General features: G+C 41.2%; 7 protein-coding genes across 10 annotated transcripts in view; 4 read left to right on the top strand and 3 right to left on the bottom strand.

The window, feature by feature from the left end:
* Positions 1–11,332, top strand: part of ZYG11B (zyg-11 family member B, cell cycle regulator) — a 19,990-nt gene extending 8,658 nt beyond the window's left edge. The window contains exons 3-14 of the mRNA XM_033067495.2: positions 1–313; positions 2,377–2,517; positions 3,731–3,907; positions 4,104–4,168; positions 4,715–4,814; positions 4,896–4,946; positions 5,475–5,636; positions 5,744–5,791; positions 6,410–6,607; positions 6,703–6,755; positions 7,012–7,109; positions 9,337–11,332. The exon at positions 1–313 is cut by the window's left edge and continues 442 nt beyond it. Of these exons, the coding sequence (XP_032923386.1) occupies positions 1–313; positions 2,377–2,517; positions 3,731–3,907; positions 4,104–4,168; positions 4,715–4,814; positions 4,896–4,946; positions 5,475–5,636; positions 5,744–5,791; positions 6,410–6,607; positions 6,703–6,755; positions 7,012–7,109; positions 9,337–9,527 (1,597 nt within the window). The 3' untranslated portion in view covers positions 9,528–11,332. The remainder of the gene's footprint in view (positions 314–2,376; positions 2,518–3,730; positions 3,908–4,103; positions 4,169–4,714; positions 4,815–4,895; positions 4,947–5,474; positions 5,637–5,743; positions 5,792–6,409; positions 6,608–6,702; positions 6,756–7,011; positions 7,110–9,336) is intronic.
* Positions 11,333–12,503: 1,171 nt separating this feature from the next.
* On the bottom strand, positions 12,504–19,031 carry ECHDC2 (enoyl-CoA hydratase domain containing 2). Its single transcript, XM_033067496.1, has 10 exons — positions 18,944–19,031; positions 17,598–17,665; positions 16,916–17,003; positions 16,517–16,603; positions 15,291–15,383; positions 14,647–14,703; positions 14,078–14,265; positions 13,602–13,652; positions 13,209–13,256; positions 12,504–12,770 (listed from the first exon to the last, which is right to left on the bottom strand). Exons 2-10 carry the CDS (start codon positions 17,646–17,648, stop codon positions 12,693–12,695), a joined length of 741 nt encoding a protein of 246 aa, XP_032923387.1. The 5' UTR covers positions 17,649–17,665; positions 18,944–19,031; the 3' UTR covers positions 12,504–12,692.
* A 1,164-nt stretch (positions 19,032–20,195) lies between these two features.
* On the top strand, positions 20,196–38,730 carry SCP2 (sterol carrier protein 2). The gene is made up of 16 exons (XM_033067763.2): positions 20,196–20,319; positions 22,347–22,401; positions 22,981–23,052; positions 23,542–23,673; positions 24,373–24,437; positions 25,445–25,571; positions 26,211–26,274; positions 26,539–26,625; positions 27,241–27,391; positions 28,107–28,254; positions 29,844–29,951; positions 31,766–31,919; positions 34,350–34,443; positions 35,017–35,146; positions 36,549–36,628; positions 37,865–38,730. The coding sequence occupies exons 1-16, from the start codon at positions 20,278–20,280 to the stop codon at positions 37,958–37,960; spliced, it is 1,605 nt and encodes a 534-aa protein (XP_032923654.1). The 5' UTR covers positions 20,196–20,277; the 3' UTR covers positions 37,961–38,730.
* A 5,593-nt stretch (positions 38,731–44,323) lies between these two features.
* On the top strand, positions 44,324–70,143 carry PODN (podocan). Of its 3 annotated transcripts, none has more exons than XM_033067742.2 (11): positions 44,325–45,574; positions 48,043–48,287; positions 49,837–49,930; positions 51,496–51,560; positions 55,652–55,761; positions 57,999–58,155; positions 59,556–59,671; positions 61,486–62,143; positions 64,443–64,591; positions 66,189–66,395; positions 67,465–70,143. In XM_033067742.2, exons 1-10 carry the CDS (start codon positions 45,490–45,492, stop codon positions 66,361–66,363), a joined length of 1,854 nt encoding a protein of 617 aa, XP_032923633.1. In that variant the 5' UTR covers positions 44,325–45,489; the 3' UTR covers positions 66,364–66,395; positions 67,465–70,143. The 3 variants fall into 3 exon arrangements, with proteins under 3 accessions (XP_042635513.1, XP_032923633.1, XP_032923634.1); XM_033067743.2 differs by having other exon boundaries at positions 44,326–44,606; XM_042779579.1 differs by lacking the exon at positions 67,465–70,143 and having other exon boundaries at positions 44,324–45,574; positions 66,189–66,396.
* Positions 70,144–78,550: 8,407 nt separating this feature from the next.
* Positions 78,551–126,750, bottom strand: SLC1A7 (solute carrier family 1 member 7). The gene is made up of 11 exons (XM_033067609.1): positions 126,568–126,750; positions 125,426–125,505; positions 111,903–112,118; positions 100,869–100,911; positions 99,868–100,087; positions 97,475–97,574; positions 96,106–96,339; positions 89,240–89,434; positions 86,013–86,147; positions 82,002–82,101; positions 78,551–79,892 (listed from the first exon to the last, which is right to left on the bottom strand). The coding sequence occupies exons 1-11, from the start codon at positions 126,706–126,708 to the stop codon at positions 79,656–79,658; spliced, it is 1,701 nt and encodes a 566-aa protein (XP_032923500.1). The 5' UTR covers positions 126,709–126,750; the 3' UTR covers positions 78,551–79,655.
* Positions 126,751–128,290: 1,540 nt separating this feature from the next.
* Positions 128,291–135,004, top strand: CPT2 (carnitine palmitoyltransferase 2). Its single transcript, XM_033067472.1, has 5 exons — positions 128,291–128,433; positions 129,171–129,251; positions 129,352–129,458; positions 131,024–132,328; positions 133,153–135,004. Exons 1-5 carry the CDS (start codon positions 128,312–128,314, stop codon positions 133,482–133,484), a joined length of 1,947 nt encoding a protein of 648 aa, XP_032923363.1. The 5' UTR covers positions 128,291–128,311; the 3' UTR covers positions 133,485–135,004.
* A 138-nt stretch (positions 135,005–135,142) lies between these two features.
* Positions 135,143–141,477, bottom strand: CZIB (CXXC motif containing zinc binding protein). Of its 2 annotated transcripts, XM_033067475.2 has the most exons (8): positions 141,367–141,477; positions 141,080–141,163; positions 140,939–140,995; positions 140,091–140,172; positions 139,579–139,610; positions 139,071–139,148; positions 136,224–136,289; positions 135,143–135,455 (listed from the first exon to the last, which is right to left on the bottom strand). In XM_033067475.2, the coding sequence occupies exons 1-8, from the start codon at positions 141,370–141,372 to the stop codon at positions 135,378–135,380; spliced, it is 483 nt and encodes a 160-aa protein (XP_032923366.1). In that variant the 5' UTR covers positions 141,373–141,477; the 3' UTR covers positions 135,143–135,377. The 2 variants fall into 2 exon arrangements, with proteins under 2 accessions (XP_032923366.1, XP_032923367.1); XM_033067476.2 differs by lacking the exons at positions 135,143–135,455; positions 136,224–136,289; positions 139,071–139,148; positions 139,579–139,610 and adding an exon at positions 139,617–140,007.
* Positions 141,478–141,824: the final 347 nt, after the last annotated feature.

The following is a 141,824-nucleotide window of genomic DNA, read 5'->3' as shown; positions in this document are numbered from 1 at the left end:
TTTGACCATGCACCACCTGAAATGCTTGAAAATGACCACAACCCAGATTCTGGATGTTATAAGAGAACTAAAATACCTGAATCACCTTGATATTTCAGATGACAAACAGTTCACATCGGACATAGCTCTTCGTTTACTGGAACAGAAAGACATCTTGCCTAACCTTGTGTCTTTGGACATTTCTGGAAGGAAGCATGTCACAGATAAAGCTGTGCAAGCGTTCGTTCTGCAGCGGCCCACCATGCAGTTTGTAGGACTGCTCGCTACCGACGCCGGCTACTCAGAGTTCCTAACAGGAGAAGGAAACCTGAAGGTTAAGTGGGGGAATTAATTTCACTGAAAAATATCATGTGCAGGGAAAATAGAGCTAATCATTTGTAACAAATGTATGTGTGTGTTTCAGTAGGAGGCTGTAGGTTTATTTTTTTAAACTGTTAATTGTAATTACTGACTTTAGGTGAACTCCCTGCTTAATTTTGACACAAAGTGCTAAATTTACATAATACCGTGTATATACATATGCTTGTAAGAGCTATTGTGCCTCTTCAGTGAACCTTAGATCCTGATTTACCACATTTAAGAGAGCTGAACTTTAGAGCTGAACTTTGTCTGGTCTGAAGTTGCTTACTGGGATAATATTCTGTGGATTCCAGACAGTATCTGGCATAAGTCAGCAATGTGCAAGGGGTGGAGGTAGAATTTGCATAAGCTTTGAGCAGTTCATGATTAACACAGCAGATACAATAAGCTGAATAACTCAGCTGCTGATATGCTCCATCACCACTGCTGTTTCCTCTTACAATATTTCTACCCATCTTGAAAGGTCTTCTGGTGATGAATGCAACACCTAAGAAGCAATAACTTAGGATGAAAGACTTCCTCTTCTTTCAATTACTCAATTGTAAATCCTCAATTACTTAGCCCCTTAGGATGAGATGATGTTTTCTGAAGTGCATTTATCTTTTACAGCCAGGCAACAAGACATCATTCCTTGTTTTGTAGAATCTGAATGCAGTTTTTGGAGAACGAGCAGGTCAGAATTAATTTAAAAAAGGTTTTTTTAGACATGTCAGGGGTATATCATCTTTGACACTGAGTTTTATTTTCTGCTGTGTCTTGAGGATGATGGAAGCTGCAGAAGGAATGAGGAAGAGAGCCTAATGTGTTCATGGTTTAGTCTGTCTCCTGTGCAAGTTTAGTTTTTCTTTTCAGTTTTTTTCTTTTAGTTTTTCTTTAAAATTCAGGATGCTCTTGTTATAGCCAAGTAGAGTAATGCAGCTACACAATTTTGTATTTTTTTTCCCCTGAAACATTTGGCAGTTGTTAGGAGCCAGGTCTCTTGAGTACTTCATTGTCACAGCTGATAGCAAAGTGTCTGAATGTTGAAATGCATAGTTGGAGAAAGCAAGTTCCCCTTTGGTGTGATGATACCCAACATCAGGAGGTAATACCTCATGTTTGGTGTAAAATAATGCAATGTAATCCTTGCTGTTCAGAATACTTGCTTCTTAGAACTCTCTGGGCTGTGAAAAGGCAGGAAGGAAGAAGGTTCTAGTAATGTAAAAGTCACAATGGACTTGTGGCATTATGGTTAGCAAAATGCAGTTTGCATTGCTTTTTATTTTTAAGGCATAGTTGTCAAGAAGTGACTGTAGGCTATGATTTGTTTTATTTCCTTTTGTTTTTTGTGACCTAAATTCATTAGTAATTCTACTGAAATATTCAACTGCTTGGTCTAGATACTGCTAAAGAATAAACAAGACACAGGACTCATGGAAACTGCAGAAGTAAAATATTACTGTCTTTACAGCAGCCCTGTGAAATTTGATTATGAACATTAGGCAGATATTATTGTTGAGAACATGAAACCAAGTGGAAATTTTTCATGTAGGGTACAATTGGCTGTAAACAGGGTTGCCCTGTTCTAATCAGTAGAGAATATAAAACAAAATCCAAGATGCTACTGGTTCTCTCAATGCTGTAATATATTCCTGATCTCAGAAGTTTCAAAAAGTATGCCTGTATACAATACAGAATGTGACACTTTATGTATGAATATTTTGCTTTTATTCTGTGTGTGCCATTTTTAGTAAAACAAGTTCTGCATCCTCCCCTAAGAATTTTAAAAAACAGTGATTGCAGCAATGATTCATTAAACAGTAGGACTGAAGAACAAACCATCTTCAGCTATACAACTTAGTTATAAACAGGGAAAATATCATTAAATGGAAATTAGAGCAGGCTGGCAATCATTTGCTTACCAAAGGACTCTGCCAAATCACTGCCTTTGAAACTGCAACTTTGCATTTTTTGAGAATGAAACTTTGAAAGTAAAATGTTGCCATCTTGAACTAAAGATGATTTCTGTGTTCACAGGTGTCAGGAGAAGCAAATGAAACTCAGATTTCGGAAGCACTGAAGCGTTACAGTGAACGGGCCTTCTTTGTGAGAGAAGCACTCTTTCATTTATTCAGCCTGACACATGTAATGGAAAAAACTAAGCCTGAAATTTTAAAGGTAAAATAATAGTTTTGATAGTTCTCATGTGTTCTTCCTGAGTTCACGCCCAAAACCCCGGTAAAAATAGTTTAAAAGCTTTTACCTTTTTGGTTGTGTTTTTTAAGATTAAAATTGTAATATTAAATTAAAAAAAATAACTATTTAAACAAGAGCGGTGTAGAAGATGCCCTGTAGTATTTTATGTTAGTAAAATTGTTCTGTACTAACATAAATTATCTAAATTTGGTAGCATGTAAAATAATTTTTTCACATAACTTTGAATATGATATGAAATATTCTTCAGATGCTGAAGTCTGTCATAAGATCACATTTATTTGTGTTGTAATCAAAGGTCTATCTACTCTTATTCACCAGACACAGCAGTGCCTTCTGCTGATGCTCACAAAACAGTAATAATGAAAGAATTCTGTGACAGTTTCTCTACTGTCACCCTCCAGTATGGTAATGGGTGAATGGATATTGTTAGTGTTCTGTATGGGGCTGTAACCTGGAGCCCAGAAACTTCCTTAGAAATTCATTCTAGGCGTTGGCTTTCCATGCCTAGAACACCAGAGATGGTTTAAGTTTGGTAAGGATCCTAAAAAGAGGCACCAGTAGGACACGTGGTTTTTATTTTTCTTATCCTCTTTGATGTTGAACAAGTGGCCTTCAATTTGCTGGCATCAATATCAAAGAGACTTTGCCAGTCAATTATCAACAAGAAAAATATTATTAGGTGTTTATTAGGAGAGATCATAATCAACATACATAGCCAAAAACAGAATTCAGGAGGAAGCTGCAAAAAATCTGTCCTGACCTAGCAGCTCAGGATGTGATTCAAGGTGGTTCATCACCAAACAACAAGGCACTATATCGTTATCATTGCACTGCAGAAACTCTGTCCTCTGAAAGGGTTTGGTGATTTTATCCCAGCCTGGCTCTTTCTAGGAATTTCTTGCAATCTGTGCAGCCTCTTCTTTGAGAGGTTGCTACAAGCTGTGCAAAAGGACTTGCAGCAGTAGAAGTTGCCAGCTTTGAATCACTGAGCAGAAGGAAATGTAATTCCTTGAGAATTAAAACCACACCAGATGGATTTCTCACTCAAGTACATGGGAGGCAGAAAATGGGTGCTGTGAGTCATTGTTGTGGCCTCGAGCAGCAGGCAGATTGTTCTTGGGGTCTGTGTGCAAATGTGTGAGCAGCTAACATGAGCCAAACTGTTGTGCTGCAGCTGGTGGTGATCGGCATGAGGAACCACCCCCTGAACCTGCCCGTGCAGCTGGCGGCGAGCGCCTGCGTCTTCAACCTCACCAAGCAGGACCTGGCGGCCGGGATGCCCGTGAGGCTCCTGGCAGATGTCACCCACCTGCTGCTCAAGGCCATGGAGCACTTCCCAAACCATCAGCAGGTACCAGGCAAAGCTTCTCTGCTCTCTGTGCCGTCCTCTGTCTTGTGGGTCTTGACAAAAGGTTTCTCCACATCCCAGGACCTTGTGGAAATACATTCATAGCAGCAATTTTGTGTGTTTCTAATGAAGCAATTTCTGTTTCTAATGAAGCAATTTGTGTGTTTCTAATGAAGCAATTATTTTCCATTTCTCACAGCTGCAAAAGAACTGCCTTCTTTCACTATGCAGTGACAGAATCCTTCAGGATGTCCCATTTAACAGGCAAGTTTTAGATGTCAGTTGAAATGAGTTGTAGCATCGCAGAATATTTTTCTTCAGAAGCTTTGTTTCTGGCCCCAATTTTGCTCAGTTTAATTCATTCCAGTGTGCTGAAGTTATCTGGCCTATATTGTTTTAGGCCTGTTGACCCAAATATATACCATTGACTATAGGTCTGAAAAAATCCTTTGCTACACAGGGTTCACCTGGATGTGTCTATCCTTAATTCCATCTAACAGAAGTCAGCATTTCTCTGAGGTTGCTTTTTTCTACTCAAGTGCTTTGACAAAATAATGGTCTGATGTTTCAGGAGATTGTGCCAAATGTTTCTTCCTTCTTTGGGAGCAATCCCTGTGCACTTTGATACATAATTAGAAGTAAGAGACCCTAAGCCAACTGCTTAAAGCTGACAGAGGCTCATACAATACCTGCAATTTGACTGTGTCTTTCTATTTTGCATGGTATGAGGCATACTTCTGTTTTTGTGTACATCTTTATTTTATTAAGACTTACCAGACTTATGAAAATTATTTTATTTTTAACTTCCAGGTTTGAAGCAGCCAAACTTGTTATGCAGTGGCTGTGCAATCATGAAGATCAAAACATGCAGAGGATGGCTGTAGCCATAATTTCCATTCTTGCTGCAAAGGTATGGAATGAAGCTTTGAGATGATAGGGTAACATTTCTAAAGTCTAAAATTTTTTTTGATCTGCTTTTGTTTGTTTCCAGCTTTCAACAGAGCAAACAGCTCAACTTGGTGCAGAACTCTTCATTGTTAGGGTAAGTCAGATGCCTTCCTGCCATCCCATTGTCTCCAGCTGTTCATACTAACAATATTCCTGAAGATACAAAGTAAACATAAGGAGATAAAATTCTAATATTAACATGTATTCATGTGAAAATTGGTTAGAAGGTAAACTAGAAAAACTTAACACAGTTAATGCAAAATAAACCAATAAGACATATCTTAGTTTGAAAATTGTTGTCTAAGATGAAAGATGCTCAAAATGAGAACATTTGAAGTAAATACTGCTGTAAAGGTTCTGAGTTCTGTGGTTGGCTTTGTGCCATCTGTAATAGCCCCACACATATAATTACTGTGGAAACAAAGGAATTCCTTTAGCAGGCAACCATGTTCAGAGGGGAGGTAAAAAGTTTAATAGCTGGTTTATTTTGTATAGTTTGACTTTAAACATGTATATCTTTACTCTGCATATAAATGACAGCTATGAATTGCCAGTTAGTATAAAAAAAAGCAGAGGAGTTAATACATATGCTGATATTTTGATGGGTTTTTTGTTTCCCCAGCAACTTCTACAAATAGTTAAACAGAAAACAAATCAGAATCTTGTAGATACCACGCTCAAGTTCACATTGAGTGCGCTTTGGAACCTCACAGATGAATCTCCAACAACGTGTCGGCACTTTATTGAAAACCAAGGGCTAGAACTTTTCATGAGAGTCTTAGAGGTGAGGAAGGGAGACTTGGTGGTGGATTATCAACACAGGTTTATGATTAAAGCTGTTTCAATAATAAGCATAAATGCTTACCTTTTACTTACTTCTTTTATCCACAGTCTTTTCCATCTGAGTCATCCATCCAACAGAAAGTTCTTGGACTTCTGGTGAGTTGAAAAAGATAAAGTCTGAAATATATACTTTTTAAATTTTATTTTTTAAAGGGCATTTTTTTTTACCCTATCTTAATCTGAAAAGATATTTTTTCATGTCCCAATATTTTTTGGGTTCTTCTTTAATCCTTGTAGTGTATATTATTCACAATTTACATGTTTTTGTTACATGTTTCTTCAAAAATTGTATTGAAATTGATGGTTACAGTAAATAAAAAGAGCTTTTAAGATAGGGGAGTGAGGCTTCACGTGAGTCCAAATGTAAAAAGTATGTTGAAAGTCAGTGGAATGCAGAATTTTGCACTGCTGAAATTTTTTGAAATTGGGCTTGAGAATGTTAAAAATACCCTTTGATTTAGTGTCATCTACATGTTAATGGCATAAAATCACTTATGAGAAACCCTCTTTGTTTTGAAGCAAATTCCTGCACAGACTAGAAAAATTTCCTAAAGCAAAAGTAGTATTTTGGCATGTGATCATGTAGATGTACAAAGATCTCATCTGTGTCTACTCACACAATACAGTTGAAGTTTATCTCCCTCATATCATCTTTATGTTGACATTTTCTCTTTTTTTTTTTTTTTTTTTTAATTATTTATTTCCCCATTCCAGAATAACATAGCTGAAGTTAAAGAACTCCATTCTGAATTAATGTGGAAGGACTTCATAGACCACATCAGTAAATTGTTGCACAGTGTGGAGGTGGAAGTCAGCTACTTTGCAGCAGGGATTATTGCTCATCTGATATCTCGAGGAGAGCAGGCCTGGACATTAAGTCGTAGCCAGAGGACATCTCTCCTTGAACAGCTGGTACAGAAATGATGGTGAATTTTATCACAGTCTTTTCTATTTTTTTTTCAATGTTTGTATTTAACAGTCAATGTTCTTGGTTCTGTATTTTACAGCATGCTGCCATTTTGAATTGGCCAACCCCAGATTGTGAGATGGTGGCTTACAGGTAACTATTGTCTTATCTTGTGATCAAGAGTTTGGAAAAGAAAAAATCCCCATACCACATATCTACTATATCTGATATTTGCAGGTAGTTGACTTAAGTGAGTTTTAGATACAGCTGACCAGCCTCTTAATTTTATCAATGTCTCCTGTAGTTAACAGAGGGCTGAATAAGCAGATATATGACCTCTGAAGTAATAGTATCTAGTAATAAAGCAAGTAACTGTTTCTCTCCTTTTTTTTTTTTTTTTTTTTATTAGGTCTTTCAATCCATTTTTTCCACTACTTGGCTGTTTCATGACACCTGGTGTCCAGTTATGGGCAGTGTGGGCCATGCAGCATGTGTGCAGCAAAAATCGTATGTATTGAGAGAACATTACCCTTAAAATTCTTTTTTTTTTTTTGTTATGTTATTCACTAACATGAAGTGGGAAAAATAAGAATTTTTGGGGTATTCACTCCTAATCCTCTGGAGAAACTACATTTGGGGCTTGACTAAATGGAGCAAAAAAGAGAGTAGTTAAAGTTCCTTACATCTCTTCTATTAACTGAAATTTTACTGTTAGATGCCTAGTATTAATTCCAAAATGTGGATTTGTTAAGAGTTAACTATATTTTTTGCTTGCACATGTGTTTTTATTCAAATAAAATATGTAAATATTAATGCTGGGCAACAAATTCCTTTAAAATTAAGAGCAATGACCATGGTAGCAGTGTCTTACTATGGGAGCAGAAGCTATAGTTAATCCTCATCTCTGATTGCCTTTTTGCAGTAACCTGCTGTGACATAAGTGTCGCTTTCTTAATCTCTCTTTCCCATCTGCAAAATGAGAAGTAGAATGATTTGAGAGCATTTGATGTGATGCACAAGTGTTGGGAAAAGGAAATAAGTCTCCCAGCCATACCTAAATGTAGGAGGGGACAAAGCCTATATAAAGCAGATTTCTTCTAAAGTATTTAAGGTGTTTTCTGTAGCAGTTTTTATTCTCCTTGATGGCATAATATCTAGGCTTGTTTATCCCTGTTCCATAAATCACTGCTTCTGCAGTGATAAGACATCTATTCAGGGCCAACCAGTAACATGACATAATATATAACTGCACACAGAATACTGCTTTTCTGCCCTTCACAGAGCTCATAAATATAATGAGCCACTGTTCCCAGGGTAGTGTCCAGTAATCTGTGAGGTTTTTCATGTTGAAGTCAGACTGTTCTGACAGAATTGTGTTACTGGTCAGATCTGGATAACAGATTTTAAATTAGGCCCTGTAATTTCTCTTTGTGCCTCAGTCCTGTTAACTTTGTGTTGTCCTATTTGTTCTATTTATTTTTGGTATTTTGTCTGCCCTCACCTCTGAGCTTTTAAGATGCTACTGGGATTTGTATTGGCCTACTCCTGATGTGAGACCAAGACAGAATTCCTTTAGTTCTGATAGTAGTTGATGGCAGAAGCTTCTGGACAAAGTTGCGGAGAAACCAAATGTGTAGTAACAAATGTAATAACCTACTCTGGGGGAAAATGTGTTTAATTCTGAAATATGAAGATATATTTGGAAGGAAAATCGTCAGCTTTTGGTACTTGGTAGCTTCAGCTTTTAGTAGTCCTGGAGAGGAGGTTTTTATTTTGACCCCCTCTTATAGATGACAGTGTAAAGTAGTCTGGAAGTAATTGATTTAAATTTTTTTTGTATATTTTTTTCTTCTGCTACTGTTTGTCTATGTCATAGTCACCTCAGTGAGGTAACCTAACTAAAATATTAGTAAATTACTGCAGTAAATGTGATTCCCAGTGAAATGCTCAACATCAGCATTAAAACAAGTCTGGTGTTGCATCACTGAGATGAATGGTGAAATTGGCTCCATCTGAGGTAATGCCCTGTGGATTGCATTACAGTCATCCTGACCTTTCCATAACAACTTCTGGAGCTTGCACATTACATTCACCCTACAGCTCTTTTTATAGCTGTTCCCAGCTCTTAATAATGCTGCAGCTGATGGGGGTGTGATTTCAACTTATTGAATTCCAGAATGTAAGTGGAAAAAAAACCTGTATAGGCATTTGTAGCAACTTAAAACTAGTAAGAGGCCACATCAATATATTTGGCAAACTATTGGAAGAAACTAGTTTGTATTCACCCTCCAAGCCTGGACAAATGATGTGGTATATCTGATACCATTTTTTGGTAACTGTTCTGTACCAAGGTTTCTGGGAAAAAGGCTGTTATTACCTGGATACTCATAGACATTATAGTGCTTTTGATTCCCATTTCTTCTGGTTTGTTTCTTCTGGTTTGTGCACTTTAAATGCTGGTAGAGGATGTGGGGGGAAGGGAGAATACTGTGCATATTACAGGGTGCTTTCCAGTCAGCTGACACTGGTGAGAGACCTGATTAGAGCTAGAGTCCTGTCCAAATAACTCTGTGTTGTCACTTGTTAAAGTACTCACGCACTTCTGTGGACACTTTAGGGAGTGTCTTAAATACTGCCTGGGGCCAAAAGTGGATTTGAATCAGTGTTTACAGTATCTGCTACCTTTACCCTAGATAATTCTGATTTTAATTCCCGTTTTGTAATCCTATTACAGCCGCCAGATACTGCAGCATGTTAATTGAAGAAGGTGGTTTGCAGCATCTGTACAACATCAAGGAAAATGTCCACACTGATCCCCATGTCCAAAGGATTGCTGTTGCCATCCTGGATAGTTTAGAAAAACACATTATGCGCCATGGGAGACCACCACCATGTAGAAAACAGCAACAAACCAAACCAAACTGAAAGCTGCAGGTAGAGGAGTGTAAAGTATTGTCTCTGTAATAATCCTCTCTGATATGTGTGTAGTTGGAGTAACTTATAATATATTGGTCACCATTAAAGTGATTTGCTGGTAACTGTGGTACCCAAACCATGTGTGGTAACCTTGCTGAACGTCACCTTTAATGGCAACCTTGTACACAACTTGTAAAGGGTCACAGCTTGAGCTGGTCATGCCTGGAGGGTAAGTGCTGGCTACCAGGAGATGGGACTTGTACAGATCAATATGCACAGCTGCAAAGAAGACTTCAAGGAGTACCTTGTTTTGTGACTTCTGGGAAAAAAGGCTATTCCATCGTTGTGATTGCTGTTCATAACACTGTTCACCAGTTTGGTGTTTGAATAGAATTGTGTGTGGCTGTGAGATCAACACTTACAGACTAAAACAAAAGTCCGTGCATGCAGGTGACAGAGAGACTTGTAACTAAGGCGACCAAAATGTCCATTGTCTCTTAACCCTTCTAGACACAAATGGGGTCTTCAGCTTCCTTTTCCTTTTGCCTGCAAGCCATGTTCTTTTGTTTTCCTTACTGCTGGGATGATGCCTTTTTACAGTTCATTTCTCCAGAGTCCTCCCTGCTCCTGTCAAGGTGGGGACCAGCATCACATTCAGGGAAAGGGGAAACCCACTGAAGTAAAGCAGTGGCAACAGAACTAAAATGAGACAGTACTAAAAGGATGTTTGAGAATTTAAATTTTATAACAAGAATGGGGTTTTGTTGTTGTGTGACTACTTTTGGTTGTGTGTGATATTTTTCCTTTTAGAATACTGATGGGGATAGGAGAAGGCTCATTAGAGCAAAATAACTGACATGACTACATCATGGAGGGGGTTGCATGTATTCATAGAAGGATGGGATATTTGGTCACCTTATTTATAAGAGACTAATGATTGCTCTCATTTTCTGTAAATATTGTCAGTATTGTGCAGTGAATTATACTTCCAAGCCATCACAGTGAGTGCAAAATATCACCCAATGTTCTGTGTAAGCCCTGTGTCAATTGCATTGTTTTGTGGAGTGTGAAATTTTACATAAAGATGCTAATTGTAACAACTTATTTCTTTCTTGGTTACCTCTGGGTTTCAAACCATGTGTTGAATGAAACATATTGTACAGTGTACAGATGCCTGATACAATGCAAATGATGGAAGCAAGCTGCATGTCCATTCAAATTCAATTTAATTTCAGGTGTTGATTTTATCTGCTTGTCTCCATATTTCCATGGCAACTGATTGATATTCAGCAACTCTTCTGTAAATATTGGGTAATTGAATTTAAAAAGAAAACCTATGTTTGGTAGCTTACTAGCAGAAATGACTTCATGATGACCATAGTTTACTATTTTTAAGTCCTTTCCCTCCCAACTCCCATCCTTCACATAAAAACACCACCACTAATCTTCAATAACCTAATTAATATGTATTTCAGCAACTTCAAAAGGTACTGATCCAGTAATTTAATCAGTGTTGTGTAATTGTTTTTTGTACAGGAGTATAATTTTGGCTGGCATCATTTTCATCTGTGGATCTGGTTATATAAAGTTTTCTCAATTCCAACAGAAATTCAGCTGGCTGTAGCTTTGAACTATGAAGGTGGTTTAAAAATTAAAAACAACCTACAGGCTTTTGCCCACCACCCTCCTAAGATGTCTGCTATGGAATTTCCTTTACATGAAATGGAACACAAAACTTGTCAAAATTGGTATCCATAGAATGAATTTAAATCAATTGCTACAAGATTTTAAAATAAAGATGACGACTCTCCTTACAGTGCTGTTTTTTCCTAATAACAGGAGAATTTGCTGAAGCAACTTAACTGAAAAAAAAAAAAAATCTATTCCTCCATGTAGCACAAAATGCAAGAATGATGCTGGCATTAGGCCAGAGACATGTCACTTCATGAAGTTCTGCAACCAGCAAGTGCAGAGGTGTTAAATACCCATTTCCTTTTGCTCCCCCACACTTCAGGCAATCAGTGAGCAAAACTCTTTCAAGCTGAAAACTCTGCATGCCTACAAGGTATAAATGCACTATATCTATTTGTATATGCCACTTACAGAAAGGTCTCTTCACACTCCTGTGCAGCTTCAGGAGTTTCTGCTGGGGTAGAATAATTCTGGAAGCAACTTTTAAACTGTGTGTTCCACATGTAGCATTTGCCATCTTTTGTGAAGGCTGAAAATCCTGACTCTTGCTTTACCTTTGCAGATCTTTATAGAGAATTTGTATGTGTATAATTTGGTAAGGTTCCCACACACTTTTGGCACAAGTGAAACTGTGGTTTCCTTTGATACTATCATAGCATGAAGTTCCAATGTGGTAAGCCACATCTTATTTTGATAACCTATAAATCTTTTCCTATGAAACATTTCCTAAAACCGTATTTGCCGATTAATTCGCTTTTGCTTGAAAGCCCCAGTCTAGGAAAGTAAGAAGCTATAAATTGTGTGGCACATTTTAGTGCTGGAGACCCTCAAAGCAGAGGGAGAAAATAACCTCAACTTCCAATCAACCAGCAGAGGAAAACAGGTGATGGAGAGATATTATGTGCTTCAGTGTCTGGCATAGACTGGTGTGATGGCTTTATGTACCTCTGCACATACAGGCCCTGTGTTTTCTCAAGCACTGGTTCCAAAGGGAGGTGAGTTTGGGCTCCTGGAGTGGGTCAGTGTTGCACTACTCCCAGCAGAGCTGGGGTGAAAGGCCTCTGCTCTGTGCTAGTACTGCTTGTTACGTCATAGCAGTTGGAACAGCACTGATACATCTTTATAAACTGAATTTCTCTCCAGTGTTTTTCCTGTTTAGATGCACTATGTTTTCTGCCTTTTTTTAAAAAAAATTGCTTATGGTGAGCCAATATCCAAAGCTTCTCCATATTCCTTACTTGACATCTGTGTGAGAGTCATAACCACTGACTCCAGATAATTATGCTTTAAAGATCAGGTGTACAAAGTTAAATCTTTATTTGGAGATTCCTACAGAAAAATGATCCAGTGGAGTAGTCAGAAATGCAGTCCTAGGGAAGGAGTTAAGTGCACAGAATGGTGTTGTAAAAATAGTCCTAAGAAATCAGTGGATCCTCCTCAGTCCTGCTTTATCTCCAAAAGCTCAAGGGGAAGCAGAGAGCATTATTTGCCAGTGAAGCGAGGTGGTCGCTTCTCCCTGAAGGCAGCCATCCCTTCCTGACGGTCTCTGGTGGGAATATTCTACGTGAGAAGACAAAGAAAAGAAAGAGGTATGTTTTCCATTTATAAGTCTGATGCATTTTTAAGTCCTGGATAATTTGTCAGTAGTGGTCTAAGATTGCTTTTCTTTCAATGATACATAAAGTTCCATGTTTTGCAATTAGGAAAAAAGAGACAGGGTTGTAGTGTAACTCACACACAAAGCATCTAAAAAAACCCCATAGATCTGTATAGGAAAACAGTTTTACATAATCATCATCCTCTTAAAATATTATATTGGAATATTGTAACACACTGTATTGTTCCATTAGCTGAGAAAGGTGCACGCTCTCAAAACTTGCCACAAAGAACTACAGGAGGAATAGTTTTGAATTTATTAAATTAAAACCATTCATAAAACTCATTCTATAACTAACATGCAGCTGTTCTTTTCAGGAATGAATTCTGAAGGCAGTTTACCTGAGCATAACACATCCCCTCAATAGCCATCCCTGATGCAATGTCAACCTGGGAAGGAGAGGAGAGGTGTGAGGTTTGTGTGAGGTACAGCCCTCAAAGCTACTCCATAGCTCTCAAATCAATGACAGCAGTCAGTCACTCTCAAACAGTCATAGTAAGTGATCTTCAATATTAGAAGTACAGTGTTACTATCTGTAGAGAAAAAAAACCCTGCCATTTTAATTTTATCTTTAAAGAAATCTTTTAAAAGCTATGAAATGGTTTTAAATGTCTGATATTAAGAAAAAAATTAGAACTCATCTGTTCTAAAACATTTTTGTTAGTAAAAATGAATTTGTAAGAGCTGCTAATCTTTTTCATTCACCTCAGTATATAAACAAAAATAATTATTACCTCCATTCCTTTGTTTATTGCCAGTTTTCCCATTTTCACAGCAAATGGTGCCTTTATTAAAAACAAAACCAAACCATAACAAATATTTTAAAATAATTAAATTCACATGAATTCATACTAGATGAATTGTTGTATTATTATACTAGCTCTAAATGACATTATATCTACAGAAATTTGCAGTAAGTTAGTAAGTATTTTTTTTAAATCAATTTGGTGTTGTCTGCAGTTCACAGATGAACATGGTGTGATGTTTCAATGTGTGCTGCAAGTCTGTGTGGCTGCAGCTGGGGGGTTAAACTGTCCTGTGGGTTAAGCAGCTGGATGGTAACATCTGTTCCTACACAGACTGCATCCACAAAAAGGAACAGACTTAAAGAGACTTCAGGATTTCAGAGAAAGGAATCCCAGGTGTTTGCTCTCTCCTAAGGGGAGCACAGATGCTGACTTTACATTGGTCCCGTGAACAATGCACTTACCTGGGGCAGGATTTCTTTAGCCAAAGTTAAAGCTCTCTGGTAAGCTGCATCTCCCTCATTGTTTTGTGGCACTGAGTGATTTACCAGCCCCATGGAGGCTGCCTGTTCTCCATCAATCTGTCTGCCAGTGAAAATGAGTTCCTTTGCAAGACCTATTCCAACACATCTGGGCAGGCGCTGGGTTCCACCTTGGGACAACAGGGAAAACACCATTTTCCATTTCTGACAAATGCCCTGTACCATTTTGTCTCCTTATAAAACCAGGAGGCTTAAAAAATGTAGGGATTGTGTGTTTCTTTAATAACTACTAGCTGAATATGTTAACATTTTGTATTTCAGTATTTTGATAAAAAGTGTGGAAAGGGACTTTCCTAAATTCAGAGAAAGTCTGAGACAGAACTTTCGATTCATATCATGACTGTAAGATGCTACTTCTAATTTCCATGCAAAACACTTCAAGTGTTCAAGAACATGCTTTAATGGCAAAATATTTACAATACAGCTGAGAAAGTGAGATTTAATGAATATTAATGAAGGTTTAATGAAGGTTAAGATTTAATGAAGGTTACCTGCTCCAGGCAGAAGTCCTCGTGTGGTCTCAATAAGACCCATTTTAGCTGATGAAGCTGTAAAAAAATAAATGTAGGGTCAGCTACATTGTGATTGGTATAACTAGAAGTTTTCCAGATTGAACTGATCAAGAAAATTAAAAACTGTCAATACTGAAGTGGAACTCCGTTTCTCCAGGTAGCCAAAAAGTCTGAATACTGCAGTACTTACTGTCTGTCTCAAGTCTGCTTACCCCAGTGTAACAATTTTAGCTAGAAAAATGAACCTTGGGTCCCTGCTAGATAAAATGTAAAGGATGGAAGCATGGAAACAAAAGAAGTAAGTCTTCCAACCCAAACTGATTTAAGCTGGGAAGGTTAGATCTAGCCAGAGTATATCTGATCCAGTATTAAGTTACAATAACTATTCAATCCTATTAATATATAGTTTTCTAAAGGAATCCTAATTTTACCTTAAAATAGGCTTTACTTTTTAAGCACAGGAACTACTTTCCAAATAGTAACTGTCACAATTTCTGTACAACCTTCTGTTAAATTTCTCTCAAGCTTCTGTATTCCATTAACAATCCACTGTCATGTGTGTAAATTCTCTTTAAAATGCAGCCATCATTCACCAGGAGTTTGCTACCCTGAGCAACACAAACCTGCTACTCGGAGGTCACAGGCCAGGGCCAGCTCTAATCCACCGCCCAAGGCGTAGCCATCGATTGCAGCGATCGTGGGCACAGGCAGGGCAGCTGCAGAAGAGAGCACAGATTGCACAGTTGTGTTCCACAAGTTCTGTTTCACAAGGTCCTGGAATTTAAATCCTTATGTTCTAAAGCTTTCAGTTCAGAATTGCTCTAGAATGTGTTTTCTTCCGCCACAAATTTTCAGTCTGGAAACAGTAAAACTGATCTTCTTGCACTTCTCCCTTCTTTGTAAGAATGTAAAACATGCTTCTTCATGCCAAGAAGCTTGCAAACACAAAATACTGCAATGCAAAACAGGATCAGTCCTCTCCTTGCAAATTTATGACGTGAATATTCATCTGTTGCAGTTAAACAGCCAAAGAGAAGACACCATCCCCAGGCCCTGTCACAACACTCAGTGCTTGTGGTGCTTCTGTTAGCCAAGGCTCCTGAAAACAGGAACAGTAAACACTGTTTAACTAGGTTACCTCACAGCTGAGGAACTTGATGTATCTGGAGATTAGTTATACTTTTTTAAATACTCAGGCAGCTGGATGCAAACTTCAGAAGTGAGCTAGCTCTCTGCTGTAACCACCCCTCTGACTGCTCCTGTCATTTAAAAAAAAACTATTGCAATTCTGATTGGTATTTTAGGCAGATTTGACTTTGGTATTTCTTCCTACTGAGAGCAGAATAATTCATAAATAGGGAAAGAAAATTAATTGCAGAAGTTCATATGCCTTTTGCAAAGAAAAAGGAAAGGGAGGTGAGGGAGTTGTAGATACACTCCACCCAACATTCCACAAATCCATTTAGCAAATCCATTCAGAGATTCAAATCCATGTTCTTAGGTCTCTGCCATATTTTGAGTGTTTCTGAACATGTAGTGGAGGTGGGACAACCAACACAGCACTTGCCTCCCAAGGATTCCACAGAAGTGTGAAATAATTAAATGCTTTCTTGGAGCAGGTTTCTGTTAGATAGGTGTGTATGTGCTTTGCTGTGGATAAGAAATGCATCTTCTCCTTGGAGGGGCAGCAGGATGGTTGGAATTTAATTCTAATTGGATCTTTCTTTCAGGCATAAGCTGAAAGCTCCTCCTAGGTGGATAACCTGCTGGTTATCCCCTCCTACAGCATTTCTAAATGTTTCACTACAGCTGGTCTAGGATAAATTTTCCAACTGCTATAATCCTTTACCTATTTCATCCATAAGATTTCTCAGTTTTCTAACAAACTCTCCAACTTCTGCATCATCCATCTTTGCACGTTCCTTTAAATCTGCTCCTAAATAAAGGAGAAAAAGGTTAGAATGCAGGAAAAGACATCTGAAATTTCCCTCCTGTCCCTCTTAGAGGACAAACCATTAAAAAAGTCTTGGGATACAGCATTCCAGTTAAGTAAGGTTTGTGGAAGTTGTGATGTGGACATTTGGGCTGCAGCAGTTACAAGGGTGATCCTCTGCATCCTTTTGACAGATTTATTTTTATTTATTTTAGCACTCATTTCCAACTGCTTTTCTGCATGATCTGATTGGCACACAGCCCTAAGAAGCACCACATTTTTTTGAGAATAGTTTGCAGAGCCTTTGCTACTCACCTGCACAAAACACTCCTTTCACCTGGCTCTTGAACAGCACCACACGCACCTGCTCATCGAAGCGGAGCTGGTCCAGGGCACTGAACAGCTACAAGGGAGGGAGTGCAGACAAGAGAAGAAAAAATTCAGGCATATGAATGTGTGTTTGCACTAAAATTATAGCAAGTTCCTAATCTATGATAGAAGTTTTTAGTTTTTTTCCCTGCAGGTACCAGAAAATTCATGTAAGTGGAACCTGCAGGTTTTTCCACGACAAATTCAGAATGAACACATTTCCCCATCTCTTTTTTCCTTCCACTCAGAGATGAACCTTTGCTGTGCCTAAAACTTCCCTTCCTGTCCAGGCATGAGCCAGACTTTGTTAAGGATGTGTCATCCTTGAACAGATCACCTGCTAAGGTGTGACAGTGAATGTGCTTTTGTTGTAATGGTGCAACAGTAGGGACAGTAACTTGCATCTGAGTTAACTTCAATAAATTAAAGTAGCTAACTTAACCCAGATATCTCTGTCTACATCTGAGGCAGTTCTGTTTTTCTCCAGGTTCACCTGCCTTGCCCCAGTGCCATCTCCCACTGCCCTTCATCATAAGTTTTTTTTTTTGTATTTCCCACAGCTATTCTCAGTGCAGTTAGTTATTGATCATGGTTACAAACATGCTCACAAGGCCAGGCCCATACTCACTTCATTTACAAATACTCTTCCCAGTGAATTTCTCGCGTGGGGTCGGTTCATTAGGATTTCAGCAATACCTTAGTAATAGGAGACAATTTCAGTTACACTTCATTTAGTTCTCTGACACAGTAATTCAACTGGGAATAATATCTGCATATGCTGCATCTTTGCCTTCCTGAAAATGCATACAAAGTATATTCTAAAACAATCAGTTATTTTAAAACTGGAGGTGGCACACCATGTCTGTAAAACCCAGTTATGCAGAACAACTGTAAAATTCAGTAGCACTGTAAAAAACTATGAATAAGCAGACTTTTAGAAAATGAACAGGACATCCAAGAACATATATCTCAGAATCACTGCAGAAATGGGAAAAAAATCTCAAACAACAAACTAAAACCCAAATGATCCATCTTAGGTTTCTCCTTTGAATGTTAATTAATTTATTTTTTGTTGTACAGTCTTTATGTGTTCGAGTACATTCCCTAATGAAGGAAACCATCCTCTTGGGATTGCTGTTTGCATGAGCACAGCAGAGACAGGTCACTCTCAGTTCATGTTCCAGAACCATTTTGAAACTGAACTCCATTTAATTTCAACATTATAAGCTCATCAACAGAAAGGACTCCACTCAAAGTTCCTAAGTCCAAGCAGAAAAATAAACTCGCATTTACCTACTTCTTTGCACATGTGATTTGTAAATTATTATCCAATGGCATCTGTATGCTTTGGAGAGAAAAAACATCTCCTATTTCCTTCTCTGGACTTCTGCTCACCTCCCAGGCCTTAACACTGGAAGATGCTGTTGCTGTGCTGTAGGTTCACAGCTGTACCTTGCACCTGCCTTGTTTGGTCTTTCTGCCCTGCTGGAATTCTGTTTATTCTTTGCCTATGGCAGTGGCCAGCTACTGAACCAGAGCTGTGTCACACTGGAAGGCAGACACAAGCAAACAGCTGGCGTTAGCAAAGGAAATTTACAGCTGGGAATTACTTAGCATCTTTGTAACCAGCAAAATACCAACAACTATTTATAAGCTCCTGCAACAGGTACACAGAAAGTAAAGTAATGGCAATCTGAGCCAAACCTCAAACTGCTTGGTGGCTCTCATGGACAAATGTGCACAGACAGGTTAATGCTGTTAGAAAAATCTAAAGTATGCAAAGCAGAACTTCCTGTGTTGAGGTCTCCTGCACACATTACTTTAGGGGAAAAAAAATATCAAGGCATAACTGAAAGCAAAACAACAAGGAGCACCCCGGGTTCGGCAGGGCTGTCACCCCTGCTCACGCCAGGCCGAGGTGTGCCCAGCAGGGACGGGCAGAACCGGAGCCGCGGTCCGGGTGCCGGCACTCACCGCCGCCGGCCGCGTTCAGCAGCACCTCCGGGCCCCGCTGCGCCCCGGCCGCGTCCGCCCGGCCCCGCGCCCCGCGCAGCGCCGCGGGCACCGCCCGGCCCAGCCGCAGCATGGCCGCTCCGCACCGACACCGACACGGACACGGACACGGCCGGGACGGGCCGGCCCCGCCTCCGGGGAGTCACAGCGCTTACACAGCCCGTGCTGGGGAGGGCTGCACGGGGGAGCGGACACAGCCCGTGCTGGGGAAGGGCTGCACCGGGGGAGCGGACACAGCCCGTGCTGGGGAGGGGCTGCACGGAGGAGAGGGCACAGCCCGTGCTGGGGAGGGCTGCTTCCCAGTGAGGAGCCGTGCGGTGGCAGACAAGGTCGCTACCACAAACAGCGCTGCCAGAAGCTTGGCTGAAGTTGGCACTGGCTGTGCAGGATGTCGCCAGGAGATCTATGGAAGACAGGAGGTGATTTGCATTCTGCCCGAGCCGTGGAGATCCTCAAGGATGACAGAGTGAGGGAAGGGGAAGCTGAGTGGATGAAGGAAAGTGTTCAGATGTTCAGCTCTCTCTGTAAATACATCTGTAGGTAGCAAGCAGCGTTTCAGAAGAGAATGATCTCATAAAGTATCCGTCTCCCAAAGACATCTCTGGAGCAAAAGAATTGCAGAACCACGGGATCATTTGGATTGGAAAAACCTCTGAGACCCTCAAGTCCAGCCTGTGACTGATCACCACCTTGTCCCCTAGACCATGGCACTGAGTGTCCAGTCTTTCTTTAAACACCTCCAGAGATGCTGACTCCGGCACCTTCCTGAGCAGCGCATTCCAGTATCTAATCATCCTTTCTGTGAAGAAATTCCTCCTAATGCCCAACTTAAACCTCCTCTGGTGCGATTTCAGGCCATTTCTCTCCTGCTGTCCCTTGTTCCCTGGGAGCAGAGCCTGACCCTCCTGTCTGTGGAGAGCGGGAAGGGCCCCCCTGAGCCTCCTGTTCTCCGGGCTGAGCCCCCTCAGCTGCTCCCCGCAGACGTGAACTCCAGACCCTTCACCATCTTCGCTGCCCTTCTCTGGAGAAGCGGCGAGCTTCATTGCACCTCCGCTTTGGAACAACGTCTGACAATGGCCAGGACGGGGGAATTCAGGGATGTTTGTAAGACTGGCCGCGGCTGCGCCAGGGACAGGGACACCGGGCCGCTGCCGCACGGGGGGCGCTGCGCCTTTAAGGGGCGGCTCTGTGGGGTTCGGCCCCCGGCGCCGGCCCCGCCCCGGTGTCGCTGAGGGCCCGCGGGACGCGGCGACAGCAGCAGGGGAAGTGGGGTTGGCTCCGCTGCCATCGCCATCATGCAGCGCCGGGTGTTCGTGGTGGGCGTCGGCATGACCAAGGTACCACCGCCGTCCCCGGCACCCGTGTGTGCGCGGGGGGACGCGGCCCGCGCCAGGCCGGGCTCGGCGGGGCGGCGCTCCCCGGCTGTCCCCTGCTGGCGCTGAGGGGGAGCTGCTGCGGGAGCCGCCCGCGCCCACCCTGGCGCGGCTGGAGCCCCTCACGGGACTCGGTGGCACCTCAGGAGCGCACCGGCACAGCCCGCTCCCGGCCCGGCGGCAGCGGCTCCGCGCAAAGTTCACCCTTGCTCGGGATGTGGGGAAGGCCGGGCCGGGCCAAGGTGAACGTGGTGCTGCACAGAGCGGGTCGATACAGCAGCCCCGCAGCGGGCACAGTGTCCCCGTGTCCCTGTGTCCCCGTGTCCCTGTGTCCCCCCGCCGCAGGGCCAGTCCCGGGGCAGGGGCTCGGGGAGGGCAGGGGCTGTCCTGTCCTGCGGCGTTTCTGTTCCTGTCCCTTGGGCTGTGAACGCACAGTTCCCCCGCTCAGCTCCTCCACAGCTCCCCGGGAGCCGGTGGTAGCCAGGCTGGGGCTCCTCTCCCAAGTAACAAGTGATGGGGCAAGAGGAATTGGCCTCAAGTTTCACAAGGCACGTTTAAGGTTAGAATTTGGATTAAGGAAAATTCCTTCAGTGAAAAGGTTGTCAAATCCAGGAACAGGCAGCCTGGGTTTGGCAGTGTGGGGTTACAGCTGGACTTGATCTTTAAGGTCCAACCTAAACAATTTTATGATTTTCAAAGAGGAACAGTAAAAATACATTTTTGTCTCTGATCGATGAATCTCAAGACGACTTTGATATTTGCCAGAGTAGTCAGAAACTCCTCCCCTGGTCACCTTATAAATAATAACTTTGTCTTGTTGCTGCATGGGTATTTCTCCGGCATGTGATGTGATAGGGGAGGAATTGAGAGGTTAAAGACGATTCTGTTAACTGTGTTTGTTGGACTGGATCACAGAATGTAGTAATAGAAGTTATTGAGCTCACTTGTGATGTCCTCATGGAAGAGACAAGTAAAACCTGCCAGACACCATGTTGCATTTTAAGTGTTTTACGATGAAATCTTTTAGGACTGTATTGCTTCTATTTGATTAATGATGTCATGACTGCTCAAATTTCTTATATCTTCTCACAACAGTCCACATTTCCTGTGTGTGTGACTGTCAGTTCCCCAGTGTTCTGCATTTTCAGAAGTGGATCACCTCAGTTCCCAGTTTGGCATGACTTGAGGAACTGTCAGTACTCTCTCCTCTGTGTTAGCCCAAGTGGTGTCAGTCACTCTTACAGACTTCTACAATGATCAACTCACCAACTGTTTTTTTTTTGTGACCTTTGCTATGTAGGTTCTCTGTCTAAATTAATGAAAGGAGGCACTGCAGAAAGTACAGCTAAGTGGTACAAATGACTGGACTCAGGGAGATAAACAGAAGGCAGCAAATTACCTTTTATATGCTCACAGGGGACATCAAATAATTTATGTGATTATAAGTAGTTATCATGAGGATTTCTTTTAGCAGTGATACTTTTTGTTAGTGATGTAAAAATGCAATCCACATGTCCTTGTGGTGGTCTCTAATGAGTCACACGTTTTCTTGTTACAAATAGGTGTATAACAAAAAAAAAAAAAGTGGAATGGAAATATTTATCAAAGCTTCAGTGAATGTTATGTTATGCATTATGATGAATTGGTGAAGATTACAGTTATTCTCTGTCCCACCCATAAACTTTGAACAGAATTATAATCCATCTCCATACTCATGGATCTCCTTTAGCACTGACCAGAAATGGCCCTCAGCTCCCATAAAGTTGCACTGTTTTCTCTTTTTAGCCTTTGGAGGGTCTGGCAGCAGCGCTTGGGAATTGTAACATTTTATACATACACTTTTGGGTCAATAAGTTTACATTGTTTGCATTATTTAAAGCTTATTTCTAAATTAAATATAAAACTTTAAAATATGCCAATATGAGCAAAATATTAATTCAGTCTCACTGTGATTTATTCTCAGCTTGTTTTTCTTCCTTTTCTCTTGCCAGTTTTCAAAGCCTAATGAGAAGAGTGCTGATTATCCTGACATGGCTAAGGAAGCAGGTAATTTAGTAATAAAGCATTTTGTGCTGATTGCTATGCTTATTTTAGGTCTAACAACCAATATTATGATTTCACATATGAAGGAAAAGCTACTGTTCAATAAATAGATACATCTAAAAACCAGATTTAAAACTCAGACCACTTTCACCAAATCCATAACTGACCTGTCCAGGTCAGCCCTTCCAGGCTGAAGTCAGCAGGATGGCTTAAAATTGGATTGTGCACTTCAATAATTTAATACTTACTTGTATTTTTCAAAACATACTCTCATTGGGATGAACAACCTTGGTGCATGAACACAGAATTGATTGAATGAAATTTTCTGATAAAGAAGTTGTTTAGAACTCAAAATACTGTGAATTTATTCTTATGAGTATGAACTTGTCCTCATGAGGTACAAGACTGTATTGACCATTTGCACCATGTAATGAGGAATTTCTACAACTCTCATTTGTGAATGCAGGACTTGTACATGCAACTCTAGGTTTGCTTGTTATGGTTATGGGAGCTGCTTTTCAAAAAATTTTATTTGACCTTCAATTTTAAACTTTTTTTTCCAACTTCTAAACTGTTTCTTAGGCCAGGCAGCTTTAGCTGATGCTGGGATTCCTTATTCAGCAGTGAAGCAAGCATGTGTGGGTTATGTTTATGGTGAGTACTGTTGTTTAATTGGGGTGTGACTTCTGTGACAGTTGCAGATGTGTGTATGGATAAGGTATGAGGAATGTCATCAATAAGATTTCTATTAAGGGGAAATTTATTTCCATTCCAAAAAGATTTTTCCATTTACTTTCCTTCTGGTTCTCTATTAATGACTGTATTGTGGCATCTGAAGTAGGGTCAGTGTGCTGTGATACCCAGAGCAGCTCCCAAGCCGCACCTCTAAGACCCTTCTGTCCACTCCAGTTATGTCCCTTTGATTCACAGCCTGTGAAACAGAAACAGGACAAGCTTCTGGTTTTAAAATCTGAGGAGTTTCATCTTGTTTCTGAGGTTCTTTACTGTGGATCCTGGAGAGCCATACTCAGGGTGACAGCTCAGAAGTTCAAGTTTAGTTTAATTGGTAGCACTGCACATACATGGCAGGATTTATTTTTGTTGAGTTTGTACCTTATTTTAATGTTGTGTTTCTATTTGAAGGTGACTCAACCAGTGGGCAGAGAGCAATCTACCATGGTCTGGGTCTAACTGGCATTCCCATCATCAATGTTAACAACAACTGTGCTACTGGATCCACTGCTTTGTTCATGGCCAGACAGCTGATAGAAGGAGGTGGGTTGTTTTGCTCTGTGCACATAAGAGGTTGTCTGGGTGCAGTAGGATGGTGTATGTGGATGGACATGGCTTTTCCTGTGTCATGAGCTGTATGAACCTAGCCAGTTCTGCCAGTTAAGTGTTTCTGCAATAATTGTTTGGAGCAGTGCAGAATAAGTGGCGTTATAGTACTGCAGGCACGAGATTCTCCAGGATGAAAAGAAGAACCTGCTGAAAAGCTTAGCTTTTTTCTTTTGACTTGAAGTTAATACAAGGGTTTAACACATTTTTGGAACAGATGGGAGAGAGCAGACTGACAGACCATGCTTTGAACTGGAGATGAGTATTTCCTCTTGTTTTTGCTGTTCCTTTGTGGACTTTGATACTTTCTTGCACTGATGCTGATGTTTCTGTAATGAGAACTCTAGTAACACTGTGCATGATTTAGTATTTGCAGCTGAGATATATATGTTTGGTTGTCTATGAGAGTTGCTGTCAGACAATTAAAAATAAACCCCAATCCTGTAGTGATCTTTCATTCTTAGGTATCAATATCTTTCTATCAATATCTTATCCATCTTAGTTTGACTCTTTCAAAAATGAAGGAAGAGCAGCTGGTAGGTATTTGTGTACATATCTTGTAGTGGAATAGTTGTTAGTACATAGTGTCATTTATAATCACATTGTACTTTAAATAGCCACACATTTTATTTTAAGGTTTGGCAGACTGTGTTCTGGCACTGGGCTTTGAGAGGATGGCAAAAGGATCTCTTTCTTCAGGTGTAAGTGTCTGTTTATATGTTTTGTGTTTGTACATGAGACACACTTCCTCATTCTCTGAGATGTATTCTCAGCAACACCACTGGCTTTACTGTGCTGCTGTAGATGATGACAAAAGAAACCATTAGTTTGGTCTAAATAATCTTTTAGTGAGTTTTGTGAATCTGATGGCAGCTATGACATACTATAAAAAATAAACTCTAAAACATTCCATGCAAAAATCATGTTTGTTGTATTTTGTCAAGATCATGTTAAATGCTGGGTTAGTGGGGAAGAAGGAAAATGCCAGATAAAATATTGAAGCTTTGAGTTAGTGAAGTATCTTTCTCAAACAGCACAGTAAATCAAAGGAAGATTCTGAGTCTTCTGGCCTGATGCTTGTTCAGTTGACCTTTTAACACACTCTCCAAAAATTAAGGTCTTCTAGACTCTTAGTTGTTTTTACTGGAGAAGTGTATTGGGGTTTGTTTTTATTTTGCCTCAAGGCAAGCAATATTAGAGCCCATATGTCATTTAACTGCAGAACTGCCAAATTTGATACTATATTCAAGAGATTTGGGTGAAAAACGTTAAATTTAGCAAGTGATAAAATTGAGAAGGAGTTATCTTTTAACATGTTTTATGATATTTCATCTAAGCTTAATTGAAAATACCAATAGAGTATTAATTCTATAACTTGAAACTATATTAATTGTAGGATTTTAAGTGAGATGAAAAATACCCAAAGTCCCCTGCTGAAAATAGTGACTGTGATAGAAATCATGTAGCAGTGATTCTTGCCATGAATCAGTGCAGTGGTTATAATGTTAATGTTAAGCATTTTCTACTTATTTACTCTTTTTTTTTATAGCTGGGAAATTATCAATACATCTGAACATGTCACTGTAGTGCAACATACTGTCTATGGACTTGTTAAAATGTTAGAAAAACCTCTCATTTGCTTGAAATCTGGGACATTTTTGTGGTGATGTTGAAAAGATTATTATTTGCTTTGTATTTTTGTTTTCAGTTTGCAGATAGAACTAGTCCTATGGACAAACATTTGGAAATTATGATAAATAAATATGGCCTGGCAAGTGCTCCAGTGGCACCTCAGATGTTTGCAAGCGCTGGCAAAGAACATATGGAGAAATATGGTCTGTTAAAACACATTTTTAAAATTGTCTTATCTTTATAAAGTGATTTAAAAATAATAGGATTTTGTTTTAAGAAATGGTAGCATTAAGGCTGCATAACTTCATTTTATCCCTGTGCCTTAGGATAGGTAGGTGGGCATGGGGCTGAACTGTTTGGCAAAAGCTGTTGGATATTTGATTTGATTTAATACCTGATACAAGGCTGCTCCCACTGCTTTTTACTACCCCTGACCAGACAAGGGAATTGGCTCCAAGGTAACAGCCTGGCCTGTTGTACATCTTTTATTTGCATTTTTAGGCTATTATATGAAAAAATATAGACTTAGACTCTAATATTTCACTGCAGCTGTTTTGCATTGATAGGAAAATGAGCATTTAAGTTGCAATAATAGAATAATACATCAAATAAAATGCACTAGTTTTCTGTGTTTTTATGTAAGTGTAAAACATGGAAGTGGGTTGTTCTGTCAGCTAAAACTCAGCCATGTTTAGTTTATTTGGAACCTCAGCTGAGTTCTAAGGAAAGTCTTCATAACAGTGTGTCTTGTAAAGATGCTTATGACACAATATTTAAACTGTTACATCAGCACTGTTTGAGTAAACAAAGTATTTCAACACAGCTTTCTTTCCCCTTTTCAGGGACAAATCCAGAATACTTTGCAAAAATTGCATGGAAGAACCACTGCCACTCAACCAACAACCCGTGAGTCACGTACTCTGCCTCTGCAGTCAACATCCCTGGTTAAAAAAAATCATGCACAACAAAGTAGTATTTTTAGAGAATGTTCAGAATGTTTTCAGCATATGTTAATTATTATGGACTGAGAAAATAAATAAATTATTCTAGAAATATATAAAAATTAATTCTCTATTCAGTGCCTTATCCTTTGTAAAAATAGCTGCCTAATAGTGTGGTATTGGTATGTCTGCTGCTCAATCTGAGATGGCATCTGTGTGTTTTCCTTAGGTATTCCCAGTTCCAAAAGGAGTACACATTAGATGAAGTTCTGCATTCTCGGAAAATTTTTGATTACTTGACTGTCCTACAGTGTTGGTAAGGAGATGATTTTGTATTGTGAAATAGATCTTGATGTTAAGACAAATATGGGAGGAATCTATATTTAAATAAAGTCTGTGTGTCAATTATAACTTACAGATTGCTTAAGTAAAACTTATTTATAAATAAAACAAATGTGGAAACTCTGTCATGACCAAACACTAGATACTTGCTCTCAGTGTACTACAGTGAGCTGAAATATGTTTTGTACTTTGGGGTTCTCATATAATTCTGTTCTTTTACTGATGTGCATCCATTGCTGTTAAGTGTTAATTCTTCTCTTCAGCCTTTCCTAAGCACTCTTGGAGGGTGTATATATGTTTATATATGTTTATAGCCAAGTAGGAGCTTTGATTTGTTCTAAATTGAAAAACCTTAATGACATCTCTATTTTGTCATGATTTCCAAATGTCTGTTATAAATTTTCAGTAATTTTTATTGCTGAAAGTGTCCAGTAAGCACTGATGGAATTTATGGTATCAGTGGTATCAGCTAAAGAAAGTGAGTTTTGTATGGGGTTTTTTTGTTTGTATTAAAAGATAAATCTATGGAAGATCAACAATCTAACGAAGATTGACATTACTGATTTAAAATTATTTTTCTTTCAATCAGTCCAACATCAAATGGTGCTGCAGCTGCAATTTTGGCTAATGAGGAGTTTGTGAAAAGGCATAAATTGCAGGCTAAAGCTGTGGAAATTCTAGCCCAAGTGATGGCTACTGATTATCCAAGCACATTTGAAGAAAAGAGTTGTTTGAAGATGGTAGGTTTACAATTCTGTATTCCCTGGTACTCATTGGGGTGGTTTTTCTGAGGCTTTTTGTTCATAGTTTTGGGTTGGCGTTTTGTGGGGATTTTCTTGTTTGATTTTGGGTTTTGTTTTTTGGTTTGTTTTTTTTTAGTGATGCTGTAAAGATTTTCATGTCAGTGAGCAAACATATTATGCTTTGTAGTGAATGTAAAATTGATTTCTTTTGGACAGATATGGAATAAGCACTGAGTATGATTGTGAAATGACAAAAAGTAACTTACAAACAGGCTCTCAGAAACCTAGTTTTTAACAAATTATTTACAGGCTAGTTTTTAAACAATTTGAACAGCAAAATAAATTTCCTTTCATTTTTCTCTTTATAATAGTAATGAAATTTAAAACAATCAGGTGGACCATAGAAAAAGGTGACAAGATCATGTGAGGGTTGTTTCAAGGCTGTTGGTCTGAGTCATGCAGAGGAACAATTTGGGTTATGATCAAGGTTGAGAAAATAGAGGATATTCCCCAGAAAGGTTTTGCATGCCAGCAATAAGCCTTAGAATGTGTTATTTCTTTCTAGACAATTCTTATTCTATAAATATCAAACTCTGAAATGTGATCCACTGACAGGATCTATAGAAGCACACTTAAAATTAAGTATAAAAATTAAACTATGGACTATATTTCTGTAATGATACTTTAACATAGAATTTCTCTTTTTTTTCAGGTTGGCTATGATATGACTAAAAAAGCTGCACAACAATGTTTTGACAAAGCAGGGCTGAAACCTACAGATGTTGATGTGATTGAACTTCATGACTGCTTCTCAGTTAATGAGTTCATCACCTATGAAGCTCTGGGACTGTGTCCAGAAGGTAAAAGCAGCAATGGAGATAATTGCTTTATTAAAATGGAAAGCACCAAAAATAGCCAGATTAAGAACTCCTGTGATCTCAGTCTTAGGCCCCTTTTTTGGAGCTGTATTCTATCATAATCTTACCCCAAGATTTCCCTCCATCTATGTATTTTCTGTTAAGAAGATAAAAATAGGGTAAGAATTGCCTGGGGGGGTGGGGGACTTAGCAAGTCACTGATCTTTGGAACATCTTCCCCTCAGAGTTGTTGGCAAATTATCAACATGATCTAAAGTTAACTGTGTAACAATGTCTGTACAGTCTGTACAGATTAGCTTAATGTCAGTGAATCTGCTGGATTTACAACAGATTCAATGGCAGAGAAATTTAGCTCTCTTTATATAAATAAAATATTTTAAAATTTTCTGCTGAAGAAGGGTATTTTATGTTTTCAAATAAATAATGCATTGAACTGCTATTTTAGTTCATTATATATTTAAATGCTAAAAATATTCTTGCTTTGCATAGATTATAATCTGATATAGTCTTTCTCTAATTTGTTGTTAACTAATTGTGAGAAAATACCATATTCTGGCACTAGGTGGTATATTAAGTCTGAGCTTTCTTACTGAAACAGACATTCATTGAACTCCAGGAAGACTTTTGTGTTTGCCTTTGAATGTTTGCTTTCTACTGTCATTCTTGCTGTGTTTTTTATGGTATTTGCAGCAAAAATGGTAAATGTTTGACATATTTAAACAGGTACATTAAGCTCTTTAGGCTCATTAATTGATGCAGAATAATCCTGGTGGTACTTGTCTATTTGACTAATTAGCCCTGTGCATGGTTATTTAATAGTGCTGTTCTCACAGCCCTTAGTCAGTCTGGCCTTAATAGTATATGAAGCTTATCTTGGAATGTTAGACTAATTAGGCATAAAGATTCATGGAATGGCATAAAGCACTGTGGATTTAGATGGGCAAATCTAACCTGGTATTCTCATTTAATGGTACCATGGAACCATGACATATCTTTGTTAGACTTCAGCATTAATAATGTTGGCTGAAGAATATGGTACAAGAATAAATGAGTAAGAGCCTGGTTAAAAGGGAGAATTGTCTGTAGTCTGCAAAGCTAAATAATTCCATCTTCTACAATATTTTATTTACTATTTTAATGTCTTAATACAGCCCAAGGTACCATTAGCTGGCCTTTGTGTTCAACTTGGTGCTCACCCTCCAAGTCCTGGGGCTCACAAATTACAACTAACCAAAGCCAAAGTTATCACTGCAGTTTCATGAACAAAATGCAAGTAGCTTCATGATACTAATTATATCATAATGCTGTATATACCAACAGAACAATTCAACAGCAAATTAAAAACAACTTTTGTACCAAATGGTTCTCTTCCATGTTAAGCCTTCTCCAGTGGTATCAGCAAGTCTCATTAGTGTAGTTTGGCTAATGTTTGGTTTTTGTGAAATATAAGCTGTAGTATTTCCTAGGGTTTGACTGACACCCAGCACCTCTGGTAAGTTAGAGCAGAACTGAAAAATCACAAATAAAAAGAAGAACATTTTTCTTACATAAGTTTTTACATTGTTTTATAGGAAGAGCATGTGACCTGATCGACAGAGGAGACAATACTTATGGAGGAAAATGGGTTATTAATCCCAGTGGTGGCTTGATTTCCAAGGGACATCCTCTTGGTGCCACAGGTATGCAAAACCACTCCATTTAATCACACCCATTAGATAAGAGATCCAGCTCTTGAGCAGGCAGGTGCTTCCCACCTGTGCTTGAAACAATGAGGGCCTCAACGCTTCTTCCCAGTGTTCTATCCAGATAATCCAAGTGTTGGAACAGGTTAACACAGCTTCACCTTTGCTAAATAATTGCTCAATAGTAAAACTTCTGAATAGTATTTGAATAACTATTTTAATATGATGTCATGCTTTAAAATTCTGGTTTTGGAGATTTTTACTGCCTCTGAATAGCCTGTACCATTGTTAGCTGTACTAGAAGCCAATTTTGTTAAATCTTGGGTGTCAAAATATTTATCTGATGTTTACAACAGAAGCTAATTTGGTCACCATTTCCCAACAACATAGGTTTTCCCTTTTTCTTTAATTGGGTTTTTTTGGGGTTTTTTGTTTTGAGTTTTTTGTGGTTTTGTTGTTTTTTGTTTGTTTTCTTTAAACTGCCGTGCTTGTTTCTAAATGTGTTGGCTCTTGGACAAAATGTGTTTAGATTTATGAAGATAATTCACCCTCCTTGTTTGGAAATGAAAAGTTGTCAGAAAACTGGAGAAGATGAAACCTTGTAAAACACCAAATCTTAATCTAAAAAGTTCTAACAGTGATATACAATATTCAGTTAAGTGTGGGGGCCAGGGAAAGTGTTAGCAAGCTTTGGGAAAGAAGGTTCCAGATGAATGAGACTGTGGTTATCTGTAACAGGATAAGAGTATTAATTGCAGGTTTGTGTTAATTTTTGTCACTTATGCAGTGATAAAAGCAGAGGCACTTAGTGGCATTGTTGCTTCTGCATTGCCATGGGATGGAGGAAGAGTCAGTAAAATGAGAAAATGACAAGTTTCCAGTCTGTCAGCTTCATTTCCCTTGGAAACAGTCTTGAGGCCTGTTATATGCTAAACAAGGGTCATGTAAATCCTCTTAAATATCCAAACCGTTCCAGGGCAGGCTGCACTGCAGTGCGTACCCTCTCCTTGAGGCTAAGAGAATGTGAATGAAACCTGTTCATTCTCATCTATGACTGGAATTTTAAAACTCCTTAACTCCTTTTCTTCATAATGGTCTAGTTGGCAAAGTGTCAAATTTGGTGCAGAATGAAGAATAGAATGCAGATTCCTTGTCTGCCTTGTCCAAACACCTGTGCAGTTGTCCAGGGGAAGGGAGAGAAAGGAAGGGGGTAAAGGAGAAATGTGTGAGGAGAGCAGAGCAATGGAGTTGGGGGGAGGTCTGGAGCACAAATTCTGTGAGGAATGGCTGAGACAGCTGAGGGGGGCTCAGCCTGGAGAAAAGGAGGCTTGGGGGGATCTTCTCACTGAGAGGATATAGCCTCAGGCTGTGCTAGGGGAGGTTTAGGCTGGACATGGAGGAATTTTTACACAGAAAGGATGGTTAAACATTAGAATGGGCTGCCCTGGGAGGTGGAGTGTTGAAGGAAGGATGTGCCATGGCACTCAGTGCCACGGTCTAGCTGACAGCCTTGGTGCTTGGCCATAGGTTGGACTGGATGATCTTGGAGCTCTTTTCCAACCCAATGAACGCCGTGATTCTGTGCATGGCAGGACCGGACCCTGACTGCAGAAAGAAGTGATGGAGAAGTGGGGGCAGACCGAGGGTGAACGTGATCAGAGAGTGTCAGGGTTACAATGCAGAGGGATTCCCCTTCCTTTGGGTTTCCCAAGGCTGACTCCTGGCCGCTCAGATCCCCGGCAGCTCCCCAGCCGCGCTCCCGCAGCGCGGGCAGGCCGCGGGCTGACGCCGCTCTGCGCTCCATGTTTCAGGGCTGGCGCAGTGCGCGGAGCTCTGCTGGCAGCTGCGCGGGCTGGCGGGGCGGCGCCAGGTGCCGGGGGCGAAGGTCGCGCTGCAGCACAACCTGGGACTCGGCGGGGCCGTGGTGGTGACGCTCTACAGGATGGGCTTCCCCCGGGAGAGCAGGTGAGCCGGGGCTGGCACACGGCGGGGGCTCGCCATGCACAGGGGGAGGCGCGGGGTGCAGGGCCAGGCCTTCCGGAGCGCTCCGCTGGGGCTGCGCACAGCGCGGGCACCGAGCGCTGCTGGCCCAGCCTGCCTGTCCTGCTTCCTGCGCCCTCACAGCTTAGCTGTTTTTGAGTTACTGCCGCTGCTCAAGGAGGAGATTGCCCTGTAAACTAAAACATCCATTACCTGTAACTGCAGCACTGCTGAGGTTAAACCTCGCACACTCTCGTGTCACACTGTGTACTAAGAGTTATTGAAAAGCTCAAACCAGCTTGTAGAAATGGCTCATGTGGTTGTCAGTAAGGAAGAATAATGTTCGGAGAAAAAAAGCCACCAAACAAATAAAAAACCATTCCAAGAATAAAACAGGTCACCTTAATATTAATTAATTGAAACTAGGATCTGCCAAAACCGGCAAGACATCCATAGGAACAGAGAAACCATTACTGAAATTGTTACTGATTTACTCTATGAAGGATTACTTTCAGTGTTTCATGTGATGCTGTAATTATGTAGAATTCTGGTGTTTTACTGGCTACAGAATTTGCACTTCCAATTGTAGCCTATTTCCGAGTGAAAGAACAGTGATGTGAAGCTGTCTGCACTCTGCTGTAGCTCGATGGACAGGAATTGAGAGAAAACACTTAAAATTTGTGTTATTCTGGTTTTTCAGGGGAGACTTACAATACAGTTCCCTTTATGCTTTCACTTTCAGCTTTCCTTAGAAAGATTGATATGCTTATAGTGGGCATTATGGCTTTTAAAGCTCATCCCAGTGCTTTGCTTTCTCTGTGAAAACCTGTGAACAGCAGAACTTATCATACACTGGCCTTTCAGAAAGAAATATACCCCTCCCTCCCAACTCATATTTCTGACATCTGTTTCAGCTAATCCCGTGCAATTCCTGGGAAGTGACAATATAACCTTTGGAAGAGGTGATGAGAGAAGCCACTGAACTTTGAAGGGCTGCAGCAGTGACTTTTTGTAGTGTCAGGAGTCATAATTCTGGCTCCTTTTTCATTTATAAGAGGTTGTACCATGTGAAAAAAAAGATAGAGGAAAAAATGTGTCTTCTCATGGATTCTCTTCAAACATGCTCACAAAACCTGTCAGTGGATGTTGGCACAGTTTTAAATCTGAGGGGAAAAGACTTACATGGAGTACACCTTTTTGCATTGCTTTGAGCTTTGTCTTGAAAAATACTGTCACTTTATGGAACAAAACTGTTGCTATTTTTATATCATCAGTCTTGAGGTGCTGCTAGAAGTAGTCCTTCCTGTCAGTGAGAGCTTTTCATGTACTGATAGTATTTCTCCTGAAGAAATTTAACTCTAATTTACTATGGCTCATTTTACTTTCACTGGTGTTCAGAATTTTAAAAATGCTTTCTTAAGTACAGCTCAACCCAGAGAAATCTCATACTCATTTCATCTTACACTAGAGAAGCTTAAAACCCTTTAGTTCTCCCAAAGGCTCTGTGTGGGAGATCCCTGACACAGGGAGTTGCACCCACGTGTGTCAGACTTTGGAATGGAGCGGTGTGGCTGATGTGCTCAGACACCCCTTACATAACTGAGTTGTGATGTGCATTGTGTAATTAAGGGAAAGGTGGTGAAACTCCGTAATTATGAAGATCCTTCACACCAGTTTCCTACACCAGTGGATGTACAGTTAATCACTGGTTCCAGGTCAAGCCTGTGGCTTTAGTGGCTGGTGAGAATGTACATCAAGGCAGCAGGACTTGATCCATTTTGCATTAGTTTTTGAAACAGTTCTGCTTTTTGTTTGGTGGCTTTTTCTGAACCTTCCGGTTTCCATTCTTCTAGTGCAGCCTTGGTTTATTAACAAAATGAATGTGTCTCCTTCAGAAAAGACAGTTCCCACTCTGTCACACATCTGCAGGGCAGTGTCAGTACCACCCTCAGCAACATTTCTTGAGCAATTCTGTCACTTCAGCAGTATCAGACCTGACCACAGTTTTGGACTTTGCTGCCAAGATATGGTAATAGTGGTGAGCTTGTGTCTCCTGCTGCTTGAATTGCCATTTCTTTGGACATTTCTCTGTACTTTGGCTCTGCATGCCCCTGCAGCAATCAACAATTGGGTTCCATGTTGCTGTCAAGCCATGCAGGATGATTTCTCCAGAGTATCAGGAATAAGATTAATGATTTACTTTCATTATAAAATTAATCTTCACTTCATACACACAGAACACACAGATATCTGGAGTGACTGTAATTCAAGCTGTCAAGAGAGCAAGCTTCACTTTGATACCAGAGTTACTCTATACTGCTAAATTGTCTCTTACTGGTGTTAGGCCTATTTGTGATCATTTGAAGATGTTGAAAATGTGATTAAAGTTTTAAATTAATGGGATTTTTGTTTCAGCAACGGCCGTATTGCAGCTGTGCCTCTCAGTGCAGCTGTTGATGGATTTAAGGCACAGCTGGTCTTCAAAGAGATTGAAAAGAAGCTCCAAGAGGTACCTGATTACTTCTTTTACCTGCAACAGGATTTTAATTGATAGCAGAATGTGTGTGAAACCTGTTGGGAATGTGTTAGCATCCATCACTTCTTCAGGAGTGCTCCTTGAAACAAATGTTACGGATTTGGATTTTGCTGGAAACCTTTTGCACTGTGCCATGATTTTAAGTTACTTTTTTCCCAGATAATTCCTACCTGCATAAGGATATTTCAGTGGAGGCAAGTTTAGGTTGTATGTGAGGAGCTTGCTAATTAAGAAAAGAAACTTTGTATTTGGTGTTAGGTGCTTGCTTTGTAAATATGATCAGAAGAAGAAATCACATTTTGTCAAATTTATGTCAGGACAAGGCTGTTAGAACTATTCTTCTTAGTTTAATGTATTTTAATATAAATATTCATACTTTGAGTTTTTTGATTTAGATTTTTTGATGGTTTAAATGGTGCCAAATGGGGGGAATAGATATTTTTATATTAGTAGAAATAGTAAAGCTTTTTAATTACTTCTGTTAAATTAAGACTAAATGAAAATTAGGTTGAAGTAAATTACTTTCTCATTCCATGATCATTACAGGAAGGAGAGCAATTTGTCAAGAAAATTGGTGGAATCTTTGCCTTCAAAGTAAAAGATGGTCCTGGTGGGAAAGAAGCAACTTGGGTAGTAGATGTGAAAAATGGTAAAGGCTCTGTGGCAGTTAATTCAGGTCAGTGCTCTTTTATTATGTCATTGCAGAACACACATAAAACTAATGACTATAGGCTCATACTCTGTTCAGGCTGCAGTGACCTTGAGCAAAAGTGATGTAGAGCTAAAAAAAAGTTTTTTTATTACTGACACTTTTAATCCATGGTGTTTTAGACCAAGAACTAAACATCTTCTGCTCTGAATCTGCCTAGAGATAATAGTCTATGTTTTTAGAGGCTACAGGCAGAGATGTCATACAATTTCAAAGGAACCAGAATGGAGAAAAAAAAAAAAAGTGAAAATTAAACCTCTGGAGATTTTGTTGCTCTCACCTCTTAAAATTTGGGCCAAAAATGTAATTTGTAGCTGTTTCTTCAGTTGCTTTGTTGGAAGCACTGGTAAGCAGTAAATGGTCTGCCTGGTCAAGTTACTTCTCCTGTGCAGGTGGTTAAGCAACAAAACTTGATTGGTTGACATAAACTGACATAAACTTCAAGTTCTATTTTGAAAAAGGCAGAAATAAGCAGATTGGGTGGTGTTGGGGAGCCCCATAAATATATTGAAAACACAGGATTTGTACCCTTGACGTGGAAATGTCTTGTTTCAAAGCTGAAGTTACCCACCCTAGTAATGAAAATGAAAAAAAACAAAGACAACAGCCAGTCCTCAAAGTCTGATATATCCATGAATCTGCATCACAAGCTTTTAATTACAAGCATGGCAGGGAATTTGATTCAGAAATTCATTGTTATGTTATTACAAAAAGAAGACCACATTCTTCTGTTGCATGGACAACAATTTCAAATATTTCACTCTAATAATAAGATGAGTGCAGGAAAAGATGTGTACAGGCTTTAGCCCTTTAGTTTGCACATCAGTATTTATATCAGAGCTTATTTAAATAATTTTCCAGCTTACTTCTAGTAAGAGGATCCTAGAAACTTCTGTACTTGAATTAATTCAAATGAGTGCTTTCAGAATGCACATGTTGTTCCCAGGGAAGGAGAGGGCAGGAAATGCCTGAAATGTCAGTAATGAGTATCTTCAGAGAGTGTCACAGGGGAAAACTCATCTATTCCAACTGATCTTCATACTAGCAAATACAAGCTTGATAAAACTGAAAAATTTTTATCAGTGCTTGCAATGAAAATTCTGTCTAGATACAAGTAGATTATTATTTATTTTCAAGGAATGAATTTGCTTAGCTTTTCAGGAAGGCCCATCTTCCTTCAGTGTTGGGATGGTCTGTGCTGCAAGGTGGCCCAGCTGCCTCTTGGCTTTGGGTGGCCTCTTGCTGATATTTTTTAATGACTCTTACTTGTACATACTTCAGGTACCATTTGCTGACCTGTGCTCTGAAGGGATGCTCACATAGTAGCTCCTGTAACTGTTTCATTTCTCAGTTTGATTCTGTCTTGCAGATAAGAAGGCAGATTGTACAATCACCATGGCTGACACTGATCTGCTGGCACTCATGACTGGCAAAATGAACCCTCAGACAGTAAGTATAGCAAAGATGACCTGATCAGGGAACTGCTTGGTTTGTTTTGAATGTGTTTAAGTTGAAATCATTTGAATGTTTTCATCCAGAACTGCCATGGCTGATCTGAAAAATGACAGTTCTTGGTGTGCTCTGAACAAATCAGACAAAGTGAGATTCTTCAAGAAGGGCAGGGATGTATGTCAGACATCCTGCAGGGATGTGTCCTGTGTTATATCCCAGAAGGAGATTTAATAGTGCTTGGTTTTTAGAGAAGAGGGGCAATCCAGTTTTTACAACATACCATAAGAAAGAAGGAATGTGGGCTTCTCTTTGGAGGGCTTTACCCCCATAGCTGACATTAGTGTAAGGAGTCATCTTGATGCTGAAAATATAGGTGAGCATCCACTGAATGCTTGGGATTTTGTTGGTGTTGGGTGGGGAGTCAGGATGTTTTTGGTTGGTTGATTAGTTTCATTTTTTTTAATTCCTCTGTCAAAAGCAGTCATAGTGTACAAGTAAAGAAGATGTTTAAGTTTATTTTAAACTGCTGTGCAGTGCAGTGCTTCCAATTTGAAATGCTCTGGGTAACTGTTTCAAGATTTTGGTCTGGTAATCATGGGGTAAATTTTGCAAACTGCAATGTGTCTAGGAGAAGTTTCAAAATAAAACACAGTATAGGAATGTAATATACATGTTGTAATATGCATGTAGAAAATTCAGGAGCAGCTCAGCTTTACATCTACAGTTTGGGTATTTTGGTGCATGTAGTTTATCTCCTTATAAAGGAAAAAATCCAAATTTTCTGCATGTCTGCTTCACAAACAAGATTTGTAAAATTGAATTGATCAGGAGCAAAGCCTGTTAAGGCTGAGGAGAATTAGAGCTAAGAAATCACTTGTGGCACCTACTGTCTCTGGATTTATTGTTTGCAGCTGAAATAATCAGCTTGTCTGCTATGAACAGTGACCACCCAAACATGGGGTGTTCTGTCTGCTCCAGGTACAGACCCATGGCTGTGAGAATCTAAGAAACAAGCAAGTTTATTCCTTTAGATATCACAAATGCAATAAGAATCCAACTTCCTCAGTTTACTGCTCTACAGTCAGACAGTGTGTTTGTTTCTGGGTGTGAGGTGTGTGCCAGAACTGTTGGAATTACCAAACTGCTCATCCATGATGACCCATAACTGTCTGGAGGGATGCATTTGGGATAATAGGTTGTATTGCATTTCACAGAATCTTTCTTTCTTTTCAGGCATTCTTTCAAGGCAAATTGAAGATTTCTGGGAACATGGGCATGGCAATGAAACTTCAGAATCTACAGCTTCAGCCAGGCAAAGCTAAACTTTGAGCTTAGTAGAGTAAATAGTACTTGATATTCTTGACAAAAAATTAGAATGAAACTAGACATTATCAATAATGTGGCACAGACTGGGTTTGATTGGACCTCTCTCACCTAAATTCTGTGGTTAGAGACCTTAATTCTCTTAACAATTTCCATCGGTTTCTCTATGGCTAAGCTAGAGGCACTAACACAAATGGTACATGGTGGGGCTTTGTGGCAGCTTTTGTTCTAATCACTATGGACAATTTTGTAAAAATTAAAGCTGAATTAGGCTGCTTACTGTCACTGAGGTTAGTTGGGAAGGAAGAGAGGAAAGTTATAAATAGTTTGGCATATCAATGAATGCATTTTTTAAAGGCTGTAATAGCAGGTCATAGAAATGCTTTCAGACTTCCATTCTAACCAATTTGCTGCTGCTTACATTAAAATGGTCTTCTAAAGGGGATCTCTAACAACATTTTTCTAGAATAGGTTTTAGGAATTTGCTATAAAATACTTTTCTTATTACTACTTTGGAATTAAAAAATAAATAAAATATCCAGATGTAAGCAGGAGCTAGAATGCTGCTTTGAGGTTGACAGGATTTGATAATACTTCACCTTGAAAACAGATTAGATTTGCCAGGAGAGCAGAGAGGGAATATAACCAATATGTTGCCTGTTTTCTCCTGGTAAAATCTGGTATTGATCATGATGAAATTCTTGTCAGTTATGTAAAAGCTTTAAATTCTGTTCTGGTTGGAAGTTTAATAGAAAATTAAATATACTTTTCCTGTTCTTCTGTGTGTCTCTTTCTCATATTTATGAACATGGATTTCATGTTAATGTACTGAACTGAGTGCTTTATTCAGGTTGTCATAAAGGGCACCTGCAGGCATCCACTTTTTCTTCCTCAGGCATTGCCAGCACATCATCCAGAAACTTCATCTCAGTCCAGCAGACACATCTCACCTCCTCACATACTTGGGCTATGGCTGAGGAACTTACACCAAAACTTTCACTTTGTTGGCTTAACTAAAATAATAATAATAAAAAAGAACAAATTCAAGCCAATCATTCTTCCTCCTATTGGGAATGGTGATAGATTGCTGAGCAGTAAGAATGGCTCTACTGCATCAGACCAAAAATCCTTCTGGCCCACTGGATTTTCTCCCTCTTGGTACCTTGGAAGGAAGATGAAGATGGCCCAATCATCTGTTTATTCAGAGTACTTTCCTAGGTGCCACTGACTGTCATTTTCTTTTTTCCCCAAGCTTACAAATTTGAGTCAGAACTGGTTATGTCTGGATTGTCTTTCATGGGTTTGACAAGTCCCTTTTGGAATCCTTGGACAGCATTTTGGCATGGATATGAATTTCTGTACCTACACATCATATGGAATTAAACTTACTCCTTTCTATCCTATACATTGCAGTTTTAAACCTTTTAGATTTTTTGGGGAGGGGCTCTGTGTTTTACTGGAAGAACAGTGAACAGCTTCAGAGCACTCCTGGTGTTCATATTCTTGCCCTGTCACCTTCAGGCTTCACAGCTTACAGAGAGGTAATTCTATTTAAATGTGTCACATGGAGAGACCCTTGTAACCTTCTGTCCATCCAGGTATCCCTCCTGTATGCTGCATTCCAATTGTCCTGTTAAAAAGTTTACAAGACACAAGAACATTTTCTGCCTATATTTTTCTTTCCCTAGTTGCTTTTCAGACCACTCCTTCTTTTGGGGTGATGTTTTCTTAGATCTCTTTAAAACTGGGGCTCATTCCTTTCATACTAACTCAGTGCTTATTTCTGCACTGTGAAACTGAAATATTTTAAATCCTTGTTCTATATGCATCAGTTCATTTGTATTGAATTTCAGCTGCCTTTTACTGCCCAGGAACTCAGTGTTCAGGTCTGGTCTTTAATATCTAGATGAAACAACATTTGTGACCCCACTGTTCATCATCTTTTCCAAGGCATTAGTTTTCTGTTAATTAGGACAGATATGGCATTGCTCCACTGTAAACTTTTAAAAGTAAAATCTGGTCATATGAATGGTTTCCTCCTGTGCATTGTTTATTGACTTATCTGAAGGATTGGAATATTTAGGAGTCACATCTCTCAAGTGAAAGCAGTGTTTAACACTGTAAAATTACACTTGCTATTGTATTCACTGCTTTTTCCTAAGTTCTTGCCATTTGGCTTGTGGGTTAAAACAAAGGGGAGTTACAGGATTGCAGCAGTAATTCTGTACTGAAAACAGTTTGTCCCTCCTCTTGAATTACTGATACTACCAGAAGAACTCTGAGGAAATGTCTGTTATACAAGCTAAGAACATGCCTTTTTAAAGAATTTTGAGCTGTCCACCGTTTAATTAAAGCAGAAAATTAATTTTGAAATGTAAACAAGATAACATAGATAATAGTAGTCCATCCCATAATAGTTCAAGTAAGATGTGCTGCAGAATGAGATTAAGTTCTTCAAGAAGGAAAAGTTGTGCAGAAATATGAAGGGGAAAAAGAAGTGCAAAAATAACTTGGGAGTTTGTTTGCTACCAAGAGCAATAATATCCAAGGCTAAGGCCCTGATCTCTCCTCGGAGAAATCTGGGTTTGCACAGGCCTGGGGCTTTCAGGCTTGAGCATCTGCAGCTCTGATGCTGTTTGAACAGAAAATCCCAGATTAAGCCTTCCATTCCCATCAGCAGTAGGTAGAGGGAGTAGTGCAAAGGTTAGCAGAGCCTGCAGCTGGGAGAACTGGTGAGGCTGGGATTTCTGCTGTAGGAGTTAAGGAGATGGAGTAAAGGACTAAGTCGTGTGTTTATCCCAGTTACTTGCTAATGTCCTGTTTTGGCATCTGTCCTTTTTTGCTTCTTCACTTTCAGCACTTTCTTTGTGTTATAACTTGCTGAGTAATTTTTTTATATAACACTTCCTCTGATTTTTCTGGGAGTGAGGGGGAAGATGTCTTTTTCTAGAAATCCCAAATCCTCCATGAACAATCTACAGTCTTAGAATATGACAACTTTGAATAAATAAATGTTACAGTGGATAGAAACAATTTACTTTCATGAGAAAAGGCTCTGTGGTACAAAGCAGTTTTTGACATTATAAAGTTCTGGTACTCATTTTTTGCATAGCTCAAAGCATTACCTAAGTCTGGACCATTTTAGAAATCTTGCTACAAAGGTTTTCTTTCTCACTCCCTAATGCTCTGTTGACCAGGCAGCATTAAGTTCTTCTTCTCCAGCTGAAGTGCCCTGTAGCTTTAGATCAGCCTTTTGACTGAAGTTTATGTTACTGCAGTTGTGTTATGTTAACTGGATTCCTTGAGGGAAGAAAGGAAGTTAGAGATACCAAAAGGTGGCCAATCACTGAATATAGCAGGGCTTTAATTTTTGTTTCAAAGGCCTTGTGTAAAGGAAAAAAATAAATTGTAATCTTCTAGGCAGAGGGTTTGGTGTTCTCAGACTCCCAGCTCACATGAGGGGCAATCTCAGCTTTAGACATTAAAATACTTGGAAAGGTTGTTCTTCCTTCATGGATTCTGGTGAGTACCCCTTGCCCGCTCTTAGTTTGAGGTTTTTTCCCAGCTATAGTAAGTGTGACAGCCAGTGGTGTGTCAGGTTAGCAGGTATATCTTACCTTTATTTTCTTTTGCAAAATACATGTAATTCTTGCATGTTGGAATTTTCACTATAATGAAACAAGCAAAAGAAACAAATGATTTGTCAGAGTTGGAGCCACTGAGCAGAGCTGATACCTGACTCAGCAGATCTGGCTTGCAAGAATTTGAGTGAATGCATTGGTTTTGGAGCACAGATTTTATTTTTAAACTTTTACTTGAGTTTTGTGTTTTCAGCCCTGCTGCGTTGCCTAATCAGAAATAGGTTCAGTGCAGAACAATACACTTACTTTTGAAAATGCATGTGTGTGACACAGCCTGGCAGGTGGCATTGTGGAGACTCTGCCTGTGTACAGCACGTCCTGGTGCAGTGTGGGATCCCTCTGGAAAGCAGCAGAGTGAGGAGCCTGTGAACAGCTGAGCACAGTTCGTGGCAGCTGGGTTAGAGAGCTGCATTTTTGGGCAATAGATCATTGCAGGAGGATGGGATAAAGGGCCTTGACTGCATCTTCCCTCTTAGGATAGAAAAAACTGTAGATAGTCACAAGGCTGGTTTTGTCCTTTTCCCATATGTCCAATCCATCTGAGGTCAGATTCAACTCTTACCTCCTTGGAACAGGAAATCCATCGCTTCCTGCTCTGCAGAGCACCGAGAGCACTGCATGTCAGCTCTCGTTAGCACAAAAGGGTAAGAATGCAATTAGCCTGGTGGATAAAAGGCAGGGAAAAGTCTCTTAACTATGAAAAATCAACACTTGAGGAAGCAAACCACATGTGGAGAACAAATGCTGGAAAAAGCCCCAACTGTTTGGAACAAATGCCTTTATTACTTAAATAAACAGCAGTGTAATTTGTTGGAGTGACAGTGTGAGCTGTTCTGTACCCTGTATCTGTAAGAAGAATTCATTGCTAACTTGAAAGCAGATGGCTTTGTATGGCCCTGGGTGGGTTTTCTGGGAAATGTTAGTTATATGCTGTGATACAGGAACAGAAATATCCTAATAATGCTGCAGCAGGCTAAAAGGAACATGGATAGTATAAAACAAGTACAAAATATGCTGTGTCTGTTTCCCATATTTCAGGTAGATTAAAAGCAGTCGTGGATTTTTAATTTTTTTTTTTTTAACAGTACATGTCCTCTGGGAGAACAGACATCTCAGAGTTCATTTGGATCAAGACACAGATGCCAATAGGCTCATGGCTAGGCCCTGTTGTAAATTCTTAGGTTTCAAAAATACTTCCCTTCCTGCTCTGGAGACAAAACCCCCTTTTATTCCTTGTGTTTTGATTATTCATTTTTTGAAACAAGATGACTGCAAGTTACTTAGAAGAATTTTAGTAATTTCTTTCTCTCCTTTCACATAAAGGCACAATACCAGCACATAGCAGTGAGCGCTTCAGGAATGTCAGTATTTCTGTAGAGTCTTAATCAGATAAATAAAGGTGAGAATAAAGAACATTTTGTTACCTTTTAAGATACAACTAAAATTTAAATTTCCAGATTGCCTGGTGACTTACTCCAGGCAGATCAGAAATGAGTTGATACCTGGAGAACCACTGTTCTTGGAGCTTGTGCTTCAGAAGTTCTGCTGATGCCTTTTGTTCTCTTCCATGTTGCTGTCTGATTGGTGTGTCTGTTATTTGAGTTTATATATCACAAGTAAATTTAGCCTATTTAGGACAGTAACAGTAGTTGCAGGGCTGAGCAGGTCTCATGGAATATGCTGCAGCTTGGCCCTTGACAATGCTAAAGTCTGCAAGAATTTCTTTGAAATCTAAGAATTCAAGGTGGTAAAGAGCTTGACCACCACAGGGGCTTTTTACTGCTGGGCAGTGCAGAAGGCTGTGTCCTGCACAGGGTGCTCTGTGCCAGGCCCACAGCAAAGCACTCTTGTGGCACACACTGTCACAGCTACCCAGCAGCTGTTTCCTCAAGGGCCTGGTTCTCTGCCATCTGTGAGAACTGAAGAAATAATCATACCAAAATTTAAACTGAGTCTTCAGCTTCAGTTTTTAAACCTGGAAATTTTTTTTTCATGCAGACTGCAGCCACCACTCAGGCCCAGCAGCAGGGAAGGTGCAAGAGTATGAAGACTCAAGTTTGACTGGAAATGTCTCCCTCAGTTCATTCTGTGCTGTGAGTGCTGCAGTGGAAATTCTTTGCTCTGAAAGCTCCAGAAAGCTGCAGTGAACACAAATAATGGCTGCTGAGTCCATGTACCATTGCAGGGCATATAGCCTTTGGCTTAGTGATGTGTCAGAACAGTTTTAGATAGATTTGTCTCCAGCTCTGGTTTTCCTGAGAATTTGTGTGGATGATGGAAATGGAGCCTGGATAAGGGGTGAGTCTGGGGTATGTTGATATAGACAAGTAAGATGGGGAACAAGTGAAAGCTTGGAGTGTAAAAAAAAAAGCCTGTACAAGTAATTTGTAACAGTGTGAGGGTGTGTTACCTTTGCACATGGGATGTCTGGTGTCTGACTCTGGTGTGCTTGTTTCCCCCTAAAGGAGGCATAATGCCCCTCTCTTTATAATGCCCTCTAGATGCTACCTGACAGCAAATTACTATACTTGTACAGCAAAGACACAGATAAAAATGCACTTTAGGCTAAGAGAAAATGCTAGTCACTTCCTTTCTCTTGTGGGCTGCTCTGGCATCCATAGTGAGTGAGGTAATCCCCCTACTCCTCCTCTCTGAATAAACTGTGCATATTTCATTGTATGGACACAGGGTGCTGTAATACAGAAAGGGTAGCAGGCAAATGTGTCCTGGATCTCTGAGTCACCAGGAAAAAGCAGCCAGCTTTGTTTTGTTTTTATTTTGGTTTCAGTAAAAACACAGTTCCCACTCTAACTTTTGAAACTTCCACGTGGCACACAGGGGGATCAGTTCCAGTTGATATAAGCCTGGATGAAGAGAGGGAGGAAATAACTTAATTGCTTTAGACTTCAGTTCAGCTGGAGTGGAGAGGAAAGAATCAGTGTCCCTTCTTTGGAATTCAGCAAGAAGGTCGTGTTGTTGGTGAGGACAGATCTTCTGCAGGTTTTGTGGAGGTACTGTATGGAGCACTGTGGGGCACTCACAAAACAGGTGGCTTTATATTTAATATAGTAACTGCTGTCAGGGACAAAAAGCTGTGTTTCTTTCTGGGGAGTATTGCTGCACTTGGAGCACACTGTTATCAACTGTATGTTCCTGTTCTTTCACCAAGAATGGGGAAATAAGAAATGTGAGGCTTCTGGGCTGAATGTCTGTGTCTGTGTGTGTGTGTGTATGTTCTGATGTTAGTGCTGTAATGCAGGGCATAGAAGATAAAAAAGAGATTGAGTGGATGGGGTGTCACAGCAAATTTGGGGACTTTGCCTGTATGACATTTGTAGATTCAGCATATTGATCCCTGCTCCCTGAAGATCAGTTGATGAGCAGGAGGGAGAGTTAAAGGGAAAGGAGATAAAATGCAGGAAAAATTGCTGATTTATCTGTTCCTAGCTAATTTGAACCAGAGCCCCAGAGAATGGGAGGACATTCCCACCTGGAATTCAGATTTGGGTTGAATGCAGCTAAACTCAAAGATGCAGTAATGGTGCAGCTCCAGTGTCCTGCAACGAAATCCAGGAGCACACACACTGTCTCTACTTCTCTTCTGCCAATTCCTGCATGCTAGCTTTTGGCTTGGCTCACAGATCTTGCAAACTGTGTTGACAAAAGTAATGGGAGATTGTTTACTTCCCAAGTCTTTATATTCAGGCTATAGCTGCTTCCTCTTTCCTACTCACATTTTCCCATATGGTGACTTTGGAAAATTCCTCTCTGATTTCGTTGGGAAGTGCAGGAAGCTCTCACTGGTAGAGGGTTGCCTGTTACTCTCTCCAATTCTGCTGCTCACATCTGGAAAGGATCTGGCTTGGAAAGGGGAACTCACTCTGAGCTCAGTGCATGTTACTGACATGGCATGAGCTGAGAGAGCCTGTGGGGGCAAGAGAAATGTTCTTCTCCATTCATCTGATTTCTGACAGCAAAGGTGAGTTTTTCTATTTTTTTTAAAGCTGACTTGTCAGACAACCTGCAGCAGCAGCAGCCTGCCTTTCAGCTGCAGCTTTTAGGAAGGATACTCAGAGTAACAAATTCAGTTAACCTGATGATTTTGGAGGAGAATTCTCTCCTTTGGTGGATGTTTTCCCATCTGTGTGTGTATGTCCTGTGATAATGTGTGTGGGGGATAATATGTAACAGAGATGAGGTATTTTGAAAATGATTCTGTTGTTTACTGGGGGCACTATAATCACTGAGAAGCATTCAGTAACTCGTGAAACTTCAGCTTACCTCTTGAGACTGTGCCTTTTGTAGCACTCTCGTGCTGTGAGGCACCAAAGTGCAGGTGTCAGTTATGTCTGGACTCAGAAAGATGCAGCCACAGAAACCCCTGAGCTGATTTCAGTGTCACTTCATTCTTTGGGTGGCAGGACCTGCTCCAAAGCCCACCTACAGCAAGAGAAGAGGACTGACTCTTTCTAGTGGGGTTTGAGCTACTCCTTTAGAGGCTTTCTTAACAAGGCTTTGAATCAGGCCCATAGGAATGAGTTGAAGTAGAGAGAGTTAGTTCAGCCTTTCTTTGAAGTAAAGAAAATCACTATCATGCCTGGTTTTACTGCCTGCACTCCAGATGTACACAGATGTTCCTCTATCCAGTGTCTCACTGTGCTAGAGCAGCATTCCCTCCACAGGCATTGTAGCAGACACTTGCATATCAATAAGGGGATGAGATTCCCTCAAAATCTTAGTGTGCAATAGATAGAATATTTCATGTTAATTTTCTAACATCTTTTCAGTAGCAGATGTGGAAAAGCCATCATGTTGCAAATCTAGGGAGCCCAAGACCAACCACGATGTAACTGTGCTATGGGAACAGTGCTGATACTGTTACAGCAGAGCTGACTGAGACCTGTATATGCAAGGCTTTCTGTCTATAGTTTCTTTGGCAAGCCTCTATAAGGGTGAGCTGTTATATAGGAAAAATATTTTCTTAGAGATCTGAAATACTTTCTAAGATTATTTTCTCTAAGATTTCTGAAATATTTTCTGAGATTAGATCACCAAATACTAAGAATTTTACTAATCCACTGTTGGCATACTCATATGGTCAGCTTTGGTCTCAGTGTTAATATCAGCCAAAAAGGAAAGTTCTGTAAAAGAAATTAATTTAATTATATTCAGCTATTACAGATATGGAAGCTGTAGAATAGTGGAACAGGGGAAAGAGGGATCAAGCACACAATGATAAATGCTTAAAATCATCCATCCACCCAGCATGCTTGTAGCAAAGACAGGACTAAAGCATAACCAGCATCCATGTTTTGGGATGCTCTGCCCTGTAGTCCCATTTCTTCAAGTACAAATCACTATTTAAAAAACTTACTAAAGACTTTCATGACTGTGACTGAGAGCAGAATGTCTCCAGTGCTTCCCAAGCATCCAAGCTCTCTGTGAGAGCTTCTGGTGCAAAGCTGCAGACTTGTGAATGGATGTAAATGGAGACATGCAGTTCTGACAGCTGCCAGTCTGGTTCTGTGGGGTTCTTGTTTCTGATGCAAAGAAGGAATCTGGGCTAGCAGAGTTAAAGACAGTATTTATTTTGTAAGGTCATGAATCCATCGTGCCTTTTCACCTTAAAAGATCAGCCTAAGTCTTTCTCATCGCTGTCAAATCCTTTTGTGAAGAATAGCTGAGAGGATAAATGGCAAGCCATAACCAGCCCTGACTGCAAACCTTTCTGTATGAAATCTGAGAAGGGCAGCAAGTGGGACTGAGGGGGCTGGGTTAGGGCCAGCTGGCTGCTCCAGTACATACTCAACTTCTGTTTGGATTATTTTAACCTGCTGCCAGAAAGATAAAAGCTGAACATTAGCCAAGTGTCTTAGGTTGAGATCAGCACTGTCCAAAATCCATAGGAAGCCCGTTCTGTTTTCAGTAGCTGCGAGGTTTTGTTATTGTTCGATGCACGCGTAGCAGCCCCTCTGAGAGTCACTCTCGACCAGCCTCTATGTTTAAATAACGAGAAGAGTTTCGTTCTATGCAAAACTGTGAGGAACGGTACGACAGGCAACCACAGTGAACTAACATTGCATAACCTCTTCCCTACATCTGCGGGATCATCTGGCGTTTCTCAATATGAAAAAAAAAAAGCAATAAATAACTCGGGGATCGGGGGCGGTGCGGGGGATGCTGCCGGCTGTACCCGGGACCCCTGCTTGGGCAGCGCAGTCCCCAGAGCGCCTTGAGGGGCCGCGAAAGCGCCCCGGGACAGCGGGAAGGCGGCGGTGGGGCCGGGGTTGCGGGGCTGTCCCGTGGGTCTGTCCCCCCGGGCCGGGTTGCGGGGCTATCCGTGGGGCTGTCCCGTAGGGCTGTCCCGTGGGGCTGTCCATGTGGCTGTCCCCCCCGGGCCGGGTTGCGGGGCTGTCCCCTGAGCCTGACCCGCTGTCCGGCCCGCAGGGGCGATGCCCGCCGGCGGCCGGGCGCTGCTGGCGCTGCTGGGGCTCCCGGCGCTGCTGGCCCTGGGCTGCGCTGCCGACAGCGATTTCTCGGAGGGCGGCCCGGAGCGGCGGCGGCCCGGGCCCGGCCCCGCCTGCCCCCGCGACTGCGGCTGCACCCAGGAGGGCGTCGTGGACTGCGGCGGCATCGACCTCAAGGAGTTCCCGCTGCTGCTGCCCGAGCTGACCAACCACCTCTCCCTGCAGGTAAGGGGCGATCCATCGTTCCCCCGTGCCCTCGTTCCGCCCCTGAGTCCCGGCGCTTTCCCTCAGCCCCTCCTCGCTCCCAGGGAGCAGCAGGTGCAGCAGGCCCGGCTCCTGGGCTCGACCAATGCACCTGGTTATCAGCATCCTCTCCCCTCACGTCCAGCGAGGGGAAAAAAGAACTCCACATTCTCTCACAGCTCCATGAGAAGAATTTTTTGTACAAACCAACAATCTCTTGTTTCTCCTTCGGCCAGTTGAAATTCCTGGAGCCCTTCCGTTTTGGGGTGTCTTTGAAGAAGATGGGCTAAATGATAGAGAATTCTTTGGGCAGCACGGTGTGTTGGTTCAGACACAGTGAGTCAGTCCAGAGGCAGGGCCAGCCCTGTCCCACCTCTCCCTGCAGCACACGGACTCAACAAGGAGCAGGTGTGACATGGCCAGTGCCATCTGTCACCCTGAGTGGCACTGCCTGGTGCTGGGCTGCCTCTGGCCAGGACACTGATGTCATGCCTACAGCAAATGGTCCTGCTCCAGACACCTCATGTCTTGTCATGGAAAGGACATATAAGATGTGAGATTCCAGCTTCAGATAGAAGAATTGGGATGTCCTAAACTGTGAGCAGGTTTCTATGCTCTGCTCTTAGTTCATTGATCCCTGTGACCAGCATTTGGGCTGGTGTCCTTTCCCTGCCAGTGCTCTGACACCTGAAGGGCCAGAGCACAGCAGCCCTGTGGCTGTGCCTTCTTGGAGTGATGGCAATAGTTCAGGTTTTCAGTGCTTGGCCCTTCACTAACTGCTTTTGGTTTATTGTTCCCATCTGCCTGTTCTGTCCCGTGGACGAAATGCAGATTTTGTTTAGACCTTTTTCAGTTAGAAAAACTGTAATGTAATCTGGCACCTTCCTCAGCAGACCTGTCCCAGGCGTGTGCTAGCCATGGCTCCTGCCTCTGCTACCAAAAGAAAAGAGGCTTTATGGAGCTGCAGCTGTCATTTTCTGAGCACTGGCCTGGCTTCCAGCCCAGTGGGTCCTTGACTGGTCCCCTGGATGCTCAAACTAGAGCACTCATTGATGGTCAGACTGTTAGTCAGCCTGTTAATGAAAATCTGATGGCAGTCACTCCTGACAGCACAATGAGCCTGGTTTGACACTCCCTGCCCGTGACCAGTGGCTTTTAAAATACCCATGAATAACAGAAACCATAAGCTTGGAAATCCACCATGCCAACCTTGTAGCAAATGCTTTGCTGCAGCTACAAGGTTTGGCTGTGGCAGATGGACTGTAGGCCTTGTGAGGGATAATCAACACTGTGTGTGCTACTGCTGCATAAGCTGGATATTCCTGGAGATGAGCAGAAATCAGGCTTTCAAAAGCTCCTGGGTTTGGATGTTTTGGGTTTGAGATCCGAGTCTGGCTCATTGTAAGAGAAATCTTGACAAGGATTTGACACGGTGGGTTCACTTCCAGATTTTATTGAAGTTCACAGTCTGAATTTACTGGGATCCTTCTTGGATTGCTTTGTTGATGATTAATACTCTCCATTTTCTTAGAATAACCAGATAGAAGAAATCTTTCCAGAAGAGCTTGCTCGTCTTTATAGACTGGAAACTCTCAATTTGCAAAACAACAGGCTGACTTCAAAAGGTGAGCCACGGGATGGAGCCTGTGCCTCCAGAACACCAGCTTATGCAATGAGGCCAGTGGCAGCTGATAAGGAAAGCCAGGGTGATGGATTGCCTTGGTTGGAGTGGTTTGCTGTGAGCCTCACTCCTCTGGCCATCACACAGAGCATGGAGACACTTTATCATCTGAAACACAATACTCAGTGTGGAAGAATGCAGCCCTGCTGAACCAGTGGAGGAGACCTGGCAGCAGCTCGTGTACTGTGGCGTGAGATCTCCTCATCCAGGAAACTCCCTCTGGTCCCACAGGCACTTCCATGCAATGCACTTGAGAAGCAGAAATGTCCACATGCTGAATGATTTCCTCCTGAATGACCTTGTTTAGTTCAGTCTAGCCAGTCAGGGCAGTTTGGTCCAGTTTTGTCCTTGTCAAATTTGGTATGAATTTATATACATATTGGAAATAAGGACATTTCCACCCTTCTCAAACCATTTTGATTTTTGTAGGCAGGTTTTGCTTTCTCAGCCTTATGCTTATTAGAGAAACTTAATAAGGGGTTAGGGAGGAAAGCAAAAGAAACAGAGGAATTGGAGTAAACAGTAAGAGAGGAGGATATGGGATACAAAAGGAATAATGATTATCAATTTGTGTCAACCAGTTAATCTGAATGCTCCTTTTACCTTCATTGAAATGACAGAGAACAAAATTTATTGAGAATGTGGGCATATTATACATGGGCCCCAAGGCACAGCAATCTTACATAGCACAGGGAAAGCTGTGCTTAATATATCCAGCCTTTGACATTATTACCTTTGGGCCTTTGTGTTTTCTTTCACAAGCTTCAGTGCAGCCCTGAGTTTCCAATGTGTTTTGACACAGAAAACAGCTTCACCTTTGACACATGGTTATCAAAGTGCCAGGTGAAAGTGTTACTTGCAGGCTTTCCATTGTGACAGCAATTGTGCTTGTATGATCAGATGGATGTGGAGTGACTCAGCTGAAAATTAATAATTATTGGGGGAGGATAAGGCCTGAGCTGGATCAGCTCTCTGAGCTGGTTGCTGTTTGGGTATCTGTATTGTGGAGAAGCAGAGCAAGAGAAGGGTTGTGAAATGCAGGTGCCAAGGTTACTTTGGCAATATAGTCATAAATCAGATTGATCTGATCATTAAGCAACCTCAGATTATATCTTTGCAAGAAAAAAGACTTGCAGAATCTTAAGCAAATTACAGGAGAAGGTTCTCAGATAGTGTGGCTGCTGCAAGCACTGATAATCAACCATAGAGCGGATCCATACAGCTCTGTACCTGACACCTGCCAGTGGCCTTGGCCACAAGCCTTGTATGATCAGGATTTTAAATAGTCCTCCACTGCTCTTAACAAGTGTCTACTGTTTGATTTGGTTTGTGGGTTTGGGTTTTTTCCTGATTAAAAAAAAAAATAGAGACATCAATAGGTCTGAATCAGATTGTTTCAGTGGCCATAAAAAGTGTTTCAATCTCACATGGAAGATACTGAGAGAGAAAGCTGCCCTCAGAAAGGCAGTAATGTGCTGATGTCACTGATTAGTTATTCCTGTTTTTAAGGCTTACCAGAGGAAGCATTTGAGCATCTGGAGAACCTGAATTACCTGTACCTGGCAAACAATAAGGTAAGAGACTGAAGCCTTTCAGAGCTCTTTCCTAATTGGGTTCTGAAAATTAAATGAGCAAGTTGTCAATTCTTTCAAAATGTACATACTGCAGAAGTAAAACTGTGCTAAAGTGATATTCAAATGCAGGTTCATCTGAGGTCAAAACAGTATGTGAAAAATTTGAAGGCTACACATGCAGGTATATTTTGAACACTTATTTATTTGTGCACCTGGTGAAAAGTTTCACTTGTGTAGGAAGGTACAAAAAGCCCCTGCATGTATAAATTACCACTGTCTTCAGTAGGCTTTGGATCAGCTGCATGCAGATTTGGTTCCTGCCTGTATGTGGGGTAATTATGTGAAATGCTGCCTTATCAGATGAGGCTGGTTGAAAAATTTGTGAACAAACACATCCTAGTGTCTATGTTTGAACCGTCAAGATCTGTAAAAAGTTATCCAGTTTTCCCTGACTCCCATTCTTATCAGGCTGGATATGGGGAGGATACCCCTACACAGTGAAACTGTGCCAGTCATCAATTTAGTCTTTTAGCTGTGGTGGTAGGAGCTGAATTTCTTCTTTTGATGGAGAAGATCCCAGGTGTTTTCCTATTATGACCCAGGTTGGATACATTGACAGAAGCACATCTTTCCTGCCAAGGCTAGGAAATGAAATAGCTCCTCATCTACCCTTGCATCTGGGTGGTTCCTTTTATGGCTTCCTTCATCCCCAGTAATTGTCCACAAATATTTGTTACAGAATAAATTGGAATCCACAGAAAAATATAAGTTAAAACATCATGCAGAGCTTCTTTCTTTACAAAAATCCTGCCCTTCCATCCCACCCTCTCTCTCTCTGTATGTCTGTATATATATTTTATTGCCCTCTTAAAATCTGGGACCATTTGATGTTCTGATTAAATACATGTGGCCACATTCAGGTTTCAGTCAGGCCAAGACACATCCAGAATCACTCCATACATTTCTGTATAGAGTGATTGAGAATAGAACCCATTCCTTAGTGCAGTAACATTGTGTTCTTTTCTCTCTTTCAAGCACCATTTCCATGTAACAATCTTGGCACTTAATAACTCCATAAAAAGGAACAAGCCAGACTGTGACTAATATTCCAGAACCTTGCACTCTGATTTTCCCTGTGTAACAAAACAAAGTGTTTGGTTTTTCTGGCTTTGCTGCAGAGAGAAAAGAATCCCAAAAGAAATTGCAAACATCAGCGAATGTCACAAGTAGTTATAGTGAGAAGTTGTGGACCCACAAAAATAACACATTTCTTTATAAATCACAAGCCAGGACAAACCAGATCGGCTTCAAACTGCATCTCCTTTGCAGCAGGAAACGCTGGGGATCAAGTTACTGTGGTGTCTGGAGGAGGGCAGGGATTTGCTGGTAGTTTGCTCCTTGTTTTATGGATTATCTTAATGCTGCTTTATCTTCCATTGTGATCCCATCAGATGTAGCTAAATCATCTTTCATTAAACTGCCATAGTTGGTCAGAGAAAAGAAATGTAAGAGACTAAAAGCCTTCTGTGGCCTGTGAGTAACAAGTACTTCAAGTAGAGTGGATGCTGTAGTTTCCTTTTTAATTTTTCACCCACTCTTGTGTTTTGTATCTCTCATAAAGAGTGCACAGTAATCCTTAATGAGAGAAATTGTTCCACCAAATGATACACCAGATCCTGAGCTGTCATTATTGATATAAGCACATGATTTTGGTGACAGAAGGTTTACATTTCCCCATATCCTCAAAGTGATATGGGATTCACCCCAATCCAGCACTTCTGTTTTTGTCAAAGCTTCATCCAAGCAAAAAAACCCCAAGCAATTCAAAACTAGTAATGACTTTCATATTAACTTTCTGAATTCATTAGTTAACAGTGGAGATACACTGTGCTATATGGAAAGGAAGATGCAGCAGGAAAGTTGAAAGAAAATTGCAGCAGGAGAAATGGCAGATTGCTTCTTGTTGGGCAATAAATTAGACAAAGCTATTCAAGTCAACTGTATTTTTGCTAACACTTAAAACAATCCAGCATGAATCCTTCAAGCAGGTAATCAGTGAAAATCAGTCTCATGACCAAGTGCTGAAATGCCAAAGCAAATTCCTGAGCAAGTGAAAACTCTTTTTGGATTAAACTTCTCTTTCCTCTTTCTTGTGGTTCTGATGTCTCTCATTTCACATGTCTGAGCCATGCCCTTTCCTTTGTACAAAAGTTATGACCTAACTGACTGGAGAAAAGTTTTAATGTACCACTGTGTATGAAAATGATTAAGTCTTGTTTCCTGTGTCTGAATTGTCAGTATTACATCATGGCAGAGACTTATTTCTTTCTGAGGCACTGTCAGACCTTTGTGCTCAGGGATGAGTGCTTTTATCCAGCTCCCTGAAATCGTATCTCCCAGATCAGGAGGTGAGAGATTACCACCAAAGCCAAGAGCAACTGCAGGAATATGCAGAATGGCTCATTCCAGTGCTCACAAACCATCTGGAAATGGTGATAAGAGTGTGATTTGTGGGAAAGATCTTTTTTTGTGTTTTTGACCATTTAATGTTTAAGACAGGCTAAGGATGGAGGTTTTGGGATGGCTGAAATGAAATACAGTAAATAATTTACTCCATTTTTTTAAACAAAAGACTGTTTTATGAGTCCAGTAAATTGGAAGCTCATGGATGGAGTTCATCAGTGCACTCTTGACATACCAGTAGAGAGGGGTGTAGGCACTCTTTAGATAAATACATATTTTAAGGCTTGGGTTAGGCAGTTCTCCAATAAAATAAAAACAGTATTCATATTTTAAATATTTTTGGGTTTACACTATTATTCATAACCCACTGCAGTTTTATGGTAATAAATGTTTGAAAAATATGGTTTTATGTGAGTCTTGCTGTACTTTGTAGGCTGAAAGGACCAGGTTCTGTTTCACACAACAGAGCTGTGAGGAAGTTTACAGATTCCATGAACTTCAGGCTAGAAGGCCCATCTCTCCCATTGCTCCAGTTTCCCATCCTGATCTCAAAGTCAGTATCTCCCTGGGAATGAGCCCTTTGGAGTGCACAGAAAACCCTGAGTGGTCTCACTAGTACTGCAATGAGCACCTGTAACCAGGGTGGCTGCACCTGCCAACTGCAATTCAGTGTCTTCTCTACTCAAGGATCATCTGTTACAGTACTGTGCTAAAAAATTGTTTCCCAAGGGCTTCATCTTGCTGCATAAAACTTCTGGGTTTATGCTTCCCAGAAAACTGTTCTCCATCCAGCCTGGATTGTCACCTGTATTCTTGGTTTGTAGGTTAATGACTTTGTTATTGCAGCCACTCAGTGAACCTGGCTATTGTTTTACCTGGATGCTCTCTAAAACAGAGCTTTATTTTTGATCATTGCTTTTCACTCCACCAATTTGTTCAGATGCAGGCATTTCTAGGGCTAGCTTTGAAAATCACTGATAAAAATAGCAACAAGAGCAACACATTCAATCCTATACCTGTTGTCAGCTACAAAGTTTTGAGGACAGGGCCTTTCTGTACTTCCTGATGCATCACTTGTTTATTGAACAAAGTATCATGGTGCACTTTGCTTTGAAGTGCCATTCCTCATTCCATCATTTGGCTCAGAAGTGTCCTTGTTCTTTGGGAGCCTGAATCCTCCTTGCAGAGATGATCACAGATGGATGCAGTGGAGCAGACGTGTGAAGTGACACCTCCCCTCCACAATACACCTTCCTAAGAGAATAAGCAGTAGGTCACTGTGACAGGGGTTGGAGTTTTTTTGGCACAGCAAACTGAGGAATTAGGAACAATAATAAGCAAAGTGTTTGCTCTCTGAATAACAATTTCTTGATTTCTTTCACCAAAAAGAAACAGTACCCTTCCAACCCAAACAAACATTTTCATATCTTAGAGCAAAAGTCTGTCTCCTTCCTGGAGAGATTAGAGAGTGAGGACAATTTGTTTTTGTTCATGCAATCTACATTCAGTTTAATTTATCTTTGCCTGTTTAGGGAAGATAAATTTGCAAGTGTTTTGCTGCTCCTTTAATACTCAGTTAAAACATTTGCTGCATTTCATTGGAACTCCCCTGTATATTTCTTTTGCAGCTAACAGTGGCTCCGAAATTCCTACCAAATACCTTGATCAGTGCAGATTTTGCAGCCAATTATCTCACTAAGATATATGGGCTCACATTTGGACAGAAACCAAACTTGAGGTAAGGGACTGGGAAGTAAAACAATACTGGTGTTCTGCCACTGCTTGGATAAAATTGGTGGGTGATAAGAAACTATCTGGATAAACCATATTATTGCCTACTTGTGTTTTTGGAAAGAAGCTGTTTGTTATTCTCTGCATGAAAGATCAAACAAACACATTCCAAGGGCTTTTGCTAGCTGCCAGACACTTCTGCAAATACAAAATGAACTTGTCCCCATTTTATTTGTGTATGTGAGTTGAAAAGAACAATTTAGTTTCTCAAAATGGAGATTAGTAGTTTAGAAATCTCTAGTTTTATTATAGTCTGTTCATTTTTAGAAGTAAAATCAGGTGGACAATACAGTACTCAGTGCAGTATAACTCAGTTCTTTCAAGGTAAGCATTTCAGCACCTTCAGAAGGGGTTCATGCTCCAGATCTGCTGCCAGAGGTCTCTGCTAGGTTCAGGCTGTGATTTTCTCATCTGGATTGACAGCAGCACCTCCATGTCAAACTCAGAGGCACACAGACCACCTCCTGTGAGGTGTGGGCTTTTCTAAAGGGGTGTTGAGTAATCTGCAGCATCCCCACACTGCACCATCCAGATCCTGCACAGACATCCCAAACTCTTGGCAGCAATTTGTGCAGCCAGGGTTGGAAGCAGTTAATGACAGCTCATCCAGCTGAGCCTCTACAGCCCAGTCTTGTGATGAACTGAAGAACTCTCCATTCCCACTGAATTCATTGAGAGCTGGAGCTGCTCTGCACTTCCTGGGCCTTTAGTCTCTTAGGCTCTTGGAAGCTGAAAGGGCTGAGTCACTCACAGATTTCTGGCAATATCTCATGATGAAAGAAGCTAGATTTATACATGTTTTCTTCCTTGATCTGAGGTGGAGATGCTGCTGTGTTTTGATTCCACATTAAAATTATTGACTCTTCTGAAGTGATTTTCACACTCTTCTACACCAACATTAATTTTAATCAGAATAAGTGCTAATTGATTTCCAAGGTTACTCTCATAACCTCTCAAACAGTTGTTTCAGTTATTTTTTTGCCCCCAGCAGAGTTCATGATCTCAGACTGCTTATCTGGAGAGTAAGTTTTTCAGAAGGGCAAATATTTGTGATTTAAAAGTACAGCTGACCATGCAGGGTAAACAATACTTCCAGTGTAGCTCTGAACTCCCTGGAGAGTGTGATCACACAATTGTATTTCCATACTGAGCCTTTCCTTCCTTCCAGAACGATGTTGCCAAGTTTTCTGCAACTGATAGAGAGTCCAAGAACAAGTTAAAAAAACTCACTTTGACACTTTTGCAGTTTTAACCTCTCTCTACAAATTTAGCTGCCTGCTGCATCTGGGGGTAAACACAGGAAAGGAAGAGGTAATCAAAGTCACTAAAAGTCTATAATTTCTTTTGTTAAAAAGAAGTAAAATGAATTAATTTAGCAGTTAAACCAGTGAAAAGGAGGAATAACTTCATAGACATACATTTCTTAGTACAGAATTGAAACCTGTGTAAGGATGAATCAGTTTCTGAAAATCTGTTTGGAGAAACTATTTTTTGAGTATTAAAGGTTGAAAGTAAGGAGGGCAAAGGAAAAGTAAGAAACTCTGTCTCTTGATCCCAATGGCTCATTGAAAACCAAAGCATAGAAAAGAGAAAAGTCTGCCAGACTGAGTAAATCTGTTGTCTTTCTGTCAGTACCCTATTCTGAGTTCTAGGAGTTGGAGATAAACTGTTTCCTGGGGTATTTCCAGCCTTCATGGGAGCAGAAGGAATGGAGGGTTTAGAGATAAACCTTTCTTATGAGACCTCCAGGCTTATGTTATAAGTCCAAGCAGCCCAGACTCAATTCCAAATTGGGGCCATATCTATTAAATAGAGATGAATTCTAACCCTGTGAGTGAGGCCCCCACACTGACATTCTGTGTTTCCAAGTACTGCACAGTCCCAGGCTTTGGTTTCTTGTAAAGAAAGGTTTCTTGTAAAGAAGTTAAGGCCACTTGTGAAATTAGTATTCATGTGCAGGTTTGGATTTTGAATAGACCTAACTTTCAGAGAGTATTGGAGCCAACCATTTGGTCTTGCATCTGTACCCCTTGCTAAATTAAAGGGCACATTTTAAGAACAAATCTAATTATCTCAAGGAAAGATGAAAAGATTGAAATTATTTTAAATTAAGCTTTCTCTCAGCAAACAAAAACTCCAGATCTCCCTATCTGTTGAATTTTATCTTTTACTTCCTTCCAACAGATCTGTGTATCTTCATAACAACAAACTTTCAGATGCTGGGTTACCTGATAATATGTTCAATGGTTCTAATAATGTGGAGATACTCATCATGTCCAGCAATTTCTTGAAGTATGTTCCAAAGAATCTTCCTCCAGCACTATATAAATTACACTTACAGGTAATAACAACAAAGTTTTGTAATCCTTTAGGATTGTGACAAAGTACTGTATTTGTGTGGGTTTCACACCACACAGCCAAGACATCCCAGTGCACCTGGGAACATCCCCAGGCCCACTTTAAGCCTTGCCTGCTGTATTCTCAACACTAGCTGTCCCTATCTCCTTCCTTTTCTGTCCATAAGCAATAGTGTGTTTTTGCAAATCACCAGAATGCTCCCAGGGGGCAGAAATGCCTTTGTGTGTTTGCAGGGGGATGTGTTGCAAATCCCTGTGTGGTTGCACTGTTGGTCTCCTCCTTGCATAAAATGATATTAATACATATTAGAACAGGAATTGCCTCATTCCATGGCCATGTCTCCATGACCTCCCAGTTAGCTTTGCCTCTGATGCCACTTGTCCTGAAGCTGCTTACCCACTCTGTACTGGCTTTGCTCACTGACTCACTCCACACAGACCACTGCTTCCCAGCATCAGTGGCTGCTGCTTGCTACTGAACTGGCAGTTCAGTTTGGATCAGCCTTTCTCTACTGCTACAACTCCTCCAGCAAGAGTGCAATAGCAGAGTTGTGCTGTTAACTACTCTCCAGCATTTTTAATTCCATGTCATCTGATTCTGATAAAAACGCTTCATCATGTCTGAGCTGTAGATCTGAGTCTGAGCAATGGGAGAGCCACAGCAGTGGGGAGCCCTGGGTCCGCTTGATCTGAGTGTTGACAGCTCCTTGGACATGCAGAGACTGCAGTCTGTTATCAGCCCTGGACTGAGGCAGCTCTGTGCTGCCTCCCAGCTCTCATTTCCCTTGAAGGTTTCACCAGAATTCCTGTTAAACTCTTCTAGAGAACAGGCTTCTCCAGCTTGAAGTTTACTTTCTTTTCAAAGTATGAACTTACTTGTCCCCTGCATTTTTTTGACACTTACAGATAATCATTATCTCCCACAGGGGTCTCACACATTGAGAATTACACTTTGAACTTGTCTCCTTCCCTGCTGTCCCCAGCTGTGTTAAGGACAGAGGAGATGAGTAGAGAAATGAGTGTTTTATTTGCAAGTGCACCATCTGTCAGTAGTTAACATTTACCTTGATATTTTGACTGGGAAAAACCAGGACAATGAGAAGAAAGAGGCAGCCAAAAGTGGACCAAAAAATCTGACAGGTGTACTTTAGATGTAATTTTCTCTTTTACTATTCAGTGAGACAGCCAAATTTGTCCGTGTTGGCTTCTACTTTGTATTAGTTGACAAATGAATCTGGTCCAGTTTATCCCTCACATTATAATGCCCCCTAAATATTTTATGTCTAGCCCTTCTGAAGTTTAATTGCCCATGTTAGTTGAACAGAACCCAAATGTTGTGTTGATTCATGCCAAATACTGTGCTTTGTGCTTCTGGTGACCCTAGAGCAACAAGCTGGAGAAGATTCCCAAAGGAGCTTTCAGTGAACTTGCCGGTCTGCGGGAGCTGTATTTGCAGAATAACTACTTGTCTAATGAGGGAATGGACAACGAAACTTTCTGGTGAGACTGAGATGTGCACTTTGTACCTCTGTGTCTGTCTGCCCCCTCTGGGACAGTCGTGCATCTACTGAACAAAGGACACAGTAAAAAGTAAAGTTATTAAAAGCTGGATGATGTTATGCATTGCACTGCTAAGTCTGAGATGCAAAGGTCTGGGTGAGTGGTTGCAGAATAGTTTCAAACAAAAGACAGAACACTGAACATCAGACTGCACCACTCCATGCCTGCCACAGACCCAGTCATGCCAGTGCTGAGTCCCTTCTGGGAAAAGCCACCTAGAGCAACACTGAAAGCTACTCTCTGTTCTTCCAAAACAGTCAGAAGTGAGGTTACTGGGACTTTCCAGTTTCTGGGGCACTTCACTGGGTGTTAAGGCCAGACCTTCATCTTCACTGGAGCCACTTGTGTGTTTCTGTGAAGGTGGCTTGAAGGCAGCCACAGCCACCCAGCTGTGAATTCCCCTGGCCCAGCTGTACCCCAGTGCAGGTGGTTGCTGGAGCAGGCAGGGATGCAGTGGTGCTGCTCAAGAGCCAGATGGCTGCAAAAGCTTTTCTACCAACTGATGCAACAGAAATAGCCTTTGGCTGTCCTAGATTTAGCCTGGGACTTAGCACTTCAAAAATTTAACATTTTTTTTCTCTGCTTGCACTGAATGCTGCCCTTGTTCTACCTGAAAATCGAGACCACACAATTGGTCCTGCTCATAACTTAGTTCTGTAAACCCTCCTGATCTCCAGACACAGAAATGCACCTAACTGTGCTTTCCTTTCCCATTTCCCATGCCCAGAAACCTCCCTCAGTAGTTTACTATATCTGTGTTGAGTCCACCTCCAGGTCATGTTGGACATGTAATTTCTGTTAGGATATTCCCATCCAGGGGAAACGTTGCAAATGGCAGCAGTGAAGTGTTTTACCTAAAGATTGCATTTGTTCAGAGCATGCTTGCATAGCTGGAACAGCAGTGTAGTAACTAGTGAGTAATGTCTGTAACACATTAGTTCTCATGTTTCCTGAAACTCTCTAGTCATCTGCAATGGGTTATGTAGTATCAAGGAGGCCTAAACTCTAATTTGAACTGAGAAGCTGACTGGAAATACAAGGGAATACAGAGTTCCTCAGTCCTGGCATATAATACCATTGATCCACATCCAGTTGGTATAAGTGGCTGGTCTGAGGATTTAATTTAGCTTCAACTGAGACTGTGGAATCCAGATTCAGTAGCTTACACAAAGCAGCTCTGGCCCTGACTCACTTCCATAATACTGGAGGGTCAGGAGAAGTTCACTACCTTAGCCTAGGACACTAAGTTAGAATTTCTGCTTTGCATGAAAGTAACATTTTATCACCTAGAAAGCAGGTCTGCCTTTCACTTTCAGCAAATACTTTCAGAGAGACAGAAATTACTCACACTCAGGCTTCATTTCTGGGAAACTGAGAGCTAAACTTTGTGTTCTGGTGGTGCTCCCATGGCATCTTCCTTGTATTTGTTCACTGAAATTGCTTATATGTTGCTATCTGGGACTGCAAAACTGTTCTCAGGCCTCAGCTCAGTGGCAGTTTGGGTGTCTGTGGACTCAGGCATGTTCTCTTGTTGATGTGCCTGGGGAGTGGTGGCAGTGCCAAATCCCAATCCCTAATGGCAAAATGGGAGCTCCCCATTTGGTGTCCACATCACTGATATCACGAGTCAGAAAAGGGCAGTGGGAGCTGTGCTGGGTAAAAAGGCTCTAAAGCAAAGATTGTGAAATCTTTGAGGGAGTTGGTTATTGTTTCACCTTGCAGAATCAAAGTGTTTTCTTCCCTGCTTTCCCAAGGAAATTGTCTAGTCTTGAATACCTGGATTTGTCCAGCAATAACCTCTCACAAATCCCAAGTGGTTTACCTCGAAACATCGTCCTCCTCCACCTGGAGAAGAATGCAATTAAGGTGATTGACAGAGATGTCTTGACCCAAATTAAGAACCTGGAGTACCTTCTGCTCCACAATAACAAATTAAAAGCCCGAGGCATTCACCCCTTAGCCTTCCAGGGCTTAAAGAAGCTGCACACCGTCCACCTGTACAACAACATGCTGGAAAGGATCCCCAGTGGGCTGCCCCGGAGAGTGAAGACACTCATGATCCTTCATAACCAGATCTCAGAGATCAACAGGAATGACTTTGCCACCACTTACTTCCTTGAAGAGCTGAACCTGAGCTACAACAAGCTCACAAGTCCCCAGATCCATCGGGAGGCCTTCCGTAAACTGCGGCAACTAAAGTCCCTGGATCTTTCTGGAAACAATCTCCACACGGTGCCTTTTGGCTTTCCAAAGAACTTGCAGGTTCTGAAGCTGAAGGAGAATGAGATAAGCATCATCCCAAAAGGGACTTTGTCTGGGATGACAAAACTGAGGGAACTGTATTTGAGCAACAATAAACTGAAAGTAAATTCGATTTATTCAAGAGCATGGAGAGAACTCAGCAGTCTTCAGGTAGAAACATCACCTTCTCTAATTGTTTTAGTGAGATGTGATGTCCTCATTTGTCTGCCTAAATCAAATTATGTAGCACCAATAGTAAATGTGTTTGGTCCTCATGTTTTGGGGTTGCATTGTAAGTGTTGCACACTCTGTTTCTAGAGTAGAAATGATGTGCTGTTGTGCCAGAGGTAGGTACCTCCCACTGCTGGCAGTCCAGCTTTGTTTCTGAATCCTGACAGTGTCCTGTATTTTCAGAAAAACATCAGTGAATGTTGTCATTAAAACGGAAATTAGGCCTTTCAAATAGCTTGTCTCCCAAAAGATTTAAAATCAGCTCTGAATAGAGACAGCAGAAGGAAGGAATGCATAAACAAAAACACTCTTAATTCTCAAAGCCTCCACATCAGCTTACAGTCAGACAAGCCAAGCTGTAGGATTTAGCAGCTCAGCTGGCTAAGGCACCTGGGGAACAGCTCGGAGGTCTGGATTCAATCAGCAGTTTTCTCATTTGCTTAATTGTTGGAGAAAGTTAAACACAAACCACAAGGCAGGCAGAAACAATCACATAGTGCTGAGCAAAATGACCTTTCAGAATTGTTACTCTGGCTGAAGGATTTGTCTGCATTTCCTGTTAGGCAATGGCCCCTTTCCTGCAGTGAAAGGTATTGCTGTGCTATATGGCAGCCATGGAGGGTCAGGTCACTGCACAGGCAAAGTGTGCACATCTCAGAGCAGGTCAGGGATAAGGACATGCAGCAGATGTCACACTGGCCCCAGTGTGTTTTCAGACAATCCTGACGTTAATCTATCCCAATGTTTCCCTTTCTGTTGTGTCTGGGAATAACCAATAGCTTGTTTCTCAGTTAATGTCAATCAGCAATGCAGCAACAGTGTCTGCAGGGCTGTTTGCATCAGCTGCAGATTTGGTCCCTGGCTTTAATAATACCTTTTGCATTTGTCTGGTGCCTCACTGATGTGTGTGTGTGAGAGTGTGTGTGCAAATGCATTTAACATGCAAAGCAGTCTGGAAGGAAGATGCTGTTGACAATTACAGACTGCTGGGATTGTTTTTCTGCAGTACCTTAATAAAATGTTGGTTGTTTTATTTTCAGCCAAAACGTGGGTCATGAGCCACGTTGGGCAGATGGAGTTGCTGGTTGAAATGATGAGCTTTCCTTCTCAAGGGTCCTGATTCACAATTATGTGGAACTTCTGTTCTCCTCTCACTCCCCTGCAGTCAGTGTAAAGCCAGAGGTGTTGCTGACTCAGCCATTGGCCATCCCCACAGCAAACCTCACTCTCATTAAAGGGTTCAGATAATAGCACAGACTTAAAATTCTGCTGGACTAATGGGGCATTTATGGCTGTTGCTTTTCTTTGGAACAGTTACTTCTTGTTGGTTGTTTCCAGCTGAATCCTTTTCATCATTAAGTGCTTAACTGTGCAGTTGGTTTCTGAGTTGTTGCACTGGAGTGAATTTGGCAAATAACCATCCATAAAGATCCTGATCATGCATGTACTTAGTAAATGCTTCAGTCCACACTGTTTCCATGGAAATCACTGGAGACTGCAACTGCAAAGCGAGACATTTACATAATAGACTTGGCAGTACTGGGTTAACAGTTGGAGTCAATGATCTTAAAGCTTTTTTCCAACCTAAACAATTCAATGGTTCTATGATAATTGTTTTCCAGACTGGCATTATGTGAGGAATAAAAACACTGGAATGAGGACAATTGTTTGCAGAAGTGTGGCTTTGAGTAGTGGGTAAATAGTGAGTGTCAGGTTGGTGCTGTGAAAATATTACAATACAGGATAACAAAACATTTTTATTGATTCATTCTCTTGCATAAAATTAATCTGAGAAACGACCATGACCTTTAGTCCTGCTGTCCTCATAAATTCTCCAGGTTAGAATATTTCCAGATGGTTTTATGTGTAACTGTACCTATCACCACCCTTAGCCAGTAAAGTGTTTGCAGTAGCAGATGCCAAGGAATTCTCCTACATATCTGAAACCCAGCCTGTTTTTAATTTACTTAAAGCAGACATGGGCTAATGCCTGGGGACAGAGATAAAGAAATGTTGGAACTCTGAAACAAACCAGCATGATATACCATGTGAAATCAGGATGCTCAACAGGAGTGTAAGAGAGTAGAATTGTTTTGGCCACACTTACCTTGATGCAAATTAGAGGTAGATTAAATTAATTTATTCTGTAATAAATATAACTTCAAGCGTAAATCTCCTTCTGGAGTGTTTCTAATATTTAAATTCAGATATTTGACCCCTTGTTGTCTCTTCCTTGCAGTCACTAGACATGGCTGGCAACCAACTGACATCTATCCCACTAGGCCTGCCAGAATCTCTGGAGTATCTGTATCTCCAGAACAACAAGATCACAACTGTTTCAGAGAATGCTTTTGAATCCACACCCAAAATAAAGGGGATTTACCTCAGGTAAGGTCAAGTTTCCACTTCAACACACAATATTTTTTTCCTTCATCATCCACTTTATAATGGCTCTCTTTTTAGAAAGTATTTTAGATCCTTACTTTCTGAACAAGCATCTCTGGGTTATAGTAATATGTGACAAAACTATATTCATCTGCTCAGAAAAGACATGGATACACATAAAAAGCTCCTTTTGGAGAGCTTGTCTTTTCTATGCTTATTAGAATGGATTGGGAATGCCAGTAATTCTGGGCAATTAACATGATGTCATAGTCCAATATTCAGCTGTGAGCCAAAAGTTTACAGACCCCTTGTAGAAGTGCAGCTTTGCCTGTGTGTGTTGGCCCTAGATTTTGACAAAATCCCCCTCCAGTGAGGTGTGTGTGACTAATCTTGGAGCTGTGTGCATTCCCTTGATAGCTTTGTCAGAAACAAGTGACAACCGTGACATTTACGTAACTCACTTGAGGGGCTTTGCTGGATTTTTTCCCACTCTCTCAGTTGGAAGAGGACTTTGTTTTTATAGAAGACAGATACTGACCTTTTCTTACATGTAATGTAAACTCACAGTAACAACTGATTGAAGCAGAGATTTATACAAGAAGTGAATCTGTCCCTGTAATATATTCAGTATTAATCTGGTAGAATATTATTGAAAATATTAATTCGAACTAATCTATGAATCCCTACAGAATATTTGATTAAGCTGATCCAATGGATGTGTTCAAAAAACCTAGGCTGCACAAGACTAAATATGGTCTTATTTTGTCTGTATGCACCTAAACTGCCCCATATTTCTGAATAGTTCTGGAGCATACCTTTATGGATGAATGATTCCATACCAAGCAAATAAAATTACGAAGTCTGGTGTAAATTAGAGCAGTCTGTCTATTCAGCTGCTCACATTTATGAGATTTTAGTGAATGCTTGGATGTGAACCAGAAACCACATACCACATTCTATATTTCTGTATAAAGAAAAAAAGGAATTTGCAAAACAGTTTCACTAACATATTCAGGAGGCAACTCCACCCAAGCTCAGTCGTATTTTTAATGGGAGGCCACTAATCACTGCAGTGCTCTGAAACAATAATATACATATTGGAATATCACACAGAACACAATTTTAAGCATGTTCAAGAGTAACAGACCAGTATATGTGACAGGTTCTTAAACTGCAGATTAGTTTGTTTGTATTCCTGGAAATGCAAATAACAGCTGAAGAATTATTGCTTTGTGTTTAAAGAGTTACTTTGAGTTTTGTAGGTGAAGAGCGAAACTGTCAAGGAATGACACGGAATTTTATGAAAAATCAGTTACACTTTAAAATGTGGGCTGTGAAGCAACTGCCTTTCCTCTCTGGGAAGGAGAAAGGAGAATAGCAAGAGAAAGAATTTGTGGGGGAGGAATTCCAATATTATGATTTTTTCCCCCCATCCAGAGGAGTCAGCACTTCTAGAGTGCTGTTGTGAGTCAGTGTAAACTTAGAGTAACCTGGGTCAGTGTAGAGGAGCTGCAGAATGGTTTCCTCTCAGTCTCCTCATTTCTGAGTTGTATATAAAAATGGGTTTATTTTAACAGGAGTGCCTTTTTGTTTGTTTAAGGTTTAATAAGATTGCAGTTGGAGCACTGAAAGAAAGTACTTTCCAAAACCTGAAGCACTTACAGGTACTGGATATTGAAGGGAACCTTGAATTCAGCAACAGTTCAAAGAATAAGGATGACTCAGAAGAGGAAATGGAAGATGAGGAAGAGGAAGAGGAAGAAGAACTGAGATAAAATGTGAACTATAGCATCCCATCACATGGGAGGTAACAGCTGTAGCTGGGTTAAATCAAGGCCCCAGTTCTCAGACTCTTGTGTAAATAATTCCAATTTAAACATATGATTGAACATAACAAGTGAGTGTCTGAACTCTGAACTTAAAGACTTCCACTGAAACATGATGGGGAATCACAAATTAAAAAAGGTTGAAAACACAATATTTTGTAAAATGAAACAATATATATGTTTTATCAGAATTCTTAATGGACTGTTCTTAATGGCTTCTGTTTATAGCCACAGCAGACACAGTAGTTAGAGATGCAGGTCCTTGTTCACTAATTCTCATAACAAAAAATGCAAATATTTCATGACACTTTTAAGCAGTTACTTCAAAAGGAAAACAAAGAACAAACTGTGAAGCTTGCTGATGCAGAAGAGGTGAGGTCAAAGTAGATTAAAAATTAGACAAATTAAAGTAAGATTAGACCCATTGGTGTCTGTTAAATGTGTCACTTGATTACCAACTCTGTCTCAAGCAGTATTTAAATCACTGACCACTTGGAGGGGAAAAATAATGCTATACTTGGTGTATTTCTTATGGAAAGTAAAGCACCTCTACTTGAATCTCTTTTCAACTGCAGAAAAAAAGATACAGGGGCAATGACATTTGAAGAAGATGCATTTTTTTTCATAAGAACAGTGATCTATTTACTGCATCTCTTGTTCAAAGATTATGAGGTCCAGGACTGTTTTTTCTTCCAGAGATCTAAACTCTTAAGTGTGGGAAAAAAAATTATTTTGTCCCTAATCAACATTTTGTCACTGAGAATGACACAAGGAATTGCTAGGAATAATGCTAATAAGCTTAAAAGATGATGGGGGCTTGAAAAGGGCAGAAGGTACTTGAGAAGTCAAACATTAGCCCTCCTGACTAGGCTATATGAAAAATTTGTTAAGTAAGAAATAATTTATATCTACAGACTTAGAGTACATTCAAAATCAATGCATCTCTGGTTTAGTTTTGGGGGACATGTGACATGTCAACAGGTACTATGTTTGTCTTATTCTGAATGTTGTATTCCATTATGTAACTTATTTTATTTTTGTGTTTTGCAGGAAAACATATGGAAAAATACATATATGTCTATGTGTATATATCTCTATAGATATACAGAGAACATTTAGCAAAACGTGCAATGAATTCTGCAGGAACTGTCATGGCACTGGGCCAGGCTCACAGGAGACAGTTTCAGTGCCTTATTCAGGGAGAGACCCTGAATGCCTTCCCAAAGCTTCCAAATCATCTTATACAAGACCCAGGATCATAAGGGATTGCTCTGGAACTCACAAAAGCTGGCTTTTGTTTCTTCTGTTTCTCTTCCCTCACTGTTTCCATCTGTAATAACAATATGGGACTGTTTTGAACACAGGCCTTCAAATGCCATTTTTGTCACTGCATTTTAAGTGAACCATGTTTATGCCTCTTTTCTTTTCCTCCACCCAAAAGAAGCTGTTGTTGGCCAGGGTAGATGGATATTTGCAGTAGTTTCATGTGCAGAGCAGTGTATGAGGCATTTTGGTCATCAAGCAGCAGTAATAATTCTGGATGCAATGATTTCTCTGTTATAACAATGTGTATATTTGGATAAGAAAAACAAAATAAGGCTGGATCCCATAATATTTTATCTCTACTGCCAAAACTTGCAGTATAATCCTGTTTAAGAAAGGTTTTAAGATAAAACAATTGCTCTTGTGAATATATATATAAAAATATATATAAAAAATCTGTATGTCTGCCTTCCAGAGCTTTGGAAAAGTTTCTGTCTCGCTGTTGTTTGGCCACGGGGCAGTTGGGTGAATGTCTCCAAAGGTGTGATCAGAGGATGGAGTGACAGGATGAAGTTTAATGTATGTGGTAGAATTTTCCACAGTGTATCTCATTCACACTGAGAGGCACGAGTGAGACTGATGATGTAGAAGAGATTAGTGAGTGTAGGCTCTCTCAGGAGAAAACTATGAAGTGTCAAAAGAAATTAATTTAGTTCAAGTCTGGAGACAGTGCCTGCTGTCATACTCTCTTAAAGCCTCCCCTACTTTATGATGTTGAGTGCTCTCAGCTCCAATTGGAATCATAGGAAATAAAGAAACCAAGGAAAAGGGGACCTACAGAGGTACAAGTTTCTCAGTTGATTAGAATGTGCTTCATCTGAGGCAGCTAATCTGCTTGACAAAACAGTCTTTTCTTTTGAGGATTTCTGATTGAACACATGTTGTTTTGCATTCTGCATTCCAGGATTGACTTGGAAACACAGTTGGCTTAATTTTTTACCAGCTGTTTTCCTGCTGGAGATCTAGCTCCATATTCTCCCTTTTGTTTCCCATAGCACATGACAGTAATTTCAAGCTGTTGTTCCCTACCTTAGACAATTCAGCACACTCATTAATCATAGAAGGAAAGATTGCTTCCTGAAAAAGTAAAAGCTTGGCCCTAGATATTGCAAAACCCATACATTTTTGAATATCAACTATACAGCTGAGCAATAAAATATCCTTCCAACTGACTGCTGGGATAGACTTCTATGTAAAATGTCTACAGAATGTAGCTCAAGTTGATTAGCCATCCCATCTCCAGCAAACACCAGTGGAAGTTCTGCCAGCCTTCTGTGAAAAAGACCAACTTATTAAACTCCTGAACAAGCTGAGAATGTGCAGATTTGTAGAGATTTATGGAGAATTGTTTTTAAAGTTCTGTCCCTTGGACTATGATTCAATGAAAGGTCAGGTGCCTCAGACTACTTTGAATCCCTTGAGAGTCTGATGCAGTGAGTGCAGGGGTGAAGGGCACCTGTAGAAACCCAAAATGTCAGGATGTTCTCCATATGTGCACTGTCAAGCTTCTGGAGCAAGCAGCAGCCTTTGCCAAAAGAGACTCACCTACAGTTTAATATGCATATGGTATAGATCAGGTAAAGTTAGGAGACACTTATCCAAGTTTGTTTCAAGTAGTTGCACACTGAATCTGTTCTTTAAATGGGGCAGTATTTTCCAGAAGCAGAACCCCCCAAAACACCACCATTTTTACCCAGTAAAAGCCTCAAATGTTCCAAGATTCTTTGATTGTTCTGTAAGAGATTGGTGAGGGAGAACCACAGACCCCATTCCTCACTTACGTGTATCATCAGCACCTATGACATTGGACATAATGCTGTCAGACCAAAATGGGAGTTTATTTCTTTCTCTTAAAGGAGTAAGAGATGCCATGGGGGATGTTGAGGAATAATCAGAAGTCCTCAGAACTAAACTTACATATTTCTGTGGGTGGTACCCATAATCCAAAATGGAGCAGGACCCAGGCTCTAATTTTATTATTTCCTTTAGAGAAAATGGGAGTTGGGAAGTTGGCCTTTTCTTAGGCCACAAAGAGGCAACACAAATATTGCTTTCATGTAATTTTCTTCCTGCAATTTGCTTGGATTTGGGAAAGAGAGGAATAGAAGGGTTTTAAAGGCTGAGATAGATATATGAATAATGAAAACTTGAAGTCTTAAACATTCAGTTAGAAATTTTATCCCTAAATATTCATTTATGCATGCTTGGTATTCCTGTGTGGTCTGTATGCAGACTGAGGTCTGGGTTTATTGGCTGTTTTTTATTTTAAAAGCTGTGTTTCCTCATTACAGAGGATACTGCACAAGATGGGGGGAAATGGGATTTTTCCGAGCCATGATTTTTCACAGCTACAGGAGTACAAATGCAGCTTGAGAGCTATAAAGAATTAATCAGGTGCCAAAAATAGCATGTGGATAATGAGCTTTTATTTCAGGGGGTGGGCCCATAGCCCATCTGTGTGTGCCATGTGGATGCCATGAGCCCTTCTCCCCATCGCGCTCCTCCAGAGCCCTCAGCCATGGCCACCCCTCACGAGGATGGGGCACCCAGCGCCTGCTCCTGCCCATTCCCACCTCCAGCAATCCACACAACCCCATGGCTGCTCACTTGGGCATTTCTGGGGGAAAGGCCTGCGAGTGCTCCATTTTCCCCACATGGAGTTGGGCCCTTTGCCTCCCCGGCGTGCTGTGAGGGGCCGGAGGTCAGGCAGGATCGGGGAACCCGCTCCCCTCCGCTCCCCACACAGCTGCGGGCTCCTGCTCACACAAGGAGCCACGGAGGTGCCACAGCGGAGCGGGCGCCATCCCGCCGGCCGTGAGGGGAGGAGAGGCCGCGGCCATGGCGGCCCCTCTGTGGGGAACGAGGGGGCACAAGGCCGAGGCCTTCCCGATGCCAAGGTGGTGCTCTGTGATTCCCTCTGCAAGGGGCACCACGATCCCGACGTCCCCAGGCTCAGCTGGCAGGAGGGGTGAGCTCCATGGACTCCATGTGGGACGGAGGGAGGGAGGGAGGATGAGGGTGGAGCCAAGGCCTCAATAGGGTGTTCTGGGCCTAAGTGTTCTCTGTAATGAAAAAGAAGTGCTTTACGAGGTGGTGGTGTTCTAATTGAAAGAGAGCAGGTTTATATTGACTATTAGAAAAAAAATTCCTTATTGTGAGGGTGGTGAGGCCCTGGCACAGGTTGCCCAGAGAAGCTGTGGCTGCCCCATGCTTGGAGGTGTTCAAGGTGAGTTGGATGGGGCTTGAAACAACCTGGTCTAGAGGAACGGGTCCCTGCCCATGGCAGGGGACTGGGGCTAGATGATCTTGAGGGCCCCTTACAATCCAAAGATTCTGCGATTCTGTGAAAAAAAGAAGAAGCCGTGATGAAAAACCATGGATGAAATTTGAAGGGGGATGTGATGGGGCAGAGGGAGGCTGCCAAGGCCTCCTTTGGGGGAGCAGTGACAACTCCTGAGGAACTGACTGCAGATCTGGCAGTGGGACAGGGCGCAGTGGGACAAGGTCCCTGGCAGTGGGACAGTGTCCCTGGCAGGGGGACAGGGTCACCGTGGGGCTGCTCCCCGGGGCTGGCAGCTCCCCCCTCGCCGGGTCTCTGGGCCAGGCAGCCCTGCTGGGGTGAAGAGCTGCTGCATCTGCTCAGCTGAAGAATCACTGCTTTGGGGACTTGGAGTTTATTTATCTTAGCTCGCATAAATCCTTCAGGACTGTACATTAAAAGGGCATCTGGGGAAAGAATCCTCCAACTGCTGCAGGTGCTGAAGAGCTGGGCTGGCAGGGCTGCTCCTGAGGCATCTGTGGCCAAAAGCCCTCCTCCTCTTCTGCTGCTGTGCAATACAGATACAGGGGACATCTCCTGAGCTGGCATTTGGTGTGTGCAGGAGTGAGGCTGGGGACCTGCATTAGCAAAGCAGATGAGAACAGGAGGTATTCTCCTTCCTGGGACCCCACTGCCATTTCTTCTGCTCCCCAGTGGTCCATGCAGAGCAGGGAAGTGGGAGGGGTCTGATCAAACCCTCATGACCAATCTCTCTTGAAAGTGTTTCTTGATGGTAAATCAGAGTTTAATTTTTGATGCACCTTCTCACTATGTTGACTGAGCCCACTAACATTTTTGCAAATTTTGCTTTAAAAAACCTAAGCAAATTTATTCTTATTTAATAATAATAAAGACATATATTACAAATAGAATTTTTGATGGGAAGTAGTCTCTTGGGAAGCTTCTATGATATACTCCAATATGCTGTTAGGTGATTTCACTCTACAGTGTCGTGTTGGTGAATCTAGATTGCTGGGTTTGAGTGTAGTTATCCTAAAAACTTAAACATATATAGAGTCTTATATAATATAAGCTTAGTTTTGGTTTTTTTAAATATTTCCTTCTCTAATGGGATTAATTTGTGGAGGTCATTGTAATTGGTTTATTATGTTGCTAATACAAGAACAGTGAGTAAATCCCTAAAGAACTCCATTGCCTTTAGTGAGGAAAATATTGTGCCCTGTAGCTGTGATTCATGCTGCTATTGTGAAGTCAGCCAGCTGTGAGATATATGTGGAGGCAATGGATGATAAATGTGTTCTAATAATCCAGTATACAAAGTATTTCCATAAAAATTCTTCAGTAGTATCCAAGGACATTAAAAAGTCCATCAATAAAATCCCTCTTTAAATGGTTTTGAATCAGGCAAAGAGTGTTTTAATGCACAGTTGTACAGGCTACTCAAGTTTTCCCCATGATAGTTCCAGAATCTGTTTTAAGCATATGATTATGATACTGTTGAAAACCTTGCTTCTGATAAAAAATTGTATTGATTTTCAACTCCAGTTGCATACAAGAAATTAATGAGACTCATTTTGTTACTTGAGGTATAACTGTGTGTTTGTTGACAGCCATCCCAGGAATTAGCTTTAAAAAGATCTTAAGATACATCTTTTATGCAGGATTAAAATTAACTTCAATTACTTATATAACACTCTAAATGTCTCCTTTCTGGTGGACACCTCTGTTTTGGGTCTGTTTATTGCAAATGCAGCAGTGGAATAAAACTCAAAGCACTTCCCTGATGTGCTGAAGGGTTGAGTTGCTGCACCCTCACCATCCACAACCTGAATGATTTGACACTTTGGTTGTTTGGTTTGACAACTTTGGTTGTTCCTGCTCTCTCTGCAAAGAAGGTAGGAAGAACCAAAGGCAATCTCAATGCCAAACCAGGCAGAAGCAACCAAAGTGAATCTTCCAGGTTGTTTCTTCCTGTGGGATGAACAAAATGGGAGGCAGATCACCTCTTAGTACCTGTTATGAGAGCCTGTGAAAGTGAGGTGTGGAGCTGTTCATCAGTCCTGTGCTCAGCACCAGTGTGGAGACTCCAGCTGAGAAGGAGCTGTGGAAATTCTCCCAATTGCAGAGTTTTAAAACTTCCTTTCAAAACTTCCTGCTAGAGCTAGATCCAACCACAGTGCTGGACTGACACCCTCCTGTCCATCCTGATTCCTCCCTCCCCAGATGGGTGGTTAGGAAGGATTCATGTCAGAGAAATTATTTCTTTCATTAAAAAAGTGGATGATTTATTCTAAAACAAAGGTAATACTGATTAACTATTAATATAGACTACCCAAATCTCTGCACTTTGTTTTCAGGAAAACTCATTAAAGAAATATGAAAGTATTTAAATGGAAAAGAAGAAGGGTTGAAAATGCTCAGTTTGACTTAGTTCTGTATACTTTCCACATGTTTTTAATAGCCTGGTGGTAAAACCCAATAAAACCGCTAGGAGCAATGAAATCATAATGAAACATCTCAAGGTCAGTCTCGTTTTTCTTTTGGTTTTGCCATTTTGCCCATGCAGTATTCATAGCAGATGTAATATGAGATATCTGTGAACATAAAACACTTCTTGTTTTGCTTCCCCTGCTTTTTCCATCTCATTAAAATACTTTTTTGGGGAGAGGGGGAGAATGGTGGGTTAGAGATATCAGATCCTTTTTAGGAAAGTTCAAAAGCAATGATTAACTCCAGTGAGATTCATGTGGTGGGTCAGAGCCTGCCTTTCAGCTGCTGTGCTGTGCAGAAACACAGAAGCATACATTTAATTCCTAAATGAAATGCAGATACCTCTTTGTGATGAAAGATGGCTGATTTGAAAGCAACAGATGTAGAACTCTTTGTACCTTGCAGAACAAAACTTCCAGAGGTGGAACCTGAAAAGCACATCTGTGACCTACCTGAGCACATCCCAGTGGAATTCCCAGTGGAATGGGAATGGAGAGTTTTATAATGATTTAGTTGCAAACCCTTCAGGAACAATATTTGCTGGTTCTTGTGCTGGACTGAGTGCTCTGTGCTGGTTTGGAAGGAAGGACAGCTGAGAAGGGAGTCACAGATGCCTCTGGGTACTGCAGAATTGCCTTCAGTGGCCATGTGGGGACAGGAGCTCTGTGAGCAGAGCGATGCCTTGCTCCCTCCCACCTTCAGCTGTTGGTACCATCTCATTGTGGAGCCAGCAGGGAAAGAAGGTTTGATTCTATTGCAGCAGAAGTGATTGAACATTTTCCCTCTTCACCTACCATACTCCCCATCTTGTCTTTCTGAAGCCTTCTGTTCTTGTTCCCCAAAATACCACTGAGTCAATAACAGACTGCTACCATTTTACTTTGACAGCCTGTAAAATTTCTAAAATACCCAGTGACACAAATCTGCCGAAAGTCTCAGCTGTGCCAAATCTATTCCCATATATCTATCATCTTCTAGGCAACAGAGAGCAACTGTTGCTGCTTTATAAATGATGGCATCTGAGGTTCTGTCACTTAAAATGGAAGCCTGGCAATTCCTGTGACTATTTGAGCAGTGCTTCCAGAGAGACAGAAGTGGCTAATCCAAGGTAATCATGAGTCCCCTTTACTGTGTTATATAACTGCCTCAGCCTTCAGCTCATTTATCCTTCCCATGCATCACCCTGTTGATTTAGAAAGGACCTTTTCTCTGTTTACAGATGGGAAGCAAACCCTGCATTCTTGTGGTCACTTGGGAGGTCTGAGTGAATAACGAACCTGACCTTAAGTAGTGACCAGGCTTCTTTTCTATTGATCTAATCCATTTGGGGTTTTGTGGGACAAACCCTCTTATAAATTCCAGGAATATCAATCAGTACACTCCAGAGTAGTTAGTGAGGAATGTAATTTTGAGTGTCTCTCATCTCACTTGTAGGTGAAATCACAGTCTAAACTGAGAATTTTAATACATGTGTTTCATTTTCAGCTCAGCCCTTAGGAATGGGTGGGTTAAGTGTGTCCATTCTAAGGCCTCTTTCCCAAATGCAGCAAAACCAGATATTTATTACTGCAAAAAGCTGTGCTCCCCCACACTGCAAGGTAGGCAACAGTAGCACCCCTGTAGAAAAACCGTCATTACTTTTCCTCCTCCCTGTCCCCAGCTGGGGGGCTGCGATCTCAGCTGGCCTGCAGGGGAAAGCCAGCAACTGCTCATTGTCTGTGTGTCTGTAGTGACAGAGCTGCTCTTGCTGGAAGAACACACCCAGGTGCTCAGCCCAGGCACAGACACGGGGGTGCTTTGTGCTGGGCGAGATCTGAGGCAGCCTGAGCTTCCCACATTTACTTCATTTCCCAGGTTACACATTTTGCTCACACACATCAACCACCTTCTCTTAATAGTTACCTCATTTTTATGGAAAGCACAGAAAGGACTGAGGTCATTTCTAAGACCATCCATCTGGCATTCTGATGAAGCTTTCTGTCTGCTTTGAAAGTATTATAAATCAGTTGGCTGTTTTTAAAAAGGGACCAAAACTGATGTTTGTTGTAGAATTAGAAGTGAGACCTCATCAAATGGGTGTGTCACAGAGTTCCTATCTTTTCTAAGTGCTGTAGAATTGCTGGTATAGCAGGGTGGGCAACTCCAATTTCATATTTTGACTATTTAGATGATCTTATTTGTATGTTAGGATTCGTATTCAGGCGGCACAAGTAAACTTAGCTGCAGTTAAATAATTTAAGTGGAATCAATTTAAATTAGCAGAGCATATGAATAACTGTATTAATTCCATAAACTTTTGTATTTGGGTTGGCAGCCAAAAGCTCTTGGGAGTTCATGGGATGTGTAAGTGCTCTGGTTGTGTCTCTTTCTCTCAGTTCTCATTGTTGCACAAGGATTTATTACAGCAATTCCACACTGCAGAACTTCCTTGGCATCGGCAAAATCTTCAAGAACCTGTTTTAATATGTCGTTAATGATGCTTTATGCCACCACAATCTGCAGTGGCTTCTTTCCTCTCAGTAGTATCATCAGAGCAAAGGCGTTGCAAATTGCCATAAAACCACTGCCTCTGGTAAGTGTGTGCTAAGTTGGGTTACTTCCCAAATTCTTCTATACCTGTATGCAATGCACTGCCCTTCTTAATTTTCTTCTTTCCCTCCTCAAGACTCTTCCCCAGTGCTCCTCTACAATACTTTAATTGGTTACATTCCCTTTCTGTTTAGCAGGGGGAGGCGACTTCAAAATAAGATTGAATGTTGCCAGTTAAGAAATATGTGCTTTCCACATATGCTTGAAATTATAACATGCAAACTGTTGTAATAAGTGATTGACTGGTCGATTGATTGATTTTTTAATATAATTTTTTTGAGACTGTAAAGGTCACATGTTTGTTTTTATGCTCTGAAAGTAGGAGAAACATATTTACCAACACAAAGCTTGCACTCTAACTTGATAATCAACAGCTTTGTTATTTTTGTTGGAAGGAAGTGTCATTATAACTGGAAAATGTGAACAGATCCATGCATACAAATATGTTATGAAACCTGCTGCTAGTCTAATTGCACTGTGCATCAAGCTGCTTGACAACACACACCATGAGACACAGAAAATAGCTAAATGGAGGAAAATTTACCATAGAAATGATCAGAAATTATTGTGACACCAGTGTTCACCTCTCCCAGCTAACAGGGGTGTTGTGTTCAGTACAGAATGACTGCAGTAGCAGTCAGGTGCTCCAGTCAAGGACACAATACACCAAGCAACACATATTTACCAGAACCAAGACCCAAAGTGCCTTGGGTCCCTAGTTACAGCATTTCATCCCACAAATTAAAAAGGACAGGTGAGAAACAGGACCATTGCCTTCCTCCCAGCTGAATGGGAGGCACAGATTGCTGTAAACCCCAGGTTTTAAAGATACAAACACTATAGTGTAAAAAATATAATGCATTTCCAATTTGCAAAGCAGAGTTGGACACTCTTTGAATAGGGTTTAAATGCAGAAAGCTGATTCTAAACCATAACAATTTGCTTTCACACATGAGATTCCCCCATTACCTACATCTGAGAGCATAATGGGCAAAATTGTGGTTTTCTTTGTTGTGTAGGACTTGAGCAGCACAAGTGGGTGCTGGTCTTTGGGGCTTTATCTCATTTGAAGTTCTCCTTGTAGCACCAGAGTTGACTTAGGCCCCTTGAGCCATGACTGCACTGAAGAGTGTCACACCAAGTAAGCTGTCTCAGGCAAGAGGCAGAAGGATTTGTTTTGTAATTAGCCAAAGGTATTTGGTGGCTGAGGAAGAAGGTGGTGGTAAGGCTGGGAGCACTTTCTGCTTGGCACAGTGGCATAGTGTGTGGGCAGACTCCAAAAGCACTTAGTCTGGAACTACTTGTTCCAAATTCTGGATCCACTTGGCCTCTTTCTTCACCATTTTTATCTATGCAAGGTGATTGTAAACTGATAGATGACTGGCAGGATTATACTATCACTTCATGTAGCTGTAATTGGCTGGGTGAAGCTGAGACTTTCAGTTGTGTTTTCTTTGTGGGCACAGTTGGCACACAGAGACCCTGCCCTGTCCACGTGCCCTTACCCTGCTTCATCCCTTGATCTTGTCCCTGCATCACCCCTTCACTTGTGTTGGCACAACTGTCTGTTAGGACTGTGCTAAAAACATATGTGAGCTGGTTTGAATTAAATTATTTCTCATCTGGTTCTTTGTCTGGCCTCATAAATAACTGGATCTGTACAGCTGGGAGAGGAAGAGAGGCAGTGCAGGCAGGAATGGACAGCTGGGGAAGGATGAGGGGGACCTCCTGGAGCTGCTGAGATAAAAGTGTCAGATGTTTTTGTCAGTCAGAGGCACAGAGCAGCCTCAATCACTCATGACACTCTGCAGAGCAGGTCCTTTACAGGACTTGTTCTGGATCAAAGTGCTCTGAATCATTTCAGTTCTTCCCTATTCTTTGTGTTCTGAGTTTGTCGTTTTCACTCTAGGATCAAATCAGGAAAACAGTTACCAACCATACATATTTTCAAATGAATCCATAATTTCTGAGGAACTACAGACAAAGAAGACCTAACTGAGTTCTTTCTAGTTTTACTGCTTGATAATTAAACTGCCTATACTCTAGTGCTCTGAGGCAACTCTTTAGTGTGCCTGACATAAGAAATAGTCTGAATAGGAGCCCTTAAAGAAGAGGTGAACATGTATATCCCAGGAAAATGACTAATCCTGAATGAATGATACACTGTCTCTGCAATGAACTAATGCATGAAACATTTCTGGTAAATGCAGACATTGTCCTTTTTGTCTGGGTTATTTTCTCCCTACAGATGAGAAGAACATATTAGAATACCAGGCACATGGTATCTCAAGCTGCTATGCCACAAGTAGCTAAATATAATATGTCAAGTGTATTGGTATGAACTGGTATGTAATCTCTGGATCAAATCCCAACTTTTCAAAAGGTCTCCTCACTTTCACTCTCTATTTTAGCAGAGACATAAGAAGACACTAATAGTAGAAGTGCACAGACAGCCTCTTTTTAAAATGGCAGGTTTATTAAAAATGTTCTCTATCACAACCATTGGAAACATATGCAGCAGATTTTACTGTAAGTGAAAGATTCAGTAGACAGTGGAAAGGGAGTAACTGTCAACTGAATGATGAGAAATAATGGAGCAGTTTCCACAGCAGACTCCTCACAAAACCCCATTTTAGCTCAGCATCCTCAGGTTCCAGTTTGTGTTGAGTGTGCCCTTCGGACATAGCACACAGTTCATGAGCTTGAGCTTTGAGTTTATACATATTTACAGTAGAACAACCTATAGGTTACAGGAGTAACACACATTAGCACCAGTGCTTGTGGATTAGAGCTCACATGGCCTCTGCCACTGCATGTGCATGGAACTGACTTCACTGAAGAGTTAGGTTAAAAAAAGGTTCATAAATCTGGCACTTGGAAGGCAAACTGTGCTCTGCAGTGACCTAGGAAATCTTTGTGTTAGGTATCACACTGGACTGCCTGTCTCTGAAGGCTGCCCATCACAATTACCTTAATGCCCTTTCTTGCACAAATGCACACTTCACTTCCCCTCTGCTTGCATTGTTATTTAGGAATAGATGTAACCCCTTGAGATCAAGAAGTCGGTGTGATTTTCTTACTGCTGTTATAAAACTAAGCACAAACTCTATATTTAGCAAGTATTAGACAAAATTAGTATCTTTAGCAATTTTGGTGAAACATTTTCACATAGCAAAAATTCTACAGTGTTCACAATTAACTGAAATTCACAAAAAGAAGGCTTTGGTTAGAAAATCAAAAAGGGTCAAATAAAAAAAAGTTTTTTAAAAAAAGAAGCGAAAGGAGTGTCAAATACTATATTGAAGTCAGTGAGTGCAGAATAAAACATAGTAGTCCATTAGTTAATTTTTCAGTAGTAAAATCTTCCACCTAAAGAAGCCCATGTCTCTTGCAAGCTGTGTGCTTTTCTTGACATTCACAGCTGGTCTCCTAGCTCCAGTACAAGCGGGTGGCGATAAATCCACGTTTTCCTGTTCAAGGCAAAGAGTCCTTCTTCCAGCTGTGAGGTAGAGATTGGGTATCAGGTCACTGGGGTGTGATACACCTCTGAGTGTAGCAGTCACACATTTGTTTCTAGTTCATTTATTTCAATAGTGCAGTGGTCTTTACTGTTGGATTTCTTAGTGTGATTCTCCACTGGAGTTTCTTCTTGCTCCACTTGTATGGGTATATGGTGCTGCAACCCTTTCACTGTTTCTGGTCCAGGAGATTCATTCATGGTCTTCACACAGCCATTTCTCTGGTAAGCCACAATCTGATGGATGTTAACAGGCTTAGTTTCACAGATCAATGGCACCTATGTGAAAAGCATTAAGATCTGGAATACTGCCACTGATTGCTGTATACAACAGGAAGGGAATTTTTATTTGGAAAGCCTGTGGCTGCTTTACATTCACCAGGATTATCTAGAGCCTCCATAGACTTCCAGGAGCTGTTTCTATATACACTAAAGCATCTTTGCACCATCTGCATGAAGTAAAGGAGTCTGTGTAAAAATGCAAATGCTGTCACAACTCTAATTGAACTTACACTCATGGTAACAGCTGCTTGCCATTGGAAAAGAGATACAAGTAGGTAAATAGAGACCAGGATTCTAGGGCTCACTTCAAAAGGTACAGACTCTCAATGGCCACTATGCTGAGCTCTGGGCAGTGCCTGCTCTTAGGTGCACTTAAATAGACCCATAAACCATTTGTTGTTGCCTTATGCCTTCCTTATAACCCAATATTCTAATAAAATAACACCTGTCTCATCAGTTTGCTCTGTTTTGAAAGAAATTAAGGGGGTTTTATTAACTGATTCATAAGTTAAATATTGAAGTGTTCTTTAAATGAAACCAGATTCTGATGGGGAAAGTAAGACGTAAATACTGGCAATGAAGGGAGGTGGGCCTGCAGCTGAGAAAATATGGCCTTTGGGTATATATTACTAACTGCACAAATTATGCAGCCAAAATGTATGGCAGACCAGCAGTATATTTTAATACCATTACAGAGCATGATTCAAAGAAAAATCTCATCACAGATGACTAAATAATCCCTCAGGAGGGATTTTATATTACTGCAACATCTCTTCTTAAGTTCTGACTGAGTTCTAAATCCAGCAGTGAACTGTCAGGAGGCCTGTGTTATGCAGGAGCTCAGCCTACACTTCTGGTTTTGGAATGGATGACCTCCCTTACCCAGAGGTTGTATTTTAGGGGGTTTGTAGGTAGCTGCATGTGTAGCCCCTGTAGTCAGGCCTAATCCTGTCATCAGTAATTACTGCAGGTGCTGATTACCTCAGATGACACTGCCTGTCTTTCTACATACAACTTGAAAGAGCAGGAGTTTTAAATGAATGTTGCAGGAAGGCATGGGAATGGAATTGACTGCAAAATTGTAGAATGAGAGAAATAATGAAAGAAACAAAACTTTGCTATTTGTGTGGCATACTACAGAGGATGCACAGAAATGAAACATGTCTTGTGAGGGTTAGTCCTGATGAAGAAATATTCCTGCATGATCTGTTCTGTCTTTGTGGAAGAAAGGTAATGAGAGTCTGCCATGAGCTAAAATGGTTGGACATTGGCACCTCCAAATCTAATGGGCTCATGGAATTAGGGATCTCCTTTGTCAAGGATTGAAGGAAGGACATGAGGAGCTCCTGTTACAAGGAAAGACTGAGTGGTGCATGCCAAAGACGAAGGAGAAAATGCATAGGAGTGGAAGGAGGCAGGGGCAGAATACAGAGGTATGTGTGCTGTATGAAATAAGGTACAGAGTAGGAAAAACAAAGCTGTAAAGGAAGGACTTGCATTAAATGTAGAAAGCATGAAGATGTCTGAGAATGAAGTCTAGAATGGAGTTGTGCTTGTGCTAGTCTGGAAAGAAAATGATTGCAAGGGTGGCTTCGGATTATGCTGACTCAGGGTCCTGCAATGCCCAAGGCAGTTACTTTTGATGTGAGCTCATTGATGACACTCAGAGATACATTTACCTCCCTCTACACACTGGTAGTCAAGGACATCTGTCACCCTGCTCTGTTGCTGGTCACTCCTCTAGCAGGACAAATGACTGGCCAGCCAGGACCTGGGTGCTGAGTCCCACTCACAGTCCCAGCATTTTGTGCATTTGCAGGACAGCCCAGCTGCTTCTGCTGCTCCCATCCCCAGTGTGCCAGACACAGCTGCCTTGAGCTCCAGTGGCTTTCCACATAACCTCATGGACAAAGATCCCTCCACCCCATGTGCTAAGCTGCCCATTGCCCAATTCTGTCCTGTCTCTGAAACACCTTTTATAAACTGGAGGAACCAAATGTGGGAGCTCACAGGTTCTTTACCATAGCACAGCACCCCTGGCACCCCCTGGCACCCCCTGGAACCCCCTGGCACCCCCTGGCACCCCCTGGTTCACAGTGTAGTTACCTCATCACCATCCTTGATGAACTCCTTCCGGCAGATGTGGGCCATGATGCCAGCAGCCAGCGCGTCCCCCAGGACATTGATCATTGTTCTAAACCTGTCTCTGCAAAATGAAACAGTAATGGTAAGTTGTTGGTTCTCTGGGTAAATTCTTGTGCCTCCATCAGCTGTAATTATTATGGCTGAAGGCCAGTTTGCTGGTTTTGTGAGCTAAAACGTTTAGAAATGTTAAGAGGTTTGGTATCAGGCATCCATCAGTTATCCACAGCTTAATTGGATTTCCCAGCCTTTTCTGACCCTGGTGTACTGTGCTGCCACACACCTGATTGTGTAACTGAGCTGTGGAGCTGCTGTGTCCCCCCAGAGATGCAGGCAGATTCAGCACTGAAAAGGTGGAACTGCACATCACACCTGCATTTCTGTCCCAGGTTATATATTAAGGTCCAGCAATATGGCCTGATTTGGAGACTGTGCTGCAAAGTCTGAATTCAATAAAGGCAGAGATCAACCAGTCCCTTATAGTAGTGACCATGGTACCAATCTCAGTGACCAAAGTGCTGCTTAAGAAGATTATTGTGTTGGTAGAATGGGCAGGATACAATCAAAATAATTCAGAAGATTGCTATGTATCTACACTCACAAACCAAGCAGCCACTGACCACATTTAATATTCATTCCTGTAAAACCTGTGGTGACTTTGGCTCTTTCACTGACTATGCAGTAGCTCTTAAAGTCTCTTCATTTTCAGTTACCTTTTCCAATTTAAATTTGTATGCTTGACAGTATTTTGTATATATATAGTTTAACTATTTTTCATTTATTCACTTACAGGATTTCTTCCCTGTTTACAGCTTTTACCACTACCTAAAAAATAAATCTATTAAAATGTAGACCATAAAGAGACAAAACTGACTGGCTGTCAAACATAAGTGTTACACTTGAATCATCCTGGAACATATTAGTTAAAATTGATGAGATTTCAAATGGATGATATAGATTCTAAGTCTGAAATACATCATGTCTTTTCCAAGAAAAACATATACATCTGAAAACTCTGTCATATTAGTAACTTAATTTATAAATGTAGGTTATAAAATGGAGGTTCAGAAATCTCCAGATGTTTGGCTTATTAAAGTCAGTGATGGTCCAATATCAACACTGCCCAGATTTCTGATCCTGTATCTTAATATAGAAAAGAACTGAAACTCTGTGCTGATTTTTTTTTCAGATATTTTAGGCAGGTACTCAGTGCATATAAATGTTTATGCAGTTGCCTCCTTAATTATCATGAAAATTCCTGCCTGAAAGCTTATTTGTGTGTGGAGTTACCCAAATTATATGTGCAACTATGAGCAACTTCAGCAATAATATTCCACAGCCTACACCTACACATGGCTGTTGACTCCAGGACCCAGTCCTACACTTGTTTGCTCAATCCATATTTTAAAATTCCTGTTGTTCTCATTTTGGAGTTTGCCTTGAAGAAAATTTCCACAAGAACATGTTAAACAGGGGGAAAAAGCAGTTACAGCACATACCAATAAAAGTTCCTGTTACACACTGACTTTTCTCCTTCTTGACTATCAAATAATGATTCTTGGAAAGATATTCAGTGTTGTGAATTTTGGATTGTGCAACAAATCAGCTGTGGTAGAGAAGAAGTATGAGCAGAGCTCGAGAGCTTGAGCACCCTTTTGAGCTCTGAGTAGTATCTTTTCAAGACAGAATTTTTCCAAGGAAACACTGATACTCTTAAGGAAAGGAACTGCCTGGCTCATTGTTTGACCAGTTGTATTCCATGTTCTGAGTGTATGGAGCAGTCTGCACTCATATGAGGAGAACCACAGCACTCACCACTGACATTTCTCCACTGAGGGGCCAAACCTGCTGCTCTCAGTGCAAATGTGTGAGCCAGTGGCATTTGAGCTGTAGATGATATTATTAAAGATGCAAAACTTTTACCTTGTGTTTGATAAACGAGTTGGGAAACATTTTGATTTTCTTCTTTATGTGTCTAAGCACTAGCTAAAGCTATGGTCACATACACATTATGGCTGCCTAAGAGAGCTGTAATACCTGCAGTGCATTGTAATGGGTATTTCAGTCTTGTGAGATCATCTAACCAGCCTTCTTAAGCTTTCTTCATACTCCAGTACTTCCAAAACTAATACTGAAAATATTCATCGTGTCAACTATGTTGACACTTTGCATCTGCAGGCTCTTGAAACGACCAAGTGCCGAAATACAGAAATATGCTTTTTGTTTGAAAGGTCATCTGCAAAAAGACAGAAAATTGGGTCTATTCCTTACTCACTTTTTAATACCATCTGGAACTATAGCCTGAAAAGTCTTTTCTCTGTTGTTTTGAAAGGTTGTGTAAGACAAAAAAGAAGAATAATTCCCATATACCCTGGAAGGCTTACTGGAAAAACAATGAAATGTTGATGTTGCAAGAGCTGGGCAAAAACTGAGCAGTATAGAGGGAAAAGGTTTTTGTAATACAGTCTTAAAATATTCATACAACACAAGATTCATGACTCCTATTAATGCTAATAATAATAATATTCTATTACATTCGGCAGGAAATATTTTTTCTCACAATTCTTCATACAAAAAAAGTAAGTGGCTAGAAGTTGAATAAAATAGGATATATAACAGAATGGACTTGTAACACATTTTTAACCAGAACCCTGATGTCATGTAATTCCCTGTATTAAAGGAGATACATTTTATATAGCTTAAATAAAAATTATTTGGACATTTCCTTGTGTATGCATATGCTAGTTACCCAGTTAATTGACATGCTAATGAGCTAGGGACCAGTGTTTCATGATTCATCTTCCTAAACTATTCACAATTGATTGATTCATCAGCATTTACATGAAAGTTGAGAGTTCAAATAAACCACTGCTTATGAATTTTTAAAGTGATGCCTCTTCTCATGGGTGACACAAATCCCTTCCATCCCCAGTGTGTTAAGTTTCAGCTCCTGCCTGTGCTGTTCAATCCCCCGTGATTGGGGGTGCAGCAAAGTGCCCTCTCTGCAGAACAGCTGCACTTGCAAAATTTGGGGCTGCAAGCAGCTGCTGCCTACTTAGCACTGCCATCAGAGAGCATGGAATTGCATCAGGATCTGTGGAAGGAAGACATTATTGCTGCCAGCACTCAGGCTGACTGTGTTGGGGCTGCAGCAGCAGGAACCATGCACAGCCCACACCAGCACCATGTGCTGTCGTGGCTCCTGTGGGCACAGGGGTGCCAGTGGTACTTGCTGGCTTTAGCAGTGGCTCACTCTTGCAGAGTGCTTCACTACACTGAGATAATGGCCTTGAAATGTCAGTGGGCTGATAAGTAGAGTTCAAGCAAACCACCATGTTTCCTAGGAATGTTGGCCCCTTATCCTTGCCGAAGGCAAGATGCCTGCATGGCCCCTCAAGCACATTTGTCTGGCCCAACCTTCAAACTTGTCTTGAAGATCATCATCCAGCCTGGCTAGGTGCAGCCACTTCCATTGCCTGACTATCCTAGATAAAAGTAGCTCTGAAGGTTTTTTTGGGATCTGAGTTGAGGTAGGTACTTTGTTCTACTTCTTCATCCTCCCTTCCTGTAAGATTGATCAATATCGTCTTCTGGACAATCTTATCTATGTAAAAAGCTGCTGTGGTCACCTTTTCAGGTCTGGTTTTAGACTTGAGGAACTCCACTTCTTCAGCCTTTCCTTGCAAGGCATGTTTCCAAGACTCATCTAGACTCCCTCATTTGTCTATCTTTTCAAATGTAACATCCACATCAGCAGAGTTTTTAATCTAAGGCCACATTAACATCATTTCAAATCACTTAATCAATTCATTTGTCTTTTATATATCTCTATATCTATCTATCTATCTATCTATCTATCTATCTATCTATCTATCTATCTATCTATCTATCCTATCTCTGTATTACTGTACCCCTGGTGACCATTTGCCTTTTCAGCAAAGTTGCCACCCCAGGAGACTCAAGAGTGTTACTTACAGCGCCCAGTCCACGGCAATAATCAACGTGATGTCGTCTGTTGGGAGCCCCACCGAGGTGAGAACAATGACCATTGTCACCAGGCCAGCCTGTGGGATGCCTGCAGCACCTATGCTGGCAGCAGTTGCTGTGATACTTTAACAATGAAAGAAAGGAATAAGCTTTACTTTCTGGAAGAAACCACACCATGTTTCTAAACCATACTCTTACACAAGCCACTACTGCATGGAAGTGCCAGTGTTTTGTGGACAGAATCCAGACAAGACAGCAAGAACAGGTCATACTGTCTGCCCAGAGCTAAATTCTCACCCTCAGCCTTTGCAGCCTTGGCACTGGGGCAGTTCTGTTCTCTCTCAGTACCAAGGGTGCAGAGCAGAGTGGCCAGCCAGGCTGTGGGCTGAGTTCTGCCAGCTTCTCGTGGGTCATGGCAGCACTCAGTGCTGTGTGCCAGGAGTCTGCCAGGCCCACTCATTGCTGTTCTCCTTGGCAGCTGAGCTCCCAGCAGACTCCTCTGGGCCACCATGGGCAGCTCCTGTGCCAGGCAAATCCACAGCTGGCCCTGCCTGGGGCCTTTACTGTCAATCCATCTCAAGGGTTAGGCCAAGGGTGAAGAGGCTGGGCCAGGAGTGAAGCCCTTGCACAGCACGTGGCTTTGTATACTTGGATCTAAATATGAAGCAAGCGTGAATGTGACTGTACATGTTCAGTTTCTGAAAAGTATTTTTATTTTACCTTCATGCCATTTTTTCAGCCAGGCAAGCAGAAATGAATGGGAGACCAGGAGAAGAGTAGACCTGGCAGGCTTTACATTTTTTTCATAATGTTATTTTTAAGGGTGGGATTTAATTCCTTTTTCCAGGGGCAAAAGTGACTGGATGTATTCATTTCCACCCAACTAGCGACTTCCAAGAGCTAGGCCATCCAGCAGAAAGACAAAGAACAAATGTTGACAGTTGTAAAAGGATGACAGAAAGCATTTACACTGATAATCCTCTACATTCATCAGTCAAGAATGTCAGAGCTTTTGGCAAGCAGTTAATTCTCATTAACTACTAGGAAAAATGAGGATAAGTGTATTCACCCATATGGAAACTGAAACACAGGGATATCCAGTCCCTTGCTTACAGCTGTACAGTGTACCAGCACAGTGGCAGCAGTATTTCTACCTAGAGCCCTTTTTTTTTAAATTAAAACATACATTAGCATGTGGGTGTGATAGGAAAGGGGAAAGACTTAAAATTACATTTTGCAAAAGTTAACTTGTGTAGCATTCTAATAACATTGTAATAGAGCATAGATAGGAAGGGACAGAAGCTCAGTAGCTGAGTAAGAGATAACTATAATGAATATTAAAAGGCTTTCCAGTTAGTGCTGTGAACTGGCTGTCTGATCAGGACTGCTTCTGCCTCTTATATCAGACCACAAAGTCTCAGGACTTAATTGGGAGTAAAACCAGGAATGTTTAAGATTTAATAAGCAAGCTCATCTGCTATTCCATTCCATCTTTACCTTAATGTAGATGTTTCTTTCTGTAAGTTGATGAAAATCTTTATTTTCTTTCTCTGCTACATCAGTGTTTGCATTGATAGAAACTGTGAACCTTTTACAAACTATGAGCAAAGTAGACAAATTATCTGTCTAACAATTTTTCCCCTCTGGCAAAAATATCCTGGCATTCAGAATTATTTGAATTTAAATCTCCAGGTCCTAAAGTATCAAGATCTGGGATAGGTTTGGCCTATAGAATACAGTTAGAATTTGGATTATGTCTTTGATGGTACTGTGTCCACCATGATTTCCTGTTTAGCTTCCTCATTTGTGAGTCATTTTTTATCATCTTCTTCTTTCCTTGGATTTTTTTCCCAATCTTTACTTGTATTTTCAGTCTACTGTTTTACTTCCGTCTGGTCCTTATGTACTAGCACTTAATGTGGGGGTAAAAGAGATAAAAGGGGGCTCTGCTAAAGAAGAGTTTGAGCTTACATTCTTTCCATTTACTACCACCCTTCTTTTCCTTCATTTTTAAAATTACCATTCTTTACTTCAAAGTGTGTGTAATCTCAGCTCATGCTCTGGGCCATATTTTAGCATCACATGCTAAAAAAAATCTTGACATTCCAAATCACAAAAGACTAAATTTCAGCACAGCCTGATTCCAACAGTTTTCAAAGAGAGTGCAAGCCTGAAGCAAGAGCTCATATGGGCACAATTTATTTTTTCTTTTTGTAGTTCCAACCAGGTCTTGCCAGAAGCCCATTAGCAAACCTCAGCTGTCATCTGGGGTTAGTTTCAGGACTCTGCTCTTCTTGTCATGAAGGTTTTCAGGTCCAGCAGAAGATAGGCAAGACCCAGCATGTAAACGGGGCAGTGAGGTCAGTGGGTGGGTAGTTAAGCAGATCTCAAATATATTGCACAAAGCTCTGACTATGAGGAATGTTTTTATAATCATTTGTTCCCTGCTGGAAACCTGCAGGTTTCAGTCCCTGAGGAATTCTTTGGCAGTCACTGGAGTTATTCTGGCAGTAATTGTTGAGCTGGATCTCCAGGCTTTTGGATCCATTACAGACCTTTCAAGGATGGAGTGCACAGCTATAACACTCTCTACCCACTGAGAGCACGGCTGTTTATGAAGCTTTCTGCTTCAACAAGCAGCAGAGAAGATAATTAAAAACCATCTGAGTGATCTGACATCTTTGTGAAAACCTGCCCTGGTAGTAGCATCTGTCCTCTTTCCCTCTTCCCCTAATCCTGCCCCTGTTACTTGATATAAGACTTCCAGTTTTGTAACTTTTTAACCTTTTCCATTCACTTGAAGACACAAATCAAACTTCAAGTTGACAACAGTTGTGAAGTTTACAATAGTATTTTAAACACCAGTAGTAATTAAATGTTCCAATTCTAGAAGTGATCAATGGATTGCCTAAAAGCAAAAATTGGACAGTTATCCTCCCAGAAGTACATTTCCTGGTGTCCACATGCATCTATTGAACAGGACCACTACAATTTCTCTCTGAGCAGTCCTTGATCTCTGTGTTACTTGGAAACAACCCTTCTGTGAGGGACACATCCTCTGATAACAGCAAAGATGAGTTTGGTTCTTGCTACATACAAGAGTTGTGCCTCCGACTCAATAAAACGATGGCCCTGATGGGTCCCTTCCAACTCAGCTGCTTCCATGACTCTATGCAGACAAGCCAACCCCAGCAGGTGGAATTTGTGGTTTGTACCTTATGGTAATGATCTGCCCAAAGTCCAGCTCGTAGTTGTTCACTTGGGCGATGAAGATGGCGGCCACGGCCTCGTACAGCGCCGTCCCGTCCATGTTGATGGTGGCTCCCACGGGCAGCACGAAGCGCGCGATCCTCCTGTCCACGTGGTTGTTCTCCAGCAAGCACTTGAAAGTGATAGGCAGGGTGGCTGAGCTGCACAACAGCACAGAAGCACACACTGGGTTATTTCTGTTTCTGAGGAGTGAATGAATTGGAGCAAACCTTGTCCTGGCAGGGGAAGTTTCTCACAACCATCCGAGCTTCTCGCTCCTTGCTCTGCACATGACTCACTTGCCAGGAACTCACTCCTTTGCTCCACAGAGGATAAAGACAGATAAATGTTGGAGTTAGTGCTAATTTTGCTCCCCAAAGTTAGAAATATTTTTCTGTCTTTCGCTGTTTCAGGAGCAAAGGGAGAGAAATCCCACAGAGGCAGTGTTATACACTCAAATGCAAAAAAGGGAACAACACCCTGTGCAGCTTATTACTAACAGCTCTGAAATACACACTCATGGTTTCTAAAAATGTTTCCTTCCAGGCCTACCTCATAGGTAAACATTTTTTTTTTATTTCTGCAAGGGGTTAGACAAAGATCTTATCAACAGCAGCCTGAAAATAAAAGTTGCTGAAAAAATGTCTGTATTTAGGAATATAAAATCCCATTTTCTCCCTGGGACAGATCTGCCCACATCCCTTGTGTGATCATATAACAATCACATAACTGCAGGTCATGTAATAATGTGTACATATGTAAATGGGATGTATGTGGAATAGAATTGAATGCTCTAAGACCATTTGACAAGTATTCATTTTAAATTGATACCCTGAAAAATATTTTTGCTTTCACTAACTGAGACAATTAACAAAACACTCTATGCTCATATATTTTCTCATTTTTAATAAGAGGCACACATTTTAAAATACTAATACACTGAAATATATTTATATTTTATCAGCCTCTTTGGTAACATTCTGCATTTTACTATGTGGTGTCTCACAGATGTCATGAGTAATGTGACTGCATTCAAGTGAGTGAAGGGGTAATTTTTATAGAATATCAGTTTGTATGGAAAATAAGTAACACCACTGAAAGAAATGCACAAACCACAAAATACTTTCCTTGTTATTAAACCAATTCTAATGCACTGCTCACTATCTGAGACTATTTTAAAATAGATGTAATATAGCGAACTTCTTAGAAATTATTCTGAAGTTACCTCTTAAAAAATATGGCAATAGGGGAAATATTGGTATGGTGACACTGTGATCCTCAGTGTCCTGTTGTCCTGTGATTTACATGCCCTGAGACAGGAAATCCAGGTGTTCTCACCCTGGTTTGGCAGCTCAGATTGCTCTGTCACCTGTGTAGTGACCCTCACATCACAATGTGGCTCCACCACTAAATCTTATCATGACCATTAGCTGTTCTCAACTGAAGATAACACATTGGAACTGCAATTCTTTCTCAGTTGTTGCAAATGTCCTCTAAAAGCACGGAGGGATTAAAAAAACTCTGAAATCACAACCCCAGAGTTTGCAGGAATGCCTAAGCAAAATATTTCCATGAGTAAGAGTTGTCATTTTGTATTTGTGCAAGCTGTTGTTCAAGGAAAGTAACTGTGTTTGGAAAGGAAAAGTAACTTCCTGCCATGGAAACACAAAAGAAAAAAGACACGGCTACGTTTTCAGTATGATATCTCTGTTTTCTCTAACTTTATGAAGTCTGACTGCTGAATGATTTACTACAAACTGGCAGTCACTGCCTGAAAATCCACACCAAAGTCTTTTTCTAAATATGTAAATACGCTGGAAAAGCAAGAGAGCAATGGAAATCTGATTACCTCCTGTAACTGGGGTATATTAAACTTTTTAATTCAGGCAGTCCTAGTATTTAACCAATATTTACTTTGAAAAACAAACACAGCAAAGAATAAACCCATAGTCCCCAAGCTGCTCATGAGATGCCTGTTATTTTTCACACAGTCATTTATGAATGACTGAAATTCTCTGCCTCTTGTTTGCCATAAAATGTTCATAAAAGAAGAGGCTGTGGCTCACAAATAATGTAGAACTGAGCAGCTGCAGCTAGGAGCAGACTCAGTAGCATTTCTAGATATTCTGACCAGAGGCTTCCCAAGAAAAAAATTATTTAACTCATTGTCTCCCTTTCCTGCAGCTGCTCAGTTTTGGAGAGTTACTTGTTTTTAAAGACATTGCCTTCCCTCAGACATTTGGCTTTTCTGTAACAAAACACAGTCTTATTTCTTTGGATGGAAATGAGGACAGAAAGGCAATCTTACAAGTCCTTGCCACCTTGCCCACACTCTGATGTAGCAGAATATTAAACCCAAGTGTCTGCCTGTTCTGAGGGCACAGAGCTGAGCTGTCAAACACACAAATTTTAGATGATTTACATGTTACAATTTGGTTGAGATGTGAAAAATATTGTGCAAAACAATCTCATAATACCAATGGCACAACCATCTATTTCAATTGTTGTGAACAGATTTTGTGACACTGTTTTTGCAAGAATTCAACTTCTAAACCTGTTTGCTGTCTCACAGTTAGGTGTGTCTTTCATTTAAATTTCATGCTGACTGAAAGAAAATTTCTAAGGCACATAACAACACATTGGATTTGTTGTTTATTAAATATTACAGTAATAAAGAAAATGGTCAGAACGTAAGTGCAATGATGATGAAAAACATGCAAGATATTGAAAGAAAACAGATTTCCAGATTCTTGTACTTTCTTAGACAGGCAGCTACTACATTGTCTCACTCAAATTTATGACACTATATCTTAGAGTTAGTAAGATATGTGTCCTACCTACTCCTGCTGAAAGACTTTCCAGAACTGTCTGCTCAGATGAGAAATGTCATTTATGATCTAGAGGTAGTCTTCTCAATTTGCACTAAATTTGCTTTTATGTGCTTTCTGTATTTCTCCTTGCACAATCAGCTGTTGCAACACAGAATGTTAAAAATCAGCTTTGTCCCCTCTCAGTCTGGATTGACCCAATCAGTCTTTTTAACCTCTCACTTGCAAGATTGCTGCTTTACATCTCTGATTACCCTTTCAGCTCCTGTTTCATAGAAATGAACTTTTCCTGAATACAGCTGACAAAAGTTATGTGGAACATCCTAGAAGAGGTTGTCCAATGATGTTTCACTTTTACTCATATTGTATCATCTGGCACACTCCAAAAAAATATGTCTTATTTAAGGCTTTGGCTGTTGGTGGCTCTCAGGAGGCAAAGGGGGGAAAATAAAAGGTCCTACTGTAGTTAATATATATTAATATATAATTTCAATATGATAAAAGACATAATCAAATAATTTGTCTTGTTTGTCTTTTTAGTTGAACTAGGTGAAGTTTGTTTTCTTGAAAGCTGCTTTTATCTAGTGCTAAACAGTGGAGCAGTAACATAAAAGCCTGACATTTAATATTTATTAGAAGGGAAAAAAAATACTCTAAAGCACTGATCTTAATCTGTTAAGTCTTTTAAAAACTGACCCAAAGCTTTCAGCTGACTTCTCCCAGCATTAACTCTAACAATTAAAAATACATTTTCAGAGTCTTATCTCAATAAAATGCTGCAGCTGCAGAGACTGAGCATAAGCTAATGCTGGCCCAGGCCAAGCTCTTACTAGTGAGAGCCACAAAGACAGCCAGTCACTGTGAAAAAACAGCTGCTCAGCCTGCTCTGTTTATCTTATCATTCAAATGCATTTTGATATTTGCTCCAAAAAATCAGCAAACTGATCTCATCTCCCCTTTCTAAATCTGCCTTTAATTTACACCGTGCAATAGCCAAGATTTTAGTGTTTCATAAGCAGCAAAACCCTTGAAAAACTCATGGTTTATAATTTGTCTTCAGAGAAGATGAAAATTGCTTCTTTTGATGGGATGTACCACTGAAAAGATGCTGCTTTAATTCATTAATGATATGGAAAGATGACCTAGAAAAACAAAATTCCCTCTTGCTGTTAGAATGAGGAAAGCTAAAATCAAGTAGAATTTTGCCTGCTGGCCAAATTCTGCTTCTTCAGTGTGATAAGAGGTGACAGTGTGAGGGGAAGATCAGAGGCAGTGTGAGGGGAAGAAAGGAGAGTCAGAAATGCCCAAGCTGGACAGCCCAGAGCAGGGTGGGCAGGGGCAGCACGTGCTGTGCACCCTGCAGGGATGCAGGAAAGAGGAGCTGTGCACATTCATTTGTGTCCTAAGGGATCCACCAAAGGAAAAAATCTGCTTTTCTGCCCCTGCCTCTCCACTGATATTGGTGCAAACCAAAATATTGCTGTGGTTGGGTTTGTGGAGAAGTGTAAGGAGACTGAGAACGGGGTGCAGAATCTTTCACTAAAGGGAAGTGAACAGAAATAATGTTGAGATTCAGTAAAATCCTTGCCAACAGATGGTCTCTTAAAGGCTTTCAGGTTTTCCTGTGTTACATTCTTGGGCTTTGTAAATGGTTTTGTTTTTGCTTCTTGTAGTTTGATCTTTAGCTTTAAAAACAAGCTTTCCACAGGTGCAGAGTATCTGCAATGAGTCTCAGAACACTGACCATGGCTTGCTTTCTATCTTTAGATGTAGACCTGAACCAACACAGAAACATCTCCAAGAAACACATCAGTATTCTAAAAATCAACTCTTTGTTCTCGTCCAGGATGATCTGAAAACCCAATACCCACATGACAAATGTTATATAATGCCCCTGTGGCAAATCTTATTTAACCAAATACAGATGTGTTGACTGTCAGGGAGACAGCTCGCCTGTCCAGCCCCAGTTATTTGTGCATGTTCTTTTGGCAACAGCTCAGTTATGTGCAGTATCCATTCCTTTCAGTGCAATGAAGGTGAAAAGTTCAGCTATCTCTAGACAAGACACTGAATTTTGAGCAGAAAAACATTGGAAACCATGTTGGGCCTGAGTTGGATTTGCAAAATACACACACTCATAAAAAAGGGACAAATGGCTAAATCCAAAAATGTCCAAGGCTCAAATCCTGAGCCTTCCCTCAGGACTCACCTTAAATTTGGTGGTACTTTAGCAGAGTTTAGTACTTTAGTACTTTCACAGATAGTAAATCTGGTAGCAAGTTCTGCTGGTGGTGCTGCTGCAGACTGAGCTGCCAGCTGTGGCAGGGCTCTGTTCCCAAACTCCACCTTCTGTGGGCCTAGAAGTAATTATTCCTTGCACAGCTGAAGGGAGAAAGTGCTGTCTCAAAGCAGGGTCTCATCTGGGAGTCAGAGTCCAGGAGAGCCAAGGTCAGCAAGGTTTAAGAGAAATCTGAATTCCCTGAGTACTCCCCACTGTCAGAGGACACTCACATCAGCTTGTAAGGGGTAAGGAAATGAGGCTGAAAAAACCTCAAGTAAGAATTGGTTTCCCTTCAAGAGGCTCAGCAGCTTCCAGACCAGTAAAGGACTCCTAAATTGGTGATAAAACCAAAATGCAATGCTGATGCATAATGTGGAAAATTAAGAAAAGTAATGAAATTTTGAAATGGTGGAATGCCTGCTGATCTTGTAAGTCTTTATTAAATCTCCCTTGTTAAAGGCATCTATACTCAAGAAAAAATTGGATTCTTTTTTCTAAAAAGAGAAATACTCAGTAAAAGCTATTTCTTTCTAGAAAAAAAGAAAAAGAGCGTGAAAGGAATGGCACAGATTAAAAAACTGAGTTGTCAGCAATAGAGTTTTCAGAAAGAGAATTCCTAGAGAAGCAGGGCAGGTAGTCAAGTGTGTCAAATGTGAGCCTGATGAGGCTTTTCCAACATTAACATCTTTGAGTGCAAAATTCTCATCTTACTTGAATCTGGGGATGTGGTGACATCTCAAGCTAAAAGCTTTTTCTGTTCTAATAAAAAAGCTTTCCTTAATTATTTAAGTGTAATTAGAGTTTAAGTACCACCCACCATGTAATTTTCCTTGATTTTGTGTTTCTCAGCATGCTGCTCTTTGTAGGTCATTTTGAAGCAAACTATTATATATAAAAACACCTTGTAAAATGTCACACTGGAAATCCAACACCTTCTGTACTGAAATAATAATCCCCTCCTCCCCTTTCTTTTAATCTTCTACATTCAGCCACAGATGCCATGAAAGTGTCATATTGGCTACACAGAAATGTTATTTTAATTGTCATTTTTGCAAGGCAATTCCAGCCCTTTCAAGTACATCTCATGCACCATTTTATCCATGCTGGGAGTCATTTTCATAGCCTGTTCACAAGCTGATTCCCATTTTCACTGTACCTTTGTTCAGCTATGGTTAAAACTCCTTTGTATATCTTGCCTAAAAAGGGTGCAAAAGATATTTTGCCTTGAGAACAACAGTTAAATACTTTCCCAGTGCTGGACAATAGCTTGCAACCACAGTCTTAATGTACCAAGAGACAAACACTAAGATGAGTGGAAAGTTTCCACATGACTGAAATAGGAGGTTCCCCACTAATACCAAAAATGCAGTCTGGACAAACTGCATGTCCCTCATATACATTAAATTTGTAGAAACACAATATTTTTTAATATGGAAAAAGAACTTATTTCCTTTCTAGTCCTCTACAAAAAATGGTTTTGTCCAATATTTTTTAAACCAAGGGAAAACAACGTCACAAACATTATTGTTTGGCTACCACATAACTTCCAAATGTTGAGACACACATTTTTAAATTTATACCAGTGAATTGGACAGAGGCCATTGTTCAGATACAGATATATCATATCAGCTCCACTACAGCAATAGTGTGCTTTTCACAAGAGGTAGCTGTGGTAAGGATCTAGCAAGTATTTCATTGGATCTCTCTAGAAACTCTGTAATACCTGGAGGATGTGGCCAGAGCAATGAGCAAGGCTTGAAGGATCCCTCTGATGAAGACAATGGGATTCTTCTTAGTGATGAAGAAGTACATCATTGGCAGAATAAACAGCCCATGCACCACCAGGCCACACACCACTGTGATGGCATAGAAACCCAGCTTCTTCCCAATGGCTGAGGGGTCATCCATCTCTAAGATTTTGCCAGCTATTAGGAACACAATTCCAAATGGAAAATACCTGAGCAAAAAGAAGGACAGTCATTATTAGGAGACAGCTGCCTTCCATCCCACGGTAAGGGTCTGCAGCTCCTTCCAGTGGCAGTGCAGTCCCAGGTTTGGCTTTTCTGTCTCCACACCAGAGAAGGATGCCCAGAGCACTGGGGTGAACAGTTTTTTCTGCTGAGGTTATGGTGCTGGCAAGAAACAACATTAAAATGTTTTGGTTCTGAAGGCAGCTCTGACTTTTTAGCTTCAGGCAGGTAAATTACTGGGAAGAGGGGCAATGAATCCTAAGCTCCTCTCATGTGTTTGTGCTCGTGTAGCTGTTCATGGATTTTTGTTGGAAGCTCTTAAGTAAACGTTTATGTTGCCTTTGGAAGACAGAGGAGGAATATCAACATGCATTAGACATGCTGTTGGACTGTCTGGGGGTTTGATTTGGGGTAGATAAATAGGCAGAAGAATTGTTAGTTTCTGAATCCACTCTGGACAAGTGCTTTATCAAAACTGTTGGGCTTCTGTGTGCACAGAAGTACAAAGTCATGCATGCCAAAAACCTTTACATAAAAAAAAAATAAAATAAAAAGCTGGGAGCATCCAGCTGTCTTCACTTGCAGTTGGGCCATCTCCAGAGACTTGACACTACTTCCTTAACTTTCCAGAAATAAACTACCTCCTTTGATGTATCTACCCAAGCAATCATTCCCTGACCCAGCTCAGTCACATTGGACCACATAGCTGGAAAAAGAAGTGTGTTGGCAGGTCTGGCTGGGTGTGCAGCAGTGCTGGAAGGGATGGAAGTACCAGCTAGAACATCCATCACACTTCTCCCTTTGTGGGCTGGGTGGTTAAGATCCCTCTTGGCATGCCCAGGGATTGGGAGTGCCCTTGGGGCCTGCAGCACACCCCAGCCAGCTATACCATCTTCTGTTATTTGGGAGTAACATAGAGGGTGTCCCATCAAAAGGATGGTGCAGATGTACCATCAGATGTATGTGCATCCTCAGATGCTGAGGCCCTGCAAAACTAAGTGTTGTTCATCCTAATTTAATTATCTGGAAATAAATTTGTGGGATTTCTGTGCATTTTCTTCTGTTGAAATGTTCTTACTCTTGTTTAGAAATACTGATTTTCTTAGTAAGACAGTTACTTACCAGACAGCAACTGCCACTATCTTCATGACAGATTCGTTCAAACACTGGCAAAAGCTGACCAAAGGGACGCCGCTGTTCCCCATTCTTCCCAACATTATACCTGCAATCAAAGCATTTGGGTTCCATTTCTCAGCTGTCTTCACACACAGCCCCAGTTCTTTCCCTCCCTGCTGAAACTCAAAGCCCCCTGATAGCAAGGTTGTGTCTTTAACCATCAGTCATAGAGCCCTGTGAGGGATTTACCTGCTCTGAGGGATCTGTGGAAGACAAACTGAGAAACATTTTCTAGTGAAGGAATCTGCCTGCAACCAGGCAGCACCAACGAGGACTTGGGAGGCAAAGCAGGTTTTGAGGTTTGCTCTGTTAATGGGGAGTTAGTAATGAAGTCTCTGTCATATTTTTAGTAGCTTTCTGTCTACATGATAATAATTAACCTTTATAATCAGTCAGCCTTTGCAGTTTTAGGGGAGGTAAGGAAATGCAGATTCATGGGGAGAAAGGCCAAATTACTGTAAAGACTAACCAGTAAAGAAGAAAGCAGATAAAACCCATGTATGTGCCCCCATTGCTCAGAAAGGAAATGAATACAGCTCTGGGATGTGTCATCTAACCATATATTCTCCAGACAGTGTTAGTTTCCATTAATGCATATAAATAGATGACATTTTCCTATAGTTAATTACCCTCCCTGAAAGGATTATAAGTGATTGAGTCAATTGCTCAAGGAAGCACTTCAAAAAACTGGCTGCACCAAGGGAGTTTGTCTTTGAGGGGAGCTGCTTGGGGGCTGGTAATGGGGTGTGTGCTGCCACTTGCTCTGGATGTGCAGTGTCCTTGCTTTGCTCTGTCCCTTGGAGCCACAGCTCAGAGCCACGGCTCAGGCAGCGCCGCTTCCAGGGCCATCCCCTGCTGAGGCAGGGAGGGAGGCTTTCATCTGCCTTATCCAAGCATTCCACAACAGCAGGGCACTCAAGATGTGAGTTTGTAAGGCTCTTAGTATTCATCTAAAGCCATAAGTGTTAGGTCAGAAGACAACGCTGTTTCATTAAGCTGTTTCAAAGCTTCTGAGCAGAAGGCTGAAAACAACAATAAATGCTTAGCTGCATCCTTTGTTCAAAACCAAAAGCCTGAAATAGTCCCTGGGGATGACAACTGTTGAGGATTTGGTGTCTCAGGTGGCTGGTACAGCCAGAAGTGACCCGTGCTGTGGGTGACAATCCTGGTGCTGTTTTGTGCTCATCAGCCAGGAACAAACCAGGTCCTGAGCCCTGGGCCAGCAAGACTGAGGGGCTCAGTAACAGTTGTACATTCAGTTCTGGGCAGACAATGAATGATCTTCTGTTCTCAGAAGCAGAAAATTGCCCTTGGTCCTAATAAGTAGATGTAATTAATTCATTCATATCCAGTATGTTTTGACTGGAATAGTGTTTGTGGTAATGTTGTACTTTGGAAATGGACTATAAAATACTACAAACTGGGAGACAGCCAGTTTCCAGCAGGGCTGTACAGGGAATACCACCCACTAGAGAAACTAAAAAAAACAGAGACAAATCCACTAATTCCAGGTTTGAATCTTGACCCCTTGTGCTGGTATGAACCATAATATAATAAATACAGTCAAATATGTTTTATGGAACCACCTTTGCTGACCAGATTAACTTCCAAGAATACATTTACATAAGGAAAATGTGATCAGCATTTTCTTATAAAAGTCATCAGAACTTTATGATTAGCTAGGAAATGTTTGTTTAAATTTCTTCTTTCAAATCCACAAACATACTATAACACATATGGCACCAATGAGTTCCTCCAACAAGTTAAACTAAATAAATAAGCCTTGCTCTGACAAGCTTCTAGGTGGTATATAACTATCTTCATTGCAGGTTACCATAAATAAAATGAAGAGGTTTCAATCAGAAAAGGAATATGCACAGATTTAAAACTCAGAAAACAATATGGGTTGGCATACTGGTAGAGGGGCCATGGCTCTGATTTGGTGGTGATTCCCACCTCCTCTGACCACTGTACAAGGTACAAGGTTGTCTTACAGTCAGCAAAAGATGGGTCATAAATAAAAGCTCAAAATAATTGAGAAAAAAATAAAAGAGAAAGATTGTAAGTGAATGCACAGAAAACATGGAACAAAGGTCATCAAGGATTTCGAAAATCCCTGTTTTGCCTTCAGATACCATGGCTGCCAGGGCTCATGGAATGGGACTCATTAATTTCTAAATGCTGGGAGATCAGCTCTGTAACAGTCTTGCCTTTCCCCCCACAAAGTTTAGATAGAAACAGTTAAAAAAGCTGAGTCAAGAAACCAAGTAACCCACCCCAATCCTTTTCTCTTAAATGGACACTTGGATTATTACAAACCAAACACGTCTGCAACCTACCCATGGTGGCAGAGAATATCACAATCCCAAGGACATTCATGCCATCGCTAGCGCCCGGCTCTGATTTGTAAATCACTTCAGGAGGGGGGGTGATATCCAAGGCAAAGTTCTGGACATTGGATCCATTCTCATCCTGGACTCCGTAGATGATGATGCGACGAGTGGTGCTTTCAGGGGATGCTTTGTTGGCTTTAATGATGGGAATGCTCCTGGTGCGATACTGAAAGAAAACAAAGTCGTTTTTATTACAATATCCCAGCAGGAATGAATAGTTTAATGAGACCTCCTAAGTGCTCTGTTTCAACAATGCTGCATGTTGAAGGGACTGGCATGAAAAGGAGAATGAACACTCCTGTCCCTATCTGATAAAATCTGTAAAATCAGGTGAATTTTTGGAAAAGCATTAAAAAACCAGACTTTCCTATAATCAGACCCAGTGCAGCAAGCACTTCACCTCCTGACAGAGCTACTTTCCTGTAAAACATAATTAGGAATGACTCCCTAGAGGTTCCAAGTGTCCTTCTCTTTGTGAGGTTCCCATGACATATTTCCCCAGGTGAAATAAATACAGCCATGCCTCTTGCTCACTCAGAACTTTTAGATGAGCTTTTCTTGCCAAATTCTAATCTGACTAATCAGATTCTTCGCCAAAACTTATTCTGTTGTTTAATTGAACATGGCATTCTGTTCTTCCTTTGTGTGGTGTTGCAGGGTGCTCTTAAATATATTCCAGCTCTCCCTCAGGTGGATGTGGAGCTGATACAGGAGTGCATATATATTCTTTAGTCACAGTAGAGAGCACTTTATCCCTATTCTGCCTTCAGATACCATGGCTGCTGAGGGCTCATGGAATGGGACTCATTAATTTCTAAATGCTGAAGGTACTAACAGTGTCTGCAGTTGTATGCCATGTCTGTATCTGGGTTGTGTTTTACAAAGGCACATGTTCCATGTGATGCTGGATCGTGTCTTTCATCAGTAAAAGGAATATAGCCACTTACCTGCTTGAATGTGGCCTCAACAAGATTGGCTGGAAACATGTTCCTAAAAATGAACAAATAGAAGAGTAATTTCTATGGCACTGAAACCAATTTCTTTTTACTGTGCGTTGGGTCTGCCATGACAAATCAGTAATTTGCTCTCCTGGAGAGCAAGGGCTGGGCAGGTGCAGAGGATGCCACTCTCCCCCACTGTGCCATACAGGTGTGCCTGGCTGAGCACAGCTCAACAGAGGGACACAGCTCCTTGGAACTGAAATTTTGGAACTTGCTTCCAAACACCTGGGGTGAGACCCAGCAGCTCTGGCTGCAGATTCTGGCTCTGCCACAGTCTGCATGTTGTAGCTGGGGTGACATAATTGCTATGATTCCCTTCCCCATCTGCTCATTGGGGAGATGAATATTCTTTTATTCCATATGTTGTCTTCCCTACTTAGATAATGAGCTATTCAAGACAGTCAGGGATGTATTCCTGAGTACTCTGGGTGCTGTAATCTACTGTGGGACTTCTAAGAAGTCCTGTGTCAATTCATAAACTGCAGTACCCCTGCTACATTTTCATCCCTAAAATTGCAAGTGATGCAGACTTTGCAGCGGTTTAGTCAAGAACAGATTCGCTTTACAAAAAGAGCACCTTATTCCTGATTAAAGGAGTTGAGATTAGAGCTGCACAGTGCTCAATATTATTTTGATAGAGTTCTGAGGCTTCAGAACCTGAATGAGGCCAGTGTCTTCATCTTTGCTCACACTGAGCTACAGAGGAAGGCAATGGCCCAACACTGAGATTGCAGGGACACCAGTAGATTTCTAATTCCAAAAGGGACTCTTTTTGTCACCTTTTCTGATTTTCTGTGTATCTCACTCTGTAACATTTCACACAATTATATCTGGAGCTAATTTATAACTTCAGTTTGAGCTGGATACTGCTTTGCAGAAAGACATTCAATCCTAATTTGAAATGGAGAGCACACCCCCTGCAGGCTTGAAAGAGGAATCATAGTATAATTGGGAAAAAACAGCTAAAAAGTCATACATTTCCATGCAGCATTTGGGAATCAAGATTTGTGTGATGATTCTAATTGTATCATTATCAGGACTGATTTATTTGTAGCCCTAAGCTTCGGAACCCTGGGGCAGAAGACAGTGACAGTCTATGACCCAATTATCTTCTTTCAAATACCTACATTTATGCAAGGAGAAATTCCTGGGTTGTCCAACAAGATGACTTTTCATTCCAAGTCCTGCTTAAACCCCAGGACAGGTTAACACTCAAATATATGTGAAAAGCTATTCTCAGTTCCAAAGAGAATTGCTGTGTGCATGGACAGCTAAATGCAGGCTGAACCAGAGATATTTTCCAGAGCTGCTTTCCTCTCTGCAGCAGCAGCAGACACTTGTTGCTAATGGAGTGACTGTGCAGCACTGGCTTAGAAAATACATTATTTTTCTATTTTAAGTAACCGTAACATGATATTATGATCACACTTTAAAGGATGAGGTAGATTCTGCATCAGTAGCATCAATCACAGAGAGCAATTGCTACAAAGAGGTAATTAATTATCGTTTTTAGGGAGAACTGTGGGAGAAAAAAGTTAATTAAGTGATAGTAGTGCTGCTTAATGATTGAAACAGAAGACTGAACATGAGAGGGACTGGTTGGCCTGCTGCTTGAGAGCAGATGAGTCTCATAAAGGCATTGGATTGTCTCTGCAGACTGTCCATGAAGCTGCTGATTCTCTGGTTCAAATGTCAAATGTGTAGCCAAAGCAAGACATAGACAAGAGGCAGCTGTGCATCCTTTCTCTGTCAGGTGCTGGCACCACCTTCTGCCTGAGCCCTGGGGCTTCACTGACACAGGGAACCAAGTGAGGAACAGCTGGATGGAGCTGGGCCTGGGAAGATGGAGAGGATGTTTATAGGAGGGGGCAGCACTGGGGAGTAAAGGTGGTTACTGCTTTATTATGCCTCATAAGGGAATTCTGCTCTCAGACTGTTAAAGGCTTCATTAATATTAAATTGTCTTTGTTTTGTGAATTGAGATGCTGGGCTGAAAGGTGCTATGGGAGTGCTCAGTGTGATGGTTGTGCTCTGACCTGCTGTGTGAATATGAAATATTCTGAAAGCTGAGATCCACACAGAGGTTCCAGCACAGCTCTGAATATGCACCTCACGTACGAGCTGTGTCATTACACAGAAACATTGCTGATGATTTCCACTTTCTCCTTCATAGTCCTAATTAGCAGAATTAAGAACAATTAAGACTGCTTGAGAAAGGAAATATCATATGGTTAGTAGCTAGATTAAATGTTAGACAAATTTGTAGAGGATTAAAGCATTTTGTTTCTTTATCATTCTTTATCCTGCAGGAATTACAACTACCCCCTTAATACTAGATGCTGGAATTCTCCCAATATTTTTTAATAAATTATGCTCTGTGATCCAGTCTTTGAGACTAGCCTTACCAAAGTTACACAATTTATCTGGTGAAGGGATGACCTGAATGTGTTTGCCAAAGCCTCGGCTTATTTTTATTTTAAGCTGGTTTACTTGGATTGAGAAAATCCAGTATTAGCCAAAATTAAGTTTTGTTAATTAAAAACATTTAAGAGAGCAATTGGTGGATGAGAACTTTGGTGGACTGAAAACAAAAAATGAGAAGAAAGAATTGAACTGCCAGCTAGAGATGGAAGGTGACTGGGAGGGTTTCTTGGTTCTGTCAGGTCTCTTCAGGAACACTGCTTGCTTGAGGGGTGTGTTTGGCTGCACATTGATATTTCCAGCCATGAGCTGCATGCTTAGCAAGGACCTTCTGGGAATGGTTCAGAATGAGACTGAAGGGAGAGTCATATGGAGGATTTGACTTTTTAGTGTGGAATTGGGATGGGGAGGGCTGGCTGGATCCTCACAAGGTCCTTGGGATAGCCCTCAAACCTGAGTCCTGGGAAATGCTACGGAGTGGGAGCTTCAGTCTGCTTCAAAATCCAGACACGTGCATTTGCCCAAAGTTACAGAATTAATGGCAGAGTTGTAGCCTGTCCATGTCTGCCCACCTCTGTTCCAAGCATCCAGCCTGCCACCAGATTGGCCCCTGCAGATCTCTATGAGCTTTCCTGCAGCTCTGGATGAGATCCAGATGTACCCACACGGATCTGGCCCCTGGATCATAAAGTGAGGCTGTGTCTCTGCTCAGGCACTGTGTTTATCACTGGTGTACACCGTATTAAAGACACTGCTAGCACTTAGGAAAGAGTGATTCATCCTGAGCTCATCATTGCTGTCAGCACCTATAAATACTCTTGTCTTTGTTCAATTAAGAAAGCCAAGCAGATAAAGCACTTCCAGCATTGCTTGCAGATTGCTTACGAGACACAGGTCGCAAAATAATAGTGCAGGAAACTTAATGTGATCTGGGATTCGTTTCTCTAGCACAAGCAACATTGTCTCTAACCTCATGGCTCAGTTCAGCATTCCTAGCAGAAGTAATTTCACATAAGAGTAGGGAATTAAACCTACTGCATAACAGTAACTGAGTCTGGTTTAAAACATAGATAAATTAGGTCTGAGACAAGGATATTGTTGTAAAACAGAAACTGAAAACATAGGATTTCTGGTTATATAAAAAATTAACAGCTATACTGCCTGCCCTGAGCAATAACATTTCCCAGAGCATCTTCTGCCTCAGGAACTCTGCCAGATAGAGCAGGAGTATTCAGCTGAGGATAAAAGGGTGAATGTGCATGAAACTTCAATATCAGCTCAATGAACCTTCTACAGAGCTGAGCTACTGAGCCCCAGCTGGCACAGCAGGCCTGGCCCGCGTTTGCTGTGACAGCAGCACATACGCACAAGTGACCTACTAATCACCATCTTTGTCTCCAGCCTGCTGGGATGCACAGCCTGCTGCATTCTATACACACATTCTGGAGCCCTTCCCTAGTTCTGCATGGGGTAAGAGGCTTCAGATGTAGATGTGTTGAATTAGGAATGTGTATGTACATGTAATACGAGACAACTATGGCAACATATGTTCTGCACTTTGGTAGTCGTGGGTTTTGAGGAAATCCCACAGACTTGTATAAAGTGCAGGCAGCACCTGCTCTGAGTAGCAGGTCTGAGGTGCAGCTTCCCATTAGACACAGGACATATTAGCATCTTGCCAAAAGTGGAAGGTCCTCTTCCCTTCCCCGTTGTCTCCCAGCAACTGACTTATGAATTAACAGAGTTGATTGGTTTTGCTCCCCTAATTTCAACTATTTTAGGAAGCTGAAATGCGTTAGAAAGCCATTCTTCAGCACTGCCCCCCAGGATGTGGGAGCCCTCTTGTCTCTTTAGAAGGTGGTTGGCTCTGAGAAGCACAGCAGTGACACAAAGAGCAGCTCTGTTAAACTGTGTCAGTGTGACACTGTGAACTGAACTGAGAACGTGATTCTGCAGCTGCTGGGACAGCTCGTGTCACATCTCCTGGATAACTTCTGTAGGAAATAACAGGCCACATTCTGGTTTCAGTAGTGCTACTGAATATCTGAAATACTCCTTCTGAGTCCTGACCACAGTGTCATTAACTCAAAACATTCAGCTTTTGCAGATCCTTTCAGTCAGAAATGAGGCCAGCGGTCTAGCGCGGGACTGCCACAGGTACGGCAGATGTTGTTTCCTTGGCTCAGAACACCCCTTCCCTCTGGCACTCTGCAGCCCCAATCTGGTTTTGCTCTCAGACTTTGATGTTATCAGCACCTAATCCCTGCCACACCAGACAGTCTGGCTGCAGTCTCCCACACTGTGGAATTAAAGCCACCAGACTGGGGTTTTTGCTACGTATGTGTCCTCATAATATTTATTGGCCTATATTTGCACTAGGCATAAAGCAGCTTTAGATGCTCTGCTCTGAAATTTGAGCAGGCGCAGCTGAGCTTGCAAGAACATCATTTTAAGGCTGGGAATTTGACAATATTCTAATATTTAAGTGTTTGAGACCTTATCCTGTCACTATATGCAGCAAAGGTACAGAGAGCAAAACTGGAGCCTGGATGGCTTGACATGAGAAATGTAAATTTCTAAGTTTTTCCAAGAATGAACAGCAATGTAGCTCCTATTTACTACAGGCTGAGGTCATTCTCAGTGACTTTACCTTTATCTCAAGAATTTCTTTACAGTTTATGTCCTCTGCATGAATTTATCATCAGTTGTGTAGACTCCTCTCTACTGTCACACATGAGCCACAAATCCTGTCCTTAGTCATACATCTGATACCTTCCTGCTGCTGTCAGGGGCTCCAGCAGGGTTTGCACTGCTGAAAGCAAGGGCAAAATTTAATCCAGAAGGACCAAAAATACAAACTATAGCAGGGGCCCTGTGAGAAGCCATCTTGCACATCAATAGTCACCTCCAGTGCCTCATCTCATTTCTCAGTATCCATCATACTACCTCCTGCTAAAAGGATGAAAGAAGGCTTTTGAAAAATTAAAGAGGCACTAAAATCCTCATTATTGGGATAAAAAGTACTTAGAGAATGCAAAAATCACTAATCAGGTCTAAGTTACTTTGTCTTGCTTTGTTTTTTTCAAAGATTAGAGCAGAACTCATATTGTGGAATCATTTTGTCAAATGCGGACTTTTTATCTGTCCTGAGGGCTGCATGGCATTTAAGTTCCAGTAGGGGATCTGAATTTTCTTACCCTGCTTCCTCTGGAAGAAAAGGACCTGACAAAGCCCCAACAGGGCTGTCTGAAAGTGGAAGCACATCACAGCTTTAGGCATCTCAAAAAGGCTGAATTAAATCAAAGGTAACATGGCAGGCCCAATGTATTCCACTGTGGTTCCAGCAGAGCAAGTTATTCCTTTAAAAAATGCATGTTTACAATGGAAGAGGTCCAGACCAGTTGTCAGGAGGATGGACAACAAACTCCTTTGCAAGGTTGGAGCTTTCCTAGTGCAGTTTTCATTCCTGGCCCCTGTGCACCTCCCCCATCTGGGACTAAAGCCTCCTGACCAGAGAGCAGAATTTGCTTCATAGCTCATCTCCTCAGGGTGGTTTTCATCATGGAATTATCTTTATTCCATAGTGCATTCATTTTGTGCCAAACAGAGACCACACATTTAGAAAGCTTCAGAGTTCTTTGTAAACACTTAAGGTTGGGGCTCCTGTGGAGATTGAACTCTTAATAATTAACCAGAAGCAAAGACCTGGTCCCAGTGCAGAACATTTCTGGCATAAGGTTGTTTTTTTGAGACAAAAAAACCCTGGCAATCTGAAAAGAGTAAAAAAGGGTACTTTGCCATAGAGGACAGATAAATATTTCTATATGTTCTATTTCTATTTCTATAATACACAGTGGCTTTTGGCAAAAAAACCCCATTAATGTACAGCATAGTTATTTTAGAAAGTTCTTTCATAATTTAAACCTGGATCATTTAATACACTCTAAAAGATCTTACTATCTACATGCAGTTCAGTCTTCAGTTGCAAACTTCTAAAGGTCTGATTCCTGATTCTGCACAGCCTGGACTTTTTCTACACTACCATAGATCCTGGATTTTTCCTGCCCTATTTTCAAGAAACACAATTTCAATAATATACCATATAGCCCTTAGTTTGAAAAAAGGGAAAGGAAGTGATTTTAAAGAGTGCTCAGGATTCCCATGAAAACATAAATCCTCTGCAGTGTTTATATCCTCTTCTAACTCTTACTGGTATAAAAATAAAGCCTCTCTTGGTTAAGCCAAATTGATTTTCTGGGTACCTGCTATTAAATTGGATGCAATCCTGAATATTCAGTGGTAAAATGCTCTGATTTCTCCTTCCAGTAAAGTTTAGTAATGTACAAATTTATTTATCATGGGTCAAGGTGTGATTTGATCCTGTCTGCCTTCACTGAATTGATTTATTTGGGACTTTTGAGCTGGATAAGTTTATGATGCCAAGCTGTCTTGTTAGACTCGAGAAAAACCAACAATGTACAGGAGCCCTGCACCAGCTGATGCCCAGATCTGCAGTCAGCCTGATGTAAAACAGGAGGGGGAACCCAGTTTGGCTGGAACTTTGCTTGTTTGTTTTATTTCATAAGCCAGATTTTATTTCCCTTGGTGACAAATGGAGGTGGCATAATTTCAGAATCTCCCCTTCTAAATGTAACAGATACAGTGGAAATATTAACTGCAAATTCAACAGTGTTGTCCTGGCTCACAGAACAAGTTTTGTAAACGTTTGTCCTCAAATTATAGACATTTTCTATTTTCCTAGTCAGGTGATTATTCTACAAAAGTAAACCTAATATTTTAAATTGAACACTATTCTTCTAAATATGTCCCTGTCTGTCCTTTTGAATAAAACACTCAAAATCTGAATTACTTTTTAAAAAACCTGTATCTTGCCTTTCTTAATTTCTTAACTCATAAAAGGCTACTAAAATATCACTCCTATTTTTGGGGACAAACTCTAAAGTTAATTTCAATAATTCCCACATGAAGAAGAAGGCAGAGATTTTTGTTGATTTATTGCTTTTGAGATGCCCCAAAGCCACATTCCTACAAGAACCCTTCCAGATTTTGTATAAGCTGGGAATATTTCTTCTGGCCCCACAGAATTTTCTGTACAATCCTCAGTGAAGTAATTTCATTTCCCTGTGTTTTGGTTCCCTAGCTGTAAGAAAGGAAAATGATCCTTGCCTGCCTCACAGAAGTATTGTACATCATGAGAATGAATCCATAAAAACTCATAAAGCACCAGGTGCTTAAAGACAACATGATCCTTAGCCTGAGGATTATATAGAACTTTAAAAGGAAAAAAATATACTTTCATAGGCCTTGCAGTGCTTGCAGCAGAAACCTTGAATAAAATGAGGGCAGATTTGTACATCTGTCTCAATGCAGCAATTCAGTGGCAGCTAAAGAGAGAAGCATTTTCAGAACAGCAATTCCTGCACAGCTTCAGAGTCACAGCTGCCTCCTGAGCTTGTCCTTAGTGCAGCTCCAATAGAGAGGGGGAGGCTCCTGCACAGGAACCACCTGCTTAAATGGGCATCTTCCACAGGCAGCAGAACATTCCTGTTCTCTTTAGAAAGGAAATCTTTCAAGCACAGCTGTTTAGAGTGGCAACAAAAAAAAAAAAAAAAGAAAAAAAATTCAACTGTGGGTGCAATTTTGAGGCATGAAATTCAGAATGTTGATGGGATCAGAATGATTCACCACAGTGCCATTGTTATCTCCTCACCAAATCATTGTTGTTCAGGGTTTTTTGACTGGTTGGTTGGGGGTTTTTTTTACATAATGGACAAATGTATAGGGGAAATGCCATCTAAAAAATAATGCAAAATAATAATAATGGGGTTATTGATTAGTGTTGCAAGTTTTTAGGATAACCACAAGGGTCTGCACCAGTTTTTTTATTTAATTTTTTGCTGATTCAGTATATTCTTTAATTTCTAATTAAAACCACCTCTAAAAGCAAAAATCTCACACAAAAATTCAAGACATTCCATTTCTAGCAACATCCTTGCTGACAAAAATTCTAGACATGACAATAACATCACAAGAAATAATATTTTTTTTTCATCATTTCAAAGGGGCTTCAAATCTGAAATCAATGAGGGTGAATCCCCATGCCAAGATTCATGCTTTTAAAATAAACCTCACAATAATGTCACATATATCATCTCTTCACTTGTACATTTAGCATTCTTCATTTGCACAATACCAGATGTTTCCTGTGTAAACTTCTGGGCACATATGCAATTGATAAACGGAGAGGAAATTAATGAATTGAGAAGATAAGCCAATCTGGGCTGAAAAAAGATGGTTTCCAGCTGTGAATGGAAGTGATTTATCACTGAGCTAAAGGATCAGCTTTTCTAGCTCTGACCAGCAGATACATCATTACATTTAATCCAGACTTCCACACAGATATTTAAGAGTCTTGCAACTGACTGCAGCAGAGCCAGAATTTCACCCATAGTGTTTGCCTAGGCTGAAAGCCCATTCCCCACAGTTCCGTTGTTTTTATTTATTTATTTAGTAAGTGTGGTTATTTCTGGAGCAGAGGAATAGAAACCATTTGTGCTCTCAGGATAGAAAGATTGCAGCTGTGGCTGCTGCTTAGCACAGCAAAAGGAGACTGAGCTTTATTCTCTTTTTTTAACCTTTGGTAGTGAGAGGGGCTTGTTGACCTTGTCAGTGTTAACACCTGCCCAAACCAGTGAAGAATTTCAGGTTTTGCAGACTAGGAGCACGTGGCTGCTTGGTAACTTGAATACCTGAAATGTGCACACAAGCTGTTATGATTTGCTTGGGTAAATGTTTGCAGAAAGTGAAATTATAGGAGGATACTTGCAAATGTTTAGATCAGGACATGTTTACATGTTTTCTGACCTGCAGTGAGGCTCAGTGGAATTAAGTGTTCCCAAACCTCACCACAACACCCCTGGTGTACAGAAGTGAGGAGATGAAGTTGTAACTCAGGTCTTGGTGTTTGTTTGCAAACACAATATTATAGAAAATTTTGATTTTGAAAACCCAGATCACTTTCCATCTAACTCATCTCCATGACAAGCTTACTCTGAACCTCTAAGGCAACTGGGCTGGTGTGAGAAAGGGATTGAGAACCTGTGGTGAGGAATGCCCTTCCCAGACAGAGCTGTAAGATCCATTTGGATTTACCTCTGCACTGTGTCCCACTGTGCCTTTCCCTGTCTCAGGCTGAGGCCTTAGAAACAGCTCAGCACTCTAGGAATGGTTCCCAAACATTGCCACTCTGAAGATAATAATTAAGATTGCATTTTTCTTAAATTCTCCTTTCTTTCTTATGCTACTCTGTCATACTAAGGGATGCAAAGCTCCTGTAACTTGCTCTTGGTGCAGGATTTACAGTCCTTTGTGCAGCAGAAACAGAATAATGTGACTTGAGGCAATGTCACAAACAGACCTGGGAATTCCACTGCACATCCATCCATCATGCAAAGTCATGGAGAGTACAGGTGGGTATCTTCCCAATGCAGATGAAGATGCTGGTTTTATGAAAAGCTGCAAAAGAGATTGTTCTCTGCTGCTGCTCCATGACTGAATTTGGCCCATTCACACAAAGACACTGATAAAATACAGGTGGCCTGGCTAAATGGAGGAGAAAAACCGGGTCTTTTGTAAGCTTTTCCTCCAGTTCCTTCTGATCTGCAGTCCAAGTAAGTGTAGTTAAAGTACTTTGTGTGCTGACATGCTGTCAGGGTCAGGAATTTGGGCTTTTGAAAGACAAACTCTGCACCATTTTAAATTTTAGTAAGTTGAACTCCAAAGAGAATTCTCTGTGGTGGATACACACTTGTCCTGAAAACCCATGACTGATGTAGTCTATGATCAGCAACCTGAGGAACCACCAAACAAAGGCAAAACTTGGGCTTTCTGCATGAGCAAAATAAATCTGAGGCACAGAATATGTTCAGTCAACAGACAAATCCCACTAGCACCTGAAATTTTGGGATTTCAGACAACGCATCAAATCCCAGCAGTGCCCTAATGCTGCTCTGAAAGTGCAACTGTGTCTTTTGCCAAACAAAATAAAACAAATAAGAAAAAGCCCAAAAGCAGAATAAAAACTACTCAACAGTGGTCTTTCTAATTGTGTCCTTTATCTGCAAATTGGTATGAGCAGCTGTAACAGCACTTTTAAGAATTACTTCCTGAAAAAAGTTTCCTTTATTTAACGTTTTGCCTATTGCAACTGTCTACTCTTATTTAAATGAACATTACATTTTCCTACTCCCTTGACCCTAATCATGGATTTGGTGCTGAGCTCCACAGGCTAAAGGGGTCCTGTGGGTTATTAAAGACCTGCTCCATTGTTGTTGGTTGGTGGCCATTCATTTACATTTTACAAGAAATAGCCAGTGTAAACAGCTGATAACTTGAAGATTATCTTCTGAAATTTACTTTTTTCTCAGTCTCAACAAAATATTTTTCCTGAGATTCAGAACTTATGCTCAGGCCACAGTTCCTGCTGCAGTTCTGTACAAAATGCTGCCTTCAGAAAGCAGAAAGAATGGATGTGGTTACCGGATTAAGTCCAGCAGTGCGTCCGCAGAGCTCATGATGGGCTTTCCACCCTCCTCAGTGCTCTCCTTCTGTGCTGCTCCACCAGGGTGGATAATGGAGACCATGATTATTCCCACAACCACAGCCACAAACGTTGTCCACAGGTAGTAAGTGATGGTTATGATTCCCAAGCGACTGGAGGTCTTGGCATCCAGGGCTGCGAGCCCAGACATCAAACTGTGGGGGGAAAACACAGCACTAATTGTTACTCTTGCCTAAGTTCTGAATTATTCCTGCCTGCCTGCTTCTCTGACAGCTGATTCTACATTTCAGTGTTTTAATAAGCTTGCCAGTAGCACTAAAGCTGTAGTCTCTGTGTCTGAAGGGTGGTTTCCAATTGCCAGGTCAGATCCTGGTTACTGGAATGAACTTGCAAGCTCAGGCTGCACATGTGGGGACTGAATCCTGAAATTCCAGGGACAGTTTTACACATGTTACACATGTGATGGCTCATTCACAAGAGCTGTGACAATACTTATTAAAACTCTGTGTGTTATACTCTACACATAGTTTTATAGAATAATAGAATAATTCAGGTTTGAACAGACCTCTGAAGAAAATCTGATCAACCCACTCACCCCTTCCTGTGTGAACTGGGGACACAATTTTGAAATTAAAAACACTAAGGGGCAATTTTGTCATATAGTCCATTCTTTACCTAAAAGAATAACTTTTTTCCTTTCTAAATCAATTCAAAGCACAATGTATTTTTGTTTTAGCAGGGGCACATTGGAAGCAGTAATTCAGTGTGCCTCCAGTCTAAGTGGGGACAGTGGATGGGATTCAGAGGAAACACCTCCATGGGAAGTGTGGCTGACCAGCTGGGGGCAAAGAACATGCTGTGATCACTTCAGCCTTTTCACAGAATCAGAGAATAATAGCCATGCAATCACAGAATATGCTGGGTTGGAAGGGACCCATCAGGACCTTTCCTTTTCAGCTCCCTGCCCAGCACTGCCAGAGCATCACCAGTGTCCATCCCCTTGCTTGTGCCAAGCCATACAAATCTCTACCATGAGATTTAGCTCCCCCTGACCCTCTTGTACAGACAAATTAGACAGGGCACCCTTTGGCCCCTGAGGTTTCTTTAGGCTGCTTTGACATAGACCCCGATGCATTTTCCAAGTGACTTGAGTCTGGGATTTGATTTTCCACAGACAGCAGTGTTGTTTGGGGCTTTAAATTGAGATTTAACTTTAGATAATTTTCTGTGAACTCTCCAAAACATCCATCTCAGGAAAAGTACAGGTGAAATAAAATACCACATTTACCCTGTGTCCATCTTTCTTATCAAAACAGACCTATTTATCAGGCCTGTTCTCATAAATATTTACTAAGCTGCACCTCCTTGAATGAGATCTCCTTGAGCTCACACTGCTGAGAGAGGTTGTCTAGAGCCAATGCTAAAGTGCAGCTTAACCTTTATAGTAGATTTAATGAAATCAAATGGGTGGATTTAGTGTTCAGGTTCCAGCTATCCACTAGATTAATTAAGAAAATGTATTGCTTTTCTGCACTGCCAATCTCTCATCTAGCATGGGTTTTGTTAACACTATAGGAGCAAGGGTGCACTGGAGTCTGGATAATTTAGAAAATGAGCATCTCAGTAACTCTCACTCTTGTAACTATTGCTCTTTGCTTTTATTTATCATTGAATTTGATAAAAATTCCACCTTTCTATGTGTCTACAAAGCAGTGTGCACAAACACAGCACTGCATATTGAAAATACAGTGATAGGAATGCTACTTTGTTCCTTGACATTTCCTTGGGATGAGTCCATACAGAAGAATAAATATTCTAAAACATTTTTTTTTAAATAAAACAGTTCCATTAAATATATTTATCTCAAATTAATGTGACAGTTTTCTGTTAAAAAAAAACCTGTGTTGTTATTAGATTTTTAGGACTGAACTCTTAGGCCATCGAGCCAGTTTGACAGCTCATTGCTGTACAGAGTAGATACCTGTATTGTACTAGAGTACAGCACTGTTCCACCCCAACACTCCCAGGGAAAAAAAAAAAAATAAACCACCAAAAGCAAAACAAAACCAAAAACAAGAACAAAAAGAAGAACAAAAAAAGAAAAAGAAAAAAGAAAAAAAAATTAAAATTAAAATCAGATTTTTAACCAGTTGGATGTTTTTCATGGTAAGAGTTTTCAGGCTTCTTTATAGATTCATTATGCAGGGCAGTGACAGCAGTGGTGTGAAGGGCTGACTGAGCAGCAGAGCTGTAAGTTGTAGGCAGAGCAGTTCCTGGGGGAGGACACTGCCAAGGAGACAGACAGACAGACAGTTCACTCCCCTGCCCTCCCTGGTGCTGCCCTGGAGCCACTGTCACTGTGGAGGAGCTGCACTGTTCTTGTCCTTGATGCCTCTGGGCCATGTTGGTTCTACAGAACAGCAGAGGGATGAACCATGTCTTGACTGCTCACCTGAGAAGTATTTCCAGAAGTACTTAGGGACAAAAATCCTAATTAAATATGTCCAGTGGTTCAGGTGAGTTTAGGATTGTTACCTCAGCCTCAAGATGGGTCTTAGGATTTGGGAGGATGTTGTTCAGCTGGAATCTAATCTTACCTTGGCTTATAGGTGGCAAATCCTGAGGGGGCTAATAATGAGATTGCTCTGTCTTGGGGATATTCATTAACAAGATCATCATCTGTAATGAGATTATCCTGTCACCAGATAAAGTCATGCTCAGTTCATGCTGTGATGAGAAAGTCGTCAAAAGTAATTAACTGTGGAGGTGCAGTGGGGTAACTGGTGTGACAGAAGCCTGAACAGAGGTCTGGGCTCAGACAAAGCCCTGTGTTCTCCATGGCCTGCAGTGCTCAGGAACAGAGCACTGGAACCAGTTCTCCAAAGGCTGGGGACTAACAGTGCTCATGTTACTTTAGACAACAGCTCAGAATCATCTCAGAAACGCCTGTAACTAGGGTGAGACAGTAATCACTCATTCACTATTTTTTGTTTGACTTCCTGTGTTTGATATCAGACAGAACAGGACAAAAGACAAAGGTTAAGGACAGGACAAAGATTGAGACACAGTGGTTATCACAGTTATTGTACAAAGCAAGTAATACACAGACACATCACAGGAGTTTATTACTGTTCATCTCTAGAGTTCTACTCACACAATGCAGGATGACAAGAAAAGTGCTCTTCTTACTTCCTAGGGAGCAGGAGGGGCAGGAGGAATAAGCTTCCAGCTAGTTTAGACTAAGACCACTGTATCATGCTCAGGTCCTCCCTCTGAATATAATTTTCATCAGGCACTCTTGGCTACATAAAAACCTCCTGAAGAGTTTCCCAAGATTCTTCTAAACCAGGACTAAGCTATTCTCATGGTTTCCATTCTAGACTCTCTGAAACACACTGAATGGAAAACAGTGTACCTTTAATTCTTGTCAAACCTCAGAATCTGGTTGGCCTTGAAAGAACAGAGCAGATATTTGATTTGTAGATTGAAATAATTTAAGATGCTGTGTAGTTAAGTAGTTTCCACACATATGATTCATGTGTAGCTTCCATAGCGTGCTTTAATGATTGCCAAATGGACAAAACAGGATTAAGACAAGAAAAAACAGTCTGCAGCTTTTCTAAATAATTACTGTACATCTCACTCCTTTAATCAGTCTGGGGAAAAAAAAAATCTACAAATTTGTGATTTAATGTTCAAAGACCATTTCTTAGCTTGTATAGAAAAAACTTGTCAAGCCTAAAGGGAAAGAGGGGAAGAAGGGAAAGAATCTTCAATTCTAGGAATTATATGTGACTAATAAAAAAGGTACAGTTTCTACATTGTTTAAAGTATTTGTAATTGTACAAACCAAAGAATCAAGTACAAAGTTTCACATCTGCTTTGAGGGAAATCCATGTAAAACCCCCAAAACTAAAATAGAATTTTTGACATAAAGAAGAATGGAATTCTTTCCAATATCTTGGAAATCTACTTAGTCCCATGCAAACAAGTAGCTAAACCCTTTTGAGCACCTCTAGGCTTGTTCTGGCTGTCACAGATAAGCATCAGGTATTTCATTTACAAATAAAAATAGAACTTTCCATCTTCTCTGCAATTCTCTGGGTTTTTCTCTTGCTGTCTGATGAAAGCACATTTTTTGTCCTGTCTCGAGATCAAACCTTATATCCCCAGAAAGGGAAAATACAAGAAGCTGCTGCTAAGACCCCATTCTGCATGTTTATTTTGTCTTCCTCTCCACCAGAAGCCATCTGGATGTTGCTTTGAAATAGATGGATTATGGATAAAGTTATCAGAAGGGATTAGTGTGATTAGAAAGACATTAATCCTGTCAAGAAGTAATGGTCAAGTATTAACCACCAACAGTTGTTCCTAGAATGATGTTTGTTTTCATTCATCCCATTCCCTCCCTCCCATTCTCATTTTGTAATTGCATGCTGTGGAAAAGACCTCCCTGAGCAAGTTCTCCCAGCAAGGCTGGGAAGTGCCTCCAACAGCTACATTAGAGATGATTATATTGCATTGAGCATCATGAAAGGGAAGTGCTGGCCTCACTAATGCTGCCTGATCATGCAGGCAGGCTGGCGCTCACCTTTTTGTCAAGGTCAGTGCCTTCAAGTCTCAACATGATAATGATGTGCATTTCCACAGCACAAGCCATTTAATCATCTCAAAATGCTTCACCTCCTCTAATGCAGGAAGGAAATATCTCCATTTTATGGGCACAGAAAGAGAGAAATTAAATAAGGACAGACACTTCCAGCAAAAAAAAAATCTTCCTGAGGGGATCTGTGTATTGCAGTGAACCATCACACTTTTCTCATCTGTGCCCAGCTATCTGTGCTTTCAGAAGAGGCTGCCTCACTTCTGTGGAGACAACATTTTCAGAGTAATGTTTGCAACAGAGAAAATAAAACTCCTACAGTAATGAAAGAAAGAGACCAGAAACTTTCTCTGGCTCTTTTTATAGTTTAATGCTTGATTTTCTCTTAGTCTCCAGTGTAGTTAAAATTATTTCAGCAGTGAGAAAGAAGGATCAGAATGATTTTTTAGTTTCAGGATGTCCTTTTGCTTTCTTCTAATCTGCAAACCACTTGCAGAGCAAGACCCTGCATGGCTGCAGTAGAGAAAGGGCAGTGGCAGTGGTGGGAAGATCACAGCCCAGCCCTGGCTGCTTCCCCTGCCCCAGGGTCTGCCCCTCCTGACAGAGATGAGTTACAGTGTGTGTGCTGCAGCCTCCTGCTGAGCTGAACACAGCTAAGGGACTGTCTCAGTGGAATGGTCCCCAGTGTCTTGTATTATTCCAAATTTCCTGATATTACAGCCTGGTTTTCAAAGGAGTTGGCAAGTGTAGTTGGCAAATCCTCCTGAAGGCCCAAGGGGTTACTAAGGTTCATCTCCTGTTCAAAACTTTTTAAAAGTTTAGGTATCTTGATATAATTGAAATAGTGTCTAAGCTCAAAAACCACTCAACTGCAGAAAGTGATAGCTGTACTACAGACAGGACTGCTGCAGCAGTTTCTGTATGGTTGGACTCTCAGCTGTAAACAGCACTTGAAATGTGAATTCACTTTTCAGAGCCCCAGTATGTAGCTACTTTACTAAACACAGTGGAAGCCCAAGGTGTCAGGCATGATGGAAAATCTGGGTCTTGATCTTCAAGCAACAAAAGCAACAAAAACATGTCAAAAGATCAATACACTGCTTGCAGTGATTGTGTTTAATTTCACAGCTAGGCTGCTAGGAGAGTAACCAATCTACATTTCTAAAGTGTCATAACATGCATCATTTTGAGATTTCATTTCTTAAATTGCTTTATAAAATAGCAATATTTTTATTTTTTAACCAAAATGTTGATATCTCCTTGATCATCTAAGACTTCTAACTCTTAAAGATAAATTGACATACACAGCAAAAATCCTGTCAGGAATTCACATGATGTATTTTATTTTCTCTTTCTTGTGCAATAAGAAATCTGCTTTTATGGACTGATATAAACAAGGCAGGACTTTGTAGAGCACACAGTGAAGGCTGATGTCCAGTGGCTGTTCTGTCACCTGCATGTGTGAGGTTACTGTGATACATCTGTGAGTTCTGGAAGGGATGAACAGCAACCTTTGGTCACTGTCTGACAAAGGAGATTGCAGTGTAGCTCATGCAGAATTCAGGTTGGCTTGTTGACTTCAGCTGTTCTGATTTTAAAAAAAGGTGTTTCCTAAATTCAAAGGTCAGGATGCAAACAAACCCAAATTATCTATTAATTATGGATGTGCAGCTTCACACGGTGGGAGGAGCCAAGGATCTTATTAATACTTGTTTTTTTTTTCTTCTGTCAGTTCTTTCAAGCATTTTTAGATTAAGCAAAAAGCAAAAGGATTTGAATCACAAATTTGGATTATAAACAAATGTCAGATTTATTAAACTGTTTTTTGTCTAAGAAAACAGAGGGAATCCAGCCAGCCCCTCAAGCTCCACATGTCAGTCCCATTCCTTTGTGGGACACTAAGTATTTTAGAGCTCTCAGAGGACGGCAGAAAAATTCTGTCGGGTTGCAAACAGCTCATACCCCATTTGTAATCACTTCAGTGCTTTCCACACCCATTCACTCTGTGACCACAGATTCCTCTTGCACGTCACTAGATCCCTACTGACACTCCCTAAATAATTTCTACTGAGTTGGTCCAATTTTGACATTATGGTGTAAAATTGCAACATGTCATTTTTCATTGAAACAGTCTGGACCTCTGGGTTGCACAAACAAAAGAAAACACTAGAAAACAGTATTGGATCTGACCATTAGACTTAATATTCCTAAACACAGCTAATAGCATTGAAAATGTTCCAGAGGATAACATGGAGAAACTTCTGAAAATGTCTCAGGCATGGAGGAGGAATAAAAAATTTCCTCTACAAGCTGAAGCCATCTCAGATGACTTTTGGGGTAATCTGACTCCAGTTCTGCAATATAATAGCAATATGGAGAATTGAAAATGTCAAGTGAGATTGCTTTCTGACTGGTTCTTCTTACCCTTGGGTAATCCCTCTCTTCCAGTTTCATCCAAGTAGTTTTGCTTTTCACTGTAAAAGTAAATATATTTATTCCCTCTAGTCATCTCCTTAAAACTCACTTCTCTACATTGACTTTCTCCACAGTAAAGACTTGAGGTGATCTATCCTAGGAAAGGGCTGACAGCTTGTTCTCTCTGGAATGAAATGTACTTTTATTATTATTTACATTCCAGTGATACACGTGACAGGTAGTGCAGAAATGGGAATTTCTACACACTTTATGTCACCTTTCAGGTCCCCCACAGATTTCCCCATTCTAACCCTGCAGGTTTCCCCTCCCCTGTTGGGGAATGGATGTTCCTCAGTGCCAATGTTTTTCTATCTCAGGTGAAATAGAGGGAAAAGTCCAGAGCCCAATAATGTGAAGAAAAAAAGCCCTGTGTTCCCAAAGCAGTTTCATTCTATGGAAAATACTTTTGCCTTGGTACTTTATGAAACATTTTTCTGAGCAGGTTCTTCAGAGACCCAGAGGCAGCATTTTGCAGCTGCTCCTCAGCACCTCACTAGATAATACAGTACCCAAATTTGAACACACTCAATTATAGACCTATAGAATTGTTCAGGTTGAAAAATATCTTTAAGCCCAACTGTTCCTTCCCCCAGCACTGCCAAGTCCACTAAACCATGTCCCCAAGTGTCACATCTACTTGTCTTTTAAATTCACCCCAGTCTGGCAGTGGCTGTAGGATAAGGACAAGGGTAAGAACAGAGTGGTTGGTATTTAAGGGAATAGTTTAATACACAGCAGAAAATACCAAGCCCAAACTGACCAGAACCTTCTGTTATCCACCCTTTCCCATTTACTCTTCAGGTAAATTGTATTTCAAGACAACATGGAAAATACCTCTTAGTACCAGGGGTGTATTAGAAGAAACAGTACTGCACAAATTCACATTCATGTAAAACCAGTATTATTGAGTATCTTGATTTTGGCTATCCTCTTTATTTAAATATAACCATAAATAGAAAAAGAAATTCCATAGCCTTTTAGAGATCTGTTTTCATTCTGAATGGATATTTTACTGATATTATCAGAAAGTGGTTTATAATCATGGTAAAAGGTTTAGATTGTCAATTGCAATACAGGTCTTGGAGAGTTTGGGTCAAACTTTTTGTCCCTAACAAATGGTGATCTTAAGTAGCAAATCAGACAAACAATCTCCAGTTGTGTTTATTGCCAGTTGCATCTGCAGCTGAGAGCAAACAAACAATGCCCCACACAACCTGCCCAGGCCCATGGTCAGTTTGGTTTGGCCCTGTACAGCCAAACAGAATTCCATTAAAACACAATGAGCAGTATTTGTTGTTGGTGAGATGCTCAAATGCCAGCATGTTCCCCAATCAGAGAGCTGGGGGAAAAAATATGGGGGAAAGGGTACTAAAAAGAGAAGTTTCTAATTAAATACTAGGCTTTAAGAGCATGAGTAAGAATCACCAAGTCAGGAATGTGAGCAGAAGGATGAAGGATTACCAGAACTGATGGCATTATGGACAGGAATCCCTTTAAAGAAAGACAGTACTATATTTAGAATATTGCGTTTAATTCATCAGCAAAACCACAGTAGTAACTAATATTTATTACTACCCCCAAATGGGCCTTCAAATAAATAAAATATTTATTCGCATACTCTTGTTTGTACTTGTGTGACATACTCAGAGGAACAAGCTCTATAATTTAAAAAAATACAGGTCAAATAAGTTATTTTATTTTGACTATAAAGGGAATAATATTTCCTTAGCAGGATCTGCTCATAGAAAAGGATCAAATCTTTGCTACTCAATATTTTTTAAACATCTAGAAAATGGTTGGTGGTAAATAAATACAAAATGTAATAATCTTCCTAAGCTTAAAAAACTAAACTGTTTTTTTTCCAAAGGGAATATTTGCTGGAGAAGCCAGTCTGTTTCAACAGCTGAACAGTTCAAGTCTGCCCTAACAATTCATCCCCACAAGCATTCTCATTGCTTTCTGCTAATCACAGCCTTGGGAAACTTGTCCCTGAATCTCTTTCCAGATAAAAGCCTAATCATCTAAACCAGGAGGGTGCTGGAATACAAGATGCAAGTTTCTATTACATATATAGATAGACATACAGAACAAAGAGAACTCAGGATGCTCAGCTGGTGCAAACCTGTGTAACTCTGTTTTAGCTGCTTTTCTGAACAACCAAGGCTTGTGCAGTCAAACACTGTGTGAGAGCCCTTATTAAAAACATGTTCATTCACAGAGAGTCATGTTCCTGACAGGTCTGTGGAACTTTACATCCACAGGAGAGAAATAATTTGCAGACTTCTAGAATTAACTTGAAAAAGAACCAGGGTCTGCAAGCCCTGCCTCTTCTCCAGCCTTGCTCATGGGTCTCTGCCTACTGGAAGGAATCCATGCCAAAAAGCAGCACTAGAAATGCCTCAACAGTGGTAAATTACAGTACAATATTATTCTTGAAAACTTTGGAGTTGTGACAGATCAAATTTCAGTACTGGCCTCCACAAAAAGCTCAAGTCAAAGCAGTCATGCTTACTGAAAATCAAGTTTCTGGCCCACTGGGAGCTGATCAGTACAAAGCTGGTGACATGAGCTGAAGATGATGGGGTAGGGAACAGGCACAAGGACAAAAATGCTCTGCAGGAAGGTGACAGTGTGTGACTTGTGGGCCAGTGCCTGCCAGCACGGCTGGCCATGCTGGAGCTGGCACAGACAGGAGCAGGTCAGAGGGTTTGTATTGTTTTTAGCAAATGTGAGAAGATACTAAGGAGAATGTTGATTCTTTCTTCCTTTCCCAGTTTTTTGTATCATGCAGAGCACAAAGACATTGACATCAGATTGGATGATTTCAAGCATTTAAGAAGTTGAGTGATGAGTTGATCTCTGCCAATCTCTGTCCTGGGAGCAGGTGAAGGAATCCCATAAGAGTGTGTGTCTGTGGAAGTTTGTAAATAACCACAGTGAAAGAGAGTTTATTTTCTGGATAGGGAGTGACACTGGCAATCCCGGGATGCGGGAACCGAGGCAGTGGCACCGGCAATCTCGGGATTCCAGGGGTTTCCAGGCACTGGTACCGGCAATCCCGGTATTCCGGGGGTTCCCGGGCAGTCACGGTGTTCGGGGGGTTCCCAGGCAGTCCCGGTATCCCGGGGGTTCCCGGGCAGTCCCGGTGTCCCGGGGGTTCCCGGGCAGTCCCGGGCGCGGTCTCTCTGTGTCCCAGCAGCGCCGCCTGCTGGCCGCGGGCTGCATTGCGGGATCTCAGCCCGAGCCCCCGGGAATGCCGGAGGGGATAAAAGGGAATTTAACAAACCTGAGCACGGGATCTGCCTCACAGATCTGAGTTCTGTTTGAGACACAAAACTCCCAGGGCAGGATGCACGGGCACTGTGCGCGTGCCTGCTGGAAAACCTGAGATGTGTTGAAGGCTGAAACATTTTGCGTATAAGGAGGAAAATACACTATTTGCATTGTCCCTGTCAAATGAGGACCGAAGCCTCTGTCCCAGAGAGAATCAGAGAATTTCAGAGTTTCTGCAGGTGATCTTTCAGGCTTGTTGAGGACATCTCCTTGTCCAGCTGCAGTAAGAGCTTGGACAGTGCCTAAATGTGTAACTACAAATTCAGATTTGGCTCCTATTCTCTCCATGCTCCTTAAATATTTCCATTTCCAGGTCTAACAGCAGTATCCTGCATTTGCACATAAATTAAGCAGTGTACATCTAGTAACTACAGGTTCTAAAATTTGGTCATGTAAGGTTCCAGTACTGAGTATCCATTGGGCAGACTGTCAACTATTTATCATTTTCTTTATCTTGCCAACAGAAGTGTTGTGTGTACATGTTCTTGCAGCTGAGAAAAGCAAACTCTGCACACAGGGGATACTGATAGGTATGAGCAGGGTTAAACCTCGGGCAGAGGATGGGTGTAATAAAGAGATAGTTATTTCAGATTTGTTCTATGATGCTATGAAGCTTGTTTATGTAACCAGATAACTGAAATAATATCAACCCCCACCCTTAATGAAGGTCCATGCCTCAACAAAAACAAAAGCTCCTGCAGGGCTCAGACTGACAGGCTAGTGTATGGTTTTTGTTTTGCCAAGATTTTTCTGTCTGTGAGTAAAGAAAGAAGTGAGACCACAGATGACAGGAGACATCAGAAATAGGTGCAGGAGCTCTGGGATAGAGCAGTTCCAGGAGCAGGAACAAAGTTCAGGAAATCAAGAAACTGTACATGAAGAAATGGTCTGCTGTTGTTTGACAGATTTCCTCTGCATCCAAGGAACTTTTAAAATAAACACCATTCAGAGATACCTGACTTTATCATAATTTCCTCATTTCTAATGAATACAATCTGCAAAGTTCTGCTCTAACTCTCTAACACTCAGGTGAAGAGAGGGAGTACAAATTTTCAGCCATTTCTGTTTAAGGCTGGATTTCTGCTAGCAGTCTGTAAGTACAAGATTTTCTATTCTATTGTCAATCTTCTGACCCATGCAGTTGCCACTTTTTACTTCTGCTACAACTCTTCAAAATAAGTTCTAGACTTGGAAACATGGTAGTTTGCACTAAATCCCTCTTTAATCTTCCTTTCTCACCTTTCTTTTGCTTTACAAGTAATTTCTTTACTTGTATGTTCAAAGAAAAACTTGCATTAATTTCAACTAGGAGAGCAATATTTAGAGTTCTTTTTATGTGCTGTGCTTCTGGCTTTTGTAAACAATAATAGATAGAAATTTTAAAGATAATTTAAATGCCATTGCTCTGGCAGGACAGGCTGAGGATATTCCAAATCCACAAAGAAATGTAGTTTAAATGTGCATGCAGATTGGAAAAAATACAGAGTACTGGTTTACTGATTTTATGAAATACATATGTGGAAAACACTGTGCTTGTTATTAAAAAATCCCAAAAGACAACCAGCCAAAAAAGCCCAAACTGTACAAGAATGTCATTGTATCTGGAGTGTTTTTTTCTTGCAAACCCTGCCATTCCAGTTTGTAATAGTGGGCACTGCTAGTTTGTAAAGGGAGATGGACTCACACTGTCTTTCAAGGGGAATTGAACCTCTTTGAAGGTTTGTCGTTTCTTCTCTTTCTGCCTCAGAGGACACAGTGCAGCTGCTGTGACAGTGAGGCTCAGAGCTGTCACATCTCCAGGCAATCAGAGCCATCTCAGGTTGTGCCAGAGCAGCTCTTTCCTGATGTGCTGCTGCTCTTCCTAACATCTCTAAATATACAAGGGGATCTGAAGAACTCCACATTTTAGAGAAGGACATGGAAATCTGCTCCAACCTTTTGCTGTGCTCCTTGTTAAGTAGTTTTCTCATGTAAGAAAACTCTTATTTTCTTTGGAAAACTCTTTTCACCTCTCAAAACAAAATCTCCTTCCGTGTTTTGTCTTGGTGTTCTCTAGATGCATGGGCCAGGACCAGGTGTGAGTCTATGGTTATAAAACCAGTTTCATGCACAAAGCACCATGACTCAGCTTTGTTCTGTGAAAAACCATGAGAAGGCAGATGTCAGGGTAGATGATTTAAAAATAAAATCAGTACTGTTAATTGTGTGCATTTTCAGCAGCTATCAGTGATCTGAAGACGAGAAACTTGTTTTTTTCTCAGAGTGGAAAATGAGGTCTTGGTGTATGAATTAGGTTCCAGAAATGGAACCAAAATTTACTCTGATAAAGTCAGCTCTGTTACTTTCCATCTCTTTAATAACCCCTCAGCCTTGGGCACATGAGGGAGTTTTTGGCCACCCAGCTGGTGTGTTTTTGTGACTGCAGTCAGTGGGAAGGATCAAACTTAGAGAAAAGCCTGCCCTAAGCTTCATCCTCCCTCTGCAAAGGCAGCTGCCATGCACCAGTCAGTACCAGCACTGAGATCATTAATTCTGCTACTGATAAAGTGACACCACTAAAGGTTCTACCTTTAATGAACAAAGAGATCACTTTCACTTCCAGCTAAAACCAGCTATACATTATTAGCTCACTGGAGACACAGGGTTTTTTCAATATTTATCACACTATAGCACACCTCAAAATACTACAAATTAACTGTGCTTTTTCATCACATTTATATAGGGTATTATTTCAGTTGTTTAGATTTAAGGTAAGCATTTTGATAAGGTTGGTTATTTATTCCATATATTTAACTTCTAAGTACCTTGAAAGAAAAACTCCTCTCATTGCAAGGGGAAAAAAAAACTGATTTAAAAATCCAACACATTAATTTTAAAGCAAATAATACTTGTATGAGGTGGAAATGATGTATGGTAGAAATGATCCTATCAATTAAAACACATTTTTATGATTCACTATGAATATGAATGTACAGCAGCAGTGATGCCTCTGGCACTGTCACCTAATTCAGTCACAACTAAACCATTGTGATGACAAATCTCATTTAGGAAACTTCAAAAGTTGTTGGAATAATCATTGTCTTCACTTACCTTGAGACAACCAGAGGGAGAATCAGCATTTTCAGCATCCTCATCAGTAATTCACCAGGAAACTGGAAGTAACTAATTTCCTGGAAATACATGGAGAGATGCTTATTGTTTTGAGATAGAGACTGACTGTCTTCACAAATGCTGCTAGAACTGGGATAAGATAACACTGCTAAAATCTGCACCTTTGCTGCAAAGATAAGGTGGCAAAGATAGCAGGCTTTAAAAGGTGATTTTAAAATTAATTAGATTACATAATGTGTTCTTACTCAATGAACACACTGCATTGTTGGTTCCTTTGCAAAGGAAGACAAAAATTAGATGTGCCATCTCTTGGAGACTACAGTTAACCAGCTGCCCTGAATAATCTCTCCATTCTACATTTTGTCTGTTTTCCTAGATATGTTTGAAGCTATGGTTTGGACACAAATGATGTTCAGACTGACAGTGGTTTACAGTAGCAGAAGACAGAATTGGTTTAATTTGCTTGTATTTATAAATGCCTTATTTTTTAACTGAGATTTCAATTTTGTGCTCAAACAGTGTATTTATTAATGCATGCTGCTGTCTGTTCTGTCTGACTGATACAGCAGAAATGAGCACCAGCCAAGGGCTCAGTTGAAGTATGCTGGGGGAGAATTCCCCTAGTGACTTCAGTAACATGTTCTGCTAATGATGGGAAATCTCAAATTCATTAATATGAAACACCATTAATGTAATATAAACATCTGCACCCTTGTGCATCTAATGCTGAAAAATATTCCCAGTGTTTTCTTTAGCTCAATATGTTCTAAAATAGTACAAAATGCAATATATTGCACTACAGTTTCTGCAGGCCTATATTAAATGCTATATTTAATCTAGTTTAAATGCCCACTATTATTATCCATACCTGCAACATTCTACTGTGCTCCTGCTACGCTTTCAGGTGCCTGAGAGACCAGAACCCTGTGCTAGGCTGTTGTTTGAGAATGTGTGAAAAGACCCAAAGAACAGCTTGGATTGACAATCAGATGACACAAAACAATTTTAACAAACACACACTCGTTACTTTTACTTTCGAAAGCCCACCCTGCAGTTCCCCAGGGTAGATACACGTTTTATTATGTAAGTGTGGCATTTCCTCTGCCCTGAGCCGCTCTTACCTGCTGCGAGAGCCGCCTCGTCCTCAGGAAGAATCCCAGGAGGCAGCCGATGGTGACGGACAGCACCGAGAGGATGAGCAAACCATTCCTTTTACAAACATCTTTGATCCGAGCGAGGATTGCATCCAGGGCCACGGCCATGCTGTCCTCCCTGCTCTTCGGAGAAGAATCAGCATCCCATGGGGAGAGAATCCACTCGCTCCTCTTGCTCGGGTGCACGGATCTGGCTCTGGATAGATCAGATCAAAGCACTTCCAGTTCTGCTTAGCTGACCTGCAAGGTCACCCCTCTGCCAATGGCCACCAAGCAAGCAGCTGGCATTATTGTTCCAAATTAATACCAACAATCCTATTATCAACTACATCATTAAGAGCCTGGAAGAAGATTAGGGGGCTCTGGAAAATTAGAACAGAATGCAGTAGTATTTCTAAAACAAGACTAGTTCAAAACAAAGTGACACTCCTGGGACAAAGGCGATGCATTCCTCAGCCCCCCCAGTTTGGGGTCTGGACACCCAAACCCAGAAAAGGAGCCCTGCAAGGCAGCACTCAAAGAGGGAACAGAGCAGCTTTCCCAAAGGGCAGAGCAGGTAACATTTTGAACGGGACTATCACAGCAGGGCAAGCTAGGTGAAACTGGACTTCATTAATTAAAGCAGGCTTGGGTTTTTTTTGTTTTCATTGCCAAAAAAAGGCTGAATGAGCAGCATGAGAGACACGCATCGAACAGGAAATAGCCACAGACTGGAACATGCAAGGACACCTGTCATTAGGCATTTATTATCTTGGAAGTGAAATGATTTCACTTTTCTTCCAACCACTATGTTGATTAGAGTAGGGCCAATTTACTTTCAGAGGATTATCAGACTAAGCCACAGGGATTGCTTTCCTTTCCTTTGCTGTGTCCGCATTCAATCCCAATGCTGATTTTTATGCTGTTGAGTGTCTGATAAAAATACACCACCATAACCATTCACATGCCATGCTTTCCTATGGAAACATTTCTGTAGTTTCTAGTACATGCTAAGAGTACTCTGTTTTTATGGAAATATTCCCCGCAGTACAAAAGGCTGTGTGCTTACAATATTACATTTTATACCGTGATAAATCTTTGTTGTTAAATGCTCACGTATGAGTGAAAAAAACCTCAGGAGAGATGAAGCTGTTCTTTTTGGGATCTCAATCTGTGTAGTTGGTATGTGGATACACACACACACAAAAAAAAAAAAAGAGCGGGGGGGGAATAAAAGAAAAAAATACATGGAGTTTGTAATGTTGAACATAAAAAGAAGAGGATTACAGAAAATTGTATTAATTATTCAGAACGTTTTATTAGTGTTTATGTAAGAGGGCTGATGCTGAACTGCCCCAACACCCTGGTGACTTTACTACCTTAGCAGCACGTATCCTTTGGACTTTGGAGTGGAAAAAGAGAACAACGCTCTGCTTTTCCCGTTCGTTCCCGGAGCGCCAGAAGTAGCGGCGGGCGGGGCTCGGGCGGACCGGGCGGATCCCAGGAGGAGCGGGGCGGACCCCGGGAGCGGCGGGCGGGGCTCGGGAGGAGCGGCGGGCGGGGCTCGGGAGGAGCGGCGGGCGGGGCTCGGGAGGAGCGGCGGGCGGGGCTCGGGAGGAGCGGGCGGACCCCGGGAGCGGCGGGCGGACCCCGGGAGCGGCGGGCGGACCCCGGGAGCGGCGGGCGGACCCCGGGAGCGGCGGGCGGGGCTCGGCGCGGGCCTGACGCGATCATGGCGGCGCGGCAGCTGCTGAGGGCGGCCCCGGGGCGGCGCGGGTACAGCGGCGCGGGCGCCGCCGAGTTCCTGCACCGCAGCATCGTGCCCACCATGCACTACCAGAAGAGCCTGCCCAGGTAGGGCGGGGCCCGCCGCTCCGGGGGACGCGGCCCGGGGGCGGTGGCGGCCCGGGCTGTCGCTGTGAGGGGAGGCCGGAGGGAACGTCCGCTCTGTGCGGAGCGGTTCGGCTCCCCGGGTGTCTGTGTGACCGGGTACGATTAGACCTGCCGAAACCTCCCCTCGGCACCTAGTGTAACCCCATGAGTGTAACGGGATGGTGCTCTAGGAAACAAAACTCAGCCGCAGAGGAAGCTGACAAAGATACCGAATAGGAAATTTGTGAGGAAGAGATGTCCAGCACTCAGCTGTGAGGGGGAGGCCCGAACAGGGCTGGCAACCGAACTATTCCTTCTGCAGAGCTGCCTCTCCTGGCTGCTGTTCCTGTATTTCCTGCAAGGGATCAGCTCCCATCACTGCAGTACCTTTGTAAAAATACTGGTCCGTTTGGTTTTCTGCCTCATTTCCCAAGAACATTATAGTGTGCTGACTGATGTCCATCTAGTTCCTTGCTTCTCTTGTTCCACAAGAAACTTAAGAGACATTTGGATAATGTGCGTATATTATTAACCAATTTATATATAATATAATAGCATATACAGTACAGTGTGTGTCTATGTCTGTATGTATAGAATATATAATAGTATAAGGAAAGATATGGAAGAAAGGAGGCAAAGAGAGATGACTGTGTAAGAAACATGGATTCGTTCATATCCCTGCTCATCAAGTGCACATCTCTGTGTTCCACTTCATTCAGACTGCCAGTTCCCAAGCTAGAAGACACAATTACGAGATACCTGAATGCCCAGAAACCTCTTTTAAATGATGACCAGTTCAGGTATGGACAAACAAACATTGCAGTGTCATGTTCTGCTTCAAAGCCAAGTGTTAACATAAAAAATGTGACAGCATTTTTACTCTTTTCTTGATTGTTGCAGAAAAACTGAAGAACTTGCTCATGCCTTTGAAAAGGGGATTGGAAGAGAGCTGCATGAGCAACTGGTTGCTCAAGACAATCAAAACAAGCATACAAGTTACATCACAGGTGTGTTGGCCTGCTGGATGTAGGATAAGTCTGTAGGTCATCAGGCTTCATAACTGCTCATAATGCCTTAAATATAATTGGCTGAAGCTTTAAGTAGCCCAAAAACTTGGAATAACCTGCTGTGAATACTCTTTCTGGCTGTATTTGAGCAATTTCAGAGGCTGGTAGAAAGAAGAATGCTCATTATCTAACTTCATTTTTTCTACCAGAATTATAGGTAGCTAGATACTGGAACAATGGTATGTTTTTTCATGAGTTTATAGGGTTTAGGTTAAAGAGGAGCTTATCTAGCACTTCCCTTAAGGAAACTGAAGCAATCATTTCCAAATGTTATTTAGCAAAAACCCTAAACTTTGAGAGAGGGGAGGAGTCACAGAGTATAACTAGGTTTAGGAGGCAGAAGTGGTCAGTACTCAGGACTTAAAAGCCCTTAAAACTACAAAACTTTTATTTTAAGAACCAAAGAAAAGGAGTGACAGAAATAGGAAAATGAGAATAAATAGAAACAAATCAGGAGAGGGAGAACATACATATAGAGTTTTGGTTATTCTGCTTTATTACTGTTTCCACTTGCAAGTATCTGCTCATGAAAGTATTAGATAGCAGCAGAGATGCAAATAGTCCAATACCTATGGAAGTACAAGTTCCATGTTGCCAGTGAATGCACTTCTGTCCTTGCTGTCTGTTCAGACTGCCTGTTAAGGTGTTAGCTACCACTCAGTCTGTACAGAATACCAGAATATGTCATAAAAACTGCTGTTTGGTTTGTTGTATTTTATTTTCCATTCATTTTGAATAACATCTTGGGTTTTAAGTGGTGGCTTAATGTTGTTCATCAGTGCTAACCAGTATGCTGCTTTTTTGTCTGTGAATGGTAAGATGTCTGTATTACTTTTTGTTCAGTTATTTTTCTGCTTTATGCCTCATAAAAGACCTGTTGTGCTTGAAATTGGTTTCTGAAAGTATGTAGAGTTGTCTCCACCCTGAACTTTTAAGTCTGGGGTTAAAAGGCTACGTGTTGATGACAGATGTGGTTTTAAAACTGTGGATGAGTGTTGCTTACTTACATGTGAGAACCTGTAATTAAAGTTGTAACTCAGCAGCTGGAACTACTCATTGCCCTTCTTACAGTCCAGGTAGAAGGTTTAACCTCAGTGAGATGCACTCAGTGGCAGAAATTAATAGTTTAAGAGTAGGTAAAGGCATGAACCACTCCAAATGTGAGGCATGCACCAAAATAGAGCTGGGGAGCTGCACTTTATGTCCTGGGAGCTGAGGTTTATCACTGAGCCATAAAGTAAACAGGGAGTTGGCCCTTGTTGCTAATGACAGGGACACCTTTGACATGGATTATTCCAAACCCAGTGTTTTTATGATTAGCCAACAGTATCCTTCTTCATAATGGGAGTTTGGAGAAGCCTTGGATGAATTATTGCATATGTCTGTCTTGTTTAAAGGCAGTTTAGTGTGATTATTTGTGATCACTGTTAGACTACACAACCCTCTGGTCTGACTCAGGAAGCTGCTTTTATGTTCTGACTTCTTTCTTAACTCTCAATTTTCAGGTCCCTGGTTTGACATGTACCTAAAAGCACGTGAGCCTGTTGTTTTGAATTTTAATGCATTTATGTCTTTTAATCCTGATCCAAAATCGGAATACAACGATCAGCTCATACGAGCTACCAACATGACTGTTTCTGCCATACGTTTTATGAAGACCTTCAGGGCTGGTTACCTTGAGCCAGAGGTTTTTCACCTCAACCCAGAAAAAAGTGACACTGAGATCTTTAAAAAAATTATCCGATTTGTGCCTTCTTCAATTTCTTGGTTTGGTGCCTACATGGTCAATGCTTACCCCCTAGATATGTCTCAGTACTTCAGACTTTTCAATTCTACACGGCTTCCTAAGCTCAACAGAGATGAGCTTTATACAGATGAAAAGGCAAAACATTTGTTAGTGTTGAGAAATGGAAATTTTTATGTGTTTGATGTTATTGATAGAGATGGAAACATGTTGGAACCCTCAGAAATACAAGCACACTTGAAATACATCCTTAGTGACAGCAGTCCGGCCCCGGCCTTCCCTCTTGGCTACCTCACCAGTGAAAACCGAGATACATGGGCATTGCTGAGGAAGAATCTACTGGACAATGGCAATGAAGAAGCTCTTCAAAAAGTAGACTCTGCCATGTTTTGTTTGAGCTTAGATGATTTTGCCATTAAAGACTTTGTGCACTTGTCCCACACTATGTTGCATGGAGATGCTGCAAACCGCTGGTATGACAAATCCTTTAATCTTATCATAACTAAGGATGGCACTGCAGGAATTAATTTTGAACATTCCTGGGGAGATGGTGTGGCTGTGCTCAGGTTCCAGAATGAGGTTTTTAAAGATAGCACCAAGACACCAGCCATCAGCCCCCAGTCCCAGCCTGCTTCAGTCGACTCTTCCAGAGCAGTGCAGAAACTTGACTTTAAGCTGAACGATGCCTTAAAAGCAGGGATTACCAAAGCCAAACAGAAGTTTGACGCCACTGTAGAATCACTGTCTGTTAACATGATTCAGTTCCAAGAAGGGGGCAAGGAACTTCTAAAGCAGAAGAAGGTGAGCCCAGATGCTGTGGCTCAGCTGGCCTTCCAGATGGCTTTCCTTCGTCAGTACGACCAGACCGTCGCTACGTACGAGTCCTGCAGCACTGCAGCTTTCAAGCACGGCCGTACAGAGACCATACGTCCTGCCTCTATCTACACAAAGAAATGCTCTGAAGCCTTTGTCAAGGAACTCTCCAAACACAGCACAGAGGAGCTGCACAATTTGATAGTGGAGTGCTCCAAGTACCACGGCCGTTTGACGAAAGAGGCTGCTATGGGTAAGTGGGAATGCATCAAATACTCCTCCTCATGCACTGAAATGTCTAGTAAGGTTGCTGTAAATATTTACAACCAAATAATTTAATGTTGATGGAGGTCTAATGTAAACTTGACAAAAACAGTAGCAGAAGGCTGCAGTTTAAAGTGCATTCCTTCATTCTCACTCATTTCTTGATGGAGGAGTGCCTCTGTGCTTCCCACAGCATCTTTCATGTGTTGAGAATTTTTTATAATTCAGTTTTTGTCCTTAGAGAGTTGGACTATTTGAAGATTTCGTAAGTACTTAGTGCATGTTGAACAAGAACTTTAGCTTAAGTCTGAGGAGGTACTGTCTTATCTCTGCAGGGAATAAAGGCTTTAATGACTTCCAAATCAAAATCATTTTTTGGCCATGCTGCTTACTCCTGGAATTTTTGTAAATGCTTTCTTTTGAACGGTCCTTTAAAATTGATAGCAGTAAAACTGACTATTGATTATCCCATAGAGCCTCAAATCTGCCTCCTTTTCTTGGTGCAAGATGCTCTTCCTCTTTATATTAAGTTTCAGGAAAGGCTTTTTCTGCATTGAAGAACTTTTCTATGTTCAGATAAATAGTTAATCAAAGAATGTGATGTATTACTCAAGTTAACACTGCACTTTTGTACTCTCCTGATCCCGTTTAGGCTTGCAGTAAAACAAGCAGGCCCTCTTTTCCTGGAATATGGGCATGAAAAGTCTGAAAAATACTTCCTACCAGTACAAAAATAAACTCCACTTCTATGGACCTCTTTTGTGGCTGAGGTGAGTTTACTTCTCTCTAATAGCTGTTGTTCTCTTTCCCCAGGCCAGGGCTTTGACCGGCATCTCTTCAGCCTGCGCTACTTGGCCTTATCCAAGGGGCTGCCCCTGCCGGATTTCTATCAGGACCAAGCCTACGCTCGCATTAACCACAACATCATTTCCACCAGCACCTTGGTGAGCCCAGCTGTGCAGTTAGGAGGGTTTGGCCCCGTGGTGTCTGATGGTTTTGGAGTGGGGTATCAGGTACAAGATGACTGGATAGGTTGTAATGTTTCCTCTTACCCAGCTAGGAATGGTAAAGAATTCCTTCAGTGTATATACAAGTCACTAGAAGATATCTTTAATGTTTTAAAGGGCAAGAAAATTGGTAGTTAAGACATAAAGACACTGCAACACTTTACAGTTGCAGAACAAAATGCAGATTATGTCTAATTGACATACTAATCAGTGTTCAGCATGGCTGAGACTGCCCAACTTAATTGGCTTCATGTATCATCATTGCACTTGAATACTGTTAGATTCACTAGGAAATTTCTGTCTGTTTTAAAGAAATTAATTACAGACCTTGAATGCATTTCAGGAAATACAGACATTAACTATGTCAAATTGAGTAACAGATCTATGTGTTCTTAAAACACATAATCTAAAATAAGCATTTTTATTGAGTTAATGGAGTTGGAACACCTGTGTTCCATAAGTGTTCAGACAGACTACAGTACTGTGACACCACTCTTGAACTTGGTTTTAAAAAAATACATGCAATAATTTTAAATATGGAAGAGTGGTTCCATTTGCACTCTTGCAGTAAGCTTGCTTACTAACTTGTCACACTTATCTCTTTAAACTTGAATTTATATCAGAACTGATTGTGCCTCAACTACCTGAAGCCTTTCCACTATAAAAGCTTTGAGACAAAAATGAAGTGGGAGGCTTTAAGTAACCTGCAGTCACCAACTGGGTTGTTAAACAGACTGGAAAAGATTGTATTTTAATAAAGCTGTCTGTTAGTAACCACAAAGTTCTTTTATTGCATGTCTAAGTCATACAGCATGGGTAGACCCTTTTATCAATAGCTTATGTTTCTTACAAAGGTTGAAAAGAAAAATTGCTGCAAGCATTCTGTCTGGTATGTAGACCTTGAATTCCTGCCTTTTACCCGGTTGATTTCCACTCTTTTTCTTCTGGGAGGCTGAGTCTTTCTGTGGAGCTGAATTGCACAGTGGTGTTGGTTTCTGTCATCTGTGTAAAACCAATGCAGCTCCTGTCCACTGACCCAGACAACCAAATTCAGCAGTGGAACAGGAAAGTCTGGGCACATTGGTTGGATGTGACAGATCAGAGGCTCAGAAACCACCTCCCTTTGCTCCTCCTTTGTGGGAATCTCAGATCCAGGTTCTCCCAGGGCCTTTTTCATTTAGCACAGTAAGTGTAAGCAATACCTGTCCTGGAAATATGAAATAAAAGCAGTGGAGAGTCATGCTTTTCATACATGAGCCTTAAGGCTTTGCTCCTGTAATGTTATGCCTGTAATCCTAGCAAGATTGTGAGTGCACTTGCCAAGGAGTACATAGTCTGTCTTCAGCTAAAAATGAGGTTTACTGAATGGTATACTTGGAAAGAGAACTTGCTTTTCAGAGGATTGTAACTGTGTAAATGTCAACAGCAGTGAAGTTTAGTAAATGTTCACAGGAAACTCAGCTCAGTCTTTACCTAAGTGGCAGAAAGCTGCTTAAGGGTGCAGCTGTTCCCTGAACAGTTAACACAGTGCCTTTACTAATGCTTGTAACCATTTCCTCATGACAGGAGTGGTGAGTGGGAAGACTTTATTTGCTTATGAGCAATCAATTGTGCACACTTCGTGGTAACCAGTTATTAAAACCTTTAAGGCTGTAAGTTGTGTAAGTAGTTACTGTATCCATTTATTGTAGCTACAGGCAGTCCACCACAAGCACCCAACTCCAAACCCCTGCAGCATTAAGGACATGGCACAGCTCAGTCAATATGTACTATTTTCAGTTTGTACTGAGGCCATCTCCAAGTGTTCCATGGGAAATATTTTATTAGGGCATGCTGGCAACAGAAAGCACAACTCAGGGATGTCAGTCAAAGGTTGAACTCGATCTTGGAGATCACAGAATGATTCTGTGAGCTTGGGTTTACATTTCTGAAGTGCAGCCATGTAAAAAAGTAACTCCAAGGAAGCTGCATATGTGATGTTTACAACTCCTCCACCAATAACCATGTTATAATTTGTTTGGGGTATGAACTTCAGCATTTTACAAATTTATGGGTAACTTCATAGATCCCAACAGATTCCTTTGTTTTTTCATCATAGTCATTCCAATCCTGTAGGAAATAAGATTTCACAGAGTTAGTTACAGAGGACAGAAGGCACACAGACTGAAATTCGAACTAAACTTCACTCAAAGTTTGGGTCTTAGATATCTGTAGAAAGTTAAAATTTAACAGGTGAGAGTAGCAAGGGCACTAACCTGAAATTAAATCAGTATTTTTATATTTATATATGTATATTACTGGGGTTTATTTTCTTAGGTAGTTCCCCAGGCTGTAGTGGACAAACAGCAGCCATGGCAGGTGAAAGGATTATCTATCATTTACAATACCCTAGTCAGGTGGGTAAGCAGACAAGCAGATCCCTGCCAAGTAGGATACCAGGGAACAGATTTGACCTTGAGATTCCTGCTCACAGCCAAGGAAGATTTGCAATGCTGGTGTCATTATCCTGAGCTTTGAAGGACAGTGTCTATATTACTTTTTAACCTCTCTGTGCACCGGACAATGGGCAGGGATCTTCCTAGAAAAATAAAACCACCATTTTAATAACCCCAGCTATTTAGTATTTCAGGTTCTTGCTCTCTGGAATTCCTGAGTGACTGAAATCTTTGTCAGCTGCTCAGTTAACAAATCCTTACTTCTAAAATGACACTGTTAGTAATGGTAGTTGTTCATACTCAATTCAGTTTTACTCTCCAGCTGTGGCCTTCCTGTGGCTACAGGAAGAGCAAAACCAGTCTAGGGTGTGTATTTTGGACTAGTGATGTGGGTAAAGCAAGCTAGATAAGCAGTTTTGCTAGTGAAACTAAGACAACATACCTTTTCTAACAGGTTTATGTCATTGAAAGGTGTGCCAGATTCTGCACCTTCAGCAGCAAACCCTGCCTGCAAACACATTTGCAGAAAGCTTTTTAAATTACGTTGTAAATATGAAACATCCAAAGATTTAAAAATATCATTGAAACATTTGAAGAAAGTAGCTCAGCACAAAACTGTGTTGTATTTCTTTAAAATTATGTAGAAAGAATGGGAAAGCTCTTTCCTGGTTAGTGTCAGTGTAAGGTTGGGACCCTGCTTGTGCAGGGTCAAATTCAATCCAGGCAGCCAGAGTAAAATGAGGGAACACCATTTCTCTATTTTTCCCAGCAAAAAAAGTATTTCCAACTATTCTAGATAATGTTAAACCTTAGTTTCTAAGTATATGTAGCAGCATCCAATTACTACTAATAGCTTTGTGTTCAGAGTCCACATAGGCATAACAGCTTCATAATACACTGTAAGGAAAGTAATAGAAAACGTGGAAGAAAGTTAATAGTTCTAGCTTGAATATTGTCAGAACTCAAGACACTCTAGAGAAGGAGCAGCTTGTACTGGATTTATGTACACAAGTGACAAGCAAGCTTTATGTGTAAGGAGGATCAGCTGGCTGAGTGAACAGATTAGTATCCCAAACAAGCATTTCACAGGGGACTGTTCTTCACTGCCATCTGTTTGCCAACAGCAAACACTGTTGCTGTTTTTAAAGAGTGGAGAAAGGACAGCTCTAGGAAGGTGCTCTGGTTTATCTTCTACAGGAACAGCTCTCTCACTTTAGGGTTCACAGTTACCAAGCTGTACAGTAAGATTTACTAGTTTTAAAGATACATTTAAAAATCCCAGCCACTTCTGTAGCACACAGTAAGGTTTCTTACATTGCAGATTGTAACTAGAGAATTTTATTAACAAGTGGCTAAAAATCAAAGGTAGCTTCTTCCTGGTTTTCTGCAAGGGATCTACACTTGCATTTTGGATAAAGAAATTCCCATTAGTGCTAGTCAGACATTTAGCTGTAAGAATGTGCTAAGTAAGCCACAGGACTTTAAAATATTTGGGGATTTGAATGGAAGGTTAAGCACTTGGGAGTTAAATAAATCACAGAGTGTGGCAGATCTAACAAATCTAACAACAGGAGAGGGATCTGCAGGGCACAGTGGCCTTTTGGTGACTGTCAGAAACCTGTATCCAGGGAACTGCTGGGGAGGAGAGGAAGATCAGCATCATGGGTCAAAAACTGAGCTAAGTACAGAACAAACAGCAGAAAAATAAAGGAAGCTCTGCTTTTGCCACCTGGAGCCATTCTCCAGCAACGTGGTGAATGCAATTGCAAACTTCTGCACTAGGTCTAAAATGAGGGTTTATATCAGAGAAACAAAGGATCCTTTCTCCTCTCTAACACTCAAATGTTTTGGGGTGGTGGTTAGTTTTTTTTTTAGTAACTACTATAATAAATTAGAATAAGACACACAAGCATTAAGCCACTTGACTCCAAGTGTTGGTTGTATTATGTGTACCAAAAAGTACAGAAAAAATGCAGTGATTCTATGGCCACATCCCATGTTTAGTAATCAAAAGTGAGATCTAGGGTTGTGCAGAAGCCAGGCTGGCTTGGATCATGCCAAATATAAAGCAGTTGACAAAATTGTTCAGAACTGCAGAAGACATTTTAGCATCAGAAAACTCTCATTTACTGATTTAGGCACCCAAAAATTCACTGAAAGACCTCTTCAGGGATTCAAGTACTCTCTGGTCAAGTGCACCAAACTCAGAATATTAAATTAAAATTTTTGTTACAACTGTCAAGTTTTTGTTCTGTAGATGAAATTCACAGCTAGGATGCAGAGCTATAAACATCTCCTACATTTTGTAGTCTTCCCAAATTCTTCTTCAAGTGCAAGTTTCTATGTCTGATTGCAAAGTTTTCAAGCAGGAATAAACTAATAACAATTCTGGAATAAAAGAATAATAATTCATCAAAAAGATGGACTTCACTTAAAGACCTCCCCCAGCACACTGCAGTGGGGATTCTATTTATATCAAATTCGTTGTAGGATTGGCTTTTTTTGGCTGTTTCTTAGCACAGCATCCCAGTCTGAGAGAAGGATAAGACAGGTTTATATTTGTCAGTCTATTTACACCTAATCCGACTGGAATAATAGGTTAAATATAGAAGGGAGTGTGGCATAGAGCATGACCATGCACAAGAGATGAGTCACTGCACACTGGCCCTGAAGAATCCTTTAACTCTGAACCTTGAGGAGTGCTTTGCACCAACCTTTAACTACCACTAATCTCCAGGCTTTGTCTGCTCAAGCTGCAAATGGAAAAATGCCAGTGCTCATTTCCCGTGGCTCTGGTGATCAACCCCAAAGAAAATCTGGTGTTTTTTTAGAGGATACACACTGAAATGTGTTCATAACCTGAGCTTGATGAGCTCTGTAATGCACCAAGGAGCAAGTGGGGCTCTGTCTAATGCTGCACTTTCCCTTTGGGAAAGACTCTCTTTGGCAATAACCTGAGCAATGAAGACCTCTCTGATGAATTCAGATTAACAGAGAGTCACCTGTGAGGCAGTTTGAGTACAACTCCAAGGTGTGCTTAGTTTTAGATTTTACTGGCACAGAGAATACAGAACAGAACAGAACAGTACAGAACACAGTACAGTGAATACCAGCTGTTCATGTTAGCTGTTTGGCTTTTTCTTGAGTCAAATGAAGTAAAACAAGAAACTGTGGAAGGATGGGTATCTGAGAAGGTCTAAGATGTTCCAGAACCATTTCAAACAGTGTGTATTTTATCACTGTAGAAGTGCTTTTAAAAAACAGAAAGGAATCACAAATAAGAACTCACCTGTGGTTGAAAGTCAACAGGTTCCAGACCTCTGCATTCAAACTCCACAATTGTTTTGAATTTCTCGCTGTCTTCAGCCTGTAATTGAGTAAGAAAACCATTAGTTTCCATCTAACAGAGACAGTGACAAGCATTAGTCTAGGAATGGATTGCTTTAAAGGCAGCACTGCCATCTCTGGTGCCCAAGGGGACAGCAAAACCCTAGGGCTCATTTCATAGGTGGTCACTAACTGGAATTTCTTAATCTGCCATGAGGAAGTCTTCAAAAGGAAACCTAGAAGGGCATTATATAATCACCTCTAATTTGGTGATACAGTTCTGTGCTGGCTTTTGAAATGTATTAGATTATTCTACACTTGAGACTTTACAGGAGTCTACAAGACAGATTCTGTCCAGGAACAACACCAGCTTTTTGTGTTCTTGAAGGAGGATGATAAAGCAAAAACTCAAAATACTGTTAATGCTTGTTTATCTTTCACTTGTTACATAGAAGAGGAAACAAACTTACATTGTAAGGCTTGATTGTCTGACTTAAAATTTCTAAAACAAAACAAAAAAAAGTATACAAGTGAGTGGCACTATGTCTTCAGTTTTATTCAGCACAAACCAAGCACTAGGATCTTCCTCCACAGCAATATCCTTGTACAAAGCAAAAGAAACAAAGTCAGCAAGCATTTCCTACAGCTGGTCTTCAAAAGTGAGAATTTAATTTTTCTCCCTTCTCCTGAGAAGTTTACACTGCACTATTTTTCCATAGCAATGCCAAAAGATTACATGCTTTTGTAAAATAACAATACAGATGAGTTTTGTTCATGCAGAAGCCTGGACTCACCAGGAGGCCTTGCTGTCTCCCTGAACTGATGTCCAGAATGTGTCTGTTGGGAACTCAAGCACCAGTGTACAAGGGAAGAAATCCCTTGAATCCCTGGTGAAAGCTCTTTACAAAGGGTGTCAAGCAAAAACAGGGACTGAAAGATGAGCTGTAAAATGATGATGCCTGGTCAGTGTCCAAGCACGTACCGATGGAGTTCTCCCTGGAGCACAGCTTGCACTTCTGCACCATGGTGGCACTTCCTCGGCCGCCCTTCAGGGGAGCACTGTCCTAAAATCCGGGACAAGAGAGACATTTGTAACCACTTCAGCTGAGCCACTGCAAATCTCTGCAAAGGTAAGGTAGTTTTTACAATGATCTTTAGCTTTCTAAACACACTGCAACAAGGCAGCTTTTTTTTTTAATTAGAGATTAATAATTTAACAAGCTGCCATTATCAAAGAATAATTCTTTGATAGGGAATAAGAGATATTTATGTCTTATCCATATATGCATGCTCTACTAATTCTTCAAAATACATTCTTACCATTCAGCTGTATGCAACAAAAAGGGATGATTGTTGCTAAGAACAGACAAGTATCCCTGACAAATTTTATCCTGCTTTTTCAGCTTCCAAATGCTGAAAAATTTAGCATAATTAAAAGTGATTTAGCATGCTTAAATCATCTTGATTTACCTAACCGTCTCCAAAAGGATTCCATCAGCATCAGAGAAATATAAATATGCTGCACGCACAACCTTATTTTGATACCACTTCAAAAAATTTTTTTTAAATTAAATTTTTATAGAGAGGTGTTTCTAAAAAACAGATGTAATACTTTGTTACCAACGGTCACCATTCAAATGGCATGTATCAATTGACAGTCTCAAAATATTTATTTTAATATGGAACATGAAAATTATCTAAATGCATATAGCTATTTAAAAACGATCTCATCTAGAGGGTAAGTTGTCACATCTTCGACGCGGATACAGTGTAAGAGGCAGGTTTGTGTTCTCATTTTTGCTCAGAGGTAGGTTAGAGGGGCACACGCACCATCAGCCGCAGGTACTGCCACTTTTCCGAGACTTCACCGCAGTTCCCACATTTCAGCTGGAGAACACAAACCGGAAGGTTGAAAGGTGTCAATAATCAGGGACGTGCGCCGCTCCCGGCCCCGGCCCCGCGGCCCCGCACCTTGAGGTACCAGCGGAAATCCTCGCCCTCGGCCCGCAGCCGGGTGATGTTCTCCAGCGTGGCGCGGAGCTGCAGCCCGATCCTCTGCAAGGCAAGCGGCGGAGAGCGTCAGGCCGGCCCGGCTCCCCCTACAGCCACGGCCCGGCGGCTCCGGCCACAGCTCTCACCTACCCCCACGGCCCGGGGGCTCCGGCCAAAGCTCTCACCTACCCCCATGGCCCGGGGGCTCCGGCCAAAGCTCTGTTCTCCCCCATGGCCCGGGGGCTCCGGCCACAGCTCTCACCTACCCCCATGGCTGAGCAGATTCTGTGCAATTCCCGGCTCCTCGCGCCCCTCGGCCGTGCCCTCAGCCAAGATGGCGGCTCCGCCCTCGCTGCCCGGCTGCGCCGGCGCGGAGCCGCCTCTGCCCTCAGTCAAGATGGCGGCCGCCAGCGCCCCGGCGCGCGGGATGGCGGGAGGTGCCTGTGGGACAGGGAGGGAGAGCGGGAAGCACTGGCCTTTTCAACATTACACGTCAATTAATCGCGTTTTGTTTTTTAAATGCATCGTCTTCTTAGCGAATACAGACGTGTTAAGAGAAAGCAAAAGCGCGGTTTGGCAGCACTGCTATGGGGTCCACTCTCAGGGCCTGTGGGGGACCCCTCAAAGTCTTTTAACTAATGCAGCACAACAGATCTGCTAGCCCAGAACTAAACTACATTCCAGATTGCTTTTCAGCTTCTCTGCAGCTGAACGGGACGATCAG

The sequence above is a fragment of the Catharus ustulatus genome, chromosome 9 (genome assembly GCF_009819885.2).
Source record: "Catharus ustulatus isolate bCatUst1 chromosome 9, bCatUst1.pri.v2, whole genome shotgun sequence".
Classification (NCBI taxonomy): Eukaryota; Metazoa; Chordata; class Aves; order Passeriformes; family Turdidae; genus Catharus; species Catharus ustulatus.
The sequence above is the reverse complement of the archived record's forward strand: the minus strand, read 5'-3'. Positions and strand labels throughout refer to the sequence as shown.

Bases quoted from the DNA above. Each gene is read 5' to 3' on its own strand.
- ECHDC2 (XM_033067496.1), bottom strand. From the start codon at position 17,648: ATGAACCGACCCCACGCGAGAAATTCACTGGGAAGAGTATTTGTAAAT. The intron at 16,604-16,915 runs GTGAGTAGCAAA...TCCTTTATTTAG, and splicing joins GAAAGGAGTGTTTTGTGCAG to GAGCAGATTTAAAGGAACGT. The intron at 14,266-14,646 runs GTAACCTTCATT...TGTTGTCCCAAG, and splicing joins AGGACTTCTGCCTGGAGCAG to GTGGAACCCAGCGCCTGCCC.
- SCP2 (XM_033067763.2), top strand. From the start codon at position 20,278: ATGCAGCGCCGGGTGTTCGTGGTGGGCGTCGGCATGACCAAG. The intron at 20,320-22,346 runs GTACCACCGCCG...TTCTCTTGCCAG, and splicing joins TGGGCGTCGGCATGACCAAG to TTTTCAAAGCCTAATGAGAA. The intron at 31,920-34,349 runs GTGAGCCGGGGC...TTTTTGTTTCAG, and splicing joins GGCTTCCCCCGGGAGAGCAG to CAACGGCCGTATTGCAGCTG.
- PODN (XM_033067742.2), top strand. From the start codon at position 45,490: ATGTTACTGACATGGCATGAGCTGAGAGAGCCTGTGGGGGCAAGAGAA. The intron at 59,672-61,485 runs GTGAGACTGAGA...TGCTTTCCCAAG, and splicing joins ATGGACAACGAAACTTTCTG to GAAATTGTCTAGTCTTGAAT. The intron at 62,144-64,442 runs GTAGAAACATCA...TCTTCCTTGCAG, and splicing joins GAGAACTCAGCAGTCTTCAG to TCACTAGACATGGCTGGCAA.
- SLC1A7 (XM_033067609.1), bottom strand. From the start codon at position 126,708: ATGGCCGTGGCCCTGGATGCAATCCTCGCTCGGATCAAAGATGTTTGT. The intron at 112,119-125,425 runs GTAAGTGAAGAC...TTCCCCCCACAG, and splicing joins CTCCCTCTGGTTGTCTCAAG to TTTGATGTCTGGGCTCGCAG. The intron at 100,088-100,868 runs GTAAGTGGCTAT...GTTTTCTTTCAG, and splicing joins TTGAGGCCACATTCAAGCAG to TATCGCACCAGGAGCATTCC.
- CPT2 (XM_033067472.1), top strand. From the start codon at position 128,312: ATGGCGGCGCGGCAGCTGCTGAGGGCGGCCCCGGGGCGGCGCGGGTAC. The intron at 128,434-129,170 runs GTAGGGCGGGGC...CACTTCATTCAG, and splicing joins TACCAGAAGAGCCTGCCCAG to ACTGCCAGTTCCCAAGCTAG. The intron at 129,459-131,023 runs GTGTGTTGGCCT...CTCAATTTTCAG, and splicing joins GCATACAAGTTACATCACAG to GTCCCTGGTTTGACATGTAC.
- CZIB (XM_033067475.2), bottom strand. The intron at 140,996-141,079 runs GTGCGGGGCCGC...TGTGTTCTCCAG, and splicing joins ATTTCCGCTGGTACCTCAAG to CTGAAATGTGGGAACTGCGG. The intron at 140,173-140,938 runs GTGCGTGTGCCC...CCCGGATTTTAG, and splicing joins GGCAGTACCTGCGGCTGATG to GACAGTGCTCCCCTGAAGGG.